The 141,247-nt window shown below is 51.7% G+C and overlaps 3 protein-coding genes across 5 annotated transcripts; 1 reads left to right on the top strand and 2 right to left on the bottom strand.

The window, feature by feature from the left end:
• Positions 1–58,167: 58,167 nt before the first annotated feature.
• C23H1orf109 (chromosome 23 C1orf109 homolog) lies at positions 58,168–60,161 on the bottom strand. Its single transcript, XM_032202474.1, has 4 exons — positions 59,896–60,161; positions 59,646–59,825; positions 59,449–59,567; positions 58,168–59,085 (listed from the first exon to the last, which is right to left on the bottom strand). The coding sequence occupies exons 1-4, from the start codon at positions 60,159–60,161 to the stop codon at positions 59,045–59,047; spliced, it is 606 nt and encodes a 201-aa protein (XP_032058365.1). The 3' UTR covers positions 58,168–59,044.
• A 236-nt stretch (positions 60,162–60,397) lies between these two features.
• CDCA8 (cell division cycle associated 8) lies at positions 60,398–64,819 on the top strand. The gene is made up of 10 exons (XM_032202218.1): positions 60,398–60,495; positions 61,106–61,234; positions 61,489–61,529; positions 62,000–62,075; positions 62,401–62,540; positions 62,919–62,998; positions 63,334–63,432; positions 63,618–63,744; positions 64,178–64,264; positions 64,594–64,819. Exons 1-10 carry the CDS (start codon positions 60,414–60,416, stop codon positions 64,636–64,638), a joined length of 906 nt encoding a protein of 301 aa, XP_032058109.1. The 5' UTR covers positions 60,398–60,413; the 3' UTR covers positions 64,639–64,819.
• Positions 64,820–90,755: 25,936 nt separating this feature from the next.
• On the bottom strand, positions 90,756–127,097 carry EPHA10 (EPH receptor A10). 3 transcript variants are annotated; one of them, XM_032202296.1, is made up of 17 exons: positions 127,007–127,097; positions 126,051–126,115; positions 124,233–124,902; positions 108,689–108,844; positions 107,268–107,606; positions 102,276–102,400; positions 99,807–99,969; positions 98,503–98,611; positions 98,203–98,258; positions 97,456–97,581; positions 96,082–96,267; positions 93,854–93,915; positions 93,534–93,737; positions 92,047–92,196; positions 91,726–91,904; positions 91,480–91,644; positions 90,756–90,902 (listed from the first exon to the last, which is right to left on the bottom strand). In XM_032202296.1, the coding sequence occupies exons 1-17, from the start codon at positions 127,095–127,097 to the stop codon at positions 90,788–90,790; spliced, it is 2,961 nt and encodes a 986-aa protein (XP_032058187.1). In that variant the 3' UTR covers positions 90,756–90,787. The 3 variants fall into 3 exon arrangements, with proteins under 3 accessions (XP_032058187.1, XP_032058188.1, XP_032058189.1); XM_032202297.1 differs by lacking the exons at positions 126,051–126,115; positions 127,007–127,097 and having other exon boundaries at positions 98,194–98,258; positions 124,233–124,851; XM_032202298.1 differs by lacking the exons at positions 126,051–126,115; positions 127,007–127,097 and having other exon boundaries at positions 97,456–97,565; positions 98,199–98,258; positions 124,233–124,851.
• Positions 127,098–141,247: the final 14,150 nt, after the last annotated feature.

The raw sequence follows: 141,247 nt of genomic DNA, 5'->3' as shown, positions 1-141,247 counted from the left end.
GAGCTTTTGTGCTGCCCTTAGGATGATGGGCTCGTACCGGGTGATGTTTTAGGGCACTGCTGAGGACCAGCTATGCGTGGGCCACCTGGGCACTGCCCACCCTGCTCCAGTTTTATGGGGCACAGGGAGGGAGAGGGGATGGCACTGCCTGATATCTCTGCAGCCTGGCCCTGCTTCTGCTCCGTCCCTTTGAATTTTCAAACAAGTAACTCAGTTTCTGCCATCACCCAATGAAAGCACAAACATGCACATGGCCAGAGCACACACGGACAGCTCTGAAGAGCAGCAGAGTTACTTATTGTCTGAACTCAATTTCCAGAAAATTGGGTGTCTCTTACAATTCTGAGATGCCTCAGTCGAAGGGCAGCTGACGAGCTCCCGCTCTCCAACTGCATGCTGCGGCACGGGGACTTGTCAGGGACAGTGCAGGGCACACAGCCTGCTGAGGGAACTGCAATGAACAGGCTCTGGGGACCCGTAGAGGTGTGGACCAGGCGGTGTGGCTGTCCTTTCCCTATGGAAGTGGTTGGGTACGGTGGGAAGCTTCCCTAGGAAGCTGTAAACAGATGCTGGGGGCTGGAGGAGCTGTGCAAGTGCCACCCTGTCGGTGCAAAGCCTTGGGCACTCCCCACGGGATGGTTCCATTGGCATTGGCAAGAGGTAGTGGAGTGAAACTGCCTTGGTACTGCCAGCTGGAGATCCCTGACAACCATCCAGGGATTCCTCATCCGCAGGACGGGCAGGGTGGGATAAAACACTGAGATAACAGGCAGGATGATGCCCGCTTGCCCGGAGGCAGCACAGCACTGCAGCACAACCCTGTGACCTGCTCCACGCTGCAGGAGCTGGCACCCTGTCCCCGCCTGACCCCACACACATCCCCACCACACACCAAGAGCCAGCAGCATCCCGACAGCCAGGTCTGGTGGCTCCACGGTGGCCCGGGCAAGGCCAGCCTCAGGGTGACCTCCGGGCAGTGCCTGGTGACAGCGGGGACATGCAGGGACAGCAGGGACGTGCACGTGGCTGGGGAGCAGGGGACAGAGCCCACAGTGGAGGGCACAGAGCACGGCCGTGGTGCAAGGCAGCGTGTGCAAGCGGTGCTGGTGCAGCCCCGCTCATCTGGCGGCGTGCATGTGTGCGCGCTCCTATGTGCGTGTCTAAATCATCGCGGCTCAGTGGATTTCAGGCACTGCAGGCAGAAAGTACAAATCTGCATTCGATTAAAAGAGCCCTTTGTAATATAACCTATATGAGCCTGCACTTAACACCCATCATCCTGAGGAAAGCCCAGGCACTCTTCCAGCCAGTTGGGCTGCGTGCCTCCGGGGCAGATCTCCCAGGGACATGAGACTGCCGGGGCAGGAACTTGGACCGAGTTTCTGTGCGGATTCTTCCCCCTTCGAGAGAGGCACAATGGGGCTTTGCATGAGTGATACAAACATGCCAGTTGTACTTAAGGTTGACAAATAATGTAAACCACACAATCTGGTTTGAGGGAAACGACTTCACCACAATTTATTTTAGTGCTTTAAACATCACGCCAAACTCTGTAGTGAATTGCTAAATTAATGCCGGGCTGCCATCTAAATAGACATCTTCAGATCACAAGCATGTTATAGGGGGAACGGTTTCCTTTGAAATGGTTCCCACAGCTTAAAGGCTGTGCAGAGAAAAAATGTGCCCAGGATTCAATTGCTGCCAACATGTGGTGGCCACATTTCTCTGCCGCTATTGGCCAAGATGCTCCGCGAAGCTGAGGAAGCATCACCGAGGTGGAGAGATAAACTGGTAACCGTGGGGAGACAGGGAATGCCATAAGCGGCTCGCTCCATGGAAAAGGATAAAGAAGAGTGCTCACTTCCAAGCTGTAAGCCTGGAAAAGACGTGCCCTGCTCAGGCAGGCACCTCTCTGTCCCCACCACGCTCTCTCTGGGCTGCTCGTGATGCAGCAGGGAAGCCCGGCAAAAGCACAGTGGGTGTTTATTCCACTCTTGATTTTCCATCAGCTTCTTGGCTGATGTAATCAGCATCGCTGCATTAACTCTGCTCCCCTGGTGGCCGGAGATCAATGGCAATTTCCACCAGCTTACAGCGGTGTCCCAGCTCTGCTAAAAGCAAAGCTCGTTGGGTTCATTGGGCGAGGGCAGCCAGGCTCCTGGGGGACAGAGCTGGCTCACTGGTGCTGGGAAGCTGTGCATGGGAATCACAAGGAACTAGGAGCTGCTTTCACACCTTTCTCATCCCAAAGTCCACGGCCAGTGTGGATTGGAGAAGTGCAAAACGCCTGTGGGTGTTTGAGCAGGGCTTGATGAGGATGGATGGCAGCAGTGGGGGGTACAGAGAGCAGAAGTGAGCCTGCCCCTTGGCTGGAGCAGCCAGGTGGGGTGGGAGCTGGGTGCTGGATGAGGGATGTGCTGAGGATGTCCTCATCCTCATCCTCATTCCCATCCTCATCCTCATCCTCATTACCTTTACCTCGGGTGGCTCCAGCTGCTGGGTGCTGGAGAGCTCACGGGAGCCAATCCTCATCCCAAAGAGCACCCCGGCACCCTGCTGTGACAACAGGGCCAGGAGAGCTGCCCCTTGAAGCCCAAAGGAGCAGGGGGGCTCGTGGTGGGCACACACGCCCCATGCGTGCTTCACATCTGCACTTCAAACGCTGCAGATAGCCTTGCATCCAGTGGGCAGGCTGCTAGCAAGCACCCTGTAGACAAAGGATGAGAAGACAAAGGAAAGGGAAGGGAGCTGTCACTTGGCCACCGTTCCCACCCAGGCAACTTGGTTTTTGTTTCCCCATCACCAACCCGAAATCCATCTTCCATGCTTTCGTGGCTCAGTCGCTCTTTCCCCTTATGGTTTCCTTCAGCTGAGCTGGAGGAAGAATAAAGAAACGTCTCTCAGGGCCCCAGCCTCTTACAAGGCTCATAAATATGTCTCTGCTTAAAAACTCAAGGATTAATTAACTCATGAGTATCTCCTGCCCAAAGCTCTGGGAAAGAGCACCCTCCTGTGCGGGACGCAGCCCTTCAGCAGGAGTTTTGCCCGAGCGGGACGGGGACAGGGATGGGTGAATGCACCCCCAGCTCCACGCCACCACCAGGCTCCTGGGCCCCCGGCACCACCAGCCGCCGGTGGGACCGTGTTGCCCTCACAGTGTTTTCAATTAGGCGCTCGACAATGCCCACGCTTGGTGGTCCGTCGTAAATTTTCAGGCTGACGGTGCCACGGGGGAAGCTTGGAACAAGGGGGCTGGTAGCTCTGGGCGCATCTCGGGGCCGAGCTTGCAGAAGCGCTGCCCGACTTCCCTCCTGCGCCACCCGGCCGGCTGCCCAAAATGTTGTGCAGCCACTGAGCCCCTTGCCTGGGGGCGCACACTGGGGGTGCCTCTCCTGAGAGCTGCGGGGTTTCTTGCTGCCCTCATGCCCCTTGCCTGGCATAAAGAGGCACCAAAGCCTGCAGCAAGCATGGGGCAAAGCGGTGCTGGGTGTGCGAGGGCATCCCCTGCCCTCCCCGGGCTCCTGCACCCCTGCTGCCACACAGCACCTGGTCTGCAGCCCGGCTGCCCCGGGGTCCCGTGGGGGCCATGTCCCTCGCCCAGGCTTGGCCATGCCCAGCACAGCCTCCGGGCAGGGTGGGTGTCTGCAGCAGTCGTTTGGTCCTTGGCACAGCGTGACAGCCCAGCAATCGCCGGTCTCTGAAGAGCTGGAGCTGCCAGGAGCCACTCCTTCCTCAGTGGGTCCGCGCGGAGCTGGTACGAAACAAACAACTTTTGCAACATGTTTTGTTTTCCATCATTACATTTAAAAAGTAAATAAATTAAATCCATTTTGCTGCCACTTTGCTATGTCAAGTGTAACCTGAGCGTCGCTCGTGTGGGAGGCGCAGCGCGGGGCCTCGCCGGGGCTTTCCAGTGCTCGGGAGCAGCGCAGGGAGGCTCTCGGAGAGCTTTGTCACACCTGTGACTGTCACCAGGAGGGATGTCCCCATCCTGCTCACCTCCTGAATCCGGCAGGGCTTGAAGGGAGCAGAGAGGGGAACAGGAAGCTGAAGCGTAAAGGAACCGGGGATGGCTTGGGTTGTGTCCCCAAGGAGAAGGCACCAGGTCTGTCTGCCCCCTGCTCCATTTCCCACTTTCCTCCCCCTGCTCTGTCTCCAAATTTCCTCTCCCTGCCCCATCTCCCACCTTCCTCTCCTCTCCTGCAGAGCCGTGTGGGGAGGCACAAGCTCCACAGCCCCCTTCCCACACTGCTGTGCCTCCCTCTGGGCTGCATCACCCAACGCCACCCAGCAAAGCACCGGCACAGGCAGGAGACACCGAAATGACCTGACCTCCTTCTCTCCTTTCCTTCGTGTCTCTCTCCAGGAAGAGCCTTTGTGACAGAAGAGCCCGGAGTCACGGAGGTGAAGGCATCTCACCTGCTGTGCTCCCACCTACCCAACCACAGCAGAAGGCTCGCATCGTAGCCCCAGGGCGATGCGCTCCAAAGCCTCTCAAAAATGCAGAGCAGGGAGGGGATCGCTGGGAGCACCCTCCAGATGCCTGGGCTTTATCCTCTCCATGAAGGAAGCTGTCTGCACCCCGGGACAGGCCCCGATGCTGTTGGCACCGGGCTCAAAGTGCCCACTGATGTCATGGGAAGTGCAACTTGGCCCTGGGTGCGAGAGGGCTTGGCACAGCTTCCAGCTGGCCTCCTCGCTGCTCCTCTCCCTGGCTCTGGGCCGTAATTAATTCGCTCTGCTGGAGGGGTAGTTCCCAGCTGAGGAGCAGGGATCCTCTGGGTTTACCAGTTGGCAAAAGGGGTTTCCAAAGCACAGGCCACCCTTTCTGCTCAAGAGCTGGTTTAGAGAGGTGGCCGCAGCACCTCCGGGTTCCTGCCCAGCACATCACCTTGCCGCTTTCCACCCAAAATGTGAGAGTTTCCACCCAAAATGTGAGAGCACGACGGCAAGCCCAGCTTCCATGCAGGTCTGTACACAGAGCAATTACCATGAGCAACAAAAGGAAGAGAAGCCCACGCCCCTGGGAGCAGGCAGGAGCTGCTGCTGAGGAAGCTGCTGCAGAAATTCAAGCTGTGATTTTTAGCTGCTTATTTGGTGCAGGACGCCGAGCCCTGTCTGTGGAGCTCTGGGCAGGCAGAGGGCACGCCGGCAGCCCGAGCAGAGAGCAGCACGTAGCTTTTCTGCTCCGACCCGGAGAAGAGGAAACATTTCAGCAAACCATTTTACCAGAAAACACGCGAGTGACTTTTTTTTTTTTTTTTTTTTTTTTTAATAATAACATCCAAATGAAAACAATGTGGGCTTCAAAGTTCGTCCTCAGGATGCTTTGTGGTTCACGGGCTTTCCAAAAGGCGCTCTCCTTTTGAACCCACAGAACGAGCCCCAAAGCCCCGGTCCCTTTCCCGGAGGTGCCCACGGTGCCCTCGCTGCCCCACGGTGCCCAGGTGTGGGCAGCGGGGCCGGGGGCTGCCCGTGGCAGCAGGGATGCTGAGATGCTTGGGATTCTGTCACTGCACAAATGGGCCCTTTTGCGGCTTCCTCTCTCCCACCATTTGCCAGGAACAGAGGCAGGAGCCCTGACGATCAGCGTGGCGACCGCTGTGGTTGCTCTAAAAGCGGTCTCCTGTTACCGAAATGTAAATGTTGATGTTTTAGGAGGGGAGATGCTGATGAAAATGGAGCCGGCCCTGTTTGTTTGTTAAAGCAGCTATTTTAAACAAGTTCTGCTCACACAGCTTGCAATTCGGAAGGAAGTTTTTCCAGCCATAATATCCTAGCTCAGCGCTGGGCAGACAATGGTTCAGCAGTTGCCCTGGATTAGCTGGGTGAAGTCACCCCGTGGAGCCCCGGGAAGGGCTTCTGGGAAGCGGCGGGGCTTAATTCAGTGCCGCAGGGCAGGCGGCGGGGAGGGGACGCTCCCGCAGTGCTGAGCCACCCTGGGGAGCCCCGAGCAGGGCACCGAGCAGCCGCCCCGGCTGGCACCGGCCAGGCCCCTTGTCCCAGGACAGGGCTGCTCAGCACGTCCACACCATGCTTTTTTTTTTTTTTTTTTTTTCCCCGAGGAAAATGCTTCCATTTAAATGCATTTTTATATATTTTTTTAAACAAATGCAGAACGTTTCTTTCCTTAAAACACTTTCTCGAGCAGTAAGCCCGGGGCACCTTCCCACCAGGAGCACCGGGAGCAGCATTGCAACACGACGGCCACCAACAGAGCCGATGGGATGAGGCTCCCCGAGCCGGGGAGGGCGCATGACACCTTTCAGAGCCTCCATCCCCGGCGCCCTGAGCGTGGCCGTGCCCGGTGCCCTGCACCAAGCCCCACGTCCCATGCTGGGCCCCGTGCTGTGCATCACGTCCCGCGCCGTGCCCTGTGCCGCGGCCGGCCGGGCGCCGAGGGCCTGGCGTCACGGCCGCTGCTCCCTGATGTGTTTGCTTCGGGAAAGCAGACGGGGCTCTTGGAGGGTGGCGGAGGCGGCAATGCCAATTCCTTTATTCATTACAGCCTCGTATACAAATAAAATCTTTACAAGCTTGCCTTGAGCCTTTAAAAATGCCGTTTAGGACGTGTCATTTGTATTGTCTGACTTCAGCTCCCTCGCACCACGACTGATCTCAGAGGCAGTAAAATCCTGCTTCCACGTAAAACCCAAATGAGTTTATTTTATTTGCTGGGGCAGGGCGAGGGAAGCACTTACTGAGTTGCTTCCTTGGCTCTGACCTGCCATCCTGCTGCCCTGGCCTGCAGAGGACACGGCCACCCTGCCCAATGGGGACGTCTGAGCCCTGCGTGTCCCCGTGGCTACTGCTCCTGCAGGGACACAGGCACCCAGCTGCTTTGCCCACAGCAAAGCTTCCTGAGTGGTCTCTACCCCATCCCTGCAGGGGCACAGCTGAGTCTCAGACCCCCCAGGGCATCCCTGCTGCATCCCCATGCTTTTGCAGGAGGACATGGGGCAGAGCCACCCGCCACCCCATGTGTTCGTTCCCACTTGGGACGTCCCAGCCAGTGGCTGTGATGATGCCACAAACATCAGAAGGAGATGCAAAAGATTAAAGTGAGGAAATCTCTGCCATCTCTTCGGCTGCTTGGCGAGTGCCAAGGCGTGAAGGCTCTGACTCCGGAGGTGCACATGGAAACGCTCCATGAAGGGGAATTAATTGCAGCAGCACTGGCCTGTAGCATGAAGATTCTTTTTGTTAAGGGCTGAGATGAAGCTTTCCATTTCTTCCTCCTCTCGGTGAATCTCATTGTGATTAAATTAAAGGAATTCTCGTTAAAATGTTAATATCCTTCTAAGACTGTTTGTTGTTTTTCTCAGCTGCCTCTGGTCTCCCTTCAGAGCTTTTGCTGCTTTTTCCTAACGTTTTCCAGCTCTTCCTCCCTTTTCTCGCCGCCCTCCCCCCTTTTTCCGACACTCACTGGAAAGTTACAGCTGCGGCTGCCTGGTGGCTGCAGGCAGTGAGTCACACGAGGATCCCCATCGCAGCTCGTAAACAGGAGGGCGAAACACACGCTGCTGCCCTGGGCACCGGGCTGCGAGCTGATGGCCCCTGGTGCTCCCCAGGGGCTGCCCCGGGGGCTCGCTGTGCCCTGGTGCCCGGCAAGGGGATGGGATGGGGACAAGGATTGGGATGAGATGGGATGGGATGGGATGGGATGGGATCGGGACAGGGATCAGGATGGGGACAGGGATAGGGATGAGGATGGCGAACAGGAAAAGGAACAGGGAAAGAAATAGGGATTAGGATGGAAACAGGGATGGGGATGGGGACTGGGATAGAGATGGGAACAGGGACTGGACATGCATCCCCCCCCTCCAGCCATGCCTTTCCCCAGTAAGCAGTGCACTACCAGGGCAAATCCTATTTCCCTGTGCCCATCAACAAACCATGGGTTGGAGGAGAACCCAGGCAAAGAGCTGGTGTCCTTGACTGCCCTGATCCCATCAGCACATCCTCTGCAGGCATCATGCAGGTGGGGACCAGCACCCCTTATCACATTGCTGCTGCCACCAGGCACATGGCTGTCCTTTACGTGTGTCCCCCCCCATTTCCCATGTCCCTGGGTTTTGGCCGCTGTGTGGGGTGAACCTGACAGCAACACCTACAAATTTACTAAAAAGTGACCGAAAAGTATGGGAACAATATTTATTTTTTTCCACAGCTGAGGAAAAAATGCTTATTTGTGGGCATTTTCCATCCAGGAGCATCCAACACAAATGCATTGTTCCTCTTTAAATTCCTAAGCATATGGTATTTTGTGCTGTTAGAGTTTAATATTCTTTTCATTACTGATATCTAATACAGACAAGTCTTGAGGGTTACACAAAACATATGCGAACCTAATTTGTTTTTACTGTGCCACATGTTTTTACTCCCTGCATCATTCAATTAGCTTTTTTTTATATATATATCATGTGATCAGCAAAAAGTTAATGCTATTTTTAAGCATGGTAAGAAAGTGAAAAACACATTTACTGTGACTGCAGAGTAAGGGGAGTGTAGATTCACCCTCTGCAAAAATAACTGTTACAGTGTGATAGCAAAATGTGGTGCTGCTGCTGTGAACATGGCATTTCTTTAGCAGTGCAGCTTTTCAAAATGCTGCACAGCTTTTTAGGCAAACTCCTAAGAGTTCTGGGTTTGGAATAATTTATCTGGTTGATAGAGATGAGAACAAGTTTTACAAATACATAGATCAGTGGTCAGCAAACACCACCTGCCCATGTGTGAAGAGGAACTTGCCATCCTTCTTCCCCCATCTTGCACCCCTTCGTCCTCAGGAGCCTTTTCCACCTCTTCTCCTGACAGCTCTTCAGAGAAGTGGACGTTAATTTATTGAATCCATCATCTTTTTCTTTCCCCAGGTGTTCACGTGGGATCCATATTTGTATGGGAGTTGCAAAAGGCTAAGTAGTTGTTAGTTGTGGTCAGCATGCCAACGCTGATGAACTGGGGCTTTATTCTCTGTAGTGCAGTTGCATTCCCCATCTGTTGCTCAAACTGGGGCTGAGCTTATTTGGGGATTTTGGAGACTGGGAATGAGAGGAACAGGGAAAACAGAAGAGTTTGGGCAGACGAGATTCGCTTTGCTGTGCAAAACAGCTTCCTGCACACAAGTCCCTGAGAAGCAATTAACCAGTGCTAAACCACAACCAGACTGGGATGTCGATGGCTCCAAATCTGAGCCCCTTGGAGACCAGCAGGGAAGAGGAGGCCAGTGGCAGGCCCATCTGGTTGCCTTCAGATGCTCGTGGCCACCCAAGCCTCCTCCACACCAGGGCTGGTGCTCCGTGCAGGTGCGGAGGAGAAGTGCGGCGATGGCAGCCTGACGGGTCAGGGAAACCTGACCCCGGTGGCTCGTCGTGCCAGAGAGCTCCAGACAACCCCAAACGCAGGAAATCCTGGTGCTGCCACATGCTGCGTTCTCCGTTCCCACACATGGGCCTTATTAGCAGTGTCAGAAGCCTCCAGCTTGTGGGTGACTGCTAACCACAACCACCAGCATTAACCTCCTGCTTGGGGGTCATTTGCAACAGCCCGCAAAATGCCTCAGAACTGGGCCATGTTGAAAGAAGCTGGTGGGTCCCTAAAAAAAATTAAAAAAAAAAAAAAAAAAAAAAAAAAAAAAAAAAAAGCTTTATTATTTATTTATTTATTTCGGCCTCTGAGGATTCTGGAGGACAGTAATAAAAAGGCTGTGGACATCTGGAGCCTTCCAGGCCAGGAATCCAAGGCTGGCCGTGGGGTAGGAGAGCTCCATTCATGGGTTGAGGTCGTGTTTGCTGGGCTCTGTCCGCTTTGTTGCAGACATACATTGGTCCTTGCCTACCCTCTGGTGACCAAGAGATCCAGTGTCAAAACCATCTCGTCACACCAAGACAATCCCGGTCCCAGGCCTAGGTCATGACAGCCATCTCCACCACATGTTGGCCTACAGCTGCTGCAGAGGGCTTTAATTGCAGCTGAAGAACTGAAAAGATCCAACCTTGGGGCACAAAACAGCTTGGAAATGCACCTTTACTTCATGGTTTCCAGAACTAGATGTCCAGGCTCTTCCCAGCCCCATGGCAGCCTGGCCGCAGGCCAGCTGTGGGTGCTCCTTCTTCTGTCAGTGTCCTGGTAGCTCCGCTGGTTGCTCACCGTGTCCTTTTTTTGGCCTGTTATGCCTGAGAATCCCCTCAATGCTCCATCCACCTGCTTAGAAGGACCTCACAGTCTGTGGGAGCCATGATATGAGAAACACACAGCAGGGTGCTCACCCCTCCATGAACCGTTTTGTGGAGCAGGATAAGAGAAGCAGCTTGCCTCGACCAAGGAGAAACGAAATCCTCTTTCATTACATAATGCACGATGGAAGAGAAAAACAGGACAACCAAAAGCATGCCCAAAGCAGCCATATCTGCTCCCTCCAGCAGGAAAAACCCTACAGAAACCAGAGCTAGGTGTCACTGGGGGGACCCCCGGCTTGCACGGGCCGGGTTCGCCGCGCTCGGAGCCCAGAGGTTGGATGCCATTCGAGCCACGGGGCGCTGCACCACACATCTGTGTCAGATACTGCTAGCATAAATAATCCATTGTGCTCGGGAGCCTGAGTCAGCCGTGCAGCTGGGTTCTCCTGCAGGTCATGACTCACTCGGCCAAGACTCTGGATGTGTGTCATGGAGTATATCGAACCTGAGCCGCTTTTGTTAGGGGCAGGGCCCGGTCTTCAAAGGGTTAAGGGTAATTTGAATGATTCCTTTTGTTTAGATTCATTTCAGGTTTCGTGATTTCTGTTATTACTGCATAAAATCACTTGCAGGCGCTCGAGGTGGGGGCTGGAGGGAAGGATAGCTGGAACAGATGTGAGCTAATTGGAAGCACAGCAGCAGCACCAGCAAGTGCCGCATGGCGCTTTGCAGGCTGCGAGCAGCCACAAAGACTTTGTCACACCCTATTTGTGAATTACGCTGGCCGTGGGGAGAAACTGGGAAAGGAAAAAGATGCCAGGGTCAGACGGAGGATGCCAAAGAGCAAGTCTCTGCACTTAGTGTGCGTTTCAGCCCTCCTCACCCTCGCCCACCACCAAACGAGAGAAGAGCACCAGGTGTTGCCCAGCTCGCAGGCTTCTCAGCCCAGCTTTGAAGTTAGATCATTCCGATTTCCATTCAGTTTACAAATAAATCTGGCTGCGCCAAGGCAAATAGGCTAATGGCTGCAGAAAGCAGACCCTTCTGATTGCCCCTGCTGCTGGATGGGGAGGAAACAGAGCTGGGGGCCTCGCTCAGCAGTGTTTTGGTGGATGGGCAGCGTGCTGCTGGACAGAGACATCCCTGGCACTGCCTCGTGTGGGATGGGATGGGATGGGATGGGATGGGATGGGATGGGATGGGATGGGATGGGATGGGATGGGATGGGATGGGATGGGATGGGATGGGATGGGATGGGACGGGATGGGACGGGATGGGACGGGACGGGACGGGACAGCAGTCATGCCCAGCTGGGAGGCTGCCTCTGGAGTGACTCACTGCTTCTCACACTGGAGGCCACAAAAGGATTTTGCAGAGAGCACCAGAAATAGGCATAAACCCCCTTTTCCCTCATTCTCCAAGCACCTCCACATCACTATGGGCAACATGCAGCTGCCTGGTTTCTGCTTGTGGCCACCAGGTGCTGAGCCCTGCACTTTTCCCATGGGAAACCACCCAGATCCCCCAAGAAAGAGCTTGACTCCAGCACCCCGATCCGCAGGGCTTTGATGATGGGCCATACACAGGCCCCTTCACTCCCCTTGCCCTTCTGCATGAGTCAAACTGGTGAGGACCTGATGCTGATGCTGCAGTGCATGGTCCTGAGCTGCAGAGCTGATAGCAGCAGGAAGGGGCAGGTGACAGAAAGCAAGGTCCCTGGGGCTGCTGGAAACGTTGCATCCTCAGACCTGCCGAGGAGCCAGCCCTCTGCATTCCTTTGTGCTGGAAAACATTTGCTGTACCACAGCTACATTCGTCAGGGCAAGTCTTAAAGCTGCCAGATTATTCATTGCAGTGATTCAATACTCATAATATTAATAAATACCACTCCGAGACCCAGCTAACAAACTTCCATCGAGGCCGGCTGGCAGCTGTCGCTTTCATAACCTCATCACCTCCTGCTCCTTTGAAGCAACGTGCTGGAGAACATCGGGGGCAGTTCCCAAACGTGGATTAAAGCCCTAAAATCCCATCTGCACAGGAAAATTACAGTAGCAGAGTCATTCAGCAGTCAATGAACTACACTAGCTTGTGACAAGCATCACCTCCTTATTTTGCCTAAAGCAGCAAAGAGATGCTGAGGCTGGTGTGAGCGATCACACCTCTCCTTTGCAGCAAGCAGGGCGAGCAGGAGCATGGGGATTGGGGCAGGTGATGGGGACACAAGCCTGGGAACCTTTTGGGGAAGAAGCTGAGCTGCCCACTTGTCTGTCCATGACAGCACGGAGCAGAGCACAGCCAGGCTGCCTGTAGGGCATGGCTAGAGCCTTGCTGCCCCAAACCAGAGCAAAGCTCCTGTTTCTCTAAATCCTGCAGAAAAAGCTCCGCCACATTGGGAGACCTGCTGGTGCCTGCAACCTGCCCCAGCCCTGTGCCTCACCCCACAAGGCAGGGGGAATCCGAGGGGTCCACACAATAAAAATTCAAAGCATCCCAATCCAATAACCAGATGGAGCTGCAGGTGCTAATGAGATTGCGCATTGTCTGTCATTCCCCAGCTTGCATCTGTCAAGAGCTTTCTATGCCCCACCATGGCAACATTTGCTTTAATTAAAGAATCTCCACGCTGCACCAGAGGGCAGATTCACCCCAGCCAGGATTTGCTGCACTCGCCGAGCCGCTAGACAGTCTGTCTCTCTCTGGGGATTAGGCTCCGGGAAACTCTCAGGCTGCTTGGCATAGAAAAACAGGACAGTTTCTGTGGGAGTTTGAAGACCAGAGTTCAATTAACTTTTCTCACTCTCCCTTTGGGCCAGACGTGGGGTATGTCTGGTGGCTCACACCCCCGGCAGGTGACGAGGCTGGGGATTAATTACGGAGCTGACATTGCTGGGGCCATGCTCTCCCAGGAAAGCCGCCTGGCGCTGGGAGCTGCTGGTTCCCAGCCACCTCCAGCTCCTGCTCCCACCGTCGCCTGCCTCTGTCTCCACCACGGTGCTGGAAAATCCCATCCATCATCAGGCTTGCTGGCACAGCTGGAGAAAGCAGGCATACTGCAGGTCAAAGAGAGCCTGCCTTCTCCAGGTCTCCACCGTCATAAAATACTGGAATAAATCACAAATAAAATACTGGAATAAAGATAGAAATGGGGAATGTGTCTGCCTATATCTTGTCACAGCACATGGTTCTTCCAAAATCACTGTCCGCTGGCACCTTTGGGAGTGAGGCAGGGGGACAGGCTCTGCCCTGAGCACCCAGGTGGGGATTCCCCAGCTCCCCCAAACCTACAGCTTATCCTTTACCCATCCAAAGCTTCCACCTGCCAGGGCTCCATCACCTGCAGCCCCCAGGGAGTGCCAGGACCTTGATAAATACCAAGGGAAAAGGTCCAAAGCCCCAGGGAGAGCCTGGGTCTGTGCCCAGCCTCCCCAGGTGAACTTCTGGGGGCAGTTAGCTCCAGGGCAGGAGGTGATGGACCCACCCGTGGGTTGCCTATCACCTGCTCTTTGGCTGCAGCATGGACAGCTTTCTTTGTGCCACCAGGACGAGGCTCCTGCAGTTCATCGTTTTCAGTTATCTCCACTCTAAGTGGCCTTGTACCAATAGGACACAGCTTTTACCATGCTCTGGAAACCAGCCTCCAGCTCGCCCATCACCTTTCCTCAGCAGATGTGCCGGGTGAGCGCGGCACTCAGCAACCCTCCTGCTCCATCCAGCGACGCCATTTATCAGTGCTGCATCAATGCTGCTGCTCCCGGGGCATCCTGCCAGCCTGCAGGGCTATCCTTATCCCCCAGCCCTTTGCAATAGCAGCGTGGGAGACTGCAGAGGGTCCAGGTCCTGGTGAGTGAGGTGCTGGGAAGTGGAGGAGACAGGGGATAGCACAAAGCAAGAGCCTGCGCTCTTTGGAGGGTTTTGGGTTTGGGCAACGATGGAGAGACTCGCTTGGATTTTGGGGGAAAAGTATTTTTGCAAAGCACCACGAGTGTTTGCCCTCAGCTCGGCTTCCCTACTCAGCTTTTAGGATACGAGGTGTTGAGATTGGAGCCCGCTCAGCAGTGGGTCTTAATGAGTGCTGGAAGAAAATACTGGAACAGACAGAGCAGTGGGAAACGCGTCTGCCCGTATTCTGCCAGAGCACGCAGCCTGGCTTCCAAAATCACAGCACCTTGTGCAACCTGGTCGATATAACCAAAATGTCTTTCGAAAGAAATCTGGAAATAGCCTGTTGATGCTATCAAAACATCCTGTTTTGACATTTTCTGAATGAATCATTTTGATTTTTTTTTAATTTGAAATGACCTCACTGCCTTTTTTTTTTTTTTTTTTTTTTTTTCTTTTGGTGGAGTGGAATAGGTTGCAGCTATTGAAATGCTGTTACCAAACCAAACTGATTGATCTGTGCCTCAGTGAAGCGTTTGATCACCCCTCCCTCACAATTTACTTCAAGTTTTTTAAGTGTTTGTTTTTTTTTTTTTTTTCTTTTTTTCTTTCCCTCAGTGGAGAATTTCTAAATATTTGAGTTTTGTTCCAACTTCAAGCCAAACTTTGCAGCCTCAGGATGAACCCATCACTCTGGACACTCAGCTCCTGATCCAGCATCTGGTGGCTCAGCACCAGCCTGTTTTGTCCCCTCCTGTCCCCAGGGACCCTGCACGGGGTGGCTGGGGAGTGAGTGGCCACGGGCAGCCCCAACCTGGCTGGGGTGACCTGGCGATTAGCGCTATCTGACAACGTGTTAGAATTAGAAAGCTCATCATAAAAATCTCCAAAATGAACGCTTTTTGGTGTGTGTGTGCGAGTTAAGCTTTTCTGCCCCAACCAGGAACAGATGTCTGAACTGGTTGATGAATTGGAAACATCTGAAACAACTTTCCAAGCTGAAGTACAATAAATATACCTTTCATCACAATCCCTGCAAGAGGGTTTTAGAGGCAAAAATCACTGAAGTGTTTAATATGGCCCACGGTGAAGAATCATTATAACAAATGAACCAAATTAAATGAGCATTTCTCCCCTTCTTAGTGACTTGCCTGGGACTCCAGGTGTCACCTTCTGAGCTCTGTCCTGCCAGCCTTGCCCAGGTCGCTCCTTGTTTGCTTTACACCATCCTCCTCCATGGGCAAGGGAGCGCACCTCAAGGTGCTCCCGGGGTCTTTGGGTGTTTCTGCGCCGAGGCAGGCAGCTCTCCTCTCCTGGGAAATCTGGATCTGCACCCACCGACAAAGGGAGGTGAGTGTAGGACAGGTGGCACAAGCCCTGGGTGCCTTTGCAGTGCTCTGGTGGCTGCTGGTGAAGCTGGAGCTCCACAGAGCCACCTGCACCCTGTTGCCCATCACCTCCACACTGGGTGGGACACTTGGATATCTCCCCCCGGGTAATGCCCTGGGTAATGCTCTTAGTAAAATCAGTGTCTGCCAAAGGGATGGAGCTCTCTGAAGGCTGTGACTGCCTCTTGAAGCCCCATGGCCATGGTCCCTGCACGCTGGGGCTTGCTTTCCGTCCAGGAGCGAGCGCTGTCAGGACCAGAAGCAATCAGCAAAGCATCCTCATGGGTTCATGCCAGAAACATCTGTCAAAGCCATGGAGGGCTTTCTGCCAAAGTTCAAGTGGCTGCCATTCTTGCTGTTGATCCCATGACCTGGATAGATGAGAATCTTTCAGCAGGAGTTGTCAGAAAGAGTTTATTTTTCCATGTCTCCACTTGGCTTATTCCACTGAGCAAAGTCATGTTCTATTGATTTATTCCGAAATCACATTTATTTTCCTTCAAGAAATAAAACCCAATATTTCTCCCTTCAAAACTCATGTGCATTGCACGGGATTTGAGGGTCAAATTTTCAGGCGTGAGTACATCCATAAAAAGCTCATGCGCTGGCAGGTAGCGTCATTTACACTTAGGAGCCTGATACTGAGAACATGTGCTGGTGCTCAGTGAGCAAGGCGAGTTACGGCCTTGCAGCAGCTCTGCTTGGAGGAGGGTTCGCTCCTGTTTGTGTCCTGCAGCACCTCAGGGCTTTGCACAGTGGTGGGTACCACCCATGGTGGGGACACACCAGTGATGGGACAAACCAGTGATGCGGCCACTCCAGCCCCTGCTGTCACCTCCTCATGGACCCTCCTGCCCTGGAGCACTGCTGCAGCATCCCAGCCAGTGCCACCATCCCTGCTGGTGCCACCATCCCAGACGGTGCCACCCTCTTGTCCCCACAAGAGCAGGGGACGTACGGTGCTAGATAACAGCCGGGTACTGCTTTTACACAAATACATTACCAGAAGGGCTAAAACATCCCCCAACACGTGCTCTGACCAGAATGAGTCACTCGAACATGACTCATAAATAAAGCAGACACCTTTGATGTCTCCATTTTCAAACGCACGGCGAGCTGGCCGGCACGGCGAGGGCTGGGGAGCGCCGGGGCTATCGCGCAGATGTCCGTAATGGGATACCGATGCTCGCACATCGCCTCCACGCCGTAAAACGATGGTGCCCCTTCTGGAAAGGAAGCATGTGCAGGGATTCATTTCCTCCAACTTGCTTGGCTAAAACTTCTCCGGGGCTGCTTGCTAATCCCCGGCAGCGCTCAGGGAGCAGCGTTTGCTGTTGTTGGGGATTAGGAGCGGCTCCCCGCTGGGGGCAGGACGGTGAGATGTGTGCGCAGCCGGGGTCTGGCAGGTGCTGCTGGTACATCCACGTGCTGGCCAGGCAGGGCTGCTCGGCTCTGGCTCCCTTTGTGCCCTTGCATCCCTTATAACAAGCCCTGCGATGTCCCAGCAGGAGTTTGTGAACAAATTGGTGGGAGCTGGGCTTTAGCAGCGTGGGGGGCAGGATGCTGCTGGCACCATCTCCCGTTCCTGCACCCCAACCATGGCCCTGTGCACAGCAGCAAGTCACCAGGGCTCCGTTCCCAGACCCGAAGCATTGACCGACCAAACCCCACCCCAATAATCACCTGCCAGCTTCCCCCCTGCCTCAGCCTGCGGTTTGCTTTGGGAGCCGCGCATCCCTCCCAGCCCAGCCCCTCCCGTGCCAGCAGCTGGGCTCTGGGGACACGGCGGTGACAATGCGCAGGCTGTGGTGGTGCTGGCTGAAAACTAGATTTACTTCTTTTTAATTTTTCTGCTATTCTTTATTCTATTTTTTTCCATTCTATTTCTACATCTAGACAACTCAAAACCCTTTCCCAGCCCTTAAAATAAAAAGCCAATGGCACAGAGGCCATGGCAAGGCTGCCAGGCACCTTGCACTACGAGCACCCGCATGAAGTTGCTTTGAAATCTGCAAAACACAACTCAACTGGGCTGACATTTGCTCGACTGCATGCCTGCCTCGGGATTTGTTTTTTATTTCATTGCATTTTGCTTTGTTTTCTGGAAGGTTGCACCTGAAATGGTTCAGTTGCATCTAAGAATGATACTAATGGAAGAATTTTTACCATGCCTTAAAAAAAAATATATTCTGGCAACCCCCTTTCTTGAGAAGCTCTCATACTTCTATGCCCTAAACCAGAGGATTGAAATTTGGCAGAAAGCAAACATCATGTCAGGGGTGCAGTTTTTGCTGTCCTTTTGGAAAATAAAACAACACCCATATTAGGCCAAAGCATAAACCTCTGAAAATATCCACACGCGCTCATCGGAGAGATGTTGTTTGCTACACTGACCCGCTACAAACTCCGCTCCTTCGCCCATCGGCATCGACAGCTCCTGGGCAGCACTGGGCATTGCTGGGGGGAAGCGGGGCACGGGAGAAGCTCCTGCTCTTCCCAGCAGAGGCTGGGCTGTTCCTGATGCCTGCTCAGCACCCAGCCCCTCCCGGCACCCGCAGGGTGATGGCTGCAGCCCTGATGGGTGCTGCTGGAGCCTGGTGCTGCTTTCTTGGAGCACAGTGACTTGAATCTGGGTTCAGTTCACTGCCTGCTAGGTTCCAGGCAGGGCTGAGCAAAACCGAGCTCCTCCCTGCATGTGCCAAGCCAATTTCTCCATCGCCCCTGGCCCCAGGCAGCTAAGAGGATTGGGATGGCAATGCCCTGAGCACTGCACCCTGCACCTTGCACCCTACACCCTGCACTCTTTATCCTGCACTCTGCACCTTGCACACTGCACCCTGCACAATGCAAACCAAACCCTGCATCTTCCTGCCCCCTGCACCCCACATCCTGCACCCCACACCCCTCATCTCCCCCTGCACCTTGCAGCCCTGCATCCTACACCCTACACCTCCCACCCCACACAGGGACAGTCCCCTATCCCAGGCCATGATGCCTGGGCTGCTCCCCAAGTCTACCCCCCGATGTCCCCAGCTCCCCAGTGCTCCCAGTGCCCCAGTAAGCTGGCGCTGCTGGGCTGTGCTGGCTCTGACAGAGGGCAGCGTGGCTCCTGCTGTGAGCGTGGTGAGCTCAGCCCGCAGCCCAGCCTTTGTTTTCCTTCGCCTGTTCCCGTTCAGACGCAGCTCGGCCCCAGCCCAGCACGCCTGCATGAGAACCCGCTCCATCTGAAGCCGCTTTCTCATTTAAGAAAAAAAATAAAAAATATTTTGGAAGCCGCCGCCTCCTTCCCCTTGCCAGCGAGTTTAGGGTTTCATAAAGCCCATGTGGTAATAGGTTACAAATGTACCTATCAGTTTTACATTTGTTTTCATTCAGGCCTCGTGAACGCCCCGCAAACCCCGGCCGAGGCAGGGAAAGGCCGGCCCTGCCCTGCCCGCTCCTTCCCTCGCTCCTCTCAAAACAAGGCCACGAGTGAATTGTTCTTCCATAATCTAAACCAACACTCCTCCCCGGCAAATTGGATTTCAGTTAAACCCTGTGACTTATGTGCAAATCCTCGCGGCCGATCGCCTTGCGCAAAGCTCCCCAAGGGGCGCGCGGGGGGACGACGGGCACGCGGAGCCGGGGCCTGCCCAGCTGCTGGCAGGTCTGCAGGCATCACACCCATGGGTGCTGGGCACTGCACCCATGGGTGCTGGGCACTGCAACTCCACATCCGGCCACTGCAACCCACAGGTCACGGGCATTGAGCTCCTGCTCCTTGGCATCGTGCCCCAGGGCCTGGGCATCGCACCCTTGGCTCAGGGGCACCCCCAGGCTGTGGGCATCGCCTCTCTGATCAGAAAAGGAAAAATAATCCCAACGACAAGATGAATGGCAAAGTCTTGAGTTCAAAGAGCCTCATTTTGATGTCAGAAATTCAAAATATTAAACTTATCACGGTAAAAATCTCAGCTCCAGCATGGCAAGCACTAGCGAGATATCATAAAAGCTATCTTTCTTCTGAACATTATTGAACTTTTGAAGATATAATAAAGTGCAGCTCCCAGATGAGTCAACCAAACAGGTCTTGTTTGGATCATGTGAAATTGAAACTAAGCAAAGTCACCCATTTCTAATTTAGTTACATGGTGATTACATGGGTTCTCGGCTGAAAAGCAACAAGGACTTTTATTTTCTATGATGAATGAACATTTTTAGTGTCTGGAGTAGCAGCTGTCACACAGCTTGTTTTTTCGCCAAGAAAGTAACTCCAAGGGGAAATACTAATTTTGGCTTTTTTTTTTTTTTTTTCTTCCTGATTTTCAGATTTGGGACAGGAATGTGACCGAATGAACCAGCTCTGGGTCGTGCCTTCGGAGCTGTTGCGATGCAAGCCAAGCTCGGTGCAAGCCCCAGCACTTGCAGCGCTGGGAGAGGGCCTTATAAGCGATGCAGTGCAGCCCTCTCAGGGCATTATAAGTCACGTAGTGCAGCCCTTTTGGGGTTTTACAAGCAATGCAGCTCCTGCACAATGCCCCTGAGCACCACGTGTGGAAACAGCAGGGAAGGAGCCCGTGGATGCTCAGGTAGGGACCGAGGCACAGCCGGGATGTGCACGCTCAGTGCCCGGCCACGGTTTCGGGTCTTTCTTTTTGCCACAGCTCTGCAACGCTGGGGCAAAAGCAGCAGCAATTAGTGATCCACTTCCTGCACAATTCTTCAGAGATATTATCGGGTCCTCCGTGATTGACTCTGCTGCGGAGAGTTCTCAGATGGAAAAAATCTATTTAATTTTGTGGTCTGTTAGCAATTTAAGTTGAAGAAGTGGTGTTCGGTTCTATTGTTTTCAGGCTGCGATGTTCGTGTGAAAGATTTCTTTGATTCGGGGTGCTGCAATATACGAAGGAAACCCCGCGCTATACAGTAACAGCGCATTTGTAAAAACACAGATAATTGATCAGGAGCTGATTGGTAGCGAGATACCAATGTTGTTGTTTGTTTAAAGGGATGTCATCAACTTAAAAACCATGTTTAATTTATAAGTCACTTCGCATGCTAAGACTGGAGAGATCTTGGAGCTCTCTCACAATGACTAAATGAATGGGATCACAAACTGGGATTTTTCTCTCTTTTACCCATCTTCTGGTGTGCTTTGCACTGCATCTTGGCCATGCCCTGCGTTCCCCTAGCGTGCAGGCTGACACGCACAGACCTCGGGGGAAATCCTCACCGTTGTAAAACCAAACACATGTGTGCAGCCCTGCCAGAGTGGGGCCCGTGTGCCCAGGCGGCTCCGAGGGCTTCTCCCTCACCTTGTGCCTCACCTTTCCCTTGGGGACAGCAGGATGGCACACTGCTGCAGGTCTCCCAGCCTCCCCATAATGCTTCCAGGGGGCCAAGCTGTTTAATCCTCCCCCTGCCTCCTCTTTTCCCAATCCCATATCTGGTTTGCATTAATCAGCTCCATTGTTTTAATCAGAGTATCTCAAAGACGAGCAGCAGCGGCTGCAGTTGGTTCTCCGGAGTCACTTCCCGGGTGTGGGAACGCCGGTGTTGGGCTGCTGTGGGGTCCTGTGTCTGTCCCACCACAGCAGCAAACCCAGTGGGGGGCTCGTGGGGAAGCAGCAGGGCAGCAGCAGGGCTGCGGGAGGGAGTGGGCGAGCTGGGCAGGTGGAAGGAGGAAAGGCAGTGCTGCTCTGGGACCGGGCTCCTATCCCCCTGGTCCCATCCACACCAGCCCCTTGCTCCTTAATCTGGGGTGCATAGGGCAGAATTATTTCCATACTCTTCAAAATCACATATTTGAGGGACGTCCATCGCATCTGCCCACTCCCAGGCTGAAAAAGCTGGGTCCTTCTCCCACTCTCCAGACCCCAAACACTTTTCCCAGCTGGATCCATCTCATGCTGCTCCCCAGCACCCGGGCAGGGTGGGTGATGCTCTGGGCCCCCTGTTTTTGTGCAAGGCGATGGGCAGCCGAGCCCCAGTTCCCAGGGCTGCAATCGCAGCCACGCTGACGGGCTGTCCGGCGCACTCTGCTTTTATGAATTTGATTGAAGCAGGGAAAGATCTCACTTCATCCAGCCCCCAGCTGAATTACGAGCAGCAGTCCTGGGGCTCTACTCTCATAAATGAAATACATGCTGCGATGACTGCTCCATTTGCCAAGAGGCTGTTAATCGGTGACCCAGCGCAGTGCTTATAATCTGGTGTTTTCCTGATTTCACCAACCTCCTCCGGTAGTTTATGAGCACCAAGTGGTACCAGAAGAGCCCCGCTAGGGGTAACCTCATTGCTGACACGTGGTAACACAGAAAAAGGCTTTTTTGTACACGGGCAGGCTCAGCTTTCACAGATTGCACGCTGGTTTGGCTGCTCTTAGATCCCCTTGCAGAAACACAGCGAAATTTCTTCCTGCTCCACCAGCCACAGATGCCACCAGGGTCCATGTCCTGATGGCTGCGACCTGTGCTACCGGGGCTGGGGACCACACGGGGACTGCAGCCAGGACAGTCAACCAGCCAAGGAAGCACTGAGACCTGCCCAAGGAGGAAATGGCCAAAGTACAAACAGGACTGGGCCAAAACATCCTGGCTGCAATTTTACCTGCTCCGACAGCATCGCACCCGCTGCATTCACTAACAATTAGCATTTATTGTGCTTTATTAGCACGGACGCTGATGTAGCACAGAAGGCAAACTGAACTTGGCCCACTAGCTCCACAGTGACATTAAGCAAATCTGCTTTTTATTATTATTTATTTCATTCATTTAATGAAGCAACAGGGACAGCTCCATAATTAAGGTCAAGCTGGGTTTTGCACTCAAAGTAAAACTCTCATTGCAAACTCTCCCTGAAACTCCACCACTTTAGAAAAGAAAAGAATGCTGCTTCTGAGATTTTTACAAGCGAGCCTCTTAGGTCAGTAATTTCAGTGGGAATTTTCCTGAAGGGGAAGATTTTATATATACCAGGATCAAAGGAAAGAAAACCTCTCAAGTTATGAAGAATAATGACTAAAAGTGTCTATTAATGCTGAATAATAAAAAATCGCCTTTTTTTTTTTTTTTTTTTTTTTTTTTTTAACTAGCCATTCTGCTAGCTGGGGAAGCGGAGCAGGGGGTGGAGGTGAGGTGCACGTGTGTGCAAGGGCACGTGGAAGCAGAAAGGCATTGGCCAGATCTTTCTGCATCGTCCTTCTGACTGCAAGGAGGGGCTGAGCTGGGCTGCTGGCCCCAGCCGCACCACCTAAGGGTGTATGGGCGCAGCACCTTCCATCAGGGCTTTCCAAAATGATGGGGTTTGACCCAGGCCAGGCATAATCTTGATTTAATCCTTAGGAAAGGCTGAAGAGCAGGACTGCAGCACACCAGGTCCACAGCAGGGGTTGGACCAGGTGATTTCAAAGGCCCCTTCCCACCCAAAACACGGGTGTCCCACATCAATAAACGCAGGGAAAGAAAAGTAGGTTCCCTTGCCAAGCTATATAAATGCTATCTTTTTCATTAGGGCTGCAGCATCCCTGTGAAAGCAGCCCCACGGGGCACAGTGCTGCTGCCAGCTCCTGGACCACCTGTGCTCCCCAACGTGCCCGATGGCAGGGATGTCACCAATGTCATCACTGTCCCTTGGGGCCGTGCTGGTGGCACCACTGCCAGAGCCCTGTGCCTGTGCCAGGCACCTTGTAGCACAAGGGGAAAGGGATGGGGGAATATACCATTTAAGAACACCTTTAATAATAAAAAAAGAGCATTATATTGGCTTGTAGTCCTCTTGAAACTTTAATAAAAGCTGACTAATCATTTTTCTTCTTTTCTTTCTCATTTATTTCTGATGCAGACCTGCACTGGGGACAGACCTTTTAACAACTGCTTTTAACCTGGCTGGAGGCACGCCTGGTGCACAGGGGGTGGCCCCAAGCTGCCTTTGTCACCCTGCAGTGCGTGGGGACATCTCTGTGTCCAGCCCCGTCACGTAGTGATGTCCCACTGGCCCCACCAGGTCCCACCATGCCGTGTCCATGTTGCTCCTTTCAGCATGTGGCAGCGTAGCAATGGGGATGTCCCTGTGAAAGCAGCATTTTTTTTTCTTCTTCTTGGAATTCTGATTAGCTGCGCTTGGTAGAGATGATGAGATTTAACACAATGCAGTTTTGTAACTTTAATGAAACCCAAAGATCCACCAGCGTTCTGGAAACAGATATCCAGCAACCGGCTCGGAGACTTTCAACAAGGACACACACACACACACACACATGCAGCCTGGCCTCGCTCACAGCTCTGCCCTCAAGTCCAGCACTAATTCTCCTGCCTTTCATCAAGCCCTTTTGCAACACCAACTCATTTTCCCTGCCTCGCTCCCCACGCCGCCACCAGACGTGTCGCAGGGCTCCCTGCTACCGCGAGCCCCGCACCGCGCTGTCCCGCTCCCGAGCAGGCGGCGCTGCCAGGAAACAATTGCATTTCGGCTTCAGATGGGATTAATCGTAATCTGTTTGCATTGGCCTTAAATTCTCTTGAGAAGCTTTAGCCCTAAATGCAAGCCAGGCGGGGGCTGCGCTGCAGACCTCTGCAGGGCCCCCCCTGCCCCGCCAGCAGCGTGGCTGCAGGAGGACCTGGCTTAGTGGGATGCTAAGGAAATGTATGCCCAAAGGTACAAGGAAAAGAGTGATTTAGGCTTAGAATTGCCTGAAATTCTTTGTCACTGGGTTTCTTAAAATGCAAGTGTGCAGCTAAACCTGCACTCCCCAGACCTCAGGGAGTTTTCCATGAGCTTCTTTTGCCTGTCTCATCGAGTGTGCCCTGGCTCTCCAATGTATCCGACAAGAAAAAATTTTGAGCTGTCATACTAAGATAAAGAGATTTATTTTTTTCCTCATATCGTTGCACCTCTGTGTTTTTTCTCTCTGTCTGAGGACTGCTCTGCTCCTCCTGCCCACAGTGTGTTAAGTGTGCTCAGGCCCCTGCTGCGCTCAGCCCTCTGGGGCTGGCACGGTTGTGTCTGACAAGCTGGGATTCCCATTTGGAGGAAAACCTCTGAGTTTTGTAGTGTGAGATCTGAGAGAAGGGAATAATGCTGCTGGGTGAGTGGGCTTCACTTAACCCTTCCCAAGGCTGTGCATGGCTGCTTCTGCTGAACATAAGAATCTGCAGTATTGCTCCCCAAAAAAATCCTTAAGCTTATTAAAGTTGCTTCATCATCTACCTCACTTGTTATGGTTGGGCATCAGGCAAGATGTCCTGGCCAAGAAGGAGCTCTCCTTCCCATAGAGAAGTTAAAGCTAAAGTCTTGCTACTAATTTTGAATCCAGCCTTCAGAGAGGTATTATTTTCACATAGAGATGTCAAGAAAAATGGGACAATCATTATTCAGTGGGTTGTAAAGACACTCCACTTGTGCTTTTCACATTTTTCTTATCCATTGCACAGCACCGTACTGCAGTTGCCAAAGCAAAGCGTCATTCGTAATCCTAATATCTTTTTCCAAGTGTGGGACCCTCCTCAGACTGGCCAGGTCTTCAGCTGGTGTTAAAGGTGCCACTCTGCTAAGGGCAAGGGCTTCACATCAGCACACACCAGCAGCTCACCTGGCTCAAAATTTAGGTCTCTGCAATTATTGGATAGTGCAAACCAGGAGAGGAGAGGGACAGATGCAGGTGAAGGCAGAGGAAGCTGAATGAGGCCGGGATTAGTGCATTTCTCCGTGCTCTGTTCTTTTTAAGACTTAATGCCCTCAAAGCCTGGCCATGCAGCTGCATGCAGACTTCCAGATCAAATTCCACACTTACTTGGTGGAAACAGCTTGATTTGCCAAAGGATAAAGGAAAATGTTTTCCATTAACACATCTAACACCCCCATTAGTGCATTCTTGGTAGTACTCAAGTGCTAATGAGATTTCACTCTTACACCAGAGGAGGAGAGGCAGTAATTGGGGCACGTTTCATTTGCACGGCTGGAGAGGCTGAATTAATTGACTGAGATTAACCCTTCCGCATGAGACAGCAGCTATCCTGGATGGTAGCAAGGAGGAAATTAGTGGCTACTGCAGTGATTATTAGATGACTAATAACAGGTGCAAAAACAGGTGAAAATGAGCACTTTTGCAGCAGCAGTGCTAACTTGTGCACCCCACTAGGGAGAGGGGTACAGAAACCAGAGGTGCTTGTAGGGGTGTTAAAGCATTTTTATTTCATTCTCTAAAGTTTTTGCACATTCTGTGCCTTTTACCTAGGGAAACTCAGGGGTAGCTTGGGGAATTTCTCTCCTAGGGCAGCTCTCCATTGCCCAGGGATGCACCGGGAAGCTTCCCTGGTCAGATGCAGCTCTGGAGAGGGACACGTCTTGTCTTAGCAAATGAGAAAAAGGCAAAATAAGGTGAGCAAATGTTTTATTTAATGGAGGAATTAATTGCTGGCATCTGCCATAAAAGCTCAGGGTTTCTTTTGTTTTGTTTTTTTTTTTTGTTTTCCAAAGTGGAATTTGTTTCTATCTCAGGATGAAGCAGGGATGTGGGGGCAAATTCTTTGGAGAGTCCCTTTGAGTCCCATCCAAGGAGGATAGTGAATAAAATGTGGCACATGTTAAACATGTAAATGAGGTACTGATTTACTGATTTATCTGTTTCTCGCATGAGATCTTCTTTGGCTGCATCAAAATTACTGTATTATTTATAAGCCTTAAACATTTAAAATTAGATGTGTGGTTTTAAAACAAAACATCAAAACCTTCATGCAAACCACATTGTTTCAATAAGAAATTAGATTAAAAAAAGCAAATTCAGAATGTTTCTGTGCTGGATCAAACCTGCACCTCATGTGGTTCACATCCACGTTGGATCCATTCTGCAGGACTGGGTTCTCTTTGCAATGATTTGCAACAGTGAACTCAAAATAAACAGATCTGGTTTCATTCAGGAATATTTCCTTGTTATTGAAAAGCATCATTTTCTACACTGTCCCCTGACATTTCACGGGGAAATACTGGAGACTCGTAACCCGTCTGAGACACCGGGACACCCTGCTGGAGCCAGCAGTGCTGCAGCAGCTGCTCGCCCTGATGTGCATTTGAGAGCTGCTGTTGGTGCTGCCCTGTGCTGGAGCAGAGCTGCCAGGGGGATGAATTTTTGCAGCACCTCTGCTTGTTTCTCAGTACAGCATTGTCTGTGCTACCAGCTTGGTCAGGGCTTGCCAGCTCCTGTTTTAGGTTGTACAACCACCAAGAGCTGACGGTGCCACCGGGTTGTTGGCTTTGCTGTGAAAGTCTGCTGAAGGTAAAGCATGTTTCCTGAAAGGAGCTGGTCCTCGTGGAACCAGCTGATAAAGGATTTGTTGGAAAATGCAGACCAGGGCTTGCTGTCATTTCTATTTCATCCCGCAGAGCATGGTGCTTACCTACCTTCTCCAAAAAAGATGCTCTGAGCTACTGAGCCTGGCCCTGTGCTGGGGTTGGGATCCCCTCTGGCTTTAGGAGGGGCTGTAGATCCCACTCCAGGGGGCTGCCATGGCCATACGGAGCTGGTGGGCTTGGGGAGTGATGTGCACTGAGCTCAGCATCCATCAGCTCGAGGTTTTGATGTGCTGGGGTATGGCACCTTGAGGCTGCATGAGTGATGTGCTGCAGCACGCACCCAGCAGACACCGTATCTGACACCATATCTCATCCACCACGTTGTGCAAGCAGACGCTTGGACATCTACGTCATGGCTGGAATCATTCACCAGAGGTGAAATAAGTCTGCCCTGGGAGGGTGAACCACTGAGCTGCGTGCTGGAACGTGAATGTGGGCAGCCTCCCGGCCCCTCTGCACACCCCTAGGTCTGCAGAGGATGTGTGGAGACTCACAGTCCAGCTGAATTCTCATCTCAGTCCCCACCATCTCCCCCTCCCTTTCCAAAAACAAGATGAAAAATAACTATTGCAAGTACCTTGATGACTTGTTTGCTTGTAAGGGGTTGGCTGCTGCATACCTTTCCCAAGCCAGGCTAGATCTGCACCTTGGTGATCAGAAGAGCAGGGCTGGGGCTGCCGTGGCCTCAGACCTTTCAGTGAAGCTGTGAGAATCACGCCTTGGAGCATTGCAGGGTCCTGGATTCACTCATACCACAACTTCCAGCTTCTGGCTGTTCCTGCAACTTGTGCGTTCTTCAAACAGGGGGGAAAAACGCCGATGTCTCTCGCTTACCATCACGGGCCGTTGCCCCAGCATCATCACCCCATAAACATGTCAACAGTGAAATGCAAACCAAATTACACTGGAGAAGCACAGCCATAGTCAGAGTCACGTTAGCCGGGTTGCCGCTCAGCCTGTAATTGAAACTGGAAACAAGAAAATGGGCGAGAGGGGCTGAAGGACTCCAGGGCTCCTCGTCATGGGGTGAGGCACAGCTCAAGGTGTGCTGGGACCCATGCTGCACCTCTTCATGGGCTTGGGCCCTATGGAAGTGATTGGTGTTCCTAGCTCATGGGGGGAAAAAGTTACTAATTTGGGGAAGGACCAACATATCCACCCAACCGCGAGGCCGAGAAGCCTGGTGGCAGGCACAGAAGCGGCACAGTGTGCTGCTCGCTGGGCAGCCCCTTGGCTAAGGCAGCGCTCAGCTGTCCTGCAAACAGCAAGACCAAGTGCTGACCCATAAAAAACACCAAGCGAAGAGCCAGGCTGCTCTCCAGGCTGCCCTCTGCATGCTGGTGGGTCCCACGTGCCACTGCCCATTGTCATCGTGGGGTCTTTGTCATTCTTTCTTCGCTGACCCTGATATATCTCCTCTGCTCTGAGCCCTGTGCTGGCCGGCAGCGTGAGTCACGGCTGCCCTCCGCGGCCCTTCCCCTCCGTCCTTCTCAGCACCCAGAAAACCAGAAATCTTACTGGAGGACAGGAAGCATTTGCTAATGCCCCATTTAATGCATTTTTATTTATTTATATTATTTTTTTTTTTTCGAAGAGCAATGGAGGAGTTGAGGGGAAAAGCAAGAATTGCAGGAATTGCTCATTCCATTTCCTGTGGTTTCATAATTTTGTTGCTTACCAATTTTGAATTTCACGAAGCTTGTGGTTTCCCAACAGCCTTCGTCTGTGGGGAGGATACATTTCAGTAGCATACTGAACTGACATGAAATTCCAAACAAAAATAATATGACAGCAATTGGCATTCTAAACTATGTGAAAAAGAAATACAAATACCCCGCTGGCTGAGTTTGGCCCAGACGAAGGAAGCAAAGCAAAACATCCCAATGTCAGCAGGTCGCTTCTGAGCCGTCAGAAACTGAGATCATCCGAGATCCTCGGTCTCCATCTACGTGTGAATTATGGCCAAGGGTGGGCCGGGGGGGGCTGCAGCCGCACTGCCCCACAACTGAGCGCTGGCTCCCGGGAGCGGAAAGCACCCGATTGCACTTTGGAAAACCACTGCGTGTTTCCACTGACCGTGGGTGCTGGCAGCAGCCAGGTTGAAGTGGGTGGCAGGAAGGAAGCAGAGGGGGCTTTGGTGTGGTTTTCACCCCCCAAATAAAAAAGAAGAGGTTTGCACTTGGCACCCTCTGGCTGTGTTTCTCTGCCCCTTGGGCTCGTGCCCGCAGCCTGGTGCATGGCTCTCCGTGCTGGGTTGGTGCTCCACAGTGATCACAGGGACAACGATGAAAGGCAACCAGGAAAGAGAAAAACATCCTTCTAAATAACCAGAGGAGCAGGAGCACGCTCTGATGATGCTTTGCAACAGCATGAGCGTGGGCAGAGACATCACAATGAGCAGAGCTGCTGAGCCAGGCTGGGGATCCTCTGCGCTGGGAGCTTTTGCGGAGGAGCCGGGTGGGTGCTCCAGGGAAGCACCATCCTGCTGCAGCCCAAGTGGGGCTTGGGGATGCCAACAGAGGGAGCCTGGTGGCCTGGGACCAGGTCTTTAATGAACGAGGCCCTCCGTGATGTTCCCTGCTGACCTCAGAGGCTGTGAGGTGAGCCTCATGCAATCCCAGAGTGCTGGGACAGAATTAAAATCTGTTCTTAAGTGTCCTGCTGGAACAGCCCGTGGATCGCAGTTGATTAGATACAGTAATAGCTGCTAACATCCTCCTCTGGAACCTTCTGGAGATTTAGCTTGTGTTTATTGAAAATAAACTCTCAGAGGTGAAGAGAAGCCTATTGGTGACATGAACTTGCAGCGAAGAAAATACATTTGTGAGCTCAGAATTTATAGCCTGCCTCCATAAAGCTGTCCAGAATCTGTGGATCTTTGCTTTAGATACTCATGTTAAAATAATTTTCATTCTGTTAAATGAAAAGTGCTTTAAGTTTGGCAGGCCTGTGCTGCTCATGCTCTCACCACTTCATAAATAATTCTTTATAATAACAGCTCAGAATAAAACAAAAAAAAAAAAGGGGGGGGGGGTAGGGGGGCCAAGGTCTGCTCCAAGCTCTCCTTGTCGGCTGTAAATACCTCTCGCTATGATGTCAGTGTCGCTCTGACAGCGTATCTGCCCAAATCACTACCACATGTGTAGCCAGGGGATGTGTTTTACCTGGACTTTCCACTTATTGAGTAATGTGGCTCGCAGTCCTGGCAGCCCTCTGACGTGGCTCATGGTTCCAGGCTCCTCTTGATTTTCCTGTTAATCAGTTACTAATAATGGACCAGGCTATTTCATCGGATCATCTTCTTTCGGCTCTCCCACCGCTTTTTCATCCTCTAAATAAAAATTGCTTCACACTTTCCCGAGTGCCTCAGATATGACTTAATTCAAAACATGCAGTCGCAGGAATGGGACGAGGATGAGCGCTCCTCATTTGGACAGAAACCAGAGCCCACGTAAGGACGGAGAGTAGAACAGCCCTCCTCTGCGAGGGCAGGGAAGCAAGTGTCAAGAAACCAACTCCTCCTCGCTGCCGAAGATGCGTCCAGCCATTTGAGGCTTTCCTACAACATTACAGGATTGGCCTGGGTCGGATCTGTGGCCAGAGACACCCAGCTCGTGTCCCGTGGACTGCTAAGAGGCACCAGATGCGGCTCGGGGAGGCTGGGAACACTCAGTCCTTCCCTCCCTGCGGGCCAGCGGGCAGAGGCAGCATCCTCCCAGCGTCTCGAAATGTTCGAGGACGTGCAAAAGGAGCTGGGGGAAGCCGCAGCCTCCCATCACATCCACCGGCAGCGTCCTGCTTTGCCACGTGCCCCAGCTCCTGCTGGCTTGCAGGCAGCCCGAGCGCACTGGTCCTACCGGCAACCCAGGGATTTTAGGTTCAGTAACGCTTCTAATGACCCTTGAAAATTGTTTACCAGCCCTTGAAGGGGCCGAATTAATGAAAGCTGCCCGGATTTCGCATGGGTGTGACTGAGACCAGGGAGGAACCCGCCGGTCACCCTGCAGAGTAGCCTGTGGGCTGAACGTGATCCCCTCACTCTTTGGATGCCTTAAAGAGGGCTTTTTCTCCCTGCATGGCTTTGTACCCATGATTTTAATTAGTCTGCTCTGTGAAGTGGTTTGGGGATGCAGCTTGTATGAAAGACACAGTAAAAAAAAGAGCACAGTCTGGTACTAAATAGCAGGAGGACGTGTCCACATGTGGCAGATGTTAGTCACATTGCCGAGCCCATTGTCTGCAAGGGCTCGGTCACATACTGCCTGGCTCTGCGACCACGAAAGGACAGGAAACAGCTTGTGAACTGAGCAGGCGCTAAAAAAATCGGGTATTTCAGCCAAAAACCTTGAGAAATACGTGTATAATAGCCCTTCACCAATGTCTAAAGGCAGCAAGGCATTTCTTAGAGCGTGTTTGCCTTGAATCCTGAGCGCTCTCTTGCTTGCACCTCCTCATCCAAGCCAAGCTGATGCTCCAGGGTCATGAACTCTAGTCTGGTTGATGCGGGTGCTTAAACTCAATGGTACGGGTTGGTGTTTCCCAAGGCAGGGCGAGGAGACCTGGGGGGCTTGGGATGCTCAGGGGCAGGCTGGCCCCCAGCCACGAGCTTCGTTATTCTGCCCAGCCATGGTTCAACTGGCTTTTGTGTTAGTGGGAGGGAGATCTCTGAGGATTTGGCTCAGAGCAGACAATGATGCCATGAGCGCAGAGTTTTTCTCCGTGCCAACTAGTCTAACCTAATAAAAGGGGGAAATTTCCACTGACCCCAGGGGAGCAGGATGGTTGAGACAGAAAAAAGAGGTGGAAAATTATTTATGACAGTGTAATTGCATTTGAGACAACTTGTGTCCAGCCAAGATTCCACAAGAAATTTAGGAAAGAACAACTTTAGGTCAATCTGATTTGTTGTCCTGTGCGTGGGGGGGTAAATTTCCCTTGTGAAAATTGGGCTTCGTAACCATATAAGAACTCATAATCAAAATTAATGTGGAAAATAAATTGCTGGCTGGCATCCCTGTCAGCGATGGACACTCACTTTAACTCTGCTGTCCTGAGACTGCTGCGTGTTTCAGCCTACCCAGCCCCACAGAGCTGACATTTTCCTTTGGTTCCTTTAAAATCTTGTTTTATTGTCCCTGGGGCTGGAGGGAGGAACAAAAGGACGCCAGTGCTCGGGGCAGGGTGGCAGGAGCTGCGTAATCCCAGCTGGGAGAGGAGGGGACAGCTCACAGCCCGGGCTGAGGGCAAGGCACCGCAGCTCCCAGCTGCCTGCCCGGGCAGGGCGATGCGTGGCACAGCATGGGTGCACCAGGGCTGCACCACAGCTTCCAGCCCTGGCAGATGCTGGCCACTTTTTCCTGACTGTGTTACAACTCTGCTCGGGTTTCTCAAGCATATCGAGCCTGGCTGGTGCTCCTCTAGCAGTGCTCAGAACCCCAGTTTGGAATAATTGCTGATATTTGCTTCTCCTTAGCTCTAGTTGCAATTTTAAGTCTTTAATGGTATCATATTTTCAAGCTTTTTTCTTCCATTTCCAAGGAAGCTAGAAACCTTCCTTTTTCTCAAATAAGGGTAACAGTTTCATGAACTCTTGAGCCTCCCCATCTCTGGATGCATTCACTTGAGTCCAGAAGTTGGAGCTTTAAGGAAAAAAACACCGGTTATTGCAAAAATTCGCATCCTTGTTAGGTCAAAGGCTATTTGTTCTCTCTCCCAACACAGAAAGGAAAATTCAGAGAGTCCCGGGTCATGCTCAGAGACTCAGTGCTTGGGCACTGGAGGTGCAGTAGAGAGGTTACGAGGATGTGACCCAGGGATTTTAACCTGGCTCCATTAAAGAATGTGCTGCTAATTCCAGTGGTTAATTTTATTATGTGTCATTTCCCTCCATTATTTGGTTCAAAAGATGAAGACTAAACGTAGATCTTAAAATTGTCCAGATTTCAGATATTGCCCTTGGGAAAGCTTCAATCTCATCTTTTGTTTTCGTTTAGTTTTTTTGCAGGTCTGCAAATGTGTTTGTTTTAATAATACAGCTGCAGGACAGATTAAAAAAAGCAAGTATCGCTGGCATTTAATATCTCTAATCCAGCAGTAAGACAAGCCTGCCGACTGTTTGCTTAATGTTTAACATCCCTTTCTGATTAAGCAAAAGGTTTGAAGTGATTATAGTTTATTTACAACAAAAGTGGACTTAAATGAGAGTTAATTCCTCCCCCTCCTCCCTCATTGGGCCCTTTGCCAGTTACCATGTGTCTGCTCAGCTCCCTTTTCAAGAGCATCCACAGAAGCCAGGGCAGATGTTTCCACCAGGGCCCTCCAAGAAGGGTTTCTCCCCTGGGTGCTGGGGGTGCTGGCTGCCCCCCAGCATGTCCTGCGTGCCTCCGTGCTCAGCCATGGAGACAGGCTGGCAGGGCCAGGAGAAAATCCCTGCAGCTGAGCATCTTCCCAGCTGAGCAGGAGCAGGATGCTGCCCGGCACCCAGGGGACAGGCGGTGCTGCTCCCCCCAGCCCCAGTTTGGCCCAGCTCCACTGGGTGTTTAAGCCAGTGGTGTGCCAAGCAGGGAGACCCGGCTCGTGCTGCCGTCAGCCTTTCCGTGCCCTGTTCCATCTCCAGCCTTTCTGTCTAGCTCTCAAAAATGTCTCATCTTTGGAGACATCAGCTCTCAAAAATGTCTCATCACTGCTGCACAGATCACTGTTATCAAAAATACCAAACAGAGCTTGATTTCTAATTTTTTTTTTTTCCAACAGACATCAACATTTGCCAGATTAAATAAATAAATAGATAAATGAAAAGTAGCCAGAGGAGCATCATTTGGAGGTTGGTTTCCAGTTCCACGCCTGGAACTGTCTAACACCACCTGGCTCCTCTGCAGCTCATGGCCACGTCCTCGCCCAGAGCACTCATGCCAGGATCTGGTGCAAGTCCCAGCCACGAGGCTGTAAAGAGATAATTATTCAGCCCCCTAATTGCACCTAGTCGGCACAGAGTTCTGGGTACCCAACAGGTAACCACGTCACTGGTATCTCGCTTTGCAGCCTCCTGCAAGGTCGCTGCAGAGGAGGTGATGCTCGCAAGGAGGAGGAGGCAGGGAGGCAGCACCCAGTGACCTCGGTGCTTTCCTCCCCAAGGGGCAGGTGCAGTTTCTGTGCTGTTGGGAATCTGGGGGGTTTCGGATCTCTTTGAGGAGCAGGAGGGTCAGGACAGAGGACAGTGTTACCACTTACTGCCCGGGGGCTTTGGCTTCGCCCCCGCTGCACGAGCGCAGCTGGAGACCTCCGCTGTCCCCGTCGGACAACTCATCATTCCCGAGCGCGGAAAGCCTCATTTGCAACTTCCAAAGGCCTCATCTCTTTGCTAATTGGAAGTAATTTTCCTATAAAAATGTAAAATTGCTTCTCCAAACAAAACGGCCGGCGCACGCTGCACGCTGACGTGGTGAAATGCTGAGAGCGTGGCTCTGGCCTGAGCCGGCGCAGGGTTTCGGGTGCCAGAAGGTTCCCCTCGCAGGGTTCCCCTCGCCAGAAGCTCCTGTACTCCCCAGCTCCGGGCACACAATAAAGCCCAACGGGAGCCCCAGGGAAGGCTCGCCGACATTGCCCGTATTACTACCTAGAGGATCAATGGAGGCCCCAGCTCTCACCGGCAGGGAGTGTGAGGAAGAAAGGCACAAAAGCTGCCGAGAGTGAATAAACTCAATTAGATCGCTGTAATTGCAACAAGAATTAGTGTGGGGGTCGGGCACATGTGCCGTCTCGGAGCAGTAATTAAAAGCGCAGTGTTTGCCGTGCTGGGGAGGTGGCCTGCTGGGTCCCAGCAGTGCCCTTTGAAAAGCTTCATGATGGAGCTTCTAGGCTGGATAAATACAAATGTCAGTGCCTCGCAGCCCGTGGGGGGACTCTCAATCCACAGCCCAGTGGGAGAATCCCCTGCTTTACATTCCCAACAGTTGGGCTAATTTCAGAGTCAGGCTTTGATGTGCTTTGGGGAGCCCTGTGTGCTACACACTTTCCCAGCGAGGCGCCCCCTCCCTTTCTCAAATGCTTTATTAATTTTCTCCTGTGGTTTTTTTTATCCTCCCTTTCTCTTGGGCCCGCCTGCAACTTCTCCTTTGTGCTCACACAGCAGGGTTCATAGCGGAGAATTTATATCATTCTGAAATATATATAAAGAAGGGATAAAAGAGAAGATGTAGGAACCTGCGGAGACTTTAGCAATAATCGGTCCTGGGAGCCAGGGTCCTCTTCCTCCTGCCACCTCCCCGCGCGGCTCTGCTAACACCAGGATTCCCGGCAGTCGCAGGGCTGCTCCTCCCCTGTCTCCTCCATCAGCGGGGAGACGGGGCTGACTGATGCCCAGGGGACAGAGAAGTGACACGGCTGTTAATAACCAAGGCTGCTGGAACACCAGACCGGCCGTGCAATGGGAAGGAAGGCGCAACCGAGTCTTCCCAAAATGGTTTCTACGAAAAGCCACAGCAGGGGGCCCTCGGGGAGAACCACAGCCACCAAAACGCACAGGGGAACGGGGCAGGGCGGGAAGCGGGGGAGATAAAACCCATGGGGCTGCCCCTGCCTGCACGTGCAGGTGCATGCGTGGTGGCCACAGCCAAGGGAAGAAGTAGCCAAGGGGAGGAAGTAGCCACGGGGCTGCTGAACCCACGGCATCCACTGGCTGTTGGTGGGCAGGTGGTGGTGATGCAGACACAACTCCTGATGCACCAGGGCAGGGAGTGCCCAGCACGGCACCCTGCCCATGCTCATCCCGTGTTATCCTCATGCTCCTGCTGCTCTCCAGGAGCATCTCATGCCCACCAGGTGCTGCGGCCACTGGGAGCATCACTGCTGGTTTGTGCAGACTCACGGTGCTTGATTTCGCCGGGGCCAAAGCCCCCCCGTGCTGCCCCAGCCCTCTCCCCTCGTCTCCCCCCTGCATCCCACCCTGCTGCTGGGCGATGGCGACATCCGCATGCCGCAGCGAGCAGCCCAGTGCTGCTCGGCTCTTGCGAAGCTGGCATCAAGCTCCTTTCCTGTTTCTTATTATCAACTGAATTTGGCATGGAGGGGATTCTCTCCCCACATCCCGTTGGCACACAAAAGGCTCAAAAACCAGCAAAACCATTGTTTGTACTTGAAGGGCGGAGACCAGGGTGAAAAGAACAGCATGTTTTAGAGCCCAGAGCTAGGAACCATTAGAGCATCTGGAACAGTTAGTGGGACAGGGGCGTTACAATTAAATAAAAATGGGTGATTACAGAACCGTTCCCTCGCTCTGACATACACAAGGGAAGCAGCGGCACATGCCTGAGCATGCACTTAAGGGGATTCCTCTCCTACAGGCCTGGAATAAATGGGGTTTTTCATCTGGAAGGCTTGAGGTCAGTGCGACTGCCTCACGAGGGATGGAGGAGTCGCTGATGCCTTTCGCCAGCTGCAGCCAGGACACCGCACGGAAACGTTTGCCGCTGGAGGAGACAAAAATGGGTGCAGGGAAAGGAGCCGCGATCCTCGGGGCCAGAGAGGCACCAGAGCCCTGGAGCAGGAGCATCGGCTCACGCTCAGCCACGGCTGCAGCCGCTCACTCCTCCACAAAAGCCAACGGAGAGGCTCTCGCGGCTGCCAGGCTCCCCCACCTCTCAGCCAGCCTCGGCGAGTGCGGGGCGTTCAGCCTTGGCTGTCAGCTCGCAGCTGGGATGGAGCTCCTCGGCCAGAAATTGAGCTTTCTCTTTTAACAAGTCCCTTAGGAGCGTTCATGCCCTGTCCCTCCAGTTCCTGCTATTCAGAGGGAACTGGCAGGACTGGACAGCTCAGCTTTTGCAAAGATACACAAGTCCTGCAGAAAAAAAAAAAAAATATTAAAAAATATATCCTACTGTTCAAGGACCTCAGCCCTGTCCCCTAAAATATGCTGTTTTCATTAAAGCAGTGAAATCGGATTTCAAAAAAAACAGGATTTGGATAGCGGCCCTTGATTTGGGCCTGATGAACAAGATCCAGAAGCAAAACAAAGGCTGTTTCCACAATGGTTGGAGGGAAAGGGAACCAGTCCAATTGCAAAACTTGGATCCTGGCACCGAGGGAGTCTTTGTGTGCAAGACCTGTGGCAATGGATGGCAATGACTTCGGGAAATTCAATACTCGCCCAGCTCATAAACAGAAAACAAGGAAAATAAACTTGGGCAGATGGGAGGAAGCAGAGAGCCAAGCCGTGGATTTCTGCGAGGTTGGACAAGAGCCCGGCCGGCCGGGGCAGCGGGTCCGGGCTGCGCGGTGCCGGGCGCTGCGCGGGGCTGGGGGCACGGGGAGCAGCTCCTGCCTGGGAGCCTCAGCACAGCCCCACTGTGGTCCTGAGCTGCGAGATGAAGCAGAGGGGGCACGGCTGCAGCCCCTGCCATGGGATGGAGAGGGGACGGTGTCCGTGGCCAAGGGACAGCCGTGGCTCAGCCCCTGCGGAGCGTGGTGCTCGCCCCGGGGCGCAGTGCAAGGCGAGATCGCCTTGTGCTGTTTCATGTCGAAGCCCGGGAACGCTTGGCAGCCACAGTGGCAAGGGTGGGATGACAATTGGAATAGAAAAGAAAAGAAATTTCTCTGCCAGCCCCTTCCTCGCTCTCTTTGGTGCATCGTGCAGCTGGGCTCCTCTCGTAAACTCCCGCGATTGTGCAACTTCCCCGTGCAACGCCTCGCCTCCGCGCTGCTACCTCATCTTCTGCCTGCTCGCAGCCTTTCAGCGGAGGAGATCAAAGATTTATCTGTGGGGTGCCTGCAGGTGGGAAGTTATCCCTCTTAGGTGAAACCATTCATTTTATTCACTGCGTACAGAAGAACAACCCTCGCAGCGCACACGAGACAGAGACGTGAGAGCTGAGGATGCGACACGAGCAGGGAAGGGCTGTGATGGGATGAGGGCAGCGACTAAAGGCTCAGTGCAAGAAACGACTTTTGAAAAAAAAGGTTCTGAGAAACAGAAACGATGACTCCATAAAGCCTCAAACACCCTGCCAGATGATGCTGCCTTGTTCAGAAACATAAGAACTGACTGTTCCCTTTGGGCCACAGACAAGAGGAGTCAGTATTTAGACCATTTATGGGCCATAGCGGGTCAGCGGAGATATGAAGTCTGTGGGTTCGTTGAATTCCCTCATTGCCACAGCCCCACATTTGCAATTACAGATTCATGAGGCTCCGCTCCCCGCCTGCTGCGGAGCGCTGCCTGCAAACACGTGGCAGGAGGAGAGCCACTCGCCCTCCTGTGCCATGCCGGGCACTGGGGACAGGTGCTTGTGACAACAGGACACCAGAAATCAACCCAAATCCGGTGCTGGAAGCTGCAGTCATCACAAAACTTTAACGCACGCCTCCCCGGGCGAGCCGCCACAGAAGCAGTTTGCGTGTAGGGAAAGCCTATGGTATTTTTATGTCCTGACAAATTTTCATTCCTTTGGCACAGAAAGAGAAACAGCGTCCTCCCCTCAAATTAGGCAATTATCATTGTTTATTTCAAGTTTTAAACTACTGGCTCATAAAAGCAAAGCAACCAAGAGCGGAGAGGCACGTCTGAGCCGAGCGCGCTGCAAGGCGGCACAACCGCCAGCTGCAGCAGTCGTGGAGCTGGGGCTGGGGGTGTCCCCATGCCCCCCACCTCTTTCCAGGCCTGGACCAACTCCCATGGGGCTGGAAGATGTGGGGGCTCCTTGCAGATGCCCAGTGGCAGCCCCTGGTGTGCCCATCGCAGGAGGGTCCCACTGCCCATGAGGGTTGGCCACTCAGCCACCCCAAATCGGGGTCTGTGTTGCCACCTCCTGCTCGGCAGCAGGGACCAGCTGGCATCTCTGTGACAAAGGAATTGATATCAGGGTCCCCCCTCATCGCCCTGAACAAATTTCAGCTTCCCAGAAGCTTCCTCAGGTCCCTTGGCCAGGCTGAGCAGCATCCCCAGGGCTCCATCTGCCAACACCCACGCAGGAGACATCCCAGATTCTGCTCATGTCTGTACCACCTCACCAATTTCAGCACTTAGGTCAAGGAACAGAACTTGGCCGGCCCTAGGCATTTAATAATCAGTGCCATGATGAAGCCTTTGCCTGCCTGAAGCAGAAAAATTAGACTAAAGAAATCCAAGCCAGCCACCTACTGCTCCTCCTTGGAAATTCATAGAAGCATCTTTGGTCTGATCTTTGTTTCTGACAAAAAAATGGCGTGAGAAATACTAGCGATAAAATACAGTGGATACTTTGTTAGAGAAAAAAATCATAAATCAGTATGAGAAGCACACTTGAAGCAGTATTTTAGAGGAATATGTCAGATACACTGGCCAGCCATTAAATTTCACAGGTTCAGTTTAAGAACTTCAGGAGATTGCTGGCATTGCCTGAAAGGGAGAGGAAAATTATAAACACATGTTTCGGGCTCCAAGTGAGATGCAGAAATCTGGAGGATAATCCTTATTGCTATTCAAGATAGAACCAAAGAGCCACAATAAAGAATTCCCTTCACCTGCCCGCGGAATGACTGACTGTAATCTTTAATGCCAGCGAGATGAAAACCATTTCTTTCGGGTGAGCGGACCTGATAGTTTATGACGACGTGGGTATTGCTCAGACCTCATCTGGCCTTCTTCAGCCCACACTTCCAGCCGATCTCCTCCTGCACCGCTAGTCTGCAATGTTGTATAATTGATCCCATGGCTGCGAAGGCAGATCCTGCACCCCGAGGGATCCCTGGTGGGAGATGTGTGCCATGGGGGGACACCTTCTGGTGATGCCTCTCCGCCAGGAGGAACGGGGCATGGTGTGGTGGCGGTGGGCTGAAGGCTGCTTTGGGGAGCAGAAGAGATGCTTCCTATGGGATGTGGAGGAGATGGAGTCTTTGGAAAGCTTTGGAAGTGAAATCAGGCACAGGGAGGTGGGACCCAGACTGGATGGGGTCATTTTGGCTGCTGGGACAGGCTCACCTCCAGATTAAACGGAGGGAGGCCAGGATGTGGTCCCGAAACCCAGCCGGAGCCCCGGAGCTCTGCTTGGAAATCAGCATCTTGCCCGGGCTGCGTGGAAGCAAAGCACTCGAGACCCAAGAGCGGCCGTGTAGACGCAGTGGAAAAGCCAAGGAGCACCGTCTGCACGGGCTGCGGAGCTGGGAGCCTCTGGATCCAGGCAGATTGTTACTATACTTCAGATTATATAAATAACTCGCTGAATAAAACCACATGTGACCACATTCTGTTCTCCATCCCTCAGTGCTCTGCCGACAGCACACAGGCTTTTGCAACACTTGTTTACTAGGGAGACTGTATATAAAGTGAAAATAATTTGCTAGGTCTTATGTTTCCACTTTAATTCTCAGTGTATAAAAAAAACCTGTGAATTTGCTAATGGGCTTTGAAAATGTATTTTTAAAGCTAGGGCAGCATGAGTCGGTGAGTTGTTACAAAGGATTACAGAAGGAACAAGGTTTGCTAAAAAAATTATTCCCTTGAGAAAATCCGTAACAGCTGAAAGGCCAGGGCCTGTTTCTTTCCAAGAAAATAAACACACTTCTGCAACCAAAATCAAGTTTCGTTTCAGGTATGAAGCAAGCTTGTTTGTTCTTTAGTGTTTATGTACTCCCCATAGGCTTTGGTGTTTAGTTTAACGTGTTTGAAGGCCAAACACACACTCAAAAATTCCCTCTACAAAGGAAGATTCCTGTTGCATCTTTAAAGCACACTTTTGGACAGAGATAAATGGCTACGAGCTTTGGGAACGTTAGAGCCAGATGGTCAATTGAGATCTCTTTGTACGTTTCTGTATTTCACTCCAGAGTTGATCTTGCATAAAAAATATTTTTTTAGCATTTGCTATGACTTGCAGACTGGGGGAAACCTTCTGGAGCAGAAGGATTTGCAAATGCTCCTTGCTGAGGGGTCACAAACCTTCGGCTCACTTTTTCCTGGTCATTAAAGTCTACACACTTTGGGGGTTTTCCTACCGGGGTAATTGAGAGCTTGTGATTTGCTGGATATTTTCAGTTAAACAATGCCCATGTGCGCTGAGAATAGGTGAACCTGGTGTGAGCACTGCTCTTTTCCAGATAGTTTCTGATGATTTCATATTCCCAGCCTAAGCCTTCTGCAAGTTGGTGAACACGTTCTGAAATTCTCAGCAAACATTTGCAGACTCTTCATCCAACAGACAGGAGTAAGAGTGGGAAGGCAAGAAGAGATGATCAGAATCATCATTTTACAAGTTAATTGTACGAGAAGCAAAGCACGGGGCGGACTTTCAGCCGCACTAAGCTGGCATGTCTCCTGGCTTTGGAGGGTTTTACCAGCTTCCCTCTCAGTGGCCACCTCTATTTCTGGTCTGGGGAACGTCCTTGATTTTCTGTATTGCTTTAATTACAAATAGCTTGATTTGCTTTGGAAAGGAGCACACCGGTCCAGCAGATGCAGGCTGTGGTTGGCACTAAATGTGGCTAAGATTAACATTTTTTTTAGGACTGCCAACTCCGAATGGACGCAGTGAAGACCAGCAACCAGCACTGACTTTTAACAACCAGCGACCAGTGGTGGGAGGACATATGGAGGCAGTGTGGCTCAGCTTGAAATAAACCCTGGAGGTGTCGGGGCAGAGGGATAAGGACTGTGCTGGCAGCGGGAAGGTGGAAAAGATGAAATTCTGGATGTTGGGGAAACAAACAACGCTGCCAGCCTGGATGTGCGTGTGAGCCTCGTGTCTCTACTCCAGCCTAAGGACCCTAAGACGCTTCATGCTAGTTGACTAACAGATGCTGGCTTGTTTTGAAAAGGCCAACCCGTGTTGCTGCAAAACAGCTGCTGGCTGCATGGCTCCCAGGAGGGCCACATCTCCAGCAGGGAGCCAGGCTCCTTTGAACCCAGCTGCAGGAGCCAGGGTGAGAAGCAGAGGACAAAATCAGGAATCTGGGTGTGGGGTTTGACTCCCGAGGGACTACAGCAAGGCTGCACGTCCAGCAGGAGAGCGGAGGGACCCACGGGATGTGCCAGCAGCCGGGCACTTGGCCGGGCAGAGCCACCTCCCTGGGGAGCATGGCTTTATAAAATACTTCCCGCAAGGCAGCGTGGTTTCCTGGCCAGGGACCGTGCTGATCCCAGGGCTGTGCCTTGTCCTGTCCCTCCTGCGAGACGTGGCTGGGGTCACGGGGGGACTGTGCTGCCCATCCCCAGCACCGCCGCCACGTCTCCGCCGGGTCCTGTGGCCCTGGGGAACGCGGGGGACACGCTGTGGCATCTGCCCTGCCTCGGAGCAGCTTTTGGAGACCCAAGCAGCAGTGGACATGTTTAAAGCGTTGTAAATTATCTTGCAAACAGTTCCATTGAGCATGGGCAGCGGTGCTCGTATGGAGGAGCAATGGCTAAGTTTAAACATCTGGTTCTGTGAATTCCTATATTGTAATAAAATAAGTCTTCCCACAGATTTCACGTCATCTTTGTCTGGGCATCACTGAACTGTGAAGGGAGAAACTTTTTTGTGGTTTTCAGAGGAACAAAGAGACAATATGCATCTGGTGAGGTGTCTTGGCAGCCTCCTACACCGAGCCTGCATCTTGAGCTGGCAGCGTGGCCCCATGTCATGGGATGATAACTGCTGACCCGCATCACCAAAACAGCACAGCCTGGAGGGATCCTGGGTCTCAAGGTCTGCGGAGTGCCAGCTGACCTCGCTGCAGCCCACGGAGACCAAGAACAGCAGCCCTTGCCCAGCGAGATGCACCAGGACAATGCCTGCAATCTGGATCCCACCTTTTTGGCCCCCGTTCAAATGCAAGGGCAATGAAGAACATCCAAAAACTGGGTAAAAACTCTAAGGCTTTAATCAAGTCCAGAAAGGACCATTCTGCTTGCCCAGCGCCCTGCCTGTTGCAGCCTCCAGCCCCTTCTGGCAGCACTGAGTCTGGCAGCGAGGGCACATGGAGCTCCACCACCACCCTGCCTTGCCTGCAGGTATTTCTGCCTTGGCAGAACTATTGATTTGTCATCCAGATGGTCTTCAGCCTTTCCCTTTGTTACTAGAGCAGCTAGGAGCATCTGATGGCTTTCAGTGGATGGAAGATGGGTGGATTTGGGGGTGACGCTCAGCCTCCCATTGCCAGTGCTTGCCTTCACCCAGGGGAGGGCAGCTGCTGAATGTCCCTGAGGCTGCCAGGCAGCAGCTACCCACAGGCTTTATCCAAATGCTCATCGTTTTTTGAAGATCTTTCCTACAAAAGAGGAATCTGGTGGAGCAGGTGGTTAAGCAGAGGGGGTAGGCACAGAAACCTGCTGGGAGATGAACAGTGCAAGCTGCATTGCATCAGGTTTTACATCAAACCTTGGGCTGTTTTCATCCCATGGGAACAGACCCAGAGCTGTGTGCTGCCAGACCTGGGGAGCAGCTCGTGCCTGAACTGGGCTGCTGCCTGTGCCCATCCTAACCTGATGATCTTTGCCTTTGATCATTGCCTCCAGACGTCGCAATGGCCAAGCTGGCTGGCAGGATCCCCTGCATGCTGACCTCCTTTGCAGACAGGTGACTTTTCATCATCAGCAAAATAAGAGAGAGCCCTCTTCTCCTCCTCAGCTGGACGATTCTGGGAAATGCAGCCTGTAACACATCACGCCTGCTCTGTTTACTTGGAGGCAGGCATGTTTAAGAGACCCCGGACTTATCCTAAGTCCACCACTTATATGGAGAAGAAAGGCCCCCAAATCTGCTGAAAGTCAGCAGGGACATTTGGCTGCAGCCACCCCTTGTGGGTGATTAATGCCTGATGGGGGAACACAATTGCAAATGGGACAAACTCAGCCATTAACGAGCTTGGATGAAGTTGGTTTGACGAAGCCTGAGCATTTCGAGGAGGGGAATGTGACCCCACTCCCCAGCCTCGCCCTGCCCAAAGCTTCCCTGCTCCTCTTGCCTGGTAAATGCTCGCATGCGTCACCCTTGGGGCGAGCAGAGAGACCGCAACCATCAATCTTCAGGACCCATTTTTCAGTGGGACGAGGTTCCATTTAGTCCACCAACTTGCCAGTCTGTTTGGGAAAAGGGATTTCACTCCTTTGTTTCTTTTTGTCAGGATGGATTTACTGATCCCGAGCATGTTCCTCACACTTTATTTAGGGCTTAATGTGCATCATTTACATCACCGAGCTGTCACCAGCCTGTCTGAGCTATACAGGCAGACAGGCAATGCATTTCCCTTGCCCCATTGCTCTCCCTGCCAGATGTGGAGTCTGTGAGGAGAAAGCAGCAAGGAGATCCCTGGATAGATAAAATTTGCCTCTTGGGGGACTCTTGCTTATTCTCCTCTGTACAGGGGACAGGCTCAGCATGGATATTTTCCTACATTCCCACCAACAGGTTACCTGCAGCCTTCAGTGCTGCAGGAGACAACTTGATATTCTCATTAACGGGTGCCAGGCGATGGCTGTTGAGCCTAGCGAAAGCTTGCCTCTTCCTGCATCTTTACAGAAGATCCCAGATGCTGATACGTGTTCACTGGATAGCTCACATCTGCATACAATTTAAGAATTCTTTCCCGAATTACGGGAGTTACAGAAATTCCAAGTAATTAGAGAGGGTGCTTAGAAAAATAAGATTGGCATCTAATATGTAATGAAAAGGGGCAGAAGATGGGGCTGGGAAGCTCACGAGGCTCTTGAAACCCTTTATAAGAGCTAAAAAATGACCAAATCTGATGAGGACTCAATTTCACCAGTGGGCCCCCTCTCCTTTTGCCCCCAGTGAGGGATCTGCTCTCCTGTCTTCTCCAGCGCTGGCTGATGGAGGCAGCTGATGGAGTCTTTCCATGGCTGTGCGTGTAGACACAGGTGTTTGACACCTGTTTCTCTCTGGAAAAAAAAGAAAAAAGAAAAAAAAAACACATCATTTTTTTTCTAGCCTCATCCCAATGGGATGTCTACTTTTAGACATGCAGCTCTACAAGCGGGCTGCTCATGTTGGAGCTGTTTGCAGGCAGCTTGTGGCAGTGCCCCAGATGAGGCAGCAGCTTGCTTTCGGCACCCTGGCTCCTGATGTTCCAGATTTACAAGTGAGACAGATGCGTGGGAGCACCCTGCAGCTGGCACAGCTGCCTTCCCCAGGGCTGACAAGAATTATACATTTTGTTGGTTGTTTCCTATGAGAAAAACTTCCTCCTCTCCTTCAGGAATCAGTCCCTGCTCAGGACCTTCCTCGCTCTTGCACCTTTGCTAACAGCAGCATCTTCACTTGCTCCAGGCCAAGTTATCTCCCTCTGCAGCCACAAGCCATGCTAATTCAGCAGTTTGCTTCACCACCTCGTGCACAGCATGATGAACAGAGACAGAGATCCCAAATCTTTCCATCTCCATCTCCACTCTCCATCCTTACAGAATCTGCAGCTTCTCCCAGGTCTTCCAGAACTGAGCTGCCGACCTCTGGGAGCCTTGAAAGCAAAAGGAACAAGCACCGCTGTGTGATCGATCCCTGATGATAACACAGAAGGGAAAACAGGCAGGATTTACATTCTGTCCCTTACGAATGGTTTGGCTGATATATTAGAAGCCGGATGGAGCATAAAAATGGAATTTATTCAAATTAAATGCTTGCAAATGTCATACTATGTTGAGCCAGAAAATCTTCCTACACGCAACAAACTGCATTTCTGCCTCCAGAAAGCATGCAATTTTACCTGCCACTTCCGACAAATGACATCCTCGTCCTGGACTTCTGATTGCAAAACTAAAGAACAAACAGCACCGCCTTGTCACAGTGCCAGGATCTATCCAGAAAGATTTAAGAAAGGCAACATATATTTCTCAAATTAATTGAATGAACACTGTTTCTTTCCAGGTGAATAGCAAAATTATCTGCAGATGTGACTTTAACAGCAGTTGCTAACATTTAACATTTGCCCCGCAGCTCAAAATCACTAACTCATGAAGTGAAAGGGAAGAGTCATGCCGTTTTAGAGGAGGCTGGTGACTAGTGGGTGCTGACACGGGCATGCCTCAGCAAGAACAGATTACAATGTGGAGGATCTCCCTTCCAAAGGGCAGATCCCTTTCAAGGCTTTTTGGAAAAGGACCCTGAATCAGAGATTCCCGCAGAGCCTCGGGGCTGCAGAAGAGGTGCTGCACTGAATGCTTTCAGGCACAAGCAAGCTGTGCTGAGCCACCCCAGCAGTGTCACTCCTGCCCCAGCTCCCCACCATGAGCAGCACCTTCCCAACCCCGGCTGGAGGGTGCCTAATGCATTTTCCTCTCATCTGATGACGAGAGGGGAAAAAAAATAATAATCACATTGCTTCAGAGAGCATTACAACTACGCACTACTCATTCATTTTTTTAAGTGTGTTCATAGGGCAGGTACGAGCTGGAAATTCTTAACAAGTGACAAAACCACCAAGATCAAACAAGCAAAGCCTGAGGATGCAGTTGTTCATGGACTGGAAGCACACTGAGGGGTGCACAGGAGTTCCTCACTCTGCCCATGGCTGCTCCCCAGACCTCTCCCCCAGCCCCCAGCAGGGTCAGCTCTGCACCGACAGCAATCAGCACAGCCCTTGGCATCCTCTCACCCTGCCCCTCTTCAGACAGCATGCCCTGCAGCCCTGAAGACGCTGTGCAGTGGCCAGCTCATATTTCTCAGGATTTCCAGCGTGGAGAGCAGAGCTTAGCACCCCAGGCCTGATCAGTCCCTGGAGCCCAGCTAGGGCAACGGCTCCCATCCAAGAAGGACTTATTTTAAGCACATGACCGGCCTGACTTGAGATAACTGGATTATCTTTCTGCCTGCTGCTAAATATATGTTAACGTTAAGCATTTTTGGGCTAGGGCACAGCACTCAGCACCTTGGTTGTGCTCGCCGTGGGAGGTGCATGGGCTGGGGCTCAGGTGGACACTGGGGCACCCGGCAGCTATCATCACACGTTCCCCTCCATGCTGAGCCTGCTTAAATCAATGGCTTGTAAACGCAAAGCTCCATCTCCAGTTACTGTTCCTCTGAATCAGCCAGTCCCCTGCTCTACATGAGATATGTTTCGAATGATAGCATTTGTCTTTAATAAATGGTCACTCCATAAACCGCCTCCTATGGGAAACCTGGGATGTATAAGTAAAACCTGATGTTCCCATTTCATTATAATGCATTCACTCTAAGATGAATACCAACTCATCCTCTGTTTAATATCAGCCTAAGGTGTGCAGTGGTTTTGTATTACTATTTATGAAATTCATATAGCTGGGCTTAATCTGTTTCAGATCCCACAGCTTTATCAGTATCAGCATCAGCTTCACCTGAAACAGGGATGTTCACTTTTGCTGGAGCCCATGGCATCACTAACATTCAGAGGGGACAAGGAGCCAAGCCCTCTGCAACACCACAGAAAGTCCGACAGTAGGATTTAAGTTTTTTACCAAACATTTGCCTCTGAATACCTTCTGGCCTGCTTTATTTTTAAGGCCAAATCTGTCTGTTCTTGTCCATACTCTAAAAAGGAATCTGCGATGCATAAACAGCTTTCATACTACTTATAACAGTAACTCTGCGTGCCATACTCACGCATGTACTGTAATCCTATAACCAGACTACCACATTGCAGGCACCAACACTCAAATTCTCCCTGCTTTCCTACATGCAAGCCCTAAACACACCATGCTGTACACATACAGCTCATATCTTGGCACGTCAACAGCAAAAATCATCATAACTAAACAACAGAATTTCTCAGCCCTTCAGTAGACATTTACAGCACCACGTTAAAATATTGCTCATCGAGTACAAAACTCATCCAGAGGATAACAAAGTGGCACAGGTAGTCAGCATATTCGCATCCTTCTTTGGCTTAAACAAATGTAAAGCACACACTAAGCCGTCCCTCAAATCCAAGCTTCTTGTTTCATAGCCATCAGTCATGTTGTAGTACTGCATCACTCAGATATTTCCAACAAAAGCAATGAGATAATCTCTGTCCCATGAGAACTGCCTCGCTGGTATCTCCTGTGGCTTAAAAGGGGAAGCAGAACTCGACTTAATCCCCTGCTAATCTGTGCAGAGATGGCTTTTCTGACTCAGTCTCACTAGGGACTGAAGGTCCCTCCAATAACCTCGTAAGGTTGAGAAATTAGGTTCAGGGAGTCACTGCCGATTCGTGCCACTGCTGGAGAATAAAACGGATGAAAAGAAATATATATTTTAGCTGGATTGCTTCTCTTCCCCCTTTTTTTCCAGGGCTATATAGACAAGTATCACCACAGCAGAGTAAATGAATGAAACCACAGAACAATTAGTTGAATTTTCCAGCCCTGAAGATGTCCAGATTGGGTTTAGGCCAGCTTTAGCAAGACCTCAGATTCAGCGGCATGCTAGAGCAGACAGATGCGCATCTGCGGGGGGTGACGCTGTCGTGTTGGATCCCCAGGACCCCCCAGGGCTCTCAGCGCCTCTACCCCTTGGCTCCTGGTCCTGAGGGCCCGCAGCAAGGACGAGCTTTTTAGGACGAGGCCTTTACGAGCTCTCCCCACCAGCAGCCTTAGGTGCTGGGCAGACCTGCTGTGAGCCAGAAGATGGCTGCTCAGCGTTTCCTCGGCAGGGAAAGTTGTTTGAAGCTTCGACGTGGTTACTCACAGGACTGGCTTGTTTCACGAAGACACGATCAGAACCTATAGTTTACAAGTTCGTAGCAAATGCCCTTTCAGGATGGAAAAAAAATAAAAAGGACTGACCCATTTGAGTTCCATCTGTTGGAGTTTATAACTGTTCTCCTTATAATTGCCAACAGACAATGTGAATTGCAATTAGCTAATTGCTTGCTAACTTTCCGTTCTAATAATAGTCATGTTCCAGAGTTATACAAGCTTGGAGACTGCTGCTGTTCCCTTGCAACTGGCAATAATAAATAATACCGTATTCCCTCAGCATTGCCCTTTCTTCCAAGTTTCATCCCCATGCAAATTGCTCCAGCATGTACTAATCCCTGACGGGATGGCAGAGGCATCAACAGCATTTATTTGGAGTTCATTGCGCTCGGCGTGTTCAACACTTGCACGATGATGTGGCACCGGGAAGCTGCCGCTCCTGTGCTCCGCTTGTCCCTTGCACATGGCAAACGCAGCGGGCTGGGGAGATGCCACGCTGTGGAGGGTGCTCCATGTCCCTGGAAACTCAGCCCTTTTGTCAATATGTGCTTGGTTTCATTTTTTTTGTCGGTTTGTTGTTTTTTTTTGTGTGTGTTGGGTTTTGTTTTTGTTTTTGTTATTTTGCTTTCCCTTTACAGGATCAGATGTGGCCCTGGCCCCTGTAGTGACATGCTTTATTACCAGTAGCTTCAATAATGTCAGCACAGACCTAAACTGGAGCTTTTAGAGAACACACGCTCCCCAGTAACAGAACAAGCTGTACAATGTCACCGCTGCGAGCTGCAGCGATAAGGAGGGGCTTGGATCCCAGCAGGGTTTCTGATGGGGACAGAAGTCAGGTTGGGTGCCGAGCCCAAGCCTTCCCAAGGCGCCGGGAGGGGGGATGCAGGGAACTCCCTTCCGAGTGGCTGAACTCTTTTGCACCCTCCTCCAGGCTTTCTAATCTCCGGCGTGTTACTGTTGTGCAGATGCGGCTAATTGAGAAGCAAAGCAACAGCCTGATCCAGTGAAATCAAGGCAAGCCAATGAAATGAGCAATAGCATTCCCTGGCGCTCAAGAAACTACTGAACGCAAACCTGCCAGCAAAATGACATCTCCAGAGCTTACAGACTAATCTTATTAAACTCAACCAAAAAGCCTTTTAGAGTTGGGGGAGCAGTGTCCAGCAAAAGCTGGTCTGGATTATTCCCCTGGTGCCTCTGCATTTTTTCCACGCTGTTGGCTCCCCATTGCCTCAGGTCGGGGACGCAGGACCCCCCAGCCATTATGACACACAAGGCACATGGGGAAGGGTCACCATCTGACCAGGACCCCCTGCTCCAAGGGGCCCTGCCCTCCTGAAGTCATGCGTGCTGCAGATGTGATGAACACACATGGCAGCCTCGGATGGTTTCAGGTTCCTCATTAGCAGAACAGCTCGGTCTCTGTCTTCGATGTTCTCCCAGCCTCCTGCTCCAGGCACATCAGCTGCAGGCTCTTTGGGTTCCAGAATTCCTTCAGATTCCTCCTCTTTTGTGCACAACAATCTGGACTTTTCCATCCCTTACTTCTCTCCTCCCTTGCTTCTGACATTTGACTCACGGATAGATTTATTAAGTTTAAAAGCAGTCCTTGTGCAAGCCACAAGAGCATGTTCCCCACTCCACAGCCTCATCTCCTCTTTTCCACTTGCACAACCTGCTCTGACCCTCTTCCCAGTGTTTTGGTACAGAGGTATCAAAATCATGCCATGAAACAGAGTTATCCCAGGAAAAACCACACCAGGCGATCTCTGCTTTGCTTTGCGTAACAACATGGTGATTTCTTGGGGGAGGAAAGCTCTGCGTACCGGCCAGGACAAACGAGGATTCCTCTTTCAACCTTTTTCCCCTTTCTCAGCCTTGTTCCCAGGAGAAATTTCTGGATTTTTCAGGTTCTTACTCCCCTATGCACCATACCCACAGACACTCAGCTTCACCCACCACAGCTCTGCACCTTTCTCCCAGTGAAACTGTTCTGCTCACATTCCCCTGCCCTCCAAAAATTACTGCTAAACAGAGGCTGATTTGCAATGCCCAGAAATGAGTGAAAATTGCGAGGTTCCTCAGGCAAGAATCGTCATAGAGCCAATTACAAACTGTTGCAAAAAAAAAGGTCATACATGGCAAATGAGCCCCATTTTTGAATGGCAAGGATACTCTCTTACTGCAACAGGGGGAAAGTCAGACCGTTTTTATCTTCAGAGTGTGTAAATCAAGGATGCTTTTACAAGTCTTGATGGGCCAGTCTCTGATTTTCTGTTTTGTTTTCAGCTCTGTTTAAATTTCTTAGCCATTTCAGTTTCTTGGTGAGGAGAGAAAGATGGTCGAACCTCTTTCAAGGGTAACGTATAAAGGACTGAACTGAACCATGTTGTTTCTCAGACACCTGGCAGAATGAAAATCATAGGATTTATTCCAGAATTCCAATTTCTCCTGCACTGAACGGAGCCACCCTTTTGTTTCTAAAACAGAGATGCACTGTTTCTGCCAGTGAAGGCAAGAAATAAAGCTGTGGTCGTTGCTGTCCTCTCCCCCTAGTTCAGGTGCACAAAGCAGGAGCTGCCTTCCCTTCCTCAAACTAAGTAGCAGGACACAACGAGCTGGAGGAATCCAGCCAAAGGAACAGCTTTGCTTACTTCTGCTTTGGCTTCTTCCTCGAATGTTTTTTTCCTCAGCACTGGCTGATGGATTTCAGACCGAGGGAACATTAGGAAACGAAACGGAGAAGGCTGTGACACACTGCGCGCGGTGCCAAGGAATGGCAGTGACGCACGGCAGCTGGTGGGGTCCCTGGCACGCACCTCGCCACGGGACCCCGGCCGGTCCCAAACTGCTTTCAGTCGCTGCCTTCCAGCCCCAACGGGGGCTTCTCTACGCACATCAGCAGCTGGGGCATCAGCAGCTGAGGGCAATCACCTGCTGCTGCTCCGCACCTCCCGCGGATGTGCCACGGCCCCGGGTTATGTCAAGAGGACTCTGGCAGGGTTTGCGGCATCTTCAGAAACCTTCCCCTTGAAAGCCAAGAAAATAAAAGGGGATCAACAGGAAAACAGTCGGGGCCTTGCACAGCACAGTTTGTTCCCGGAGCTGGCAGCGCTTTGCGGAGAACAGCATTACTTTTGGAGCAGAGAAGCAGGCAGGATCACAGAGTCAGGAACGAACGAGGCATTATCAGACCATGTCGATAGCATCCCCTCCGCTGTGCCGTGGAGGTCACATCGGTTACTCCCCACAGTCACTGCCCGGTACCCTCTGAAATGAAGCCCTAAGGTTTGACCAGCTTGAATTCATCTCCTAACCTCAGGAGAAAAGAGAAGAGGTCCTATTACGCTCAGCGCAAAGTTGAATCTGGTCTCTGGCTGACAAGTGGCTATGGACTATACACAAAAATGCTCTAAAGCTGACTGCACCAAATGTTTCTTCTCCACCTAACGCAGTTGTTTGGGATTCGGTTAGAAACAAAACTGCATCTTGTAGTTTTTAATAAAGCTCTTGGCGAACAGTTCAAACACTGGAGGGAGGAAGCAGGAGAGAGAGGTTGAATTTATGGGAGTGGGAGGAGATCATTTGCTTTCTTAGGATTGGAAAAGATTAATAGTCTGCAAAGGCACTTGGATTCATTCCTCACATAGCAGAATGGTTAGGAGACTTACCGGCTTGATATTCTTCATTCTCCCTTCCCCAGGTGGCCTAGAGACTGTCTGGACTGCAGGAAAAAAGGAACAAGGAGCCATCCCGTATCAGCTCCCAGTGAGGAAGTAGCTGTGGTGCAGTAGGGAAGGAGGAAAACCAGACCTCACAGGGCTTGCTTTGCTGTGAAACTAAAGACCTGCTTACTATTCTCTGAGCTCAGGCCGAGGCGGAAGGCAACGATGACTGTGGAGGTGGCAGGGAGCACAGCACATGATGGCAGATTCATCCTACCAACACTTACCCATACCAGGGCCCAGCACCTACTGTTTCATAACAAGAATCTGAATTTATGGAAGCTCTCTCTCTCCTACCCCCAGTATTTTGCAATCGATACATAACACGCTGAGGTGAATCCCAAAGCAAAGAAAATTTGAAGGAAAGAGACAGGAACTTCCCAAGTTGTACTGAACAGCCTAAAGTTTTCCGATATCCCCAAAACAACAGAGTACAGCAGAGTGAAAAACAGATGAAAAACACAGTGGAAAAGAGATGAAAAGCCATTGGATGCACATGGGGAACCGCAGGACGTGACTTCAAGGCAAGCCAGAGGCTGTGTTGAAGAGGCAGTCTCCAGGGTTGTAAACTGACTTATTCATTACTTCCAGTCTTACAAATCTCATCAACCCTCTGGACCTTGGGATGACAGGCAGTCCTTTCCTCCCTGAGGCCCACGTTGAATGTGGTTGTCATGCACCGACCATGAGGTTGCATGCAGCTTGATACACTCAACAGCAAAGACAGGAGACCGCAAATAGAAGCCACTGGCCCTCTCCCCGTGTCTGAAGTAACAGACACCTCCCCAAAACCAAAGTTATTCTGGAAACTAGATGAGAGGACAGGCAGGGAAACTTGGTTTCCGCTCTTGGCTCACTGTTGTCCCAGTAACATCGGACAGATCTCCTAATTTCTCCATGCTGCTGTAACTGGGAAATTGGAAGCTAACACCCCTGTCTCTTGGCTGGGTACAAGTCCAGCACCGAGTGCCTTCAAAACGTAACAGAAAGGAGTGTAGTTGGATACAGAAAATTGAACTTGTAATGGTATTTGTGAATGTATGTGGAGCTCCAGTTTGGGGGCAGGAGGCTGCAATGGTGCTTATAATGCTGGATTTTGAGGTGACAACTGCTTCCTAGAAGGCCACGATCAGCCTTATTTTTCAAATAATATTAGGAAATATAATGTTTGCTCTGTCTGAGAATGAATGAGGAACTTGAGCAGAACTGCTAAACATAAAAGTTCCTGGACATCTGGAAAGGATTAGTCAGGAAGGTGCTTGGGACAAGGAGTTCAGGCCAGTTCAAGAGACACCTACTGTAGATTTGTTTCCACAGAAGGAGGGAGGAGGAGTGAAAGGGCTGAGGGGAAAAGCAGGAAGGGAGGATTGAAATAAAACCTACACAGGACTGGCAGATAAAGCAAGGGAGATGAGAACAGTCTGCACTCCGCTGAAGCGTGAAGTGCCGAACAGCCAGCCTTTGAGGGTCTGCTGAGCAGAAAGGGCAGGATGTAGCAACATGGGATAAACCACAGTGGCAAAGAACTGGCCAAAGAAATGTTTGTGCCCATCTTTGCAAGGCCAGACAATGCTCCCTGAGCTGAGCATTTCCTCGCTGCAGGAAAGCACATCCCTGCTTCACAGCCAGATGTGTTCCCATTCAACTCACGTCGATAGGATTAGCAGATTTTGCTCCCCTTAGAGCCTACCAACAACTCAACAGGGCAAATGCTGTGATAAAGTCAAGAGCACTAGAGAAACATTAAAGCGCAGACAGCCGAGTGCTAGGAACGAGAGCTGCACATTCAATTAATGTAGATGGGAGAATGTTTGTTTTATTTCTGAGTGGATAAGCACTCAAGCAGCCTCTGGGGCCCTGCAAAATCACAAAGGAGTTCTGCTCCAGGCCAAGATGAAAGTCACAAAGAATAAGCATGAAAACCACAGGGGCTTGTGAAACTCATGCTTGGTTTATTAAATGACTCACGAAGCTTTTTATCACATATTTCTGCCTCCGAGTAAAATCAAACTTAAATTCAGGTGCCAAATTCTTTACCTTTTTTCTAAATATGGAAATTCAGTTTTGAAATCTGTCTGAAAACACATGAGCTTAGGCTGGAGCAAAACTTTTGGGTTTCTTTTAGAAGTCTGGAGTTCTGAACCTGGCACTAAAAGTCCATATATTTGGTTCCAGCATAACCCTGGGCAAAGATGTTGGGAACCTGGAAAATCCAGAGATGAGCACTAACTGTTACCACTGTTTGGAGGATTGGGAGGGATATGATGAATGAGAGCTTTTTATTGTCAGTATGGTGGCAAGCTGGTCAGAATCATGAGAAGACAGTCATAAAGCACAACTGTACTCTATTGCGCAGTGGGAGAATGGGGTGATATAAATGTGTCAAAAATAAAATTACCCATAATTGGTCTCATTTCTAAAGCAGAAATGTGTAGAGACATCACTGCATAAGATGCTAACTTGCACCCTACATGAAAAAACAAACTAACCAGATAGAAGTCAGATGCTTTCCATAAATGTTTGTGGGTATTTAAATTTAGTAACTGATTTTAGTTTGTGCTTTCGCTGTAAGTTAAGAATAACTATTTTCAAACTATGTTAGTAGGAGGTAAAGCTGAAAATCAAAGCACGAGCTTTGTGTTTCCTGAAAATTTTACTTCAACAAGGTAGCTCCAGCTGCTAACTTGGTTTTATTGCATTCCTAAAAGACAGATCTCCATGCAGGAACACTTTAAGAGATCTGTTCCAAAAATAAAGGCACTCAGATTTGTTTTTATGGTTAGGTATATTTTATCAGTCAGTCTCATAGCTAGCAATGTCCTTGGCATTGCTGTTACCCACTGGCCTCCCTGGAGCATGGCACAGGCCCCTGTCCCCACACACAGCTTCCTCCAGCCCCTCTGTCTACCAGGTGAACGCTGCTGCTGTCCCAGCACTAAAACACTGACATTTTTCAGTGATGACAGCAGGCAGACCTGACTTGCAAATGCTGGGCCACATCGCAGCTCCGTTTTGGAAAGTTCAGGTGCAGAAACAAATCCTGAGCGAGCCAGGGACCTTCAGGAACGAGCAAGAGAGATGCAGGGAGGAAGAGCAGCACCTACCTCGGTCTGTCCTGGCTTCTTGGAGCTGCAGGCTGGGACAGCACCACAAACTGACATCCAAACCGCCTGTCTGCAGGTGGCTAACTTCAGTGGGAGAGGTTCCAAGTATTTGAGGAAGAGGAGCAGCCTTCTCACTTGAGTGCTCTGAAGTTAAGCACTTGGATATGAAATACCCAAAATACCCACCCGGACTGTCGTCACAGTGGGACGCTTTGAACCTGCAGAGGTTCTCCAGCAAATACAGGCTGAAGGGAGGCTCACACACACAAGGAATGACATTCTTGTTAACAACTGGGGATCTTGGCAGCTTTCCTGAACTGCAACGTACAGATCTTGAAACTGAGCAAAACTCACAGTTGTATCCAATTAGGGAGCCGTGATGCAGAGGTTCGTTTGTGCCCTTCCAGAACACTGCAGACAAACGCAACCGTTGACACGGCCTATCAGTCATAAACAGGCCTTTGTAATTAATCACACCAAAACTTCAATGAGTACCTCCTTCACCCCATTTCAGTGAGAGTCGGAGTCAGGTCATAGCGAGTTTTAATTCAGAAAGCTCTCTCAGCACTTTTAACAGGGCTGTTGTTAACCCAAAAGACAGATCCTAGAGGGCCGAACTCCCAGTAGAAGCAGAGGGGCCACCACTGAACTGTTCTGAAGACCTTCCAAAATTTAAATCCATTTATTCTTTAAGCAGCTGTAAGACAGACTGCCAGATAAGAGGGGTGTTGAAGGGCTGTATAGTGTGTGCTTATGTAAACACAACTTTGCCTCCACAAACACCACGATTTACTGTTTTCTGATGATGATACCTCAAGGCCCAAAGAGGTCGATACCCCAAGATTCACCCTATCTGTCTTTACCCCCTTCATGCTGTATGAAATGAACATAAGTCTATACAGCTGTTCCCTGTTAGTCTGCCTGCCATCCTCTCTGGCTTTACACTCTGCCATTTTACAGTACAGTATTTTTTTGCATCCTATATTCACTGAAATGTATCAGCATGGGATTTAGCTCAAACCATGGCAAAGGGACTAAGTTCAGAATACATCACTGTGCTTCAGAAGTGACAGTAACAAATGCAAACTAGCATCCACAAATCTCCGATTAAACTTCAGGCCTTTTCCTCAAACCATTTTAAGGATTTGGGTAAACTTCATTTTACTTTTTTTCGTCTACTTTGTTACCTGGCATTGTAGGAAGGGTTTGTTGGGAAGACAGATCACCTTGGCTCGTCCTTGTGTCATTAAGAAACTCAAGATGTTTATGGATGGCAGTCATAAGCTCAGAGCGCCCTCGGACAGCAAACCAAAGACAAACTATCAGGATTGGTGACAATGACTGCAGCAGTACACACTAATCATGTGTGGAGACAGATGCGGTGTGTGAGCAGATCCACCGCTTCTGGCTGCCTGGTGGAGATGTGCAAAACAGAGGCGAGAAGAAAAATGCAGAAGTATGCACTGAAAGAATGCCAACAGACATGAAAACTGAAGTTTCTTTCTTCCCATCAAAATGCCTCCTGTAAGGCTGCAAATCACACAGCACAGTCCCAACACAGGCAATTCATCTTCCTTTCTGCCACAGGTTCTTAACTATCAGAAAAGGGACAGGGAGATGGATGGGAGAGATTGTTATTATCTTTGCTCTCTTCTGTATCACAACATACAACCTCGTTTGTCAGATGCATCTCAGACTGACAGCCTCTGCAGACACCGGCAGTCAGCTGTCACAGAAACAGCTAGGAGGTAATCTACATAAATCTACTGCAGCCTCTGTCATCCCACAGCAGACGCTCATCCTTTCCTTAAAATCAGAAGTCAGTGATGTCCCTAAGGAAGACGCATAGGCTGAACACTAACAGGAGGCACTAGCTAATAAAGTTTACCTACAGTACCTCATTGACTGGAACCTAAATACTGGGAAAGTGAAGTTGACTTTAAATAATCCAGAGGCAAAAAGTGAATATCTAGAGCTGAGAGAGGAGTTTGTGGCTGGAAGCAAAGTTCTGGAAAGGGAAATTACGTGAAATGGCTCACCGTGCTGTGGATATGAAAACAAATGCCTTATGCTGAACCAATACTGTGATGAAACCCACTGCACCAGAAGCACACTGGCAAAATGAGTCAGTGACAGGTCACAGTGAGACAGAGCTACTCAAAGATGGGAAATGCTTCGCATGCAGAAGCAGCTGCATTGAGACTGCTGTACATTTGCTAAATAAACTGCATTCTTGGCTCATCTGCCAAACCAGTATCTTAACTGCATCATCTGCTTTATCTTAAACTGAGGCAGGAGGAGCCCATTTCTCACTTTCCTAGCAAGGAGATGGCCAAGTGAAAAGCTCCAGAACAGTGGCACGTTGACTCACAGCAGCTAAGCTGCACTCTTGCACAAGGTCTGTAGGGGATGCAAAGAGCAGAAGCCGCTCATCCAGCCACAAGAGCCACTGTTGCAGCAGGCTGGAGGGCAGGATCAGCACCAGCAGCACTCCAGGGCCCTGAAGCAACGTGGGGCATGCAGGCAGAGAAGCAGCTTACAGCCATGCCAGCAAACCAGCTGAGCACCCCACCAGCCCCCAGTATGCGTGCTCAGAGCAGAACCTGCCTCATTTTCCCTCTGCTTAATGCCCTTCCTTTGACAAACGCTGATTTCATCAGCCGTGACACCCTGAAGCCATACCAAAGCCAAGAGGGTGATGTTATTTTTCTTTGCAATTAAAACTGCATATTAAGTACCATTCCACAAACAGTCGTCAGCTGATGGGGAAGAACTGGCAGCACCAGTCCTGCGCAGCCAGCAGCCTCCAAAGGCCCTCCGAACACAGCTCTCTGTAGGTTGAGCAGTGCCCTCCGGTGGTCAAATGGATTCTCTGGGGTTTGAGACACATTTTGCCCCCTCCCAAAAAAAAAGATAAGAAACATGTACTCAAGCACATCTACAGTCTATCTGGAGGCACATTTTTTTTTTATTTGACCTTCTCTGACAAGTTACAGCTTTTACCAGGTAAGTTACAGACACGAATCCCATCACTTCCCATGAACATTACAAAGGATCAGTCTCAGCCAAAAGAAGAGGACCCTAACTGGCACCAGCTGCTGCTGCCACAGAACATGAAGTTTTAAGACTCAATTAAACATATCAGTATTTGTTACAAGCAAGTCATTTTAATTGGTACAGACATGTCTTTCTCAGAATACTGTAACACACTTGAAAACTGCCTGTATCAGATGTCAGGTGTTTATGCTAGATCTGTGTACCTTTGTAACTACATTTACAAGCCACATTTGTTCCTTCCTCTTCAATGTACAGGTGGGATAAAAGCAAACATGTTGCTCAGAAGCACAATGCACAAACTGTTTTTAATTCCTGACTTGACATCTTTATTTATTGCTAAGGATGGTACCTAACAATCTTTATGTGGTATCAACCCACTGGACCTCAATGTTACATTTATTTGCAGTGCACTTCACCATTTGTTTACAAGTCAGTAAGTTTCAACTTTTTTTTTTGTATACAAAACACCCGTAGCAGGAAAAAGAAAGGATGCCTTTCATAGTTGAAGATGCTGACTCCCTTCTATTGTTGACTTGTTCAGCTCAACCTCTTCTTCAGACGCTGTCCATCTCCATTTGAAAACGGAACAGTCCAAGCATTTCCTACCAAGGCCAATTCATTCAGCTTCCAAAACGTAGCAGTAAAGCTTTTTCAACTCATCTTCCTTTTTGTGGTTATCTCTGAATATACCAGACACTCACAGAAGCTGGTCAACATCAGTCCTTCCTTGGATTTTCCATCTGGAGCCTGGTTAGCAGGGCAGCTGTCACTGGTTGTCCAAGTAGAGAGAGACCTTAAGGAGAACATCTGAGTTGGGGAAGAAAAAATAAACCATTAGTTTAATGCATTTGTGTTCTGTACCTGCAAAAACTTAAGTTAAAACAATGAAGTAAAATGCACATAATGCTAACTACACAGAGCTCGTGAAATGGATCACCAATCCCCATTATAATGGGAGAAAAGACACCACTCCCAGATGATCCTTGGGTGTAAAGGCTAGTATTTACCATCAAATCTTTCACAAAACCTGAGCATGGCCTGCAAAGAACCAGTGCAAAGGGAGCAAGCTCACCCACTGCTACTGAGCCCAACGCAGGAGCTGGGTGGTAGGAAGGCCCTCAGCCTCCCGGGCTAATAAACACCCTTTGGGTCTGCCACGTTAGGAGCTACCTTGAACAGTGTCTTCCTCGTACCGCTCCAGAATCCTCTTCCAGGCCTGCGGGAGAGCTTCCATATCTTCTGGGCTGTCGCAGTTGATGCTCAGCAGTAACAGCTTGCTCTCCAGGTACCTGCAGGCTCCATAAGGCCAACACACACACAAAGCAGCACCCGCCACCCCCCATGCAAAACCCCCACCGCAAGGATACAGGTGCCGGTAGTACCGCTCCACATCCTGCAGCCCTTCCAGCACATCAGCCAGCGACGGGCGGCGAGCCCCACGCCGCAGGGTTTCGTCCAGCCCCAGCTCCGCCGCTTTCTCCTCGTAGACCCGCAGAACGGAGGCAGCGCCGGTCCCGACGGCGTCCCTCAGGGCGCGGAGCTCCTCCCTGCGGGGCACAGCTCAGCCCAGCCTCATCCCCCGGCACCCAGCCCGGCCCCGGAGCCTCCTCCCCTCACCGCCGCCGGCCCAGCTCCTCCAGCAGCGCCTCGGCCGCCCCGCGCTGCTTCCTCCACAGCCGCTCCTGCAGCTCCCCGAAGGCCCCGAGGGGCGAGGAGCCCCACGCCAGCCTCCGCGCCGCCCGCAGCTGCTCCGCCAGCCCGGCGAGAGACACCAGCAGCGGCTCCCACGAGGCCAGCGCCTCCCTCCGCGCCGCCTCCTGCCGCTCCGCCACCGCCGCCCACTCCCGCAGCGCCGCCGCCATCACGCCCGCGGCCGCCGCCATCTTGGCGTCTTCCCGGAAGTGCTCTCCGCTTGCACGTCATCAAGCCGCGGCGCGCTCGGACGGCGGCGCGGCCAATCAGGGCTCGGCTCTGATTGGCCGCGCGGCGCTCGCCGCGTTCTGATTGGGCGGAGAGGGGGGCGGGGCTTGCGTTTAAACGCGGCGCGGGCGGCGGCGGTGGCTTAGGGGTGGTGGGAGGGGGTCGGGGCTGGGTGGGCTCCGCACGGCGGCAGCTCCAGGCCCCGCGGCCTCGCCATGGCGCCCTCACGCAAGAAGGCGGCCGGAGGGGCCCGCAGCAGGAAGCTGGCTGCCTTCCTCAAGGACTTCGACCGCGAGGGTGGGGGCTGGGAACGGGTTTTGGGGAGGGGATGTCACTGGGCCTGGTTCTTTTTGGGGTTTGGGGTTGGGGGGGGGGTGTCTGGGCCCGTTATTGGGGGGAGGGACCCGGTTTGGGGGGGATGGGTTTGGAGGGGGGATGGCCGAGCCTGATTTTTGGGGGTGAGGGTGGTCCTGGGCCCAGTTTTTTGGGGGGTGGGAGTGGTAGGGGTGGTCCTGGGCCCGGTTTTTGGAAGGGGGCGGCCCAAGGCCTGTTTTGGGTGTGGGGGGGTTGCAGCAGCATCGGGCCCCTTAGTTTAGGGAAGAGGGAATCGGGCCTGTTTGTTTGGGGAGGGGGGAGCAGCCCAGGCCCTGTTTTGGGCTCGGGGTGGTGGGCCTATTTTTTTTTTGTTGGGGGGGGTGGTGAAGAGAGGTGCTGGGTCTGTTTGGGAGGGGGGGGAGGGGCTTGGCAATTGAGCCTGTTTTTGGGGGAAGGTGGGCAATGGTGGCTCTGGGACTGTTTTTTTTTTGTTTTGTTTTTTTTGGAGGGGTGTTTCTGGGCCCATTTTTTTTGGATTGGGGGGTGTCTTGGGCCCAGAGCTGAGTATGACCCTGTGCCCCTGTCCCTGTAGTGAGGAGCCGGGTCGATCAGCTGCAGACAAATGGGCAGCGCCTGGTCAAGGAGGCAGAGAACCTGTACAACATCGAGATCCTCCGGCTGCCCATGGCACTCCGTGAGATGAACTGGCTCGAGTACTTTGGTATGGGGAGTGCTGGGCTGGTGGGGGCATTCCTTCCTTTGCTAAATGGGCAGCAAAAGCTTGAGGCAAGTGGACTTGCACACGCAGAAAAACTGTGGTGTCTGGGAGTGCTGGTATCCATCTGAGGTTGCTCATGCACTGCTAGGAAAACTGCTTTGTGCTGCTTCTTGTTCTAGTGCAGTGTTAAAATATAGCTGTATATTTTGTACGAGCTGTTGGGGATCACTTCTAAAAATGAAATGTTTTCTTTCTAGCTAAAGGAGGGAGTAAAAAGGTCTTGGAAGCGGCAGTGACAGTAAGTATTCAACACAAATATTAAACTGGCTTGGTGGCGTCATATAGCCCTGTAGGAAACAAAGGGGTTCTTGAATCTGTAGGAGTGTTGCAGTAATATGGGTTACATTAATAATTTTGTAAATGCTGCTTTAATACTTATCAGTAAGAGATGTTTCTTGTATCCAGTATAAGATTTGCCTGCTGCTCATACTGCTCCTTGGCTGGCATGCTTGACTTCACTCATGTGTACCCAAAGGAACACACAGTCTTCAGTACACCAAAGCATTTCTAAATTGGTTGATCAGTAGGGAAATCTAATACAAAGTGACATCCCTAATAATAGGGACAGTAGGGACAGTCCCCATCTGAGCTCAACAGAAGTATGTGAAGGTGTTTTTGCTGTAATACTCTTAAGGATTTGGTCAACAACTTCTGTTTCAGATCTATGCTACTGATAATCCTAACAGTACTATGACTTTTTAATTTTAGGCAGACTTGGAAATAAGGGAAATAAACAAGTTAACAGCAGAAGTTATCCAGACTCCTTTAAAAGTCATCAAGAAAGGTCAGTTTGTTTCTAAGCATTGTGATGAGCTCAATAAGAGGAAAGCATGTCATGGTTAACATACTGTGAATAATAATTCAGTTCTTAAAGCTTTCAATATCTTTAAAGATGTGGAAGCAATTCTACCTTCATTCCTGCTATCTGAAGTAGCTTTACTTCTGTCAAAATGTTCAAAATGGTGTTCTGTCCACCATTTTCATTGGAATTCAGATTTTAGAAGCAAATTGTTGCCAAAAATGCATGTACTAGCTTAATTTTTACCTTAAGTGGTAGTCCATAATGTAAAATTAGTGTTCTCAACTTGGATAATGCTTTCTCCTTCTAGTAGAGAAATCTAAACAGGTTATTGAAGCCATTGAAGAAGCAGCAGAGTCTCCTTTGCTTCCTGTAGCAAAGAGAGCAAAACATGATACCCAAGTTGTTCCAACGCTAGAAGTTGAAAATACTAATCCAAGAACAGGAAAGGTAAATGACTACTTCATGATTATTTTATTCCCAAGATATAAGCTACTTACTGAGTTGATGATGCTTTTACCAATAGTAACATAATTTTTTTAATATATCCATTTTGCTCTGGGCAATAATAAGTAAATGAACAGGACTGAGTCAGATTAAAAGTTCACATATCTTCCTTAAGTTCTACAGCTGAACTTGAGAGAGAATATAAAACTACTGCTTGAATGGGGATGGTCTCATAAGTTTGTATGGGGTTTGTTTTGGACTCTTGTGATTTTAAAAAGGAGCCTATTGAGTCAAATATTTTGTATGGAAGCATTTATTCCATATTTGGAACTCCTCTGCCATGTGAGAGGGCATTAACTGATTTGGGAATTAATGTTTCAGATGAGGGCATCTATTAAAAAAGCACCAGTGTCCAGGAGCAGAAGAGCTCCTTCAGCAAGAGTGAAACGCATGAGTAAAAGGTAAGAAAAGACATCCCTTACTACAGGATTTCAAAAATGGAGACCAAGTATAGATTGCTTATTTATCTTTTACGTGTAATGGAGTGTGGCTTAGTAGGCTGGCTGATGTAGGCATGCCATGCTGGGGACAGAGTGGGGAGGCAGTGGAAATGATGTGACAGTGATGGAAAGCGGTCAACTTCTCTTGTAATGACCAGCTATCCCTAGCTTTGGGTTGCCCTGGATTGGTAAGAATCTCCAATCATCTCACCTAAAACTTTGATAAGACACCACTTGTGTATCTTAAGATGATTTTTTTCTGAGCAATAGGGCTTTATTTATTTTCTTTTAAACAGGTCAAGCAAAAACAACTTCATCACTCCAGCTACTGGCCGAATGGTTGATCTCTGTGTTCAGGGCGGTACTTCCATTGTCACACCCAGGTTTGATTCCAGGTCTGTGTTCTATTAATTTATTCTGTTAATCTGTTATATAGAGGAGTGCCTTGCTGCTTGCTTTATGTATCAATCATCTTTATGTGGAACATTCCCCAGTGTCTCTTTGAACCTGAAATACAACTTTTAGTCGAAGTGTTTTAAGCGATTGCAGTAAAACTTTTTACCCATAACTTCTGTTTCAGAATTTTCAAGACCCCGGGTTTGCGCACACCTGCAGTAAATGAACGAGTTTATACCATCTCTGCCAATGGCAGCCCCCTCGCTGATGGCAATGATATCTTCATTACAGTCCCTGTCGGAGGAGGAGAGGTAAAGTCAGGAACTTCAATCTGTCCAATCCATGCTGATAGGATAGCCTGTAAATTCTTGGGTGTTTTATCAGTTTCTACTGACTCTTGGCCATCCACTCTTGTCTGTTTACTTGTTCCACTACAGGTTATCGGGGAATAGATGTAGGTTAAAAAGAACCTTAAAAACTATCAGTCAGAAGTGGGAGCTGGCCTAAGCAGAACGTAGTGTGATGTTTTTCTGTGCATTTATGTATAATTAAAAATAGCTTCTGCGGGCAGTTATGTTGGTACGCTGAAATGCAGGTATGAGGTGAGCTTCTGGTCAAACTGGATGTAGATCTTTGCTTGTACATGGTCTTCTAGTATGCATGGATTTCTTTATTTTTTTCGTTTTCTGACTGCTGCAGCTACCCAAACAGGAAACCTAAGATTTGGTTTTGGTGTTTTTACAGAGTATTCGTTTAACAGCGAGTGATTTGACCAAGAAGAATCTTCTTCATTTGAATCCGGAGGCACAAGGAATTATGAAGAAGCTATCAGTAAGTCTACTTTTAATCTAGTACTGAAGTTATAATGCGGTGTTGTCTCTGTCATTAGCCACTGGACTATTGAATTGTAATAGCTCTTTATTTTTTTTCCCCCTTGTCTTGATCTTGGCTCATGTCACTGATCAAGAGAGAACATGAACTGAAAATGGAAGGATGGGAATACCTTTATTTCACATCTAGCTTATTCTAAACCATGCAGTTGTTGGAAAACTTATTGATGTTTTGAAAAACAAAATGTATTCCACTTCAGGCAGGAGTTCTAAGTGTCTGTGGGATATAATAACTCTTAAGACTGCTGATGGATTTCTCTTTCTTCTTAGGTTCGTCTCGCACAAGCTTGCAGTGGTACAAAAACCCACCGATGAAACTTGATGAATGTTGGCATCCCTCTGTAAATATGGAACTTTACATTTAGGACTGCTGCCTTTAGTTCTTCTAATCTGTCTTCCTTCTATTAGCTTACAGAATGGAAGTTAGGAATTCTTTTTATACCTGTAATATGTGCTGAGATTAGAATGCATTTTTTACTTTTCAACAATTTAAAAAAAAAAAAACCAACAACAACCTGAATACTTTATTTCCTGTTTACTCTAAGGTGGAGACCAAGGCACAGTTACCTTGGGCTTGCAAACCAGCAAGCTGAGTAGAAAGGCTATTGTGGTATCTTGCAAAAGACATAAGCAGTGGACGCAAGTGACTGGAGTTCACTTCTGTCTGGGAAAAGAAACCAACAGATCGGATTTGTTGCATTTCCTTTCAGGCATGGCCTTTCCCCACTGGTGGTTTTAAAAGTGATGACTATCTCAGTATAGTATTGAGATATCTCAAGGCAAGTTACAGGTGCCTGGGACTAAATGGAAAGTTTCTTATTGTTTATGGTGCTGCCATGAATTTTAAATATTTTGGTTATGAGGTTTTATAGTGGACATATTCATTTTATTGTTTTAAAAGAAATAAAAAAATCACTGGTGGTTTAACAAAATCCATCAGCTAGACTTCTGGCTAATCAGATGCTGTAAGCTGTAGCTGTAAGGTTATTCAGTGATGTCTCTAATGTGAGAGAACTGCTTTTCCTGTATACTTCTCAAAAGCTTTAGGAGAAGACATTCCCCTGAAATTGAATGTAGACAGGGAAGAAGGAAGTTGAGACTAGTCAAATATTGTTTTTCCTGTCTACCCATTTAAATTGAATTGATTCACTGCATTTCTTAGAGGTGAATCCAACTAATACTATTTAAACTGAATAAAACAACTTCAGTCAATAATTGTAATTTTCATCATTGCTTATAGGAAATAAATCTTGCTTCATTCCAAATTCAGGAAAACTCACCTTTAAGACTTCCCCAAGAAGCTGTATGTAACAGGAACTCTTATCTGGCTTAATGCTTTGTGAGATGATGCCAGAGTAGTCTTGTATTTGCTTTCCTGTAACAACAGTCTTTTTTAACAGCTCAGAAAGGGCAGAGCTCCCTATGAAGCACTAGCTATCTATGACAAGATGGCATTATGTTTTATAGTGCAAAAGATGTCTCAAAACCCAGGGTTTCATTTTCACTGTGAGTCTTTGTGGGAGAGGACGCATATCTTGTCTATGAAATAAATGTGTAATTCCTTAACAGTGTCATTAGCTTTGCTTCCTAAAGTGTTACTCTCTACTAATCAAAGTCAGATGTGTAAAATGGCATCTGCAAGGGACAGCCTGATAATCCTCCCTCTGTTTCAGCTGGGGGAGTTAACACAAAGATGATAAGGTGTTCATGGTAAAAAAAATTTAGCTTTGCTAACTTTGTCTAAGAACTTTATTTCTAAAAGTAAGCCTATTTATTCCTTAGCTGGCTCTTTCCAAAGATACCTTTTCACCCTTGATTCAAGCCACTTTGCAGAGACTATGGAGGATATTTGGAGTTTAGCTTCTGCCAAAGCCAATCCTGCAGCATGATTTAAAAAAAAAAAAAAAGACTGGGAAACGCTGCTATCAGATGCAACTTAATGTGTTGGTGTAAATTTTTGTAGCCAATGAGCTAGGGAAAAAAATATAGAACAGCATTCGTATATGAATTTAATTTAAAAAAACAAATGTGTCACAATGCAAGCCTCAGCTATGCACCACGCCATTTGGAAATCACTTTATTGGGTTTTGGTAGCTTCCAAGTCTTAACTGCAGGTGGCAATATTGTAAACTACTAGGCTACAAGTATTTCATTTACTGTCTTTGATTTCTGCTAGTATTCATTTTAAAATTACTTGAGCAGTTGCATTTTGTTTAACAAAACTCCCTCACTTCTGTTCAATTCAAGGATTCCTGGGGCAATACAGGGAACCTGGTTGACTTTTTCTGTGTATTGGTGGAGTATTGTGTGTATTTGTATATTACTTGTGTGCTAGCCTAGCTGTACTCTGAATCGTGTAGTGGGAAACAAAAAGCAATGCAGCAAAAACACTGTCTGGTTGGAAGAGGCTGCATCCCTCGCTGGCAGGAGCAGTTCAGCCTACAGAAAGAGACTGGCATTAGCTTGTCATCTAAGCTGCTGCTAGGTCTGGTGCTATGGGCATGGCTTCAGGCACTGCCCTCAAAATAGACCCAGTCTTGAAGGGAGAGCTAGAGGACATTGAGGCGTTCTCAGGATTTCATTTTTTTGTATGTTCCTCCCAAGAACCGAACTGTGAGGGAGTGTTTGTGCCTTTTGTTAATAGGTGAGGCTCTTCAGAAGGAATTAAGGTCCTGTGTTTTGCGTCTGATGCCATAAGAAATAAAGTTTTCCTGGTTGTAATTTTCACTATAGTTCTCAGCCCTGTGTAGAATTCTTAATGGCTTTCTTGTAGGAAGGGTGGTTTGGGGAGTAATGGCTGAGGTTTGATAAAAGATTGCTGAACACTGATGCTTTTTAGATCAAAACCACAGAGCTGAACTAGTGCTCTTTGAAAATAACTCTCCTTTGTGACAAAGCAAGCTTGAAAAGGAGAGCTTGTGGAGCTTCCAGCAGGGAGCAAACAAGCAGCAGGGAGTGTCTGGTGAACAACTCCAGTCTTGCAGGGGGAATAATGTCTGTGCCTTCCCTGGCTGGCTGAGATGTCTCCCTCCGGACAGGAGCTCCTGTGTGCCCCAAGCAGTAAGTTGTGCTGGGAGGCTTCCTGCAAGTCTCTTTCACTGCAGCTTTGCTCTGGGCACACCAACTCCAAAGTTCACATTTTCATTATGAATTTGGGCTGAACCTATTAATCTAGAGAAATAATGAGCAGAATAGGTACCTGGTGAGGTGCCTTCCCCGGGATGTGCTGACATTGAACTCCCTCAAAGGGCCTGTGTTAGATAATGATCCTAATAGGTGGCTCCTCCAGGCAATTTGATAGATGTGCACTATCAAGCATTGTCAGAAATAGCTCCGTATACAAAGCAAGCGTTTATCATCATGGACACCTTGCAGGTGGTCACTGATTCGGTGACATTGTAAGAAATAAATAGATAACAATCCCCTGCTTGCAGATGGAAGGGATGATAGTTTAGAACAAATTAGAGCTGTCTCTAGGCAATTTTTTCATAGAGGAGTTTTTGATTTGAAGGTGCAGGACAGTAGCTCCTCTGGGTGACCTGTATAATTCCACCTAAACCCTGTGTTCACTGGGTCAGCTGAACGCATAAGAAAAGGGGGAAAAAAATCCTTAGCATCATTAAAAGAGGCACGGAGGAACTGTTTTTCTTCTAATTTCTAAATTCTTTCTTAGATAAGTGAAGAGAACTGCAAATTAAAAGGTGAAATTCCTGTCTGGAAACACCTGCTGTTTTGGTGACTTGGGTTGAACAGACAGTTCAGCCTCTCTGAACTTCTTATTCAGTGGCAGTGTCCACAGCTCGCAGTTCAGATATTCTGCAGACAAAAAATTCACTCGTTTATGGAATTTGAGTCACTTGGGGAAAATCAGCACACAGCTCACAACCTCAGGGATCAGGGGAATAACAAGAAAAATGAACTTTCAAAAAAAGGCACTTGTTTAATCAATAGAATCAAAAGGATAGCTTGTCCTCATCAGGGTGTTCCTGGAGTGACTCGATGGGTGCGTTCCACTCCCACCCCGGTGTTTTTTCCACACCAGCTGAACTCCAGTCTGCAGCAGTGATGTCACCGCAGCTCTGATCCAACTTGAATCCTTCCAGCAGCGTTCACAGCTGAGCAGCGAGCAGCTTTTAATGAGGCAAAAAGATCATCTCCATTAAGGAGATGAGGCTGTGGGTTGTACTGACAGTGGTTTTTTATCCGGATCCCAGGCTCTCTGCAGTAACCCTGCTGCAGCAGGCTCCAGCCGGCATCCCTCGTGTGCTCATTGTGTTCAGCCCCTGCCTGCTTCCCGCCAGGCTCTCTTCATTCTGGGCAAAATCCTGCTGGAAGCACTCGGCCGGGGGCCAGGGGCAGCTTCCAGCAGCTCGTTGTGACTGCTGAGATGCTTCACTATTAAATTCAGCCCAGGTCTTGCGTTTGATTGCTTTACAGTGCACAGCTGGGGTAGTCCAAGGACGGAGCGTTAACCCAGATGTTGTGGCTTGCTGAGGGGCTTGAGTGCTGAGCCTGAAGTTTGGCTTTTAATGTGTGGGTGGTGGAGGGTGGGAGGTGAAAACAATTACTCAAATTAACAGGCTTGTAAGTGTTTTGCAATTTAAGCTTCTGTAACTTTGCTTTTTTCTTTCTCCTCTTTTTCTCCCCCCTGTCCTAACTGAGAAAGATTTAACATTTAATTAACCTGACATCACTTAGCAGTTGGGCACGCAATTAGGTAACAGATATTAATTAGGAGATGCGACTGGTGGGGACTTTCCCAAGCTGGGATCTTGCAGCACAGAGGCTGAGCGGTGCCTCGGAGGGGCTGTGCAGCCAGGCGCCGTGCTGCGCCGGTCCCCCGGGACCCTGCAGCCTTTCATCCCATCCTGTGTCGTGTGTCACAGGCGGCGAGGACTTCAGAAACCAAATCAAACAGCCGTGTTTGCTATGGATTTAGCTGCAGCTTCTTCTCCTCTAATTGATTGTACTGCGGGGCTCCGGAGGAGCGCTGGAGCTGCCTGGTGAGCCTTGCTGCGATGCTTGCTCATCTCCTCCGTGCGTGCGTGCTCAGGAGCAGGGCAGGGGCTCTCTCCTGGCACGCACCCGATGGTTTTGCAGGGATGTGTGGTTTAGGAGAGAGGTCTTCTTGCACCTTTCCTGAAGGAGCTGCTCCCCACCTGGAGCTAAGGATGCCAAAAGCCTCACAAGGGGCACAGCTCACCCCAGGGCTCGGTTTGGGTGACAGCTGGGTCTCTGGGGGTACAGGGAGTGGTGCTGCAAGGCACAAAGGCAGGGTGGGGGTTGGGGTTGCTTGGTGGAAAGGGTCCCTAGCAGGGGAGCTGCTGAGATAGAAGAGAGTTTTGTTTGCAAGACTCTGGTTTGAGGGAGCTGTGTAAGAAGCCAGAGGGGCTGCAGCTTAGTTCCTAGGTAGGAAAGACTCACAGATGAGGTCCTGGGAAGCTGCCTTGCTCTGTGAGGTCTGGAGGTGTGCAGCACCCTGGTGCATCTCTGCTGGTCCCACGCTGGCCACCATGAGGAGGATGGCAAATGGTCACAGCCTGTCTGTATGGTCTGCCAGTGGCTGCCTGGCAGAACAAGAAGGGCTTTGCCCTCCCTGCACCACCTGCCTCTACATGCCAGAATATTTCAAAGGTCTGAGGGAGAAGTCCCTTGCCTAAATAGCTGAGTTCTCTGAAAAGGAAAGGATGAGCACAGCTTCTGTCCAGCTGCAAAACTGTCCTGCGGGGGCAGGCAGAGAGCTGGGGGATGAAACCGCCTGTGCTGAGCCCCATCCAGCAAGAAGAAGGCTTGTGTTGCCGTACTGCAAGCCCTTTCTTAAAACATAAATCAATATTGCCTTCTGTGAGAGGTGGTCACAAGGCAGGATGGGTCCTTGCCTTGCACCAGGAACAGGAGCCAAGGAAAGTTTGAGCTGTCAGGAGCCCAAAATGAGTATATCCAATTTATTCATAGATGGCAGCTTTCTTAAAGGCAGCCTTTCCTCCACAGCTGTGGTGCAAATCAGAGCCATATTGTCCAGTGAATCTCATTTACAGCAAGATAATATGAAAGCTGGTGTGGCTGGGCCTCGCTGTGGGGTTGCAGGGTGCCACTGCTCTGCTGTCACATCTGAGCTGGGGGAAAGCATAAATGTCCTCTTAAAATACAGCGGTGGGAACCAGAGCTTACAGGGTGCAGACTTCAGAGCGATTTCATCCCTGGCTCTGATGGGAGTGGGGATGAAATTTGCTCTTTTTCCCAGAAAATAAGTGCCCGTAAGCCATGGAACTTTACCCACCCCTCGCCCAGCAGCATTATTACGCTGAAAAATGGGATTAGACAGAATCGCTAATTTGAACATCACACACAGAGACCAAAATCCCAAGCACCCTCCCTGTCTCTCCAGGGAAAGATTTATTGCCTGCTAGAGTGTAATTAATCTAATTTCCCTTAATAAGGGTGAGCCACTTAATAGGAAAGTCATGTCCTCAAAGCTGGGTGCCGCCTCTCAGCCTGGCTGTGCCCAGGAGAGCAGCCAGGGGAGAGCTGTGGTTATCTTTGGGGAGGAAAAGATGCTCTTGCAGCACGATGTTCTCACGGTGCCGTCGTCGGCCGTGCTGCTCGCGTTGTGCAGCCTTGCAGCCACCGCCCGAGAGCAGCTTTCAAGGGAAAAAAATCGATATTTACCAGTTACGGGCCAATCTTCCTTCCAAAGTACAAAACCTGCTGATTTTGCGCAGTTCGGAGCCGCGCTGAGCTGGGGAGCAGATGCATTTTGTGCACAATTTGAACTGAATTCCTTTGCTGCAAAGCAGGGAGTGGAAACGTTAATAAGATGTAGCTGCTGTCGTGGGCTCGGCTGCCCCAAACACCAGCGGGTCCCTGCTCCAGGGGAGAAATGGGGTGGGGAAAGCGAGGGTGCATCCTTGGGGTCAGGGCGCAAGGCTGGTGGAAAGGAAAAGGATGATTTGTCCTTGTCTGCATCCCTCGTATAAATAGCACCGAGGGGGGTTTGTGTGCTAATTGCAGCCTGTCGGGGCTAGCTTAGCTCGTTACAGGCAGCAGCTGCCAGGGGGGCTGGAGGGCTCACCCCTGGAGGGAGGATGGGCAGCCGGGGAGCTCCTCAAGGGTCTCGGCAGCTGGGGAAATTGCTGGGCTTTAAAAAGATCCAGCACAGGGCTTTTTTAAAGCCCTTTTCTAGGGCTGGAGGCATACCTCATGCAGCTCAGCCATCCTAAACATGTAAAAATCAGGGGAGAGCTGGCTTGCACCATCCCTTTTCTGCCTCTCCCCGCTCTCAGGTGGTTTTGGCTCATCTGCGTGGGGAAGGTCAGATCCGGATCACTGGCAGGGTTCGTGTTTCCCAAGTGCTGAGACTTTGTGAGCAGCCACATGGTTTATCTGAAAGGGCTGCAGTCAGACGAAGCAGTTTTGGAGGAGCAAAAAGAAAGAAAGCAAAGCTCCGTAGCTGGACTTTGCTCCCAGCACTGAGGAGCCCCACAATTTCCTGCCAAGAAATGGTGAATTTTCCTCCTAGTTGTCCACAAAATAGTCCGTCTGGGGGTCCAGAAGCGGGAGGCAGGGGGGACAGTGACTAATGACAGCTCGTGTACCGGGGGCCCTCTCTCTGCTGCCACACAGCACAGCTGGGATGCGGTGGGAGAGGGGCGCGAGGCGGACGGAAAGCTCATTTCCCACCGAGGGTGACCTTGTGGCCCGCGAGCCTGGGAAGCTGAGGCCTGATGGCACTTGATTGATGGCATGCGAGGAGTCGTTCTCCCTCAATGTCAGTCAGCTCGCCTCCGCTGACTGCAAATGAAGGCACAAGGAATTGGAGAGTAATCAATGCCAGATGGAAAGTGCAATTGGAAATGTTTCTGTCTGGGGCACGCGGCCCGGGAGGAGAGCTCGGCTGGGCAGCGCGGAGCCCGGCTCGTGCAGGCTCACGAACGCTCTCGCTTTCCCTTTCTGCTGCTCAATTATCGCACACAGAGATGACAGGAGCTGCATCTCCATAGGAACCTGCCGAAGGTAGAAAGCAGTCGCCAAGAGCTGCCAGCTCCGGGTCCTGCCAGCTCCGAGCAGCTCTCACGGATAAGAGAGGCGACGCCGTCACCCCGCCAGGCAGCAAGGGGCACGGCTCTGGAAAGCAAAAGCTTCGCACTTTGCACAGCACAGAGCAGAGAGAAGGAACCTTTAGGTTCCTTGAGAAGGAACCAGGCAGCTGTGAGAGCTCAGAAAACCCCTGAGCATCCCCAGGGAGCTGGCAGCAGCGAGGCTTTCGGTGCATCCCCTCGTGGCTGAGCATCACCCACGTGTGGTGCAGGATCCTGCTGCTTTCCGTGGCCGGGGCTGCAGACATGGGAGCAAACCCTCAGAAAAGCTGTATTTCCTAGGGAAACAAGGACATTTTAAAGAGGAATTTAGTGATTTTAACTTTAACTGAGAGAAAGAGACTGGGGCATAGCAAATGTCAGCAGAAAAATAGTGCCGTAAGTGATGCTATTCAAGCGCTGCGTTTGAACCACTTGTTAAAATTAAAGGCCTGCATTAGTTTGTTATAGGGAATTGCCTCGGGCACATTCAAACGCATTAGCTCCTGGAGCTGTGCTGATGGAAAAGGCCATCAGAGAGTGCCGGTGCCATGAAATGCATTAGAGGCACCCGGTGGGACGGAAGCTGGGGCTGTCAGGAGTGGGGTTTCTCCAGCCACGCAGATCCATCACCGGTGATGGAGAGCACTTTGCAAGGCAGAGCTGTGAGGAGCCTTCAAAGAGCAAAAAAACCTTTGGGATAACGGGAGTGCATCCCCTCCTGCGTGGCTGGCACAGCTCAGCCCTGACAGAAGAGCAGAAAATGAAAGGAAAGCCAGGCAGTGCTGGGCGGCCACGAAGAGGAGGCAGAATGGGGCTGCAGAAGGGTTGCCCATTTTTCCGTGGGGCCATTCTGCTGCAGCTGGGATCTCCCAGCTCAGGAGCTCAGGAGCTCAGACCGAAGCCGTAAATTTTATTTGGAGTAGATAAACGTCATTTCCCAGCACGCAGATTGGCTTGGTCCATTAGGCAGAGGCAGCTCAGCCCGTGCAGGGCAGTGCTGCCAGTCCCAGGGGTCCCTCTCCAGCAGCAACCAGCTCGTCTGATGGGATTAATGCTGGGAAGCAGCAAGAGGGGCTCTGCTGTGTGGTAATCACAGCTGTTAAACGGTGTGGTTAGGAAATAGGGTGATTAACGGGAACCCAGCAGCAGCCAGCATGGGGCTGCTCCATCCCATGTTTGTGCAGCCCTGGACAATGGCAGGAGGCAGCGAGGAGGGTCGAGGATGGAGGACAGAGGATGCTCCTGCTGGTGCCACCTCCTGCCCCTGGAAGGACGCGTCCCCATCCCATGCCAGCATGGTATAAAACAGCGCCAGGGCTCTGCTTGCTCACTATAAATAAAAGTCCTTGCAAGGTAGAACCAATTTCCTTTTCCCTTGGGACAGTGCTGACGGAGAGTAATCCCATTCTTTTTGGCAAATAAGACTCCTGGCAGGTTTTTTTCGTGTGTGTGTGTTTGAGGAACAAGGCACCTCGCTGCGAATCAATTCCGGGTTCACTTTCTCACCCAATACCTATCTCACCTGGAAACAAGGAGGAGGGGAGGAAACTTCAGAGGCAAAGTTTGATGCTAATAGCCCAAGTTAATTGCCAATTGATGGGAGCTGGGCTTATCAGAGCCTACAGCTCGCTCCACATCCTGACACCTCCCTCCTTCGCTCTCACCCATCTGGCATTTGCCATCTGCTCTGCACCATGCTCCCCACCTTACCTGCTGTAATATTTCCTATTAAGTGGCTGCTGTAGAAATTTGCTCCGTGCCGAGCACCGGAGCCCTGGGAAGGGCAGGGGCACCATGGTTGGTGCCGTGCAGGCACGAGCTGAGGATTTCATTAAGTAATTGGTGCGGGCGGGGGCTTGCAGGCTGCGGGGAAGGTCTCGGCTCAGCTTTTCTCCTCTACCTCCATTTGCTAATGACCTGGCTTTACCTTCTCACCTCCTTTTCTGGCTTGATGCCACAGCCAGTTTCTGCTCTTTGTATCTGTTGTTGCCCTAAAAATAAATAAATAAATAAATAAATAACTATTTTCTTTTGAATAGAAGCAGAAACACTATTTCACTATTTTAGTGCAGAACCACTGCATTGCTTTTCCTGCTTCCCAAAATCACCTCCTGCAGACAATATCCTCTTCCTCTTTGGAGGCTGAAACTATTTGCTACAGTCATAATTTCCTCTCAGCTCCAGAGATTACTTTTGAATATTTCTCTGTGGGTATTCAATAGCGATGCTCTTCTGGCCGTAGAGGAGGTTTCAACAGAGCTGCGAGGTATTTCCCTTCCCGACGGAGCGGGCATAATCCATTCGTGGCTAACTCCTGTGTGACCACGGGCTGGCTGTGGCAGGAGAGTGCTCCTGCTCCGGGCACCCCTGGCTTAAAGCAATGCTGACAAGCTCTTTCTCTGCAGTTCAGCAGCAATAAGATGCTCGGTGAAGAACCACTGGGGCAGGGGACAAGGCCACATGCAGAAGGGAAGGGACGTGAAGGCAAACTGCAGGGCCGGCCCCAGCCCTGCCATCCATCTCTGCCCTGCTCCAGGAGCTCTCCAAGCGAGAAGCAGCAGCGAAGCTGCTCGTGATGTTTTTAATCAGCCTGGGCAGTAAAAGGAAATCAGTCATGTTAAAGGAGAATCGTAAAACAGCTTTGAAAACCACAGAGCCGTGCAGAAGTGCTCAGCTTTGTTTGTTTAGAGCCCAGCCATTTTACGGTGCCATAAACCTCCCGGCACGTAGGCTGCAGAGTGTAAATCCTGCTCCAGCTCTTTTATGTGCTGCCTAATGATAGGGGCAATGCGTGGACACAGACGAGTGATACAGGGAGTCAGGGCACTGTGTCTCCGTGTCCTTGGTATCTCCCAGCTAGCCTGGCTGGATTTATTTTTTGCCAAGCAGACAACTCCGTGCTCCCAGGATGCGACAGATGCCGCAGCTTCCCCCTGCCCTGTGCCGCTCATTTCGATGCAACTTGCTGAGCTCCTGGGCTCATCAAAGTGATTTTTCCACTTTGTCACCATTCTCCTGGTGAGGTAGCTTCCTCTCCTTGCTCTAAGCTCTGGCCCAAAAAGAGCATCGTGGCTCCTTATCTCCCAGAGTGGTTTCCTGCAGGACTGGGTTTTGCTGGGCTGGTTGTGCTGGAGGAGGCAGCGATGCAGTGGGCTCTGCTGGCACCCTCATCTCCACTGGGATCTGGGGTCCTTGAGCTGAGGGGCATGGAGAGGACTCCCAGCTCTTCTCCAGGCTGCTCTCCATCTCTTCTGGTTAGGTCCAGCCAGGGTTTGCTGCAGCACCAGCCAGGGCGGGTGACAAATGGCACGTGAAGGTGTCGCGGGGAATATGCACACCCAGTGATAGAGGCGTAATGAATGAAACGTTGGTGGAATTGATGTGGGGCTGCTGTAATGAAGGTACATGTGTTGTGAGGATTAGGACACGGGTGTGATGAATGTTGTCTATCAGCTGTGATAAAAAGCCTATCATCCCCAATACATATTTTCAAAAACTAATTTAAGGCTGAACGAGATTATTAAAAATGAGGAGAGGAAATTGTCTGGGATATATTTAGAGTCCCTTGGTAGGTAGGAAGTGGAACTACAGCCTGTGGGGTGAAAAGGATGGTTGTGGGCATTGTGACAGCCTCTGATAAGGAGACAGGGCTGAGCTGGTCTGGAGGGGAATGAATTAAAGCTCATCTGGGGTCTTGGTGCTGCATGCAGGGACCGACCCCACTGTGGCTGAGCCACCTGCCTCTGTCCCCAGGCTCAGTGTCCCCAGTGTTTCTTTCTTACTTGGTTCCTTTCCTGAATCTTTGCCTGTTTTGGGGCTGAGCAGAGAAAAACAGAGAAGCTGCAAACTTTGTTCCCTTATGTATGGTGACACTTTCTCCCACCAAAAAGTGCTCCAAATGGAAGCCTTTGGGTACACCTGAACTCCCCTGGGGAGCCTTTATGCAACCCCATATGCAACTGGACTCTGTGTCTTCGTTCTTTCTGAAAAATCCTAAACGAAACCGTAACCGGAGAACTGAGAAGAGGGGCATGCGCTTTTCACCCAATCATTATTAGAAAATGTGATGAGAGGTCAGTTGCTGGTTCCGTATGATTGTCGCCAAATAGCCTCTATGATCCTCACCCCAACTCAAACATTGATATGGGAACAGAAATGGAGAGAACTGTGTGAGACAGCAGCACTGCAGAATTTAGAAAGAACATTAGGCGACCCTCTTAGGGTGCAGGGCTTCCTCAGCTTATGGGGACGGAGCCCTAAATAGACCCACGATTACAGGCTCGGCTCAACGATGCCATCTTGCGACAGTCAGCCCCAACTAGCATTATAAGCCTTGCTGAAACTGCCAAAGCAGGAAGGAGCCAGCCTTCTTTTACTAGCATACAAGGAGTCAATGAACCTTATATGCCATTTCTAGACAGATTGAGGGATTCGCCGGACAAGCAAATAGATAATCATGAAGCTAAAGAGGCTCTCATGCCGAAACTGGCGATTGAAAACGCTAACACAGATTGTAAGAAGATTCTGCAATCCATGCCTAATGGGACAACCTTGGTACAAAGGATAGAGGCCATGGTGTAATTATACAAAACTATAATAGCATCATTCCTTGTGCCAGGAGCCACTCTGCTTGGCTGTGGGATCGACTGTGGGGTGGACGTCCCCTAGGTGCACCCCGAGCTTTTTCCTCGGAGGGGTCTCCACTCTCAGCCACTCACCGCGGGAGTAGACCTCCTGAAGCCGTGGACAAATTATTTTAAGTGTTATTTTCCTGTGGTATGAAAGAGAAGTGCAAGAGGCCTCGTTGAGTGATTGTGTGATTGTGTTGTGCAAGTGAGACACAGAATCACTGCGAAGCAACGTCCCTGGCGCTTAGTGGCTTGTTGGCTGCTGTAGATTCTAGTAGGCACCCTACTTTACCCTCGTAAATCTGCTTGTGATTTTTCACCCTGTTGCTTATTGTACTTTGCTTATTGCAATGTCTGCTGTGCTTGACAGAAAAATCTATAGAAAGCATTTGGTTGGTTGAAAATAAAAAAGGGGGAATTATGTAAGAATGTATACTCAATAAATGCTTCAGTTGCACACCAGCCTGGAGTCGTGTGATAAATTCCCTTCATTCTGCCATCAAAAAGTGCCCCCAAGGGAAGCCTTTGGGTACACCTGAACTCCCCTGGGGAGCCTTTATGCTGCCATGGGCATTTCTCTACCAACAGCTGAGCAGGTCTGGAAGTCCTGGCGCAGCCCTCTGCCTGCCCTGCATCTATGGGTTTTCCCCTTGCTGCCCTTTGCTTTTCCCCACAGTGTTCCCAGCCCTGCAGTCGGGTTCCTGGGGCCAGGACTTCCCTGCAGACACTTAGTGGCACTGGCCCGTGGCTCCGGCCATCCGAGGAGCTGAGTTTTGCTCTTGAGCGTTCCCCCTCTCTTTCATTTAATCTCGCTGTGATGTTCACTATGACAAGATCATTAGAAACCGAGTTAATGTTGCAGAGCTCTTCCTCCCAAGCAGTGTGTAACCACGCAGACGATGCCTGCAAGACAAGAGACTTAATTGTGTTCTGTCGGTATCCAGGGGGATGTCAGCCAGCCGAATTTAAAGCCAGGCTGGATGGGGGTGGGAAATGCACCTCCATTACTCACCCAGGCTGAATGAGGTTTCGGTTTTATTATCTCCTGAAATAGCCAGTGCCTGGGAGGTGCTGATTGAAGCCATTTGAAAACATGACAACATCCTCGGGACAATAGGTGTCTAATCTAATGAAGCCAGAATGCATTAGCTAAGAGCTGCGTAAAGCGAAGAAAATGCAATTAAAGCATTCCTGAGGACAGATGTCGACCTACGTAGGGGACACTGATATGAAGACGTCGGCAGAAGTCTAATGAAAATAAATGATCTGTTTGAAGCATTCCTCAAATCGATAACGGAGTCGGAGGCACCGCCACTCTGCCTCGGATCCCAGCGTTGTCACCCTGGTCCCTTGCTGTCCCCGATGACATCTGTCCTGCGTGGAGGGCAGCATGGGGACGGCAACAAGGATGGGCTCAGGCTGTCCCTGCCACCCTGTTCCCCTTCTCTGCCTTCTCTCACCTGAGTTTTGCTCTTAGGAAAGCTGTTTTTGTTGTTGTTGTTTTTTGTTTGTTTGTTTGTTTTTTCCCAGCTGTGCAGGTGCCCGGCAGGGTTGAGGTCCCGCATCGAGCCCTTCGAAAGGCAACAAGCAGGGCGGAGGTGGCAGCGGACAGGACATGAACAGTTCTGTCCTTTCAGAACTGTGTAGATTTTGTCTCTAAATAACCTCCACCCCATTAAAATACCCCAGACTGCTGAACTGAAGTCTCCTCTCGCCCTTCTGAAAGACTAAATCAAAGAGGAACCACAGCCATCCTCCAGCCAGCTAGCCGTAGGTGCAGCAGTGCCATCTCGCTGTGCCTTGTATTTTAGGTTCTCAGCCTTTCTCTGACTGATTTCCTCTTAGTCCCAGCTCCTTGCTGACAAGGGAACCCTGACAACATTTTGACTCCAGCCCATCCATCCCGCTCGCTCTTTTTGTCTCCGTGATGGTGTAAAAAACCCACGGGGAGCTGCTGCAGCTCTCCCCATGGCCTCGTCCCTGCTGGCTGCTGGGGAAGGTCTGGCCAACGGGGCCTCCTCTGCTTGGACCTTGCTACAGGAGGGCTGGGGTTACTGCCTCTGCTTCTTGGGGACAAGGCTGTAACCTGGGATAAGTCGTGTTCCCACAGCACCGTCACTAACTGATGGCTCAGTAAATCACAACTCTCAACTGAAATTAAATAAAATGTAAAAATCCCTTTTCAAGCTCCCCAGGTTGCTGAGCGTGAGCTGGCCACATGCCTGCAGCTCGGGAGGCCTCCAAGGGTGACGTGGGGTTGTTCACACTGTTGCGTCAATGGTCCTGCCCCACATTCCTTCACTTTCTGCCTTTCCCCCCTCTTTACCCCATCACCCAGGCACTGATTTGTGCACAATATGGGCACAGAGCAGGAGCAGAGACTGCCAGGTTTTGCTGCACTTTCACAAAGAGGATTCCAGGGTTTCTGCAGGAGCAGATTAGGGCCGGGCCATCTGCTCCCACCTCCTAATCCCGCCATCCGGCACCCTGCCCGCTGCCTGCCGCAGGCCCCCCGCTGCTGAGGCTTTGGGGTTTGGGGGCTTCGGGGCCACAGAACCCCCTGTGCAGGGGACGATGCTCACGGGAGGTACTCGCAGGAGATGCCACTGTTACCTCCCCGCTTGTTTGGGCAAATGGCAAGGGAGGAAATGTTCCTTCCCTTTATCATTCAGCAAAGACTGTGCTCCGCTCTCTCTCTCTCTGCTATATTGGAGCTGCATCAAGGATGTGGGTTTTTCTGTTGTACAGCTAACACACGTTTAGACAGAGACACCTTCCTCTCTCTGTACTCCTACCCACGTTATAAATAGTAATTAAAACCACCCACTCCTGCAAATTGCTGGCAAAAGTAACTCACATCAAATCACGATTCTCTGGCAGGAGTTTAAATTGACAGTGACAAGTTTATTTCTAGAGGAAAGTTTTATTTTTGGCAGTTTGATTCATTGCGCCACGTCACACTCGGATGTGGCGCGATGTGCTACCTTACACGTCGCATTTCCCTGCAAGACAAAGCAGAGATTTACACTTTGCTTTGTGCTGCGAGACAATGCATCAGCTTCTGAGAGCCACCCTGCTCTTCTTGGGCAAGACAATGCTCTGCTGACAATAATTTTAAGAGAGGCAGGGAAACTCAGCCTTTTGTAGGCAAATGTTACAGTCAGAAGCTTCCTTATAAAATAATTCAAGCTGGAGCTGGGAGCTGCCCCAGCTGCAGGCGTTGTGCACCCCACTCTGTGCTTAACAAGGATTAGGAAATCCAAGATGCTGCAGAGCTGATGCAGATGTCCTCCTGCCCAGCTCAGCACAGCCAGCTGCCCCAGTAACCCCACCGCTGCTGGAAAGGACACGGGGATGTCTGCGGGGTGACCACGGAGCCTCTCCTGCACGCCTGGTGCCAGTTCAGCTCCCGTCTGGGGAGGAGAGCTGCAGGATGTATGACCCTGAAGAAAACAAGCACAGAGTAATTGCTTCAGGAATCCTGGTTAGGAAATGATGGAGAGGGAATAACCCTGTCACTGTGTCTCACACGAACCGCTGTAATAATTCTGCTTCTCCTGCAAAGCTGCATTACATCTTCACTTAATTTAACTTTGCCCAGAAGCAGCCACAGTGAAAGCAGCCTGGGTCCCCGAGCTCGTTCCTCCCCAGAGATGTAAAACAGCTCCCATTTACATACCTCTTACCCCAGGAGCTTGTATTTACAGTCACAAACCGCTATTTATCCGGCACGCCAATTGCCATCACCCCAGAGCACCTAAATCTCACAAAAAGCATTTTTATTGCCCTATTAATCTCTCCCTCTCCCGTTGTTTAATAGAATTCACTTAAAAATATTTAACAGCCTAAGCCCCCCACGGCTGAGTGCCATTCCTCTGGCTGCCTTGAGGTACTGCCCCATCTGTTGCCTGCGTGTTGGGGACACCAGGAGCAGGGTGCTTTTAGGGGAAATTTCCCATGCAGCCGCTGCACCTCCCTAATTTCAACACAGCCCATCTCAGCCTCCCTTCCCAGGCATCCCGTGGGTGCCACAGCGATGTTTTTTCTAGCAGAGGATGGACACCAGTCCAACAGGAGGCAGGACATTCGCATGAACATTCCCGGCTCTGCCCTGACCCCTGGCTTTATGTTTTTGCTTTCAAAAGCAGAAGACGTGTCCCAGGTCATTGGTATCTCTGCTGCCTCTGACCCCCATGCAGCAGGGACAAGGACATCTCACCAGCTACGGCCACAAAGAGGGTGCAGGAGATGCAAAAACACATGAGCACCTCACCCTGCATCGCTGCCTTGGGCTGCTTTCATGGTGCTCTCCCTCTGGCACTGATTTGGCCCGGGAGGACCCATCCTGAGCTTTGCTTCTGGCATTAGCAAAGGCAAAAACCTTGCTGCTGCCCCTTGTGCCTGAGCGCCCTGCTCAGCACCCAGCTAAGAGATGCTGTGTTCCCCCTGGGAGCACAGGCTTCACAGCAGAGAAAAGCCTCGCAAGGAGAACCTGAATTGCCCAAGAAAAACCTGAATTGCCTGGTTTGAAATTCTTACCCAAATGCACAACGTTTCTCCAAAAGCAGCTCTTTGTAGCAGATGATCTAGGGCTCTAGCGGGGATAAGCTGCTGCCGCTTTATTTCAGTTCCATTATGGAATTTAAATACTGGGCAAGTTAATGGAGATGTCTACGGCTGCACATAAAGCAGGGAGCTGTGCTCCCATCCCGCTGTGCCGCGAGCTGGAGCCTCTTGCTCCCTGCTGCCAGGGCTTGGGGGGGAGGCTGTGCCACCCGCAGCACCCCAGGGTGCCAGGGGGGGCTGGATCCTGCCCCTCGGTTTGCAGAGCCCTGCGAGGAGCTGGGCTTTGTGCTCGGCCCAGCGCAGGGGGACGTCCCCAGTGCAGCCCCACGCTGTTCGTCTGTGCCCAGTGCTGGTGGGGAAATATTTTAATTGCCTGTTTGTAAAGAGCGATTTAACAAAGAGCCGTGCCCGGGTGACATCTCCGAGCCCGGCGTGGATGCTTGGCTAATGATTGCCTTCGCTCAGCTGGTGCCAACTGCCAGCACTTCATGGAGTTTCTCTCCTCTAATGAAGGGTTGATGAGGTGCAATGCAGATGTGTGCACGCAACTGCTGGCCCCCTCCTGTCTCACTGCCTCTTGCAGCTCTGCGTGCACCGCTGGGGACAGGACCCCCACACACACCCCGAGGCTGTGATAGAAAAGTGCCAGTGCTGGTGCCCCGTGTGTGGCAGTGGGGTGCCAGCTGGTCCCTCAGCAGAGGACATCTGCTTCTCCTGAGAGTGCCAAGGCTGCTTACTTGCTCCAGCATCCCACCGGCATCCTTCCAGCAGTGCTCTGACACCGGCACGGGGAGAAAGCTGCAGCGGTGCTCCCAGGCACTGCAGGGGGTGCACCTGGGGACACCCAGACCTGTAGACACCCCACTGTGGTGGTGCTTCACTGCCACAGGAATACCCAAACCCCCTCTCTGTACCTTTTCTTTCCCCCTTTGACACCAGAGGACCGTTCCCAGCCAGCAGCAAGCAGCTGGGGGAGGACACACATCCCCAGCCAGCCATGCCAGCCCCGCCGCAGGTGCATTTTGCTTCCAAACACCGCACAAAGCTGAAAAGGCCATGCTGGGGGCACAGCTCCTGTCAGCCTGTGGACTCCTGCTGTCAGGGCTCGTTTTGTGGCAGGTTGTTGGAATGCAACAAAAACCCAGGCAGGAGAAGGGCCAGCCCTGATCCCCGAGGTGTAGCCGTGCAGCAGCAGAGCCTGGGCAGAGCAGGCAGCTCCAGGACTGATCCGCACCCCCTGACTCCCTTTCTCTGCTTTTGTTCACGCCTGTCAGTCGTGGGCAGCAGCCCAGGGCAGCAGCCCCTGTGCCAAGCGATAAGGGCTTTGCTTTGTTTGATTCCAAAGGTGCTTGTCAACCTCAGCAAGATAAAAAGGCCAAACACATTTATAATTGTGTAATTAAATGGCTCCGGTGCCTTCCAGGCATCTCGTGCAGCTGGGCAGATGGCTTTGAGGCCAGCAGCCTCGAATAAGTGAAGAGGCAGCTGAGGCCACCGGGGGTTGGTGGCACCCAGGGACGTGCGGCCGAGCCTGGGGGTCCCTGGGGGTCCCAGCTCTGCACTCTGCTCCTGCTGGATGTGCCCCCGACAGGCACCGCTGTGCCCATCAGGGGTGGCCACATCCCTGTCCCCAGCAAGGGGAGGGGAAGGTGCAGGTCCCTGCAGGCTCTTCTCTGTGCTGAAATGATGTTCCTGCATCCCCTGGTTTTATTCAGAGTGTTTTGAGCAGACGTTGTTGGGAAAAAGTGAAGAGAAAAGCCAGAGCTGGATAGGTGAACCCATCCGTAACAACTCTGTCTCCTAAACTTCCCTATCATGACTCTGCTGACCACCAGGTTACTCCATTATCTTCAGTGCTAGAGAGCCCTGCGAGGCCTCCAGAGGCCTCTAGATTCCTGGACGAGTCCTTATTTTGCCTCTAGGACACAAGAGGAGGTGTGTAGGGCATCCCGGTGTGCCCTGGGAGGCCTCTAGGGCATCCTAGAGGACACTGGGGGTCACTGGGAGGCTTTCTGGGGGAGCTAGGGGGGCACTGGGGGGGCCCTGGTGGACCTGTGGAGGATCTAGAGTGCAGAAGACAACAGGAGGCCTGCAGTGTGTGTGAGAGTGCACTAGAGAGCACTGCGAGGCCTCCAGAGATTCCTGGAAGAGTCCTTATTTTGCCTCTAGGGTACAAGAGGAGGCTCGTGGGACATCCCCGAGTGCCCTTGGAGGCCTCTTGGGCATCCTAGAAGAACCTGGGGGTCACTGGGAGGCTTTTGGGGGGAGCTAGAGAGTGCAAGAGGTGGGAGCGGGCAGGCACTGGGGGCTTTTCCTTCGCCACACACACCAGTTGCTAAATGGAAGCCCAAGAGCCGCAGGACGCGTGCCCCGCTCCCAGGAGATGCCAAAAGCTACCATGCAGCCTCTGTTCCTGCTGCTGCCATCCCCAGGGCTCCCTGGAGATGCCCTGGGGAGGGCAGAGGCATGGGGATGGTGGGACATTACCCCAAGGAGGGCCAATGCACCTGTTCACACCACACTTGAGGTGACAGATCACTGGTTATGATGATAGATGGCATCGGGTCTTCCCAATAATTATCAGGTGTTCATATTTAAATGTAACTCTCCCTCCAGAGCCAGGCTCCATTAATGTCCCCTGGGTATCGCTCTCCCCCTTCCCGTGCTCACCCCAAAGCGGGGAGGATGGAGGACGAGAGGCAGAGCTGGGCTGGTCCTTGCCCCTGCCACGGCACCTGTGGCTCATCCCAGGGCAAGGCAGCACACACAAGAGCCCCAAAACAATCTACAGCTGTGCCAGCACCGTGTATGCCCTTGCCCCATCGGCACCTGCCCCTTTCTTAGGCTCTTTTGCTCCTGGTCTGGCCACAGCTGGCACCCACAGAGACCTCAGATGTGCATGGAGGGGAGCAGAAGGCAACGGCATGCCCAAAAGGAGACGGGACAAAAGGCAAACATCAAGGTGACAGACTCTGCTGTCCTTGGAGAGCTGTGACATGATTGTCCAGATGTTTTCCAGAGCTAGTTTCCTCCCTCAAAGCCATTGCTTGTGTCAGAAGCTGATACATCCATTGCTGGCTACACAATACGCACGGTTGCAGCCCAGGCTGTAATTTCCCCCTCAAACCTCCGTATCAGAGGACTAAAATTAGATCATGAGAGGTTTGCTCAGGTCTGTTGTGCAGAAAATATTCACAGTCCAGTCAGCTCCAACAGCAGAGAATGGGGAGGGGGGGAGAAGGGAGCAGGAGCTTCAATGTCAGCCCGTGCAATCCATCACTGCAGCAGGGCAGTCGCAGAGCAGTGAGCAATAAGTTATGAAGATAAAGCTTCCAGCTCGGAGCAGGGACATGCTGACACCGCGCAGCACAACCGCTTGACCCAGGAAGCCGGAAAATCGGCCTCCATTTTAGCAAGGCAGCGAGCTCCTCAAGCGTGGGCCTGCCCTGGGAGGGCTGGGGAACGCTGCTTCCTCGGTGGCAGAGAGGGGAAGGGGCTTTTGCCATGCTCCTGCCAGCCCCAGGGGGGATTGATGGAGACCTTCACCCTCCCCCCAGCATCCTCCCTGTTCCCTCCTGTGTCCCCCAAGCAGCACAGGGATGCCCAAGCCCCCGTCCTTACCAGTAAGGTCACAAAAAAGGGTGAAAACATCACCCACAGGGCACAAGAGGCAGCAGTGCAGGTAAGGCTGGGCAAAAAAATACCTCTGCTTGGCTGGGGCTTGCAATCCACTATTCATAACCCTGCTTCAGAGCACTAATTATTTCTTTATAGTGCCAATATAGCCCTGGCCAGGCTCCTAGTGAAGACTGGCTGAATTAATTGATCGACAGAAGGCAAATAGACTTCACCCGTTTTAAGCACCCATTCAGTTCCTTTTTCCTAGCAGCTGTCACTGTTGTCAGCACACTGAAACGAGGCTTTTGTACATGCTCTTTGGCATTAAGCAGCCCAAGAAAAAAGAGAAGAAACGGGAACCGCTGAAAGAGTCGCGCTGCATTATTTCTAAATATTATTGTTTGTGCAGCGCCTGCATTTAACATGCTGGCCATACCCTGCTTTCGTTTACTCAGTTAAACAATTAATTGCACGCCTTGAGCACAGGAGCTCAGCAGTGTTTTCCCTCTGCTCAGCAGCATCCTGCACTCAGGGTGAGGATGGCGCCAGCAGCTCCGCTCTGATCACGTCCAAGGCTGGGGGCTCCCAGGGGGAACAAGGGGCTTCTGCCTGCCTGACCACAGCTGGCCCCACTGGTCAAGGGCTCGGCCTCTCCCTCCTCAAAACCCATGAGCTGTCCCAGTTAAACAATGTTTTTTCTTCCCTACGGAAACGTCAGTAGCAAGAAACAACCACGGCACTGTTCCTGCACACACTGCAAAAAGGAGCAAGGAGCAATGTTTTAGCTCACATGCTACTTAATAAAACAAGGCATCATTTCACACCTTGCTGCCACTTCAACTGTTCATTACCCGATACCTGCTATCCTCACTGAAGCGGCGCTTTTCATCGCAATGCCAGAAATAACCCACACATGCAAGCCAGGACAGAATTAGTGGTTGTTTTTACTTAGTTATATTTAGGTATCTCATTATTGCAATCTTCAAACATAGTTCAATAAATACAAAATTAACAAAATGTCAATAGATCTTTATTACCATCTATAATTATTATTATTGTTCTTCCAAGTCAATGGTGATTCCCTGGAGATGTCTGACTATAGCTCGATCATGAAATGTACACAGTGTCCCTTACAATCTTATATTACATTTGTTCCAAGCTTATAAAAATATATATTGACTTCTCAAGTACGTATTTACAGTATATAACATGTGGTTAATGAATATCAAAAAGCAGCTAGAGATGAACCAACGTGACCCCAGTTTTGGTTTTATGCCGGGGGGGGAGTTACATGCACCAGCTCTCATGATGCTGCCTGGGGCTGTGTCCAGCACTGTCCTAATTCAGGCTCCAGAAAATTGTTCCCAACCAGGGGCACAGCTGGGACCTGTCCTGCTGCCCTCAAGAAAAACAAGACCCAGCCCAGAAGGGGAGGATTCCCAAAGAGGAATTCCTCCAGCACAGGCAGAGCCAGACCCCCAGGAGAGGCTGTACTGCACCGTTTCTCGCTGGCCAAGAGGAACATCTAGTGGAGACATCCTCATTAGGAATACAAAGAAAAGCCCAGAAACAGGTGGCTTACTGCTGCTGGAGAGGCAGCAGCTGGAGAACAAAATGTATTGGGTCAAATACACCATGGTCTGAGGAAAGCAAAGCCCCAAAGAGCAAAGCCCCAAAGAGCAAAGCCCTTCAGTGCACCTGCATGGGGCTGATGCTCCTCGTGATGCCCTGGGGGCTAGCCCCAGGTCCAGGACACGAGCTCCAGCAACCTCTTCCAAAAGCACAGCAGGAACCCAAACATGCGACCTCAACCCCTTTGTCAGCTTCAGAAGGAACTTTGCCCTGTGTCAGACACAGCCAGGAATAAGAATCTGAAATCGTTCTGAGGCATTTCCCTTGGTCGAGCAGCTGCAAAACAGCATTGCTAATTAATTTAATTATCAGGCATTGAATACTTCCCCAAAGAGGAGGTGCTGAGAGGGCACAAGTTAATTTTAAAATCGCAATAACAATTTATAACTTAATCTGCTGATCTGATTAGTTCCAGGGCTGATGAGGAGCTCGGTTAGAGGTGTTTGCTGTTGCCACCAGCTAGGCTAGGAAGCACGCTTTGGTTACGTGCTCTCCTCTCCCTTCCAGCAGAGGCCAGGAGAGCCAACACACCGCGCTTCTGCCGCCTTAGAGCATGGTCCCAGCCACAGCATGCTGCTGTCTGGAAGAAAAAGAGCTCGCTGAAACATCGAGCCCAAGTCCCTCACTGTAGTAAATCAGGAAAGTAATTAAACACGGAATTTCTTTTGGGACCAGCTAGAGAGACTCAGATGAAGAAATGTCGCTTCCAGTTCTGATTGTGCTGGAGAATGCAGTACAGGAGCCTAATTCAGCAGGGGGAACTCTTAAATGATTGAGGAATGGTCTCATTTTTAATTGGAGCACTCTAGCACAGAGAGTGCACTGTACAAGTGCCCAGCCACATGGATTAAGAGGCCCCAGGGCTTTGCTGCAGGGCTCAGCTGCTGGGGAAGGACAAGGACAAGGACTTCTTCCTCACCCTAATGTCCCACATTGCCTCTGCAGGGAATGCAGAAAATGCATCCAAGCTTGCCAGGTCTGCCACTTTTGTCAACGTTGCCTTTGGTTGTAAGGCTCTTAACTGACAAATAAAGCCCAGGAGCGTTCCCAAGGAATAACATTTAATCTGCTGGAAGGGGAACACCACACTCTCTTCGAACTTTTGCTGAGAATTCATTATTCTCGGGCACCTCTGCGGAGCTGTGCACGCTCTCCCTCCATCTGATCTCCCTCACCAGGCACACGAGAAACCTGCACGGCCTCAATCACTGCACAAACACAAGGAACACCTTGCCCAAGAGCATCCTGCTACCAGCAGTTGCCTTCCAGCTGGTTCACGGAGCTGTCCTCAGAATCACCTCAGCCTCCCTCAACAGATTATAGGGTTTATTTACAGTGATTGGGACACCTCTTCTGAGGTCTCTGTAGCTGTTGACAACCATCACTATTCCCATAATTTCCTTTTTGCTGCCTTCACTTCCTTACCCTTGGGCTCGAGATGCTCAGAGCACCCTCAGCACCTTCCTGCATGTCACAGAGAGGTCTTCTGCCCCAGGCAGGCTGTGCGCTCATAGCCAGCTCCATTTTCCAGACCGAGGGCATGGTGTCACCTTGTCACCGAGTCCTGGCTTTGCCCAGAGCCCCAGAGAGCAAGCACAGCAGCCTGGACTCAGCCTGGCCTGCAGGAGGCTCTGGGGAGCTCCCACGAAAGGGACAAGAGCAGGAGATGGGGGAGAGGATCAGGAATCAGGTTGGTTCAGCTCCCTGCCTCAAGAACTAGAATATACTTTCTCTATAGATAAAATGTAAACATAACGAGCATACAAATTGCACTTGATCCTTGGGATCTGGCATTTCTACCAAATGAAGGTTTCAGTTCACAATTATTACTCTTCTGGGTGTGAAACAGCAGGATGCTGAGCAACTACCCGGACCGGACAAAAGTGAAACTTAAAGGGAAGTTATTTCCATAAAAAACTGACCGAGTGACACTGGGGAATGCTGCTTAAACTTCAGAAGGAGAGCACCAAGAGCTGGTGGGAGCTCACTGTGACATTGCCTGGAAATGGCAACACAAGGCAGAAAAAATGAGAAGTAAACATCAGCTGGCACCTTCTTGATACCACGTGTTGGTGAAGTTTAGCTCTGATCTCCAATGCAGTCATGCTGAAACAGCTGAAAAAAAGGAAATCCTGTAGTGTTGAGCACTCCTGACCTTCAGCCAGTGGCAGCAGCCAAGCCAGAAGCCTCCGAGGGCACAGCATTCCCCTGGGGCACACGTGTGGGTTCGAAGAAAACCACCAGGAATGAGGCTTTACTGAACGAAAGCTGGGTCCCTGAAACGATGCAACCATCTGTCTGGGTGGGGTGAGTATGACGCCGGCCCCACAATTAGCATCCTTCAGCTAATTGCCATTTAGATTGTGTCCCTTTGGTGCAGGCTACCTGCATAGCCTCCGAACCCAATGCAAACACATTTCCAACTGCATCGTGAACATCCTCCTCTACAGCATTCGTTCCCTTTGTAAATCTTTGCCTTTCATCATTAATAATTCACTTGCAATACTTACAGATGATAATAAAAGGCCTACAAAGCCCAGAACAAGGCTGTGAAGACCCATTTAATTAACCAACTTCAAGGAAACTTGTAGCGTTAAGCAGATGCAATTTAAGCCTTCCGTCACGGATCAGGCCTGTAGCAGTGGGAACTGCCAGTGCGTGAGGCACGCGGTGCTGAGCCTCGGGCTGCTACGAAATAAAGTGCTGATGTGCCAACCTGCCCGGAGGGATGCTCATCCCCAGGCTCCAGCCTCACCCAGGTGGCTCAGCCCACGGCCACGTGGCGATGCTGTGCCCGCTACGCCCCCCGTCACTGGCTGCACCCACCTGAAGCCCCTCTTTCTCAGCGTTCACCTTGCCGTGGGTATTTCTCTGCTGTTGTTCTCTCTCCAGCATCCGTGGCTGGCTGTTCGGTGCAGCATTAGGACCGCAAAGTGAGCGCCGTCGCTGGCAAACCTTACAGGGGTGTGGGTTAGTGCCAAAGGTGAGCAGACCCCTCTTTTCCAGGCTCCTACAGCCATCCTCCTGCCCAGCAAGCAGCAGCTCGCCACCACGGACACACCTTCCCCACTGCCTTACTGCCTTGCGTCCCTCCTGGTGCTGCATCCCAGAGCAGTCAGAGCCACCGCACTTCCCCACCAAGCCAGCAAAGGATGCAGGATGCTCTGCCCACGGGACTTTGCAAGGCAGAAAGCTTGAAGGCTGAGAGCATCAGCAGGGCAGCCCAAGGGCATCAGTGCTCACCCTCTCCTGGCTGTGGCCTCCGTTTCCTCCACTGCAACTGTCTTGCCAGGACAAGAAATGTTCGGCACCGTTTGCTCTGCGCTTCGGTGGAGAACATTTGTGTTTTGTTCACCAACAGTGGTGTCAAGACTCAGCGAGGTGACTCTTGGAGCGGAAGGGATGTGGCTGGGAAAGAAAGAGCTTCCTTTCAGCGCGCCAGATGGGCAAAGTCACCTTCCCAAAGCGGGGCGCTGGGTGTGAGCTCTGCTCCAGTCTCTAAAAATAAAAGCAATAAAAGCTCCTGGTGGGGTTGGTAGAAGATGTCAGCCTGTATAAAAATACCCATGGATTTCACCAGTAGGATGCTAGATAGGAAAACGCTGTCAGCTCTGGATTGAGACAGTGCACAACAAATGTCCGTCCACCCTGTTGACCTAATTACCATGTGAAATGGCATCGTTACATTTGACTCATCTTACAGAACAGCGATGGGGAGAACCACAGCCGCCCAGGCACACCGTGCCTGGTGTCCCAGGGATGCTCGGCTTCCCTGGCACAGGGGACGGGCCGCCCTGCCCTCTTGCCACGTGGAATGACTCGCTGGGCAGCAGCCCAGGGACTCCTACATCCCACCTGAAACCATGAGGTTTCAGAGATTTGGTCTGGTTTGGGGCCAGCACGTGGCCAGCGCCTCCTCCCACTCCGGTGCTCCGTGCTCCGTCACACCTGCACGCCCCGGCCGTGCATCTGGATCACCTGGGCCCGCAGGGTCTGGATGCCGCTCAGGATGGTCTTCTGGTGCTCTGCCAGCGTGATCCCCAGGCTCAGGACATCTCTGCAAAACATACCGTCATCAGCCACAAGGAACAAGCCCTAACTGCGGCGTCCTGTGCTGACTGCTCTCCAGGACAGAGCAGTGTGGATTTCAGACCATTGGGCTCCTACGGACATGCAGGAGTAAGAAATCCCCAAGCTGTTGTCCCAGCTGAACAGCACAGACCTTGGCAGGGAGCTTGGGGTGACAGAAGCCTGCAGCACACAATAGCTCCCACCCCAGCTGCTGGAGCTGGAGGCCCCGTGCTGCTTGCAGAGCCACCTGTTGGCAAATCACTCCTCGATTTGACCCTGCTCTCCATCTGGGACAGGTAGGACTCTGTGCCTGCCAGAAATTACAGGTTAAAACCCAAAGCACAGCTTTCAATCGGCTCCAAAACCCAGCAGCTGAGTTGCACAGCACATGCAGCCCAACCCACACCATTGCTGGGACACGTTCTCTTTCTTTTGCAGCTCTTGCCGACGTGCTCTGGCAGACCTGCCCTTTCATTCAGCACCACGTGGCTGGTATTTAAAAGCACAACTCGCTCCCCCCTGCACCCAACGACGCCAGGCTGTGGCCAGCCCCTCTCACTTACTGCGCCGTCATCCTGGCCACGGACTCCAGGTAGCAGTAGCCCGCAGCGGTGAAGTTATCCCGGTACCTGCCCATTTCTATCGCTTCCAGCCACTCTCCCACCGAGCTGAAGGCCGGGAAGGCTGCGAAGGAGCGCTCGGCCAGGGGCACGGCGGCACCACGAGACCTGAGGACAGACAGGGCGGTGAAGGGGAGCGGGGACGGCGCACAGTGGCGGGGACCCGCAGGGAAAGGGACAAGAGGGTACCTGGCACACGGCGGGGGCTGCGGGCTCTGCACCATCTTGCTGAGGACGTCGTGGATGTGCGAGAACTTGGGGCGCTGGCTGCGGTCCTTCTGCCAGCAGTCGAGCATGAGCTGGTGCAGGGGAGGCTGGCAGTTCGCCGGGGCCGGCAGGCGAAAGCCGTCCTCCACCGCCTTCATCACCTGCAGAGCGGGGCAGAAAGGCGAGGGGACAGCTCTGAGATGCCAAAATACAGACTGCACCCAAACCTGGCAGCTGGGAGGCCCTCCCTCCTCACCGCCAGCCACAGCAATATCACCATCGGGCACGCAGCAGGGGACTCACATCCTGGTGGGACATGTCCCAGTAGGGTCTCTCGCCGTAGGACATGACTTCCCACATGACGATGCCGAAGCTCCACACGTCGCTGGCCGGGCTGAAGTGGTGATACTGGATGGCTTCGGGGGCTGACCACAGCACCAGGCTCTTCCCACGCTGGCCGGGCAGAAAACGGGGTGAAATGGTGTTGTCACATAGGACAGGAGAAGGGAGAGGCTGACACACGTGGTGGCCCTTCGGTGCAACCTCTCCCTGTTTCACAGCTTGTGTAGCACGCACGGGTTTCATGCTAAGAGAAAACTTGTGCCTCAATTTGCTTTAAAATGGTCGTGCAACAGTATGCTACATGGGAATGTGAGTTCTGAAATATTAATGGGAGAGAGAATGGCTCTGGGAAGAGCTGATGGCATTTTACACATTAATATTTAACAAAACCCGTCTCCGAGCTGCACAAACACACAGTCCCTGCACCCCAGCTTGCTCTCCTGTAATTAGCCATCCTGTACTCCACCTCTGCAGATCCCTCCAGATGCACTGGGCAAAGCAAGTGACAGACACCGCAGCTAATTGCAATTAACAGGGGGGAGACCTCAACCCCAAAGCCACAGCTTGGGCTCCCTGCACCCAGCAGGCTGCTCCGTGCCCACGCTGGCACCGAGGGAAGGTTTCTCTCATCCCTGCGGGCACAGCAGCCGAGCTGTGAGCCGCAGCACTGTGGGATGCTCAGCACTTGGTTGTGCTTCGCCAAGGAGTCTACAAGGTAGGGATGCTTTCCCTAAGGTGTCTCCCTGGAGCTTGTGATAAAGGCTAAAAAAATCATATCGCAAGACTCTTTCTGCCATCAGCCTGCTCAGAGCTGACAGAAAACCACAGCTCCCGACAGATTGTGGGGCAAACCCCGCAAACAGGCTCCTCTCCTCGGGATGGCCATGCCTGGTGCTAGGACACAGCACCGGGAACCTGTGGCCGTGCCCACCAGCTGCTGCCTCCCTGGAGCAACGCTCCCTGCAAACAATAAGGGCTGGCCTGACTGCAGAATCGGTGCTTTTTAAAATATTAATGCCTGGTTAATGCGACATGCTAACAGATTCAGCTGATACGGGGCGAGCTGATGAGGCGTGAGCGTGAAGCGAGCAGGACTTCGGTCCTTAATTGAAAACGATGAACTTCATTATGAGTGATAAAATAGACATAACGAAGCCTGAGGCTGCCCTCTGCCACTGCCTCCGGTTCGCCCCCACATGCACGGATCACTGCTGTGGGGCAGGTCCCCGAATAAATGCATTCATTTCCAGTTGGGAAAGAAACTGTTACGATGCAGATCCTTCCTCAACGCTCAGAGCAGGCTGCGAGCCTCCCCAGCGCTGCCAGGAGCCAGTCCAAGGGATGCTGGCCATGGCCAGGCACGGACACCAGGGGACATCTCTGCAGGTGTGCCATCAGCATTTTGCTTTTGGGAAGCACTGGAAATTGAGTTTGGAAAAGCCTCTTACCATGGTGCTGAAGATGGTCTCCATCTTGTCTTCTTGCGGCTGCCTGAAACCTGTTATTTTGCACGCCAGGCTGCTGTTCACGAGGACCTTGTGGGCAGCCAGGCTTTTATGGATGTAACCCATCTCTGCCAGGTACTTCATGCCAGAGGCAATCCCCTGCAACATGGTGATGAGCTGGGTGGATGTGAACTGTCCCTCGTGTTTCTGCAAAGAAAATAAATAAACAGATAAAGAGGAGGAAAAGCCAGAGCTGAGCAATGCCTGTTGAAGCCCGGCGGGTGACAGAGCCTGGCGGTTCCCACCAGCTCCACAGCACTCACCCTGAGGAAAGAGTCCAGCACTCCGTTCCCCATGTACTCCATCACTATCATCATGGTGTTCCCTGCACGGACAGACAAGGAGCACTGCGTGAGTCCTGCCTCCTGCTGCAGGCAGCTCCGTGCCGGTGGTAACGGAAACACGGAGCAAACCTCCCAGCCCTTAAACCTTAAACCTCCCCTCCAAATAGAAACGTTGTGTATTTGACAGATTTTCCTTGTGGGATTTTTGATGCATCCAGCCTGTATTGTAAACTCCACCACTGAGGCAACAACCAGAGGAGCTTAACACGATCACCTACTAGGGATGGGTGAGAGGGGACTGGCAAATCCTGCTGCTGAGCCCCACCGATGCTTTGGCACCGCTGAACCTGCAGCTGCTGCTGGAAGCATTGCTACAGCTCACCCCAGAGGAGCTCGCAGTGGAAGATGCTCCACGTTAAAGACACGGTTCTCTCTTCCAGAATTATTGGGAGCAGGAGCATGGGACCCTGAGAGCCGCGCCAGGCTCACTGTGCTGCCAGCAAGGCTCGGGGAGGAGCAGGGGTCTGGCACAGCATCACCAAACGGGCTGAGCACGGTGCGAGCAGAGGTTTGGTGGAAGGGTGAGCACCTCCCCTGCTGCAAAATGCAAGGCTGCCTGCACACGAGACATTGCAGTTAAAGAGCAGGCACTGCCGGCATTAATTAAGCATGATAAAGCGAAGATCCGGCTAACAGGAACGGAAACACGGTCGCCAATAGGAAATTCTCATTAGCTGGAGAATTCATCCTCATTTCCACGGTTGCTCTGGAAAGCTTGGTACAAAGATCGTGACACAGACACAGGCTCACAGATAGCCCGCAGCTCATACACAGACTCATCAAAGAGAAGGACAAGATGCTTTTAGGGACTCTGCGCCTCTTGATAAGCTGAGATTAGAAAAAATACGTTATTAATTTACCAAACTACACAAAAGTGACCAGCTCAGCCCCAGACTCAGGACAGAAATACTTCCTTACCTAATAAAAGAGCTGGTTCGAGGCACGTGCTCGCATGCCTTTGGATTTCCACGAACATCCATTTACCAGCAGTACCGAGCACAGTGCAGCGAGCACTCCCACGGGGGCCGGGAGCAGGCAGCCTCATCCGTTTTACTGACAAAATCCCACTGCAATTTGCTTTTATTAAGAGCGCGCTGTTTTGCTGCTAAACCAGTCCCGCTCCCCGGCCTTATTAATCGAGCTGTAAGCATTTTATTAATCATCGGCATGCTAAAATAGCTAATAGGTGAGGAAACACTTGATTTCCAGAGAGCAACAGTTTGGCACCTGCAGCAGCAGGTCATCGCTCTCCGAAGCAGCAGGTTCAGCGCACTGCCTGAAATCCACAGTGGATCCCTAAACAGGTCAGCATCCTTGCTGCCTTCTCCCAGGAAAATCAACCCAAAATCTCCTCGAGCACCACGCAGCAGCACTCTGCCCGCCGCGCACCCCACCGTACACCCACCAGCCGCTGCTGCAGGTCAGCCAAACGCCTCCTTCAAGAGGTTACAACACTCATTTCTGTGCTTTGCCAGCAGCATCGGGTATTTTTTGAGCATGAAGCACACGACTGCACCGTTTCCATGCTGATGGAGTACCGGAGCCCGCTGACAGTGGCATCATGCTGTCAGGGCTCTTTGGAGAGCAAGGTGCTGGCAGCACGGCTGCCAGCATGCCCAGACGCTCCTGCCACATGGGAAAGTTGCTGGGAAAAAAGAAATTAAAGCTGCAGAAACGCCCTGTGGGAAAAACTCTAGAGCATTTTGCATGCCGTGTCTCCATCAGACAGCACCGACATCGTGTCTGTTGTGGAAGTGCTTTAATTATCCTGTGTGAAGGCCACTGCACATCCCCTGACATTGCTGGACGCCCCAGAGCAATACCTGCAGGCGGGGCAGCTCTGTGCAACCCCACAACCTCGCCCTCTGAAGCAGGGAGAGAGAAAAATGGAATTTAGCAGGCTGAAATGACAGGGCAAACAGCAGGTTGGAGATACTTAAAAAATAAAATAAAATCAAACAACATCCTACAGAGAGAGCTCATTCGTCCTTTCCCAACACACTGGAGCAGGCAGGGCTTGTCAGCAGGTACTAACAGGGTAACAACCCAAAAAAGGAGTGGGATTTGCTTCACTTCTCCTGGAAATTTACACAGGAGCCCTCCTCCAGCATGCCAAGCCGTCCCACACGGCACGAGGCCCCCTTTACCTCTGGTGATGACCCCCTCCAGCCGGATGACGTTGGCGTGGTCGAACTGGCCCATGGTGCACGCCTCGGCCAGGAAGCAGCGCTGCTGCTTCGCCGAGCACCCGGCCCGCAGGGTCTGGATGGCCACCGGCAGCTCCCGCTTGCTGGGCAGCTTCAGGCAGCCCCTGCAGATCTCACCGAATTCCCCTGCACGGCAGAGAGATGTTTTAAGCAGCGCCCGCGCCATAAAATCCCTCGCCTTCCCAAAGGGTCACCCTGGCATCGCTTGCATGTCTCTCCCTCGTGCCACACTGATGTTTTTCTTCCAGACCAGGAAAGAAGGAGCTACCTGAAGCCATTCCTACGGCTCCCTCGAAGCCTCGAAACACATACTGTGTTTTTTTTTCCAAGAAAAGAAGATCAACCCCCAGCCACCAAGTTCATGCTCCCCAGACCCAGCCCGTTCTGCCCCCAAGCTCAGCAAACACCAGCTCTGCATTTCACAGCAACAAAGCACCAGCACCAGGAGCGTTTCTGCAGCGTCTGAGGCTGAGCATCCTGCTCCTCACTTGGCAACAGGTGCTACCAAGTTCGTAACACAAAAAGCCAATATTGGCTTTATAAGAAAAAAAAAAAGTGTACATCTGAAAAGCTTTCCTAATTTCAAAGCCAGGTACTTGTTAGGTCAGCAGTGAGACAAACACAGTCTGAAATTCTTTGCATTTAAACACTTTCCGGACTAATTTCTTTCTTGATCTTTCAAACACTGATTTGTTTCTGAAAGTTATGTGGGATTATGGCCTCAGCTGCTCCACCCAGCAGCTACCAGGAAGACTTCTTCCACTTCCACCGCTGCCCTCTGAGCTGGTGGGAGAACCCTCACCCCTGCCCTTCCTCCACCTCTTCTTTTTCCATAGCTGAATTTCTCTTTAGGGAGAAAAATGACAAAGAATAATCGTGTTTCCCGTGTTCTGGCGCACATTAGCGATTAAAGCTCTAGGGCCCGGTGTGGGGATTTTAATTTGCTTTTAAGTTTTAGGCAGTGAGGCTGATGAAAATCAATAAATCATTAAGTTCACATATTTATAAATAGTTCCTGTGCTGCTGTCAGCCTGCCCAGATGCAGATAATTACTGATGCTTTCTAGTGTGCGCCTCAATCCGTGGCCTGTACTTGGTGCCTCAGAAAAAGAAACAGGGAACAAGAAACCCAGCTCCTGGACAAAAAAGCAGCCCCGTTCCCCATGGGATCATGGCACTGGGGAGGAGCTATCCCAGAAGGTGCTGGTGAGGTGGGCAGCTCGGGAGGTAGGAGGGTGGCAGCAGTGGCATGAGGCTGCCAAGGGGGGGGACAACCCTGTGGGGACATGTGGAGGGGCCGCGAGGGGCAACCTGCCTGTCCCGATGATCCTCTCGATCTTAATGCTAGCGTTATCCAGCTCTTTGGCAAAGAGGTGCACGGCCTGCATGGGGTCTTCACACGTGTCAGGGTCGATGTACGTCCGCCTGGTGGGTATTTTAACTGCAGGAGAGCAGGGGAATACAAAAAGAGCATGAGAGAGGCTCGCCTGCCTGGGATGGGGTGGCTGCTGTGCTCCCCTGGCTCTGCGCTGAGCAGAAACCCTCCCGTGGGCAGTTCAGTGCCCTTCACGATCAGGTGAAACAGCCAAAATGCATCCCAAGAGCACGATGGCTCTGCTGCTTTTGAAACACTCCAGGGAGCAGAAGAGCCTGCGTGTGCTTAACGGGCATATGCCAGGCATCAGCTAAACTCATCCGTTCTGGCATTAGGATTTCCTTTGACAACTGTTGTCTGTACAATTACTGCTGCTCAGTAACCAAGAGTAGCCCCAGAAAACAAAGCTGCCTTCTCCCATGGCCGTTCGGAAAAAGCTGACAGAATAATTCATGTGAGCCAGGGGTTGCTGAGAGCATCCCCAACTCCTGGGCATGCCGGGGACCTCTGTGAAGGACGGACGCCGGCGTGGGTGCTGCTGAGCCCAACGCCCCCAGGGAGCATCGCTGTGCTCAGCCCTGCCCTGGGACAACGCAGGGTGACAACGCCTCAACAGCAAGGGATCAGGGCAGCAAGAAATACAGGGGACCCCACCAGATGTCCTGATCATGGCCACACGGTACTTACAGTGGAAGTAGAGCTCCTCGTCCCCGTCCTGGCTGGCTTTGCTGTACCCACACTGTCTGCAACGAGAATCGGGATGGCATCAGCGCCGGGAGCAGCCTCCCACGGGAAATCAAAGCCAAACACAACCCAGTGCCCACGCTGGGGCTCCTGGGCACAGCTTTGGACAGGCTCCAACCCACACTTCCAGCCCCTCTGTGTTACCCACGCTGCCTGCTCACGTCTCCTGTGGGCTCAGCACCACGGGGGCTCTGCTTGGGTCCCCCTCCCACCTCCTCCACACCATCACGCCGCTCTGCTCACCTCCTCCAGACCATCACGCCGATGACCATGGACACCAGCACCGTCAGCCCCGCGATGGCCACCACGGCGATGATGAGGACAGGGTTCTGCTCGCTGGAGGCCACTGTCACTGCCGGGAGGGAAACAGAAGTGTCACACAGCTCCCAGGGCACATCCCCGGTCCCGCATCTCCCTGTGACAGTCTGCAGCCTCCAGCAAAGCTGGGGGACAATTCCCCAGCAGTGCCAGCCTACTTCTCCCCATCCACACAAGGATTCACGCCCTGGACCAGTTCTCAAATCTCAGGCCGGTGTCACCAGTCAGCACTAAGCAAAAAGTTCCTGCTTGGTGGGGGGAATGATTTAAAATCGATGGCTTACCTATGGGTTTCCTTCACCACGCCCATCCCTCCCCTTCCTGCTTTTTGCAAACAGGGGCATTAGAAAGCTACATTCTATATAAAGTTTTTATTGGCTTCAATTCATTCTGAAAATGTCTTCTGTGTGGTAAATGGATGCAATTTAAAGCCCTGTTAAACACAATCTGTGAGAGTCGTACTGAGCCAGCCATCTCAGGGCTTTCATTTCGAGCCAGGGTAGGTTATTAAACTGAAACCCTACCATCTCTCCAAGCCCTCTTTTAGGCAGTGAAATAAGATGCTTCTGGCCTATGGTTATGAATGGAAACTGTGAAAAGTAAAACCCCAGCAAATAACCCCAATGCTGGCTGCCCTTACTCAGCCACGGGACAGAGAAGCTGAGTGCCTGGGGCACGCATCCTGCTCCAGATCTCTGCCCGAGCTGCTCTTGTGCCCCCCTCTGCAGCCACCCCGGCTCTGTAGCGCCTGCCACAGCTGCACAGAGCCTGGATTGGCATTGTCCCCTCTGTCCCTGCACTGGTGGGGACTGATGGGCTCCCCTCTGGTGCCTGCTTGCTGGTGACATCTGCTCTGGTGCTAACACAACACCAAGGGAAAGCAAAATCCACTCCACGGACACTCTCTTAGGTGCTCCAAAAAAAAAAAAAACAGAGATGGTCCCCAGTCTCCAGAGCAGAGCAGAAGAGCCACAGACCGACTGCCCTCGCTGATGCTGCACGGGAAGGACACAAACCTCCAGGCCAGGCAGACCGGCAGCAGCAATCGTGTTAAAACAGAATGGGAAAATGCAAATAAAATCAAGTCCTGGAAAGCACCTGCTCTGAGATCCAGGGTGGCAAAATGAGTCTCACTCAAAGGGGAGAGAAACCCACAGTGTGAAAGCAGCAGCATCGTGAGCAGGAGCATCCTGTGTGCGCGAGGGACCACGAGCATCGCCGCCACTCACGCTCTGCCAGTGTCTCCACTTCAATACTAGGGCTGTAGTTGCCGTAGTCCTGCGAGGAAGACGTCCGGATTTGGAAGATATAGAGGGTGCCAGGCTTCAGGTTATTGACTGTCACAGCCGTTGATGTGGTTTTCACGGTCGAGTAACTCTGATCCCTTTGATCCTGCAAAATGATGAGATGCCCGAGATTGGCTGGGACCAGCAGCTGCGCCACGGTCCCGCCAGCCCAGCCGCACCTCCGCCTCGCCGCCAGGTCCCAGCAGCACGGCCCGTGACAGAAAGGATGCGTTTCCTAGATGGCTCCATAATAGAAATTACATGGATAAGCCACAGGAAATGGCAGGGCCAGATGATGTGCTCTGCAAGACAGGAGGAGGATGGGGTGGTGGGGAGCAGCTGTGTTCCTACACAGCTCCTTTCCATCCCTCCTGCCCACCCTGCACTGCCCCAAATGCAGGGGCTCAGCTGCTGGCACCCTCAGACCGTTTCCTACTCCCCTGCTACGGCTTCTCAAGCCCCAGTGAGAGCAAACAGACCTGCTCCTGCTCCAACAGCATCCCCCCATGCCATGCCTGCAGCGGAGATTTTATCTCAGCATTGTCACTGCCCCACCTGATGGGTTTGATCTACCAACCACACACAGGTACCAGCAATTTCTTGCCTCAGGTGGCCTGGAGCTGTGTGCGATCCCTTCCACCCACTGCACACCAAGACCAGCCTTGGATGCTCTCAGCGCTGCATGCACACAGGAAAGCAACTGTGCTGGGCAATGGTGCAGGGCTGAGGACGAGGTGCCACAGCGAAATGTGTGCAAACATACCGACCTGCTCTGCTTAACACAAGAGTGAAGCTGTGGGGAGGTGTTTCTGAGCTCCCTGCGCTCGGCTGGCACATCAGGGAAGAGCCCGGCTGGAGAGGGCAGGGAGCAGCCGTGGCTGCAGGGTGCTGAGCTCCGGGAGCTGCTGGCAGCAGCAGCAGGGATGCTCTCTTGGGAATAAATAAGCGTGCGTTAGGACACACTGAGTAATCTCAGTTGGCAGATGCATTTGCTAATGGTCCTGTTCCCCGGGCTTTTATTCCCTTGCCCAGAGACCTGAAGATGTCTCTGCTTTGACCAAGGGAGAACGGCGACAGCCAGAGCCTTCGTGCAGCTAGCAGCAGGCTGGGCTCCGGACCAGCCCCGCGCTCTGGCACGAGGCACGGCGGTGGCAGCGACACATCCTGCCGCTCCCAGGGCCGGGGATGTCACCGTGAAATGGGTTTTCTGTTTGATGTGCTCCTTCACTCGAATCTCCGTAGTTCAAGTATGGCTTTAAAAGCATAGATTAGGAACTAAGTTGATTTTCCTGTCAGCATCAAAAGCCTCATTGCAGTGAATAATTGCTAAACTGTAGTTTAAATTTTCTACCCAAGCAGGATGTTTCCTCATTTCACATACCCTGAGTATCTTGTTGCTGCAGCCCATTTGCAAAGGAATTACCGTATTATGCTCAGCGCTCGCCCTCACTCCCAGATTCCTCCTTTCAAATCTATCAGATGCTGAAAATCACATTAATATGAATCAGCTTCAAGGTAGCTTGTTTCTAAATACAGAATGCCAACATGTCACCTGCACGCTTTGCTTGACATGCAATCAGTTTCATAACGAGCCTGAGCACACGCAGATAAGGTAATTTGCGGAACTGTGTCATAAACTGCATTTATTTTGATTTAGAGCTTTGTCCCTGCTCTCTGCCCACTGGTATCTCTTCTAAAATTCTCAGCCCACTGTGTCTGTCAAATAAGAGCTATTTTTTGAATTAACAGGCTGTCATAAAAATGTTTCCTCGTGTCCCCTCCAGTGTGCCAGGCCACTCACAGCTCACTGAAGTTATGGGTTTGGTGGGACTCGGTCCTAAAGCAGTGAAGACCACAGGTCCAACACTTTCTGAGAGAACAGGCTATGAATATAGGTGTCATCTCATCACAGATCTGGAAAGACCGTATGGTTTATACTTCCTAGCTGGCGAATGGCAAGCACCCAAACCTCGGATTTCTAATATTCTTGAAAAAAAGCCATCCAAAGAATGAATGAACGCGAATTATTAGCTTTACTCTTTCTCCCAGGGAGATGTCAACATTAGGACTGGATGAAATCTTGCTGCACAGATGGGGTAAAAAAAAAAAAAAAAAAAAAAACACTAATTAAAATAAACTCTACAAATAACCCAAATTTCCTAAAACTTACATAAGCAGATTGCATAAGGCTGTTGGAGAGGAAAAGCCTTTACTGGCACCCGTTGGAAGCGCTCCTGCCACTCTTAGGTGCCAGTAAAATCATCGCCGTGCCGCAGTCCCCGCGTGTATGTCCCATTTTCCACCGCACCCTGTTTAAGCTGCAGGGTGCTGACAGCAGCAGGAGCACGGCCACAAGCAGAAGTATTTGGGATGCTGCATGGGCAGAGGTTGGGTACATCCCCAGAGCCCTACCTTCTCGTAGTACTTGACCTCGTACTCGGTGCTGTTGGTGGTTGGGAAGCCCGGCTCCTGCCACGACAAGGAGATGCTCTTCTGCTCGATTTTATCCGTGCGGATGTCGGTGACGGGAGTTGGCGCTGGAAGAGTGCAGAGGAAAAAAGGGTGATGGCAGAGGCAGAGCATCCCCAGCACCCACCCCGCAGCACAGCCTGCCTGCCTGGGGACACCACACTGCCAAGCCTGGGTTGCCTGTTAGGAACAGCCAAATTAATAACTGCAACGAGGAGAGCACGGGTTAGAGGGGATTTTATCACGATCCTCATGTTCATGGCCTCTTCTTTTCTGCTTTTGTCCTCTGTTGTCACGGGAAAAAATTCAATAATTTGAATGGCTGAAGAGCATGCACCTTGTGCAGACTGCACTTTCCTCCCTCTGAACCAGGGCTGGATTAGAGCAAACTCCCCGCTGGTGATCATCCAGCAGGAGAAGACAGTCCAAATACAACTGCTTTAGGAACTGGGCAGCAAGCAAGTCCAAAAAAAAAAAAAAAAAGGCCGACCCTATGCAGAATAGAGACCGTGGGCTGGTAGGAGACACCAAGTCCACCCTGGTGCCCTGGGCAAGCTCTCCCACTCGCCATCCAACCCTCCCAAAAGCTGGGAATTGGGCAGAGCTGCCTGCCCTGCCTGCTGCCATGCCCCAGAAGCCGGCTGTTTGTTTCTAGCTAGCACGCTGCACGCTGGATCCTCCTCCCTGGCCTTTCTGCTCCCATTTAGCTCATCTCCCTATGCAGGATGCACTTGCCAACTCTTCCTGCTTTCACCACGCCGGCTCCTTCCCTGAGTCCCTTCTCGTGCCTGCAGCCTGTCCCAACACCCCAGCCTTCCAGGCCAGTAAAAAGTTGGCTGAAGCTGCCAGAGCGTCTGCAGCATGGCTGGAGCTTGCCAAGGAAGCGATGCTCACCCCGAGCAAGACAGAAGCAGCACGGACGCGATGCTCTGCCCATGGCCAGCACACCCACTGCTCGCTCTGTGAGAGCAGGAAGGATACAGGAGATGCTAGGGCATCAGTCTTTGCTGCAGAGGATGCTCCTCAAGACAGACATTGCATGCTTTAGTAGGGAAAATAAAATCCGTGCCTGGTGCTTCTTTTGGAGCCCTAGTTTGCTCTGGATTAATTAGGAAAAACGACCTCCCCATGCCTAGGAAAGCCTTCCACCTGTGTCACCCTTCAAGCATTAGGGGCCTGAACAGAGCAGAGTAAAGCCACTTACACCCACAGCCCTGTGGCAGGCCCAGGGAAAGATGTGTGGGGAATGAGCTGTTTGCAGCCTCCCCTGCTTCTCCATCAAAGCAGGACCCCGGCTGCCCCACCGGGACTCCCATGGAGAGGAACAAGTCCCTGGAAAGTAAACTTAAGTATCTGTGAAATTTCATATTTATTACTTAGCTCATTAATCTCTGCTGCAGAAAAACGTCCTCCTGATGTTTTATTCATGACGATTTGCTCCTTGATTCCAAGTCCTCTCGACTCCTTCTGAGAGCACGAGGACCTGAGCTGCAGCCCCGCACACCGAGGGGTGAGCAGGGAGCTCCGGGCTCGTGCCCACGGCCCCTGCACGCTGCTCCCTCCTCACCGCGATCTGCCTAAACACGGTTTGACATTTTAAAAAATAATTCTCCGAGTAAATACGCTGGCCCCAGAGCTGACCTTTAAGGGGATATCAAATTGTTCACACGTAAAGAAGGAGGAGCAAACTCATTCCAGCAGCACGAAGCAAGGCAAAAAGGTTGTTGGCAGCCCCACCAGGCCAGGCAGAGCACGCTCCCGAAGCCAGCCTGACACTTCGCTTGGTTTTTTGCTCCTGTAAACTAAGTTAAGTGCTCCTTGCTGTTTTATATGATTCCCATCAATAAGACATCACACGGATGCCCTCCTGTATCTCTGTATCCAGCAAACGGACTGAGAAAACCTGAACAAGTGGTCCTGGCTGTTAACAAAGCCATCAGGAGAAATCACGCTTGCTGAGTGCTTTGCCATGGAGCAGCACTCGTGGCACACGCCAGGAAAGCAGGGACCAGCCTCCAACACGCTTAAAAGGGATTAAAGAAAATCACACAGACTATAAAGCATTTCACACTGTGGAGAAAAAAAAATGTGTTGCCCATCAATATTTTAAGCTCCCCTAACATCGCCTCTATTCTGAAAAAGCAAACATTAAATTATTCACCACTCTGCCTGGTTTTATACACTCCACTCCGTTGCATCTGGGTTTCCTCCTCTCCATTAGCCGCTGTGCCAGCAGCAAAGGCACAAAACCAGGCATGGGCATCACGTCCTGCCTGGACAGCCCGCGGCGTCCGAGCAAGCGTCTGGAAGGGATGAGTGCCACCGAGGACGTGGAGGCTCCAAGGCTGGGACAGACAGTGGGCTTGCAGCCCGTTGACTCGTCTTTGTCCTGAGACAGGAGCTTTAATTATCTGGTTTAAGTGTCCATTTTGTGTCCATTAATAACGTGGTAATTGAGCATCGCTCCCTGCAAACAGCAGGCTTCAGGCAGCTCCGTCGGGGGAGGCAGGGGTCAGGAGCTGAGCGCTGCCAAACCCACAGCTACAGCACGGATGGAGGTGATGCCCTGAGGTCAAAGAGCCAGCGAGGAAAGACAAAGTCACGTCAGAGCTCAGGCAGGGGAAGATCTTTGCCCAGACAGAGCTCGAGGCACGTGGAGATGCCAAGGCAGTGCTGTGAGTCCCCGGGGAGAGCTGACGGGGAGCGACTGTGCTCTGGTGCAGACCCCTTTTCTGCTCCACCCCATGGCATTATGCACGCCAGGGCCCTGATTAGTGCAAGCACTAATTGCTTAGAGGCAAAGCCTGACTGACCGCAGGGTTGCAGAGCGGAGCAGAAGCAGCAATTTGCACCTGTTAATTCGTGTGAACCGGCACCAGAGAGCTGCACACCAGCATCCCAGAGGTGCCCGGGAAGCCTGGAGAGTCCAAGCACGTGGCAGAGCACAGGGCAAGCTCCAAAGAAGCAGGGAACCTCTAAAAAATCCCATGCAGGAGCTGCTGCAAGGCTCCAGTGCCACTCACTGCCCCTCCTGGGGGCTCTGCTGGGGTGCACGGAGCAGCCTGCTTCAGAGCCCCCCGTTCAGCATCATCCCCTTCTCCACTATCCCAGAGAGGAGAATGCCTTTCTGCACTGGCTGCATTATTAATCTGCAACGGATTTAAAAGCCCTTTAAGATAGGAGCCGATCCCTGCCGGGAATATAAATGACATCGTCCCACAGCGTACATTTACATAGCTGATGCTGCTCCACTCCTGCAGGTAAACAGCTCCGCTCACTCCTCAAACATTTTTGTTTAGTCCCATGCTGGGGCCAGATTAGAAAAAACATGGTATTAATTTTGCCTCCTGCAGACTAAATAGCATCTTTTCTTTTCCCCTGCAAATACAATGAACAACTGCTAATTCCCTCTTGTGAATGCTGAAGGGGAAGGGCAGTGTGAAAGCTGCACTTAGAGCTATATTTAGAGGAGCCGGGATCTGACAGCTAAATAGGGTCTTGTTTCTTTGTTTAATTTTTCCTCTGAATCTGCATATCTGGAGCCAGAGCCTTCCTGCTGCTGCCAATGACATCCCTGAGACCATCGTATCGCAGCCATGAAAGAAGCCACCTCTGCTTCAGGCATCCCTGAAGTCTCGCTTTCTCCTTATCTCCAGCCCCATCCGGCACTCCTGCGCTGGGCTCGAACAAAGAGCAGCCCCAGGGCTCCGGCCAGCGGGGCAGGAGAAAGGAGCAGCTCCAGCCTGGGAAGGGACACCTTCAGCAGCAAAGCACTCGAGGCTTTCAAGAAGCTTCCTGAACCTCAGCTGCTCAGCTAATTCTGAGCCACCATCTGCATCCGGAGGCTTGACAGCTCGACAAGCGACATTGATTTGGAGCAGATTACAAGATTAATTATGCCATATTCTTTACGCATACTTCAATTCCTTCGGGAGTATATACAGCGTGGAGTAAGGGGCTGAGATTCCCACTTACCCAGATGAGAAGTTGTACTGAAGAGCCTCGGAGCTAAGGCACGGGCTGGTGTCACAGACTTGTTGCTTTGTTCCCTTTGGAGGACAGGGACCTGCTGCCCTTACCCTACCTCCTGTCCCAGGCTCTGCCCTGCCACCCACACAGGAGCCTCTGCAAAAATCCCTTGTTACCAGCCCCCGTTAAGCTCTTCCCTACGCTGGCTCAGGAATAACCTGGGCTCCAGGACAGCTCTTCCCAGAGCAAAACCTCTCCCTGAGCAGCACCGATCCTAATGAGGAATGACACCTCTGCTGAGGGTGCCCTGCTGAGGGTGGCACAGCGTCCACCAAGAGGATTCACGGAAATGATGATAGGGGAGAAAGCAACAACACAGGCAAAACCATTTGATCAAGCGGTGGGAAAATTATTTATAACAAGATCAAAGTTTAATCCCTTCAGATGAAATTGTTGGCCAATTCCTGCCAAGAGGTACGTGAGGATCATCCGTCTCCATTAACCATGGCTTGGCAAAGGGTTTTCATGCAAATTAATAACGCGGCCACAGAGGAGCAGACAAGGACGCGACAAACCAACGCTGCTTTTCCCCAGGCACAGCCGACAGCTGAGCAGAGAGCAACACCCTGCAGTCAGCTGGGACCACAGGCAGAAGGGATTCTCGCTTCCCCTTGTGCTAAGGGGACACAAATTGGAACCTCAGGTGGGACGCTTACTGCCAGAAATTGTGCTGTGGGCCAGCATAGAAAACAGGAAATCATTTCTGTTCCCAAAGCGTAACTAATATCTGAGTTACTCTTTAGGAACGGGCTGAAGACGTTGTCTATTTGAAGGTATTATAGTGACCTGTAACTCATCCTGCAGCCAAAGCCCTCACAAGTGTCTCGAGGCCACCAAGGGCAGTGGGTAACAGGGATGAGCACTGGGAGCTCCTCCAGCACCACATCCTCAACCCCCTGACCGTACCTGCGAGCCCGGTGGAGACGTTGACCTCAGCGTACTGCTGCCCTGCCAACGGGCTGACAGCCGAGACGCCGTTGAGGGCCGCCACACGGATGGTGTAGTTGGCGTGAGGCAGCAGGTTCACCAGCGTCACGGTGCGCTCCACCAGGCCCGTCTGCTGCGGCACGAAGCCCACGCCGCTGCCACACTGCTCGCAGCCGCCCCGTGCAGCAGGGCAGCGGCCGCACCACAGGCTGTAGGTCAGGTCGCTGCGGCCGCCAGCATCCGCGGGGGCACTCCACTGCAGGACCAGCGAGGAACGCCGCAGGCTGTAGACGAGGTCCCTCGGGGCCGATGGAGGACCTGGAAGGAGAGGGACACCCGTGGTGAGGCTGCAGCTCGAGTGCTGGGTTCAGTTTTGGGCCACTCAGCACAAGAAGGACACCGAGGTCCTGCAGTGTGTCCAGAGAAGGGATACGAGGCTGTTGAAGGGACCGGAGCACAAGTGCTATGAGGTTCGGCTGAGGGAACTGGGGGTGTTTGGGCTGGGGAAGGGGGGCTCAGGGCAGAGCTCATTGCTCTCTGCAACTGCCTGGAAGGAAGGGGTGGGGGGCTGGGGGCGGCCTCTGCTCACAGGGAACTGTGCCAGGAGCAGAGGGAACGGCCTCGAGTTGTGCCAGGGGAGGTTCAGGCTGGAAATGAGGAGACATTTCTCCTCAGCAAGAGCGCTCAGGCGTTGGGACGGGTTGCCCAGGGAGGTGGTGGAGTCCCCGTCCCTGGGGGTGTTCAGGGAGAGGTTGAACGTGGTGCTGGGGGACAGGGGCAGGGGGTGGTAGTTGGACCAGATGATCTTGAAGATTTCTTCCAACCTTAACGATTTTATGAGCTGCCTTGGATCAAGTGTGAACCTACGGCTTCTCCACATCTGGGGTTTGGAGCCATCAGCAGGGACACTGGTGGTGGTGGGGTGAGCCCAGGTCCTCATGCAGCAGCCACAGGTGGGCTCTCAGGATGGAGGACCCCACAGCAGGCTCCTCACTGAAGGAACGTGCTCTGAGCAACCAGCCCCAGCTCACAGAAGGTGTGGGCAGCATCCAGCCGGGCTGGGCACCTCTCCCCGCCATCTCAGCCAGGCTCAAGCCCAGCCACCCATGGGCAGAGCGAGCTCCTCACCACTGCACAGGCACCTCTATCACATCCATCACTGGAGGAGCTGGCGTCCAATTCAATTAACTAGAGGCCATTTAATTAAAATCCGCAAACTATATTAACTACATGACTGAACTCTAGTTTTACCAGTGAGTGCCTGCAAGCCTGCCTGTGTGTCCTCCTCACCGGCCCTCAGCCTCAGCCTGGGAGCCCCACGGAAGAAGGAGACCCCTCCACGCTCCCCGCAGTCCTGCCCTCTGCTTTACAAAGAGCCTTTACTCTTCAGCGAGACGTACGCGTGCAGGAGGCAGACGGAGGGTCCGACGGGGACCTGGAGTAGTTCTTCTGGCACGAGCAGAAGGTGGAGGCTTCCTCGTGGGTGAAGCTGTGCTCAGGGCAAGGAGAGCAGAGAGGAAGACGGAGCGAAAGCTTGTAAAATCCGGGAAGGCACGCTGGAAAGAGAGAGAGGGAGTTACAGAAAGAACAGCACGAGCAGAACGGGGCCCACAGCTGATGACTGCACTGCCCTGTTCCCTGGGATGTCCTGTGCCTGCTGCTGGACAGCAGACATCACCCTCTGAGCTACTTGCTATGGGTGTTTGTGTGGTCCCAGCACCAAGGGAGATACTCATTTGGTTTGATCCACAATGGACATTTCAATGCTGTCCCTTCGTGCTGATCTCCAGGGCTGTGGGACTCTTTCAAGGGGCTGTAGAGGCACAGGAGGAATGATATCCACTGGCTGGACACCAGCAGGAGCGATGCATGAAGGGGGCTGGAAGCTGTGTGGGGATTTGGAGGAGTAGGCAGCTGCAGAAGGAGGCAGGATACAGCAAATACACAGCTTAGTGTGCACAGTCAGGTAAGCAGAGCAGAAATTACACGGGAGACGCAGCAAGACTTAGCAACAACCCAAAAAGGGGAGGAATACGGCAAATTGAGAAGCTGGAGAACTCATCAGTCACCAGAGCTTCGTGCAGAAACCCAAGCCACAAGGCCACGTCGCTGGCAGCTGCGGCTTCATCACTGCAGATTATGCAGCAGTCACTGCAGGCAGTGAGGTATGTACCAAAGCCAAACGACAGCAGCAGAAATTGGCTTTTGTAGGCCATACACAGGCTTCCTTTATCCTTTGAAAAGCGTCTTTGATATTCATACAAGTAAGTGGTTCGCACAGTGGTCAAGGATTTGCTTGATCTTTACCACAAGCAGCACGCAGAGTACAAGTAATACCCCTAGCAGGACACCCAGGAGCTAGTTCCGCATGGAAAACGTGTTATTTTACAAAACCAACAGAAAACAGGCTGCAAAACCCCATAAAGCAGTTTGTTATAGCTTCAGTTTGACCTTAAAACAACACCTGAAAAGGAAGCAGCCTGCAAACAAATGCATTCTGCTTGGCTTCATCTCAGTGGTGTGGGGCTGCTGCCTGCTACCCCTTCATCAGCTCCTCGAATATTCGGGCTTGTGAAGTTCCTGGACGAACAGCTCCCTGCACACAGTCCCCTCTCTCATCATTTTTAAAGAGTTGGCTGCTGAGCCCGTTCCTTTTAAAGCAGATTATTCCAGCGCACTCCGGTTCATTAGCTTTCTGCATGACATAAAACTGGCAGCTCCGGCTGTGATCTGAGGACAAAGCACCAGGCAGCACCGGGGCAGGGAAGATTCTTGCACGGGATGCTGAAAACGAGCGAACGTTTACGGGGGACGTTATGTCATCTGCCTTTAGAAATTCAGTGCACTCTGATCGTGGACAGGGGGGGAGCCAGCACTGCTGCTGTGGCTCCTGCTGGTCCCTTCGCCCCCGGCTGCTGGCACAGGGACAGCCAGCTGCTTGGCAGAGCCACGAGCAGCAACGCACGGGAGAGATTTCTGCTTTTCTTACGTATCAGATGCAGCCCTTCAGAAGCCACCTGAAAGCCTTGAATCTTGCCACCCAAGCTCTCTGCCACCCGGTGCAAGTAAAGCCCCCAGAAAGCAGCAGATTTGGCCACCTCGAGCCTAGTCCAGTTGTGCCCAAGTAACGAAGAGAGGCTTCCGGGTATCTGGAATGGAAATCTGCATTTTCCAATAGATGGGGACTCAATGCTACATTTCTATAGTAAAACTGAATAGTAAAACTGTTAAAAATGGAGAAAAATAATTAAAAAAAAAAAAAAAAAAAGAGCCCAGCATGGTACTGAAGAGCCCACAGCTTTGCATTTGCCTCTCCCAGTTTGCAGACTGCACGCCTCCAGGACCAGATAAAGATGACCTTTAAAAGCACAGGCTTGACAAACACAGCCGAGGAGTAATATTAAGACGGCGTGCCATAATGCACAATAAATGTCATTCCCTACTTAGGGTGCTAGATAACACACACAAAACTAGCAGGTGCTTAAATTACTTCCAAAACTTCCAGCTTCCTCTTAATATTTGAGAAACCAAAGCAAAGCTACTGTTACACTAATAAGCATAGCAATGTATTTAGCTTGCATTTCCTTCGGTTCAGCTGTACTGACCACAACACGGGGCACAAATACCATCAGCCAGGGATCCCACAGCGCTTCAGGCACGCCGTGGTGTTTGCACGCAGACCCCAGGCTGGGCTGAGCCCCCGCAGGCTTCGGTGCTGCTCATCCATTGCGCTCCACGGGGAGAAGCTGCTCATTACGGCATCAAAGCCTGAACGCCAGCATCATGTTGCTGCTCGTACCCTTTGTCAGGCGGAACAGAAAAATCAATCTTGTTTACAAACTTGATGGGACCTGAGCAGTAAAAGCAGTGGATATACGGCCGTCATAGCCCAGAGTGAACGGCGAGCCTGGCAGTCACATAAATTTGACATCTCGCGTTAGGAAATTGAACGTTTTCAATTAGAAGCATCTTTCAGGCAGTTCTTCCCTGACTTCTAATAGCTAGGAGAAGTAAGCGTACAAAAGCCTCTCTCAGCCAGTATGTCAGCTAATAACTGCGTGAAACACCTCCGTTTGTACTTCCCAGGATCACAGGCACCACGACGCTGTGGGGCTCAGCCCCAGCTGCTGCACAGCCCCAGGTACGATCACAGCCACCCCTACGGAGGTCTCACCCCGCCTGCAGGGCTGCAGGCTGGCAGCCCACAGCCTTTCCCTTCTTTTCAGTCTTCTCCAGATCAGGACGAAGAAGAACTCCCCTGACCTTCCTGCAACACATATCAATGCCCAAACGATTTCGAAGCTGCCAAATTCTTTAGTGAAATCACAGCCAGTAACAAGGAGTGCTGCAATCTCGATCCTTTCTGCACACTTGGTAATTTTGTTCCTTTGTTCCCATGCTCCAGAAGGAGAACAAAAGCACCCTGGAACATTTGATGCGTCGTACGTGCATCTCAGTTTCTTTTCTCAGCTAAACTCCCTGTCTCCTCCACCTCATCTCATAAGTGTTTCTGTCGGACCCCAGCTGTTTTAGGCATCCCTGTTATTTTGCACTGCTCATTTTTTGCGCTGGGTATGTGACAGCTCTCGAGGGAACAGGCCATCAATTTATAGAATGAAATTCTTTTTTGTACACAATCTTCTATCCTTGCCCTCTGCTACTATCACAACTTAATTATTAAATAATAAAATCCAATAATGCCTCAGCTAGGAGCCAAAGAGAAGCAGCTGGGTGGGTCAGACAAATTAATTGCCTCTCTCCTTCTCCATCATCTCTGCCCACGCGAGATGCTCCCCATCCGCCAAGCATTCCTGATTTGTCTCACCACCCTCCCTCCTTGCTCCCACACTGCATGCACAGCCCAGCCAGCAGCAGCACAAGCAGCGTGGATTCGTGCAGCAGGCTGGCAGGTAAGCTGGCACGATGCACCCCCGGGAAGGGTTTCTCTTACAGACACATCTGCTGCAGCTCCCGGACACGAGTAGACGACTCTATCAAAAGCCAAAAGCAGCATCCTCTCCCACACACAATCCTGGCCATGGGGAGAGCAGGGGCAGTTAGGGTCGCAGAGAAGCATGACGAGGACATGGTTTCCTAGTCAGCTGTCACGGGACAGCTTTAACTCCCCCTCCCCAGCAGCACTCAGGCAAATCCACCCCGCAGCACCACGAAGCCTGCCCACTCGAGTCCCCCAGCACTGACTCCCAGGCAAAACCTCCCTCTGCAGCCTGGACCCTGACTCACAGCCCCAAGGGATGGGGGAGGCTCCCCCACCAGCAAGGACCTCGGCATTTTCTAAGCTGCAGCAAGCTGAGGGTACAAATTTCGCCTTTAAAAATAGCGAGAGAGATCCCTGGCTGAAATCCTGATTTCATCGGCAGAGAGGCACTGGAGTTTGAGCAGCTTTATCTTGTTAATTGATGAGCGGTGATTAAAAGCGACTCACTAAGTGCATCAGGCAGGACAACTGACTGCAGCTCTGCAAGCTGCGGACTTGATTGCAGTTTCTGTTCAAGTGAAGCATGGCCAAGATTTTGCATGCAGCAGTGAAATGAAGTTATTAATCACCCCAGCTGTATTTACCAGCTGGCCAGTAGCCTGTTATGAGGTGCACTTATGAAACCCATCATTGCGACAGTTGACTACCTCCAACAATTAATTTAACCTTTGTTTTCTTTATGAAGTACAGGACCAGTGACCACGCTCGAGCAGGGAAGCTGGGGCAGGACAATTGCACAATTTGCAGAATCAAACAAGAAAAATAGGACTGAGAACAGGGCTCAGGTCTCTGGAGGTTCAGTCATTCACAGCCAAAGACAGAAGCTGAACCTTCAGGATTCACAGTCTTCCTTTGCAAATGTTGGTTTGTACACACAGAGGAAAATAAAAGGTTTTTAACCAAGGGAGAGCAAAGGACTGAGTCCTGCCCCAGAGCCTACTGTGCAGGCACAGCTCCTGCAAGATTCACCCTGTGGAGCGGATAAGCTCAAGGCAAAGCTGCTGTCAGAGAGCATCCCGCAGCCCCACGGCTGCCCCATGCAACCTGATGGAGAGCAGCACCCAGCAGCACGCCTCTGCCTTGACTGCGTTGGCAGCAAGTGGCCTCTAGGAAAAGGAATCCTCTGAACGAGCAGAGACCTGGGTGAGCCTCCCCAGAGGAAACCAGAGCAGACGCTCGCCAGCTCGGTCCTGGCACACTCAGCCCCCACATCTCCTCCGACACGACTTCTCTGCAGACGTCCGTCATGTCTGTCACTTCTGTCTGTCTGTCTGTCCGTCCTTCCCCAGGCTCGCACGAGTGTCTGCTGCTCCGCCTAACAGAGCAGCATCGGCTGCAAAATGTTTTGTGAGTTAGGCAGCGGGCTTTAACAGACACATGCCAGGAAGGAGACAGTCACTGACACCGCCCCAGACAAGTCAACAGGGCCCAGCAAAACCAAAAATCTATTTTCTGCAGCTTATCAGGCTTCTAATTAAAAAGTGTTCATCATTTTGCAGAGAGGAAGGGGCCAAGACCTAAGCAAATACTGCAGCTTAGCATAAAATATTGAGAGAATGAGCATAGATGGGAGATTAAACACTAGGTGGAAATTGCATCGTATCATGGATTTAGGAATAAAGCTACTTAACCTGGGCAACTTTGCGTTAATGACAATACAAAAATCAGACAAAACCTATCAAACACTTCCTGCCTGCCTCCATCACTGGAAAAATGTGTGTGCATGTGTGTGCAGGCGTGTGTTTATGTCTTCGCCTTCCCAGTCACGCTGCGCGATGCCAGATCACATGCAGGCTCCCCTTTGAATGGCAAGCTTTAGTTTTTACCCAAAGTTAAAAGCACCTACTGCGTTTTCGCTCGAGCAGAAAGCTGCTCAATAGCACGCTTCATCTCAGCTCCAACAGCTTCAACCACAAACACTGTAATGCAACTGGGGTGCACAACGAAACGCCCTCTGGGTTTGTCTCCCTCTTCCTCTCGGAGAGCCTCGGATGCACCAAGTCCAGCAGGAGGCTTTACCAGCAGTCAGAGGGCGATTGCTTTTCTCCTAACCACATTAACACAGCAGCTCCAGGAGATGCTCCCAGCCCTGCAGAATGGTTTCCTGCTGCCCCGTATGAAGCGCCTGGGCAGCAGGAGGAGCTCACCAACACGGCCACGCTCACCCCTCCATGCTGCCTGACACCACCTCCTCACGTCAGGCTTTGGCAGCTCGGTTTTTGCCCTCTCAGCACTCAATCTGAATGCTTCTGATGAGCTCTGCCTCTTTGCTTTTCCACCCAAGCTGTCTCAAGCCAGCTTGTTGACCCACAAACCTTGCAGATATCCAAGAACAAAGGGAAAACAGGGAGGGCACTGCCCGAGTTCGCACTATTGAACTTTCTCATGTTGCTGAATTCCTGCAGATAGCGGAAGAGCCGCGTGCTTGCCAGCAGGAATCAATAACGCCTGCAGTTTCACCCAAAAACGCCTATACAGTCATTTATAATTAACACTACAACTCGGTTGTCTTCCAAAATCAATTCCTTTCCATTTTTTTTGTCAAGAAATTGTATTTGACAAAGTTCATCCACTTTTAATGCGTGTTAATTTTCTCTGCTGGAATACGCATCCAGGAGGAGGCTGATCAGGAAGGAAAGCAGCCAGGTAGGGGAGCAGCTGGGGCTGAGGAGCGCAGCAGCAGGACCCCACGTCCCCAGCAGCCTCCAACACCCGCTCAGCATCTTCTGAGGCTTTTTGGGTCTTGCACCAAACACCAGTGGCTCCCAGGGGAAGAACAGCTGCATCCCCATCATATACTGGCCGCTGGCAAGCACTGGCATGCACCTCCCGGGGCTCCTCCATCCCACAGCAGTGTGGTTGGCCTCAACACAGGGGTGCAGCATGTCGAGGCACCCCAAAAAAAACAAGGTTTCCCCCCAGAGAGCGACCAACTCGGAGGACCAGCGCTTCCTGAGCCGTTTGGTTTGCATCCGACAGTGGTTAAACGTCGCCTTGCAACCATCAAAATAGGACAGGAAAAAATATAACACAAAACTCTGCGTGTTACTTATAAGGGTCTCCACTCCTCCTGGCAGCACAGTTCTGTCACTGCTCTTTTGAGGATTTCCTTTCCTACCCTGGCAGCCCTTGCAAAGATCACAAGGAGACAAGCTCTGGAGCACCTCCTCCCAGCCCCTCTGCGTTCTCACCTCCCCTCACACCTTCACTACAATCTTTTCAGCCCTCAGGGCTTGCTTTTCCCAGAGGTTTTTCTTCCAACGCTGTAGTCGGGTTTTACAAATCCTGTCCCATGAGAAATATTAACAGCACATCCAGAATCACTTCCCCTGCAGGGCTGAAACACGAGGACACCCCAACAGAGCGGCTCTGCGCCGCAGTGAGGGCAAAAGCTAAAAAATCCACTCCCCTTGGTGTGGAAATGCAGCTCTCTGTGCAGATGGTGCACACAGACATTATTTCCAGGAGGACCAAGAAGAAATGTGCCCGTCCCTGTGATTAACACACATTAAGGTACGGACAAGCCCTTCCCGAGCACCAAGGAGCACCCTCTGCTCATGATGCAGGTTGCCAGCAACCAGCACACGCCGAGCCTGCGTCCGTATCCATCCCTCCTGTCTGTACAGACTCACTTTCTGCGATCACCAGTCATATAAAATATGAAACTGTCCTCACTGCCATTTCTCACAGGAGCTATTGCCAGGCTGACCCGCCCCCCCTCCGGACCAGGCTGGCACATCCAGCCCCCATCCGTCTTAATTCCATTATCAAGCCGAGCAAGTCACTGGTTATTATGTTCCAAACATTTCATCGAGACGTCAGCGGAGATGCTCTTTATGTCAGCACAGCAGGAGTGACAGGGAGAGGCTTTGTGCAAAAGATGCCCGCATGCCCCAGGCACCCCGGGGCTCAACACCCAGGGGAACCTCTGGGTGACCCAAAAGCTTCTGCACGGGGTCCACAGCACCTGCTCGCCCCTCCTGGGGCTGGAGCAGAGGGGCTGGGTGCCCCCATGCATCCATGGGACCCTTGCTGCTAATCAAGCTGCCCCAACACCCCCCAGCAGCACCCACACACTCAGTGCCCACCCATCCCACCCCACCAGCAGCAGGATTTGGCCACGCAGGCGGTTGTCCACTTCTCGGCAGCCTCAACAGCAGTTCCCATCCTCGGGGCTGACTTTTGGGTCTTCTGCAAACTTTTTGGCAGGGAAGACACCAGCCGGGAACACCCCTCGGGCTCTCAGTACCAAGGAATCGACACCGGGAACCTTCTCCAGGAGGGCGAAGGAAAGTCAGGCAGCAGCCCGAGCACTCAGCCTCCGCTGAGCTGTTTTTTCTGCTCAGGTGAGCACATCATTTCTCGTGCTTTCTTTACGAGGTGATCCGGCAGCTGGGTGTGCAGCAAGGGCGGGCGCAAGATGCGAGACGATGCCAGCCTGCACCCTGCCCACCGTCACCCTAGGGAGACGACGGCTGCTGTAAGCTCTGGCAGCAAATCCGCTCAACCCAAGGGACCCTAAAAGCCAAAAGGTGGGAGCTGGGCCCTAGAAGAGCAGGGCAGCTCAGCCTGGAAGAGATAACCAAGACGATGCTGCGCTGAACTCCATAAAATCACTAACAGCGTGGAGAAGAGAGTGCTGTTATTCAGCGTTTCGCAAAACACAAGGATGAGGGTGCAGCTAATGCAATTATCAAGCAGCAGGCTTCAAACAAACAAACAAACAAACATTCCCTGCATACAGCATGTAATTAAATTAAACCCCAGACACAGACTTCGGAGCCTTTCCCATCTCAGAGGGCTGGTTTCCCTGAGCACTGCAGCATCATTCTCCGGTGCTTCACAATTGCTTCTTTTTCTCTCCCTCCCCCCCCCAAAAAAAAAAAAAAGCTCAGCATCCATGCTGATGCCCTGGAAGGACGGCTGTCAAGGAGCGCACGCAGACAAGGACAAGTTGCCCCAAAGCAGACAGGGCACCTTGTGCAAAAGACAGCGCCGGGGTGAAGTTCCAGCGGTATATTGAGCTGCTGAAAGCCTTGTCAACACGTGGCCTCGGGTAACAGAGAGGCTCCTGCCTTCCCCGTACATGCTGGGTTTGCAATCTTGCCTCGTCTTATTGCAAAAACTGTAATCAATACTGTGCAGGCGGCGAGCGATACCGTTACAGAGCCCCACTGTGAGGAAGGGAAAGAAATCTTGTCCAATCTCCTTGCCTGGGCAGGAGGGACGGAGTCAGCGGGAGGGAGAGATCGATACGAGCACCGGATCAGGTCCCCGCTCCTCTCATCTTGGTGCCCTACCTACCAGGATGGGTATTCCAGGCCGTGCCAGTCTGAAGAGTATTCAAAGGCAGTTTTTCTGCTGATTTTTTTCTTTAATAACCGTTTTTCAATAATACTGCTCAGCAGCCTTCAGTCCAACGCACTTCCAGCATCCCTGAAACCTTTAGGACAACACTACTCTATAATTTTAGCTCTTGTTAAATAATTTGAGAAGTACTGAAATGAAAACCTATGTCCAGAGGCTAGATCTTTGTGCGTCTCCAACAATGAGCTCTTAATAGCTGAAATTAAATTCAGTGATTTAGTCTAGAGGAAAATTAAATACCCAAGTATATTTAGCAAGGCAGGCCTGAAATATCAAAATTCATTCAGCACCAAGAATACACTCGCTCGAATTCAGTGCCACAGCAGCACTGGAGAGAAACTCATCGCTATTTATGCAGGAATTTTCCTCAAGGACACGCTAAGGCAGGCACATCCACTGAGCCAAGTGCAATTTACTGTTGTCTTTCCCAGTTCCCTGCTGCACCTCCCAAATTACTCCCCTGCCGAGGGCTGGCCGACCCGCGTGTCCAACGCACCCCACTCCTGCCAAGGGCTTCAACCCATGCACAGCTCCCTTCGCCGTGGGCAAGACAGGTTTCCCTCTGTATTTCAACCAAATAGTGGGTGTCCATCCAGCAGCCAGGTATCTATAACCTTAGGCCTGACAAGAATCCCGCAAACGAATTGTGATGCTTGTAATTTTCTGAGTAGTTTGCTCTAAAATTAAGTGTCATAGAGTAATTTGTGTCTGGCTCTGCCACAATTTCCATAGCCATAATTATTTCAGACACACTATAATACAGCAATATAACATTCAATCCAGAATAATAAATATCTCCAAGCTTGATCATTACTCCAAAAAGAGAAAGCATATTTTACATGGGCGTTTCATCTGCACAACTGATGGGAAGCGGCGTCTACCATAAGGCATCACAGCTTCCCCGGAGGCTGCTAATGGCTGCAGGGAGGCGGATATTCCAAACTCATTCAGCACCACGCTCTCCACACCTTACAAATGGTCACTTTGCTCCAGCCGTGCTCTGCTACAACCCAAGACCCAGAAGGTGAAAGCCAAACCATAATTCAGGGAGGAAACCGAAGCGTAAATTTCCTCCCCAACTCCTCCTTCAGCAGCATTTACTCCCTCGGTTTTACTCCCTCAACCCCTTCTTGATGCACTGCCCTCGTTTCACATCCATTTCCACCAGCACGGCCACGGTGCACCCAGCTCCAGCCCCGATGAGCGCCGCTAAATCTGAGCTTCAGCTCCGTCCCGCGAGCAGCACGTGGCTGTGAAGGATGGAAGCAAAGCCTAGTGCTCGCTGCGGAGTCCCAGGAGAAAAAAGAAATTTATTATGCATAATACCCTGGCATCAGTCAGAGGATAAAATAAACTCCAGGAGCACACGCAGGTTTGTAAGCTAATGTATAAAAGATGAAACAAATCAAGAGCCCCAAGCGCTGTGCATTTGGATCCATCTTTTTTTGTACTTAAATGGAAAAGCAGACCTCAGGCTTCAGGAGGTATCTTTGTACTAAATAGCAGAGTATTGCAATTTTTTATCCTAAATCTCTTTAATTCTCAATCAAACTACTTATTTTCCAACTGAAGACACTGTAGAGGCACGATGTTTTGACGGGATATGCACAACAGGGGGATGACACTTTACCAGCACCACTTCCCACTCCCACCCCAAGCTTTTGCTCAGCAGGAGCGAGCCCTGGCCAGGCAGAGCACACAGACGTGGGCTGGGAAACATGCACGTTATGTGCTGTGCTGTGCCAGAGCCTGGATCCCTTTTTACACCAGCAGGTGCATAAAAAGATGCAAGAGTAGGGCCGCATCATTGATCACATGCCCTGAAGGACTCACAGCTCATAGGGACCTGTGAGCCCTGCACCTCTTCTGGGGATGTGGAACACCAAACACCCGCACGTTCAGCCAGGAAGAAGGATGCAGGGACCTCAATTTCCCCAGCAAGGCAGTACTTCAGGGGAAATAGTACACAAGGGAAGACAAAGAGGTTCCCCACAGCTGTAGCTGGCGTAGTCTCCCCTCATCCCAACAGCCTACATGTGCTGCTTCTGTTCCTACCACTGGAGGGGTCATTTTTGGTTCCTATTTGGCATTTGAATGCCTGTAGTGCTTCCAGCTGGCATTTATTTATTAGCAGAGCTCTCATTTTCCAAAAAAAAAACTTCTTCGCGAAGCAGAAAACCCCTGCTCAGGAAGTCTCCAGCTCATGCCATCTTCAGGTGCTTTCCATCATCGTCCTCTACCACCAGACAAATTCACATGGCCCATTTCTGGAGTAAGACGAAGGACTCGCAGTTGGATTAATGCACTCAACGCTCTGCAATTCCAGCCCGAGGCTCTCCCCAGGCACCTGCAGCAGGAGCATCGCCTCGCTGACCACCAGCCCCATGCAGCAGAGCTGCCGACGTGCAACACGCAAGGTGAGCACACGGGCCCTGAGACCCACAAGGACACCAGCCTCGCTCTCAGTGCTGTCACCATGAGAAAAATGGTAGCTGTAGCTCTCAGGGACGGGTCACTTGTGTTTCCTTTTTTTTTTTTTTTTATTTTAAATTGATGTCTGCATTTCATCAGTATGAGGAACGCACGTGTCCAGGAGGCACCGAATGAGCCCGGCAGCAGGGTGGCAGCCGAGGCAGAGCTGCTCCCTGGGCAGGAGCTGCCCCCAGGGCACAGCAGCTCCCAGAGGCATGGCACGGTCCTGGGGCTGCAAGCAGACGCTCCTCCGATGATGCAGCCCCAGCTCCCGCCTTCGGTGCTGCCTCTCTCTGCATCCCCACCTCGCAGCGGACACAAGGACTGCACGGTTTCATTTCCACTCCCAAAGAAGGGCGAGACAAGTGCCTCCGTCCAGCACAAGCGGCCGGGTATCAAAGGCTCTTCACGGACGTCTCAGGAGACCTCTGTAAAGCAAACGGCTCCCACCTCAGAGCCATCACGCTCTCCACCTTCAGCCTGTGATGCTCAGCAGCGCAAAGGCAAGGAGTAGAAGGGGAGGTCCAAGGGGACCCAAGCGGAGAGACGGCTCTTTTAAAACAGCAAACACTTGCCCTATTTTAGCGCTTCCCTTTGGAAAATACAAATCAAGGACTTTTACTGCTATCTTAGGTTTTGCAGAAAAACGTCCTGCCTTAGCCAATTTCGAGGAGGACGGATGTGGCCGTGGGGCAGAGGCACTGCTCTGCCCGGCAATGCTCCCTGGGCTCTTTTCGGGCAGTTTCTGATGAATTCCCCCAAGCTCACTGCAGCTGCTCAGCGTCCAGCGTGCGTTACATTTCCTACAACCACGAGCAAAGGCTGCTTTCTTCTAACGACTGCCCCCCTGTGCCTTCCACCTCATCCCTCTGTTTCAAGACAGCAGTGCCAGCTGCTCACCCTGCAAAGCCCCAAAATCCTTCACACACATACAAGGGACAAATGAACCAAGGATGGTCCCTGCACACTGGGGAAGCATCACAAGCTGTGCAGGAGGCACCCAACCTGCCCCTTCTACCCACACCAAAATCACTTGAAACCCTATTTTTAAAATCCCAACAAAGCTCTAGCAACTATTTTCTCCCTAAAATCAGCTTCTGTAAGATCAGCCCTGCACAGATGGGACGCAGCCGGCTACAGGCTGAGACACCGGCACGGGCTGCCCCAGCAGCACAGCGCCAGCTCCTGCCACTCCCATCAAAAGCAGAGGGAAATAAATTGAGGAGACCTAACTACAGCCCGAATTCACATCTCTGTCAAAGAAGAGTGGCTGACAGCTATTTTTGGAACCGGTCTCCATCATATTAATTCAACGTCTGGTTGAGGCTGTCTCATTTGCAACAAAACTGGCTGGTAAATATTAACCTTGGGCTTTGTTGAAATTCTCCTTGCAGAAATTACGAGGGATCGGGTGGAAGAGATGAAGCACAAAAGACAACTTCGCAGCAAACATCAGGCAGATCCTCCCGCATCACCGTTTCATTTACAGAAGCTATTGCAATACCCTGCAAAGCAAATGGCATGAAGGGGCTGCGGATCATGCCTGGCAAAATTAAGGGTAAAAGACATCAACGCCGAGAAGCCAACTACAAACGAAATAGGGATGGACAGATGATCGTCCACAGTGCAGCGGGACCTTCCACCTGCCCACCGCGCATCTGCTGGAAATAGGTTTTAAGATCAGAGGGAGCACAGGCCAGCAGCTGGCTATAGATATATATTAGACAAGAAAAGCAGTTTAAATGTATTTACAGTGACAGAACCTCTCCTCTTATTTGAGCGTAGATGTTAAACAGATGCTAAAGCTGCTCGCTTCCACCCTAGAGACGGCTGCATTTCAATGATCACCGAAATGATTCATCAGAAATGTGCAAACCCAGGAAAGCCTGTCAGGTACTCCGGGATTTCTTCAGAGAAATGGTGTTATATAGGAAGATGGACAGTAAAAAGGCTTGGCTTTATTGCAGCAGTAATTAGCACTGCCATAAATCCTATTAGTCTTTTTTCATCTCCCCTAATTTCAGCGTGAGGATACAAATGTTCTCTCGGCAGCAAGATGATTTCAGCACCTAAATCACCAGTACAAGGAGCTTTGGGATTTCATTCAAACGTGGATTCCTGAGTTCAGCAGGAAATAAAGCTAATGCTTCCTCACAGAGAAACCCTGCACTTCCCCGGCCTCATCTTTCAGCTCTGCTTCTGCCACAAAGCTCAACCCTCAGCCCAGCCCTGCCTGCGACCCTTCCTCTCACCACCATTCATCCCCATCACCCTCATTACACCCAGGGCTTCTGTAGCTGCATGTGCTCAGCCACATTGACCAGTTTGGTGAGGATTCAAACTGGCCAAAGGCCCCCAGAGTGGAATTTACCCCGTTAACACGACCTGCACCGCCTCATGGCATTGCCCTGTCCTTACGGAGATCACCAGTGCACACCCGTGGTCCTGGAGCAGGAGCACAGCAGGGCACCTGCCTCATCCACTCCTGCCATCCTATTTCCTTCGGATTCAGACCCGGTGAGCTGCACCATGCTCTCTTGCTGCAAGAATCACGGCAGAGACCACAAGAGGATGCATCGGGCTCGCTCCCAGCACAGCCCTCTTACGGACCACGGCAGAAGAGCCAGTCTTGCTGTGCATCGCCCGATTGCTCGAGCATCCTCCGACACCCACTGCATTTCTCCACCTCCAGCTCAAGGGCTTCTGTCCTTGTTGGGGAATTTCTGCAGCCTGGGATGCTTTCATCAGAAAGCTTTTCAAGTTACTCACTTAGTGCCGTGCTAATGCACAGCTTAAAAAAAAAATAAAATAAAGACACATACACACACGCATAAAAAACTTTCAACTCTTAGAAACTTATTTTCTGATATTTGACCAGACATCAGACACTGCTCCACTGAGAGTGACTAATGACCTGCTTTCTGTGAGAGGGGGGAAAAACTTAATTATGTCCATTAAATTACTTCAAATATTTTTCCTTGGAGAATATGAATTATTTAAACTCAACACAGAGAAACCTGAAACATTAGCAAAAGCCTTCTGGGACTCACTATGTAAATTCCCACTCCAAACAGATGGGGAAAGCGTGGCGAGCTGCCATGCAGCCACTGAAGCAATGAACAATGCCGAGATTTCAATTCGATAGTTTTAATAAGGTCTTTTAAAGGAGGGCACCGAGCGAAAAGCCACTAGTGGGGCAGTAAAAGCCTTGCTGGGGTCAGGGGGAAGGGGCACAGAGGGCACCGCTGACACCTCCACAGCCTCACCCAGCTCTGTAAAAGCAGATCGGGTTCCTCCAGCAAAGCTCGCTCCCCTACCACAGACCCAAAGCACCCAGTACCTGTCTGGGCCATATTTACCCACATTTCATCCATCTCCAGCCATGGTGCTGCGAGACTGCAGGCTCTGAGCAGCTTCTCCAGAGGCCACAGACCCAGCCAACAGATTCGAGACACCAGAGTGGGCTTCTCCACCCAAAACATATTCACACCAGTACAGTCAAAGCGGTCCCAGTCACACCAGTCCCTCCGTACAGGCCCCAGGTGTTCCTCAGGAGGGCATCAGCAGGAGGAGGCCTCAATCTGCACGCACCCCTTGCCCCCACAGGCACATACCCCACATCCCACGGCCAGAATCACACCCAGCTCCTGCCTGCCTTGGAAAGCCAGACCCAAACCCTCACAGCACCGCTAGAGAGCCCCCTGTGATGGCAGGGGTCAGATCTTTTACAGCTGTCATTAAAGGCGACCTCGTGAGCTGTAAAGCCACCACATGATTAAGCTGCGTCTAAAAGCACTGCTGTGGGGCTGTTAACGGGATCAAGTAATTTTACAGCTACCAATAAAGCTCTGGGAAACGCCTGATGGCATTCCGAGCGCCGGCACATCCACCCGGCCAACACCACGCTCCAGCCACCAGCAACACCCCCCACACCCCCAGCTGCCACCTTCAGACAAAGCTCAGCCTGTTAGCAGCAGACTCCCAATTAGCTAAATGAACAACATCGCCGAGCAAGGGCGCAGCCACCACTCCGAGCCGTGCTCAGCACCCAGCACACGGGCACAGCACAGCCACGGGCTGCAAAAGGATGCGAACGGCCACGTTACCTCTGCACCTCCCGTCCCTCTCCTCGAAGCCGGGGCTGCACAGGCACTTCCCGATGGGGACCAGCCACTCTCCCTCGGCGCTGCAGTGCATCCGCGGGGGGTTATCCACGTCCACCTGGGCGTGCTCCACGCAAGCTCCTTTAACTTCCACCAGCGTGGCGAAGGCCGCCTCTGCCACCGTGTCCGGAAAGAGCGCCAGGTTCTGCAGGGTGGCGAGGCACTTCTTGTAATAGACCCGCACGGAGACCAGAGCCACGCAGGCGCCCACGTCCTGGAAGCCCAGGTGGAAGCCTTGCTTGCTCAGGTGGCCGATCTCTCGCAGCTCCGTGTTCAGCTTCATCTTCCGCTCGCCCAGGTCCCCCTGCGTGAAGCTCTCGTCCGCAGCGATGGTGTCGATCTTCGTGTGCTTGCTCTCGTGGATGTTACGGCCCAGGTCGGAGTCGGACTCGACGTAATACAGATTGAAGGTCTCCTTGCAGGTGCCCATCACGCCCGGGATGCTGTTGCAGTCCCGCAGGGTGAACTTCAGCTCGATGAAGATCCTCTGGCCATCGCGCCTGGCGATCCAGCCCGTCTGCAGCCAGTTGTTCTGGTTGGGCTCCATGACGTTGCAGACCTGGTAGGTGCGGATCGGCTTGTAGTTCTCATCCACCCCGCTGATTTCTTCCCACTGTGGAAAGAGCACAAAGGCGGTGAGAGCCCAGGGGCTGCCGTCAGCGAGAGCCAGCCGCCCAAGCAGAAACACAGCCATCGCTATAAATACCACCACCAAAAGCCTCTCCACCTACCCGGCCATGACAGCACAGACACTTGAAGTGCCCGATCCTCCAAGAGCACGAGCTGTGCTGCAGGACCACCCAACACAGACATCCATCAACAAACAACCCAGGGCCAGCATGAGAGCAAACATCAGCTGCTGACCAGCCCACAGGAGGCCAGCGTCCCCCCATATGCCTGGGATTTTCCGTCCCCAGGGTCACACATCAGCACAGCAGGACGCAGCAGCAGCTCATCTGGGTGCTGAGCCACCCAGGGAAGGCAAAAACAGCCCAGAGCATGCAAGGGCAGTTGTGCCACAGCCCAAGGACAAGCACCTTGACCAGCAGCAGCTTCTGTCATGCAAAGTTTTAGCTGGAACAGGACAAATCCTCTGCCTGCCGAGCACCAACGGTTTTCCCCAAAGTTACCAGCAGAGATTCTGATTAGCAAAGCGATGATTCAAACCTCACAGTCTCAAGGATGACCTGGCAACTTCCCAAAGCAATTCTTTCTGGGGGTAGATTTATGCCAGATTGCCAAACGCACCCAAAACAGAGTTTCTTCTGCAGACTAACAGCTGGGGAACGCAGATGACTCCAGGATGTATTGCCATCCACCCTAAATGCTTTGCTTCCTTTCTGGAAAATAAACCTGAAGCAGCGAGGAACACAACTCGGGCTTTCCTGCCATTCTCTGCCAAAAGCAGCCAGAGACCAACCCTGGCAGCACAGAAGGGAGCAGATCACGCAGCCCCGGTGCGATGCAGGATCCCAACGATCCCATCCCTGTCCCAGCACATCCAAGCACAGCGAGATCCCAACAAATCAAGCTGGGGCACAAACCACACCACACAGGCTTCACTGGCTGGCGTTTATTTGCTTATCACAAGAGCTTAAGATGCGTTCTGGGGAGGCGCTGCACCATTAACACAACCAATACCTGGCCTCTGGCTCTCAGACCCCCTCCACAAGCCGGTGCTCACCCAAAAAGCACTGACTGCTGCCAGGCAGCCACGAACAGCCCCTCTCCAGCCCCACCACACCAGCACCCCACTCTTACCCCGTTGGATGGGTGCGAGGTCCAGCCCAGCTCCGCTTGTGATTCCTTCGAGTCCAGCAGGACAACTGCAGGGAGGACAACACGTTAACAAGCCAGCTCACCCACGCGTGACGCCCTGCAAAAATCCCACCCCGTGGACAGCTCCTGACCAGGACTGGCACTGCGGGGCTGGGGTAGAGCCGGGGCTGGGGGATGTGCAACCAGCTTGGAGTGGGGTCATCCCGGAGCCCAGTCCCAGCAGGTACCGATGGCACTTTTGAGTCCCAAATTTCCTTGAAAGCCTGCGCCCTAGCTTCTCAATAAATCACAGAACAGCCAGTCCTCTGTGTGACGTGAGGATGCATTTCCCCTGAAGTCAGAGTTCCGTCAGCTTCCCACAGGCAGCGAGCAGAATCGCTCCCTGCCCGGCAAGTTGTGCCCTGCCCCGGCTCCACCACGCTGGGCGCCACCCGCATCCTCCGCCGGTCGTTCCACCAGCGGGGCCACTCGGTACCCGCACTGCCGGCGGCGAGAGGCTGCACGTCGGGGACTTTCGGTGGCACCCCCAGTCCCCTGCAAGAGCGCCGTGAGAGCGGGGACCACCACAGCCCGGCTGTGCACCGACCCCAGGTGAGGCGCACCGGGGAGATGCGCCCCGAGCCCGTGCGCCCTGCAGCGCCTCCCCAACCCCTCATTCCTCCGCGCTCCGGTCGCTGCCTCCCGCATCCCAACCCAGCTCTCCACCCTCCCCGCGATGCCCCGTGCCCCCCCGTTCCTCCGGAGGGCTCCCGAATGCTCCCCGCTCATCACCGGGGGCTGCGCCGGGATTAGAGAGAAACCCACGGAGCGCCACCGGCACCCGGCACCGAGCCGCGGTGGCACCGGGCGCTGCAGCCACCGGGGTACGGGGCACCGGGACGCGACCGAGGGATACCGGAGGGGTACCGGGGGTCGCGCCCGCCCCCCGCCCGGCTCACCCTGCTCGGCGGCGGCGCGGGGCAGCACCGGCAGCAGCAGCAGCAGCGGCAGCGCCCGGGGGAAGCCGCCGCCGCCGTGCGCCCTGGCCATGGCGCCGCCGACTCCGTGCGCCCCGCGCCGCCGCCGCGCTCCGGCCGCCGAGCTCCGCCCCGGGCCCTCTCCGCCAATCCCCTTCGCCAACCGGCGCGGGGGAGGGGCCTCGAGGAGCTAGCGGCCAATGGGAAGGAAGGGCGGGGCCAGAGCGGGCAGTAGGAGGAGGGAGGTGGTGTTCACTCTGAAGCCTACTGACGGCAGGGAGGTTGCTCCAGGGGGCTTTAGGGCCGGGAGGGGCCCCGGTGGGGCTTTGGGGCGCCTGTCCCTGCTGCCACGGGTCGGGGTTGGCTCCCCATGGGGCTGCTGGGGCATGCACAGCCCTTGCTGGAGCTGAGATGTGGTGGTCTTGCGGTCACAGCCCTAATTAACTGTGCCACAGGCTCTCCTCTGGATGAGGTTTGCCTCCTGCATGTCCTGTTCCCATTTCGGGAGGGTCTGCCCTGCTCGACCCCATGCAGCGGGCACTGCATGACCACAGGGACAGGAGAAGGCAGCGGGATTCAGCTGGCACAAATGCATCTACCTGCAGACACCAGGCACGAACAGGGGCCCTGCGCTGTCCCCACCACACTGGGGTGGGTTCTCAGCCTCTGCCTGCTGCAACCTGCAGTTCAATGTGTCCAACAGGTCCCTCTGTGCTGATCTCTGCTTCTGCCCTAGCCCCAACACCCCCGTCTATGTTCTTAGTAAATGCACCTGACAAGGTGAGGGCTCTGCAGCAATGCTCACAGGTCTCACTACTGCCTTCACCTGCACCTGGGAGCACCATGTTCGTGTCAAGCCTCTGCTCTGCCTCTCCAGGCTGGAATCAGAGAGGCAATTCCAGCTTCATCTCAAGCTCCCCCAAGCCCAGCAGCTGCTGTACAAGTCAGAGTGGCCAAAAAGGAACACCAGGAAAGCACAGCCCTGGGCAGGGCAGGTCCTGCACACCCGGCGCTGGGCTGCAGCTTGCAGACAGCCCGTGGGTGCTCACAGACCTGCGGCAGGGAAGGAACTCGGCGTGCTTCAGTTATCGCTAACTGTAGGTGTGCAGGTCCTGGCAAAACGTTGACAGGCTGAACGCCCGTCAGCCTCCCGGCTGATGGCTGTACAACCTGCCGCCAAAGCCTGCTTATGTAGCAACACTTATTCCTGGGGGATGTTCCCCGCGCTGTGATTATGTGCTGTCAGATGTAAAACATTGCAGGTCGGGAATAAAAATATTGAAGCTCCAGCTGAGGCAGCCAGAGCCGAGGGCTGGGTTGGGCATGAAAAGAGAGGTGCAGCGAGGTCTGCTGGAGACAGGAGCACGGTGGCAATGCCCGCAGGAAAGCTGGCAGGGGACACGGCCCTGCAGGAAGAGCAGCAGCTTGTATCGGCACAAATTTGCTGTGCTGAACCATCTTCAAGTGTTAGGCACTAAAGCCTGCGTTCTGCAGTGCCTCATACATGCATAAGTTTACGGGAGCAAGTAGCCTATTGAAGCCTGCTGCCAATCAGGCTCAGATTTGCACATTACATAATTAGATTAATTAGATATGGTGATTGCAGTTCATTTGCCTTGTGCCCCAGCTTCCAAGTACACTCTTCCTGAAGTCAATGAGACCACCCGTGTGAATAAATTTCACCATACGCAGAAGTCCCTGCAGGATCGGGAATCCTGAGCCACCTAGGCACCAGCTCAAACCCCCGAGGGCCATGTTCTGTTAATCTCATCTTTCCAGGCATTTTTGTATCACCTAAGGCACATTTGCTTATGGGAAGTGTGGGAGGCATTGCGTCTGAGAACAAATCTGCTGGAAACCAGAGGCTCCTGGCCAGTTGAGAGGCAGGTGCTGCTGCTGCGGCCATTCTGCACAAAGGGAGGAAACATTTTCCAAGCCCAACGAGTATTCACAATCAGATTTGACAATATGGACCTCTAATATTTCTGCTTGCTCTCCATGCCTGCCTGCACTCCCCTCCTGCCCCCGAAGCACTGACCCCACGTACTCCAGCTCAGCCCTTCCAACCACAGTGCAGCTGCAGCATTAGCTTTAGCCCAGCAGATCCAGGGGTAGGGATCTGTAAAGGGACACAGGCAGCCCAGCTGGATGCCTGCAGCCAGAAGGTGTCTCCAGCCCTCTCCAACTCTCAGCCCCCCACCAGGAACCACTGCATTTCCTCCGTGTTAAGCCAGGCAGCAAGCAAACCCCCATCCATTTATCAGCACCCTTCCCGATGGGAGAGCTCAGCTCAGACCCACAGCCCAGCCCCTGGCACACCCCAGAGGAGTCAGGTAACAAGCTCACAGATTAAAATTTTCCCTTTATCCCATCACAGGGCAGGAAAGCAAACAACAGGGTTTATTTATAATCTTCCTCGAGTGGGAACCGGAAGAAGTGACCCATTATTACTGGAGGTTTTTCCAGCCACCCAGGAAGAAAAGTGATATTTAGTTGTCGTTAAAGCCTCATAACTGCATAACAATTTCATGCTATGTTAACTTCGAGGTTTTTCTTTCACATATAAATTTTTAAGGAGTAAAATAGAAAAACCCAGGCACTTGACCTTTAATCACAGTTATTTGTGTGATCAGTCAAGTGTGGGAAAAAGCTAGTTTGTGCTTGAAAGATGCCCTTTAAAACTAGATTGCTCTAATATGACACACGACTCACATGCCATAATATATGGGATCTTGCTCACCAGCCTCTGGGGCACAACAGCCTCCCATTTAGCATTCACACACAGGATCTCGCTGCTGGTACATTGGAAGGTATTAATGTCATGCACCAAATCAATACAGACCCTCGGGACAGCTCCATTTACCAGCGAGAGACCCGAGGGAGGTGTGTGCCTTCAGTTCATTGAGGAAACTAACAGGGAAGAGGATTTCCAACGTGTATGGAGGATTTGATGCTCGAGATACTTCACTGGGAGAAGAGTATATCATGCTAATAGAGTACAAAGCTTTTCCCTCTCTCTGAAATATTATTCCAAGCGCTTACAAAAGCTTAATATTAGAACAGCCAGAGGTATTTAATTACGATTTCAAAGTAACATGTTGTGTCGGGGAAACGATCTCATGAATTTTTCTGTGGCAAGACTGGGTGACTAAAAGCCATTGCTGGGGTGAAGGAAACGGCGTAGCTTCTTAAACTGAGACACTCGGATTTATTCCTTATCAGCCACAGCCTAAGACTGGGGACAGCCCCCAAGCCCAAATGGGGAGCTGTAATGCCAGGCAAGTGCCAGGGACACGTCCCCAGCAGGTCAGTGAGCTGGGCAGGGGTGCTGTGCCTGGGGACAGGGAGAGGGACAGGGATGCTCTGCCTGGGGACAGGGATGCTGTGCCAGGGACAAGGATGCTCTGCCCAGGGACCAGCCATCTCTTCAAGCACCAGCATAGCAAGGGTGGCTTCTATAAGCAAAGAGGAATACCAGGCTTGTCCCAGCCCTGCTCCCTTGCCCTGCCACAGCCACAGGACGAGCTGACGAGCCCTCAGTGACAGGAGCGGGACAGCAGAGCCGCCTGCTCAGCCAGGCTTCAGGTTGCCTCGAGAACTTGTGCAAGGAGCTGAGGCCAGCGCGGCCCAGAAAACGTGTAATTCCCCGAGCTGAGCTATTACCTGCTGTAAGTGGCGGCAGAAGGATGGTTCTGAAACCACAGTGAAAATAACCCTCCTGGAAAAAAGAAAAAAAGGAAAAAAAAAAAAAAATCAATACTGACACCAAGGAAAGAGCATCAGAATCCGAGACCATCAATTCCTGAGATAAAGAGTTGAAAGTCTCAGTGGGAGGACAGCCAGATCTAGGCTGAGAAACAAAACTTTGTTTCTTTTGCTGACAAATGACATTTTATGCGGAAGGACAAAGGAGCCAGGAGGACGCAGGCCTCGGTATGTGGCTGTAAGAGCTGCCCTTGAAGCAAGAAGGAGCAGGCAGAAACTTCACAGACGCTTCTGCACCTCTCCTTCCCCTTCCACGCTTGACAGGATTTTCCTCCAGCTGAAAACAAGAGATTTGTGCAATTTCGTGCCGTTTGGGGCACGTCACGGAAACGTATTTCAGCAAACCTTTTGCCACCCTGCTCTGAAGGGGTGACCCCCTCGGGAGGCGCACCCAGGGCTCGGGCACCGCTCCCAGCACCCAGCTCAGCCCCATAGGACTGTCAGATCCGCACAGCCTGCCGTCGTGGGCTGCAAAAGGAAAAGGCTCCATATGTACCAACTCCTTTCTACCTTCCACGTTGTTTGTCTGGAAATAAAAGCAGCCAGAGCAACTCGTTTGTTTTTTTAACGCCTTAATTTTTCTGTCAGATGCGTGCTCTTCCCTTCAGAAGCCCCGCGTTGGAAATGTTTTGCAGCAGCTCTTGAGCTTTTAAGGTAATCATATAAAAGATCCTTGACTGCATAAATGCGGCTAATCTGGGTAAACGCCTTTAAACATCTTTACATTTCTTGCTAATGGATTTCTAGGCAGCCCACAGGGATCCGCGCTCTAGAAAATAACGGAAAAAAAAATATATAGTAAGCGTCTAATTTTTTTTTTAATGCCTCAGATTTGTCATATATTGAGAAAATCCAGAGCTCTGGGCAGCGTAAGATCCTCATACTTATATAAGCAATGCTCCATTCTGTCATCACGCAACGAAACCCAGCCTTTCACTAGGGGCAAGCATCCAGTCGACGTTAAAATCCAGCTCAACTGGAGACAAATTACCACCTGCTATTAATTAGAGCCAGCTAGGAGGGATCCAGGCTCTGCTAGTCAGTGGCAGCACCCGCAGGGCAAGCTGCCCTGGGCTCGGTGTGCACGCACAGGGAGCGAGCCCTAGTGGGGAGGATGCCACAACGGGCTTTTTGCTGCGCAGAGCCAAGCAAAAGGTGAGCTCAAGCCATTTTTTCAGGAGCAGTTCCTCCCCTTGCTGCTTACAAAGGGCTGAGCCTGTCGCCTTCCCCTCCTGGCAGAGGGACACCAGCAGGAACACGGGGCAGAGGGTGGCGTTGTCACCTCTCCGGGCTCCATCGTGCCTCGATGCTGTAGCAGTGAGCACCCCGCACTCCTCCTGCTCCGAGTGTGGGGCCAGCCCCAACGCCCCCGGGAGGCAGAAAGCACCCTATTTTAGGAGCTGTCTGATGCAATTAGCTCTGCGGAGGAGGAAGCCGGAGGAGTGCAGACGGGCCATCTAATTCTGCAGATTTATTACTGGAGTTAATTAGGCTCCCTGCGCTGCTCCCGGGGGACTGCTCGGTGCCGGTGGCGCACGGCAGAGCCGGAGCACGAGGCCGCGGCACAGAGGCCGCCTGGGCGAGAGCCACGCACGGGTCACTCAGATCAGAAAGGAGATTTTGAAGGATTAGGGAAAAAAAAATAAAAAAAGAAAAAGAAACAAAGAAAATCGGTTATCTGCGAGGAGGTTTCAGGCAGTCACACCTGTCGCATCAATCTCTGACAACACAAGTGACACAAATCCAGTCACATCCCAGTCCCTAACGGCAACGCAGATCCTGGCACGGCGCTGACACCGGGCTTCAGTGCACGGAGCAGAAACACTCACTTTTTTTTTTTCTTTTTCTAGGAGAAAATGATGGCTTGCATTCACCTGCCTAGCGCTGCTCCAGCAAACCCGAGCCAGCACACGGGCAGGCAGCTCTGCGTTTTGGGGGGGGGGTCCAGCACCAGGACAGACCCTGCCCTCCTCAGGCACAGCACGGCGCACCCCAAAACACTCCAAGCAAGCAGGGGATGGGACCAGCACATCCCCAGGGTTCACAGCAGCCACCAAACTGATCACAACATTAGTGCAGCGCAAAGGAATGAGAGCCTCTTACCCCCCCAGCAATGACCAGCACCATCCTGCCCTGCGGGGAAGCTTTGCTGGTGGTGCTGAGCACAGGGCAGGACCCCAGCACGCTGCCTTTGCGCACACGGGCTGCTCTGTGCAAACAGAGCCTCTGCTTGTTATTTTTCCTGCCCTGGCTGAAACGCAGCATTTCAGGCAAAGAGCTCAGGTGTCTGAGCCTCTGAGAGCTGAGGTCTGTGATGGAAATGATGATACACCTCGAGTATAATGGTGCAAACAGCCATTATCATAATTTTGATACCAATTACATGTAATTTGAACAAAGGAGTTGTCCTAGCTTTGATTTGCTCTCCTTGTATTCCTGGCTGGTTTCATTAAAATCACTTACAGAGATTTGCAGCAGTTCTGTTTGAAGTGCTGTCATTAGGGTTTTCATTTGCAGTGGCGTCGGAAATAATTTCCCAGCGGGCTGTTTATGTTTTACCAAGGGCCGTGCAGCGTGTGGGCCAGCACTCGTGGCCAGACGGACGAGTCACAGAGCCAGTCCTGCCGTGTACAAGGCAGCGTGTTCCAGCAACACCGCGCTGAATTTTGAACCCAAATCTTTCCAAATTAAAGCCCCACGGGCCAGGCTGTTCCCTGCTTTGTGGCTGCACCACCTCTGATGGGGAACCCCAAAGCGTTAGCGCTTCTAGGGGCTGGGTGTCCCTGCTCCACAGCATGTCCCCTATTTGTGAACAGCTTTTTCACTTTTAAGTCTCTGCACTGAATCACCATTCAAATCACCAAGTTTTCTAACTTTCTTGGCCCTCAGTAACAGGAAAATAAACCTCCCTTAACAAGACGGGTGCTGAAGTGGCTCGCAGCACGGCGTGCCCCAGAGGATTCCCCAGGGGGAGCGGTGCTTCGGCTGCCCTTCAGCAGGCAATCAGGGATGCGAGCTGCGTGACGTGCTGATGAAGAAGGGAACACAGGGGCTCGCTCCGTAACGCCGTCCCCACCAGCCACTCACCAATTATTCCTCAGTCAGAGCCCGAGGGTGACGGAGAGGGCAGGCAGAGCGAGTCCTTCCCATTTGTCCGTGATAGAAGAGGGGAATGCACTTTGCAAATGACAATTAGCAATTTGCTCCAGCTGGGGCTAATTCCTAGATGCATTTTACTCTCCAGGACTCAACACTTGGGCAGACTCTAAATCAGGCACCAGCTCGCTCTGTCCAGCTCCATTAAAGCTCCCTGGTAATTACGGAGCGCTGGGTGAGCCGTGGAGAGCTGGAAGCCTTCCCGAGCCCGAGGGGAGCCTCTGCTCCACTGCCAAAGAGCTGGGCTGGATGCGGCCCCTGGGGAGGGACCCCTAGGGAGATCCATTGCAGGGATCCCACCGGCTGCATCCCACTGATGGATGCGGAGCTCCCCAGCCCCACCCGCGGCCCCGCACCTCCCCAGTGCGTGTTACTGGTGGCCGGGAGAAGCAAGGTGGGAGCACAGCCAGCAGCTCTGGAAGGCAATAAATCCTAATTCACTTTGATTATAATGGTGCGCTCACGTCCCAGGGCGAGATTGCCATGTAGGTTTGCAAAAATACTGCTTAAATAAACAGAAAGGGAGGAAATGTGGGAGAGAGCGTCCAATCTGCATTATAATTAGGGGAGAGAATAACAAATGGCAGAAACAACCTGTTCCCAGCTGCAGCTGCAGTTTGTTCCTGGTGCATCTGAAAGGCCATGCACCATCCATAGCAGGAGCCTTCTCTAGAAATGCGTGAGTGTTTCATTCAGGAATTGTGGCAAGAAAAGAACATCTTTCTGCATGTATTGCAGATTCCCCTACAGCAAAGCATCAGGGAGAGTTTTCTCAACCTGGCTGCTCGTCACTGTGCTCAGGGCTGGGAGTCCAGAGGCAGAAGCAGCAGCCTGAAGCCCACAGAGGGTCACGAGGGAGAGAAGCAGAGCAGTTGGCCTCGGGAGCTGGAGCTCACCTTGGCATGGGGCCGAGCCCTGTCCCTGCCCAACTCTGCTCTCCTCCACACGGAGCCACCAGGGTCACCACCTGGCCACCTGGAGCTCAACGGATACACTTGGACTTCTTCAAACCCAGCCTAATTTATCTGTAAACCTTCCTAATGAGGCTGATAGCATAGGAATGGCGAGAAAGCAGCATTATTATCTGTAAACAGCAGAGCCTGACAGCATGTTTAATCACAGGCTGCGTAACGGCAACATCGGTGGAGGACGAGATTAGACACTTCTCCAATTAGTCATACATCAAAGGCACGAGCGCCGAGCCTGAGAGCCACTTAACCCACCAACAAGAGGAGCAAAGACCCTTTTTTTGCTCACCGTAGGCTCAGGGACCCGCAGGGCTGGGTGCCCCCAGCTTCCCGTGTGCGTGGGGATGGCACAAAGCAGAGCCAGGGAGAGCTGCAGCCCCCCCGTCCCGGGCACCCCTGCTTTCTCCCAGCTCTGCAAGCTCCTAACAGGATTTTGCAGCCCGTGGTGGTGTGCTAATGGGATAGAGAGGTAAAGAGTTCATCCTCCTCACTTTTCTCTACTGCTTTCCCTTTTTCCCCCCCCTCAGCATCTCTTTCTCATCGAGGTCTTCTCCGGCTCACCTTTCCAAGCCCAAATGCTCCTGAGGTCTACAGATTAAAAGCGCTAATAACAGCCAGAAATTATTATGAGCCCTATTTATCACAAAGCAGATGGCATCTAACAGGCAGCAGCCTCGGGAGCCAGGACCATTGGGCTCCAAGAAATGCTGGCAAAGCCACAGGGTTTCTCCTTCGCCATCCCGTGGGTGTTGCAGTGGCAGGACAAGGGGAAGCACAGAGCAGGGAAAGCAGCTCCAGTGGGACTGTCACCCGCAGCGTGCAGGCTTCCCTGGAAGCTGCAGGTGCCCCAGGATTCAGGCTGTGCCCTGCCATTGGGGCTGCCCCAGCACAAACTGCCTGCAAGCATGGGATGTGCCAAGCACCACACAGCAGCAGGATACAGCCCCGGTCCCAGGATAACCAGGGCTGCAGCAGTCCCGCTGCCAAGCCTGCTTTCACGGCAGGCAAGATTTCAGCACGTGGCCCCTCCTAATGCCAGCATCCTGGTGAAACCAGCAGCTTCTCCGCAGTGGAGTCCAGGTGTTTTGATTTATCTGCGAGACATCTTATTATCAGCCTCTGCAACAGAGGCTCTGACCTTTCACGTCAGGGCCTCTTTGAATTTACTTCCTGCCCCAAGCTACAAAAGCAACTGTGAGAAATCAATTTTCTCTCCTCCAAGACCCCCCTAAGCTCCCCAAGAACTTTTAAAGGGCAGAGAAGCCATAAGCGGGACATCTCTTACCGTTACAAAGGTTCTCCATCACGTTAGTTTTGATTAATCAGCCTCCTGCTCTCCCTTCCCTTCCGCAGGGAGCACCAGCGAGCTCCTGAGCCCCGCTGCACAGAGGGAGAGGGGCCCGGCCCCCGAGGACATGACTGGCAGCGTCCCCTGTCTGCCAGCTGACACACATAATTCAGACAAAATATTCATTTAAGACCGTCTGAGCCATGGTAATAAAGCAGGCATTATGACAATACGGATCAATAAGTCCAGAGAGGATCCTTTGCTGAAACACGCTGCGATTGTTCAAACCAAGTCTTAATTGTGACAGGAATTGATTTCTCTTTTCTAATATCCCTGACTTTTAATTAAAAGGTAGTTAAGCTGGCGATACATTTCCAGGATCATTTGGAGGCAGAACAACATCAAGGAGCATGCATTTGAAATGCAGATGCGGGGCTTTGTTAATGCAAGATGATGGCGACAGGTTTTGGAGCCACTCCATGGTGACACCAGGCTCCCTGCCCCAGCACCCTGCCCAGCTTCAGTCCCCAAATGTGCCTGCAATGAGGAGGATACAGGGACCAGGGAGTGCTGCAGCCCCTGGGGAGGGACAGGAGGAGCTCCTCCAGCCTTTAATTTTTTTAATTTCCAGGAAGCTCCCAGTTGGCACGGGCGGCAGCGGCACGGCCCAGCAAGGCGCGAGGGAGCCAGACGCCTCTCAGTCATCCTCTATTAGACTAAAATGGGCCAAAGTGACTTAGTCTGAGTGGAGGGAGGCCATTAACATCAGAGACTCCATTAAAAGGAGAAATGGGCCTTTTATCTACTCATCAAGAACCATAAAGGAAAAAAAAACCTTGGAAGCCACCCATAAATCCCCTGGGAAACCCTGGCCTGGAGCACAAGGCCTCAGGCACTGTCCCACCTGCAGGCCTGTGAGCAGTTTGGCACAAGGGCCAACAGATGCCCACATAACAGGCAGTGGCATCACACCATGTGTCTGAGCCACCTTTTGGGGTGCCCAAGAGGTCCTTTGATGGCGAGCAGGGCTCCTAGGACGGATGCCAGCTCTGCCTGCAGCAGCCCACCCGTCCTGGAGGCAGCAGCCCCTCTCCTGCCTCTGGGCTGTGGGGCTGCCCCCCGAGCCAGAGCTTTGCAGGGTCAGCCCTGCCCCTGCAGACAGGACCATTATCTCCCATAAGGCCAGCTTTAATAACGGAGCATTATCAGGACTAATCTAATCTCCCCTGCATTACCATCCAGGCTGGGTCCTGCTTGGCAAACACGTGTGATGCTCTCAGCAAAGTGGCATTTGGGCTGGGGCCATAAGGAACCGAGAGTTAACCCAGCAGCAACCTGGGGGCTGTGCCATACCCACAGCCCCAAGCTGCCACCAGCCCCAAGGCAGGGTCTGGCCACAGAATTGGCCTCTGCAGCCCAGGCAGAGGATGGGGACACAAATGTCACCACCTCCACTGCTTGGGCTATGGGGCAGGTGGGAACCCAGCCCCCCGAGGTCAGCCAGGGTAGTTACAGAGCTCAGAGCCCCAGAGGAACAAAGCCCTCACCTCAAGGCTGATGTTTTTAAACCACAGGCATTTCTCATCATTTCCCACGATCGCAAGCAGCTGTTTACGCTCTTTGGAAAGCTTTCTCCCTTTACCCTCATAAATGAGCATAAGCACCAGTAAAGAGCTGTATGGTGAGCTGCTGTATCAGTTCTCATTACAAGGCTTTAGAGAGAGCAGTAATTACATCTCAGCACTGGAGTTCCCTGCATGCACACCCTCCTCTGTGCTGAGGAACCTGACAGTGTCTTGCATCAAACCAGCAGCAAGGAACTGGGAGCTACACACAACAGGGAGAGGTCCAGGTCCCGGAGCCTCAGCCTGGGCATTAGGAGGAACTGAGGCAGCTTTTGGTCGTTGTCACAAAATACATCTGGTATTTATCCTACTGGTGGGTGTCTAAGCAGTCAGACACCATGGCACATCCTGCTTCCCCAGGAATGATTAAATTAGAGAGCAGAGGTGCTTGAGATCCTGCTCCTATTGCCAGGAAAGACAAGCAAAGAGGAGAAGGTTCTGAGAAACATCCCTCCCTGCTCGTCTTCCCCAGAGCTGCTTGTTCACACCAGTTAGAAACACAGAAGAATCACCTTTGCAAATACACCCCATTCATTTTATATTATTTGACTCATCAAATCCCTCTTCCCTTTGAAAGCACCTGACTACAAAGAGGAAATCCAGCAGCAGAGAATGTGAGCTCTTCCCAGGAAGGGTGATGCTGTCTGGCAGGGCACCCGTCTCCACAAGGAGTGGAACAGCCCGGGCAAGCTCCAGAAGAATTGCTTGTGTTATAATACCTCTTCATGCTGTTAAGCTTTTAATTCATCTGGCTTTGTTACCTTGGATATTTTGTTCTCTAAATTAATACAGCCCCCAGAATGATAAAACCCTTCATTAATACCATTGGGTTATTGCCTAAAACAACAGCACATGATCTGGCACTTTTTAGTTTGATTTTGCTGTCACTTGGGACAGGATTAGAAGGAAATATATCTCCTAATTCTTCCAATATCCTTCAGCAAGCATCAGTTCAGACCAAAGAGGACATGAGATGCCAGAGCTAGTAATTGGCAAGAAGCTCTTCACTTGCAGATGGTCGGAGACCCTTGATGGCACCCCAGGCTTTGACATAATTATCGCAGCCACAGAGCAGCTGCCAAACAGCACAGTACTTGAATGAAAAGGAAGAGAGCTGCTTAATCATACAGCCTCTCCTCCTAAAAGGGGACTTTCATCCCTGCTCAAATCCTTTGCAGGGGTGCTGTGGGAAGCACAAATCAAATATCAAGGAAGGGGCTTACGTGCAATTAGTGGCTCTTGTTTCTCAGACTGAAATTAGCATTTGTGCCCTTGAAGACATGGAGGCAGTGCCACCTCCCGCTGCAGGGGAGCAGCTTGGGCCATTTTCTGCAGGCCAGAGGTTGTGGTGGGGACACCAGAGGGAGTCGTCTTAGGATGCATTGACAAGCTCAGGTCTTTCTCCAGTGCAGCTGTTTCTAGCTGATGAACTCCCTTTTCAGCAGAAACTGTTGCCTGGCCAGAAACATGGCACTGAAGTTCATAACAAGGTATTTCATCCCAGTTCCCTCATTCCTGCATCTTTCTCCAAAACATTCCAGTATCAGCAAGCCATCAACACCTCCCAGCTCCATGTCTGCAGCTCTTTTCTTCACCCAGCTCCTACTCACCTTCCCTTTCTTGCTCTGATCTCAGTGTTCATCCAACAGTTTCTCATCTGACTGAAATGAATGCAGTTATTTCCTGCGCTCCTATTTAGCAAAGTAGCTGCTTCCACCCCTGCCCTGCCACGCTGTGCAAGCACAGGCTGCCCAGACTGCTCACCGAGGACGCCACAGCACATTTTATCTCACTTTCCATTTACTGCTATTTTTCTCAGAGCTGTTTATAATCCAACCAGCTCAAGCATTGCAGTGGCCTTTCCCAGAGCAGCCAGAATTTTCTGGCCGGACACCTCTGGCTTTGTGTCAAGCTCTGTTTTCCCAGCCAGCGGGTCCCAGTGCCTGTCACTCATTAAAGCTCACAGCACCCGGTCCCTCCTTGCAGCTGACGGCTCTCCAGGGCTGCTGGCACCCCTGCGAGAAGGTTTGGCCTCACCAAACACCTGTGCTGCTCCCCTTAAGGAACGTAGGGATCAGATCTAGGATGAGTTCCCATCCATCACTTCCCTATAGGAGCATCACTGGTACAGGGCTGGGGGCTCCGCATATCCCAGCACACGGAGAAGCCTTGCCCTGGCACTCAGCTCAGAGTGCTCTCATTTTATGCTTTGTTTTCCCCTGTAACTCTCCTTTTCCAACCTTGTAACTGTTAACTCTCAAAACCTGACCTTAAGCCTCGCTAAATAAATTTCGCCTCTCTGTTACCGTAAGGGCTGTGCGATGCTGGGAACGATGCTCAATCAAGGCAAGCTGGAGAAGCAAGGGGTCTCCGCAGGGCACACCGGGCACTTGCGTTGGCAGGCTGTGGTTTGCTTTGCCAGCACAGCCCAGCAAAAAAGGTAAAAACCAGGCCAAGAGCACGCTGTGGGCCCCCACATGCATCCATCCCCTCGTAAAGAGCAAGAAAACCACAGCAACGTCTGGGGAGGGGAGCATGAGCAGAGCAGCTAGCGACCGCGCAGGCTTCAGAGAGCAGTAAAGTAATTAAGTATTGACTGAGAATGTCCTAAGCGAGCCCCGGATGCACATTACGTTCTGCTTAACTCAATAATTACCGTATATATTATCCCTTTCTGCACTCTGTCTTTATTAAGTTAAAAGGTCTGTAATTAGCTACTTGGTTTAAGTGTGAGATTTCAATTAATTCACATTATGAAATATAATTGCTTATTAGAGGTAATGTTGCACACTCTATCACACCGGTATCTCTTTGTAGTATTTTAACCAAAATACAATAGTTTATGTCACAGCAGGTGAGCAGAGGTTTTACTAATCAGGCACTGGGATGCAAAACATCCTCCATAAAGCCAAAATAAACGAAGAAATTGGTACACAGAGCAGGGCTCACATCTGCCAACCTACTCCCAGGCTCATTCACCCACCCAGAACTGACCAGGACCCTCGAGACTGGCACAGCAGCACCGTCATGTTCCCAAAACACAGCCACAGAGGCTTCGTCCTGCTTTGGACCAAGGTCTGTGATGTCCTGCACAAAGATCCATGCCCAAGCGCCCACACCACGGTGTGACGCTCCTGCTGAGTGTCGCAGTCACCACCGCCAACCACGCAGCAATGAGAACAACAGATGCCACCTCTCTAAATAGTCAAGAGCTTTGCCTGGAGATGTTTTTAGAAGCGGGCAGGGTTGACAAGGCTGTGGTTCCTGAGAAAAGATGGGATGGTTTCATGGCATCACCTCCCCCGGGAGCCCCCTCTCTCCAGCAGCAGAGCTGGGGAAGCAGGAGCAGAAGCAGCAGCCAGTTTCAGTGGTTTATGCCACCCCTCATGGCATTCAAGGAACAAAATTTACAGGGAACCGT

Source organism: Aythya fuligula, chromosome 23, assembly GCF_009819795.1.
Source record: "Aythya fuligula isolate bAytFul2 chromosome 23, bAytFul2.pri, whole genome shotgun sequence".
In the NCBI taxonomy this organism is placed as follows: domain Eukaryota; kingdom Metazoa; phylum Chordata; class Aves; order Anseriformes; family Anatidae; genus Aythya; species Aythya fuligula.
This window is presented reverse-complemented; position numbering and strand designations above follow the sequence as displayed.

Coding starts and splice junctions, on each gene's coding strand:
- C23H1orf109 (XM_032202474.1), bottom strand. CDS start 60,161: ATGGCGGCGGCCGCGGGCGTGATGGCGGCGGCGCTGCGGGAGTGGGCG. Junction 59,826..59,895: donor GAGGAGCTGGGCCGGCGGCG/GTGAGGGGAGGA, acceptor TGTGCCCCGCAG/GGAGGAGCTCCGCGCCCTGA. Junction 59,568..59,645: donor GAGCGGTACTACCGGCACCT/GTATCCTTGCGG, acceptor TGGAGCCTGCAG/GTACCTGGAGAGCAAGCTGT.
- CDCA8 (XM_032202218.1), top strand. CDS start 60,414: ATGGCGCCCTCACGCAAGAAGGCGGCCGGAGGGGCCCGCAGCAGGAAG. Junction 62,076..62,400: donor TTTAAAAGTCATCAAGAAAG/GTCAGTTTGTTT, acceptor TTCTCCTTCTAG/TAGAGAAATCTAAACAGGTT. Junction 62,541..62,918: donor CTAATCCAAGAACAGGAAAG/GTAAATGACTAC, acceptor TTAATGTTTCAG/ATGAGGGCATCTATTAAAAA.
- EPHA10 (XM_032202296.1), bottom strand. CDS start 127,097: ATGGCCAGGGCGCACGGCGGCGGCGGCTTCCCCCGGGCGCTGCCGCTG. Junction 107,607..108,688: donor TCCGTCTGCCTCCTGCACGC/GTACGTCTCGCT, acceptor CTCTCCTTCCAG/GTCCTCCATCGGCCCCGAGG. Junction 93,916..96,081: donor GGAGGGGGTCATCACCAGAG/GTAAAGGGGGCC, acceptor CTGTCCGTGCAG/GGAACACCATGATGATAGTG.